Source organism: Pollicipes pollicipes, unplaced genomic scaffold (assembly GCF_011947565.3).
Source record: "Pollicipes pollicipes isolate AB1234 unplaced genomic scaffold, Ppol_2.1 Scaffold_6138;HRSCAF=7277_pilon_pilon_pilon, whole genome shotgun sequence".
NCBI classification, from domain to species: Eukaryota; Metazoa; Arthropoda; class Thecostraca; order Pollicipedomorpha; family Pollicipedidae; genus Pollicipes; species Pollicipes pollicipes.
Genome location: NW_023596818.1, coordinates 27,185,867 through 27,328,406, shown reverse-complemented (window position 1 = coordinate 27,328,406; position 142,540 = coordinate 27,185,867). Strand labels below are relative to the sequence as shown.

The 142,540-nt window shown below is 52.3% G+C and overlaps 6 protein-coding genes across 6 annotated transcripts in view; 3 read left to right on the top strand and 3 right to left on the bottom strand.

Moving 5' to 3' along the window:
- The first annotated feature begins 55,628 nt into the window (after positions 1–55,628).
- Positions 55,629–59,763, top strand: LOC119106196 (sex-determining region Y protein). Its single transcript, XM_037229804.1, has 2 exons — positions 55,629–55,780; positions 57,087–59,763. Exons 1-2 carry the CDS (start codon positions 55,664–55,666, stop codon positions 57,861–57,863), a joined length of 894 nt encoding a protein of 297 aa, XP_037085699.1. The 5' UTR covers positions 55,629–55,663; the 3' UTR covers positions 57,864–59,763.
- A 14,176-nt stretch (positions 59,764–73,939) lies between these two features.
- LOC119105823 (queuosine salvage protein) lies at positions 73,940–85,017 on the bottom strand. Its single transcript, XM_037229358.1, has 6 exons — positions 84,856–85,017; positions 83,382–83,615; positions 82,635–82,772; positions 81,558–81,693; positions 78,687–78,801; positions 73,940–74,730 (listed from the first exon to the last, which is right to left on the bottom strand). The coding sequence occupies exons 1-6, from the start codon at positions 84,967–84,969 to the stop codon at positions 74,424–74,426; spliced, it is 1,044 nt and encodes a 347-aa protein (XP_037085253.1). The 5' UTR covers positions 84,970–85,017; the 3' UTR covers positions 73,940–74,423.
- Positions 85,018–86,739: 1,722 nt separating this feature from the next.
- Prp38 (pre-mRNA processing factor 38) lies at positions 86,740–90,350 on the bottom strand. Its single transcript, XM_037228986.1, has 6 exons — positions 90,177–90,350; positions 89,610–89,769; positions 89,047–89,168; positions 88,250–88,449; positions 88,131–88,162; positions 86,740–87,401 (listed from the first exon to the last, which is right to left on the bottom strand). The coding sequence occupies exons 1-6, from the start codon at positions 90,304–90,306 to the stop codon at positions 86,933–86,935; spliced, it is 1,113 nt and encodes a 370-aa protein (XP_037084881.1). The 5' UTR covers positions 90,307–90,350; the 3' UTR covers positions 86,740–86,932.
- A 4,522-nt stretch (positions 90,351–94,872) lies between these two features.
- Elp3 (elongator complex protein 3) lies at positions 94,873–108,474 on the bottom strand. The gene is made up of 12 exons (XM_037229835.1): positions 108,443–108,474; positions 103,838–104,012; positions 102,962–103,203; positions 102,268–102,471; positions 101,271–101,414; positions 100,364–100,501; positions 99,700–99,861; positions 99,160–99,377; positions 98,408–98,540; positions 97,271–97,398; positions 96,824–97,005; positions 94,873–95,825 (listed from the first exon to the last, which is right to left on the bottom strand). Exons 2-12 carry the CDS (start codon positions 103,857–103,859, stop codon positions 95,749–95,751), a joined length of 1,650 nt encoding a protein of 549 aa, XP_037085730.1. The 5' UTR covers positions 103,860–104,012; positions 108,443–108,474; the 3' UTR covers positions 94,873–95,748.
- Positions 108,475–109,207: 733 nt separating this feature from the next.
- Positions 109,208–113,418, top strand: slmo (PRELI domain containing slowmo). Its single transcript, XM_037229334.1, has 4 exons — positions 109,208–109,326; positions 111,290–111,542; positions 111,939–112,112; positions 112,275–113,418. The coding sequence occupies exons 1-4, from the start codon at positions 109,295–109,297 to the stop codon at positions 112,506–112,508; spliced, it is 693 nt and encodes a 230-aa protein (XP_037085229.1). The 5' UTR covers positions 109,208–109,294; the 3' UTR covers positions 112,509–113,418.
- Positions 113,419–128,556: 15,138 nt separating this feature from the next.
- Nup153 (nucleoporin 153) overlaps positions 128,557–142,540 on the top strand; it is a 15,971-nt gene continuing 1,987 nt past the window's right edge. Inside the window, exons 1-8 of the mRNA XM_037228985.1 lie at positions 128,557–128,695; positions 135,787–135,991; positions 136,325–136,437; positions 136,714–136,794; positions 137,046–137,183; positions 140,304–140,515; positions 141,050–141,193; positions 141,621–142,540. The exon at positions 141,621–142,540 is cut by the window's right edge and continues 1,809 nt beyond it. Coding sequence (XP_037084880.1) covers positions 128,624–128,695; positions 135,787–135,991; positions 136,325–136,437; positions 136,714–136,794; positions 137,046–137,183; positions 140,304–140,515; positions 141,050–141,193; positions 141,621–142,540 — 1,885 coding nt within the window. The 5' untranslated portion in view covers positions 128,557–128,623. The remainder of the gene's footprint in view (positions 128,696–135,786; positions 135,992–136,324; positions 136,438–136,713; positions 136,795–137,045; positions 137,184–140,303; positions 140,516–141,049; positions 141,194–141,620) is intronic.

The following is a 142,540-nucleotide window of genomic DNA, read 5'->3' as shown; positions in this document are numbered from 1 at the left end:
TTATTGGAAACCGTGTCGTCATTTTCCCCGTCGCCGTGATGTTATGTGATGTTATTTACCGTTGGTGAAGTGAAGAAACTTGGCACCCAAGCAACCAACGGCCTTTCGTTAGCAGGCCATGGAAACGTAATGTTGTGTGTGGTTTTAGTTTGTCTCGGATGCGCCATTAGTTGTCGTACGTGCTTGCTTCCGTGCCGTTGGTTGGTGCAATTCTTCCGCTAAAAGAGCTGTGTTCGCACCCGTATAGCGCATAAAGCCAGTGATACCACGGGCGAGAAAAATACTTGTTATTGAATTATCATTGTAAGAGGCCTCAAATAAACTTCCCATTGCTGTCAATACCAATAGCTTCGTCACAATACCTGCACGGCTGTCTTTTCGAAAAATAGAAAGGGTAGACACACCCTTTAAAGGGATGCTCCACATTTCTGTGGGGTTTTGAGCCAAAATACCCATCTTGAAGATCACTCGGTGCAGTTCACAGCCCTGCCCTTCCTAAAACCAAACCCTTCAGTTGCTTTGCTAAACGCCCACCAAGATGTACGGAATAGTTCGCACTATGTCAATGTCACCCAAGTAACCACGACAATAGCGTCATTCAAACCCCGCCATTTCATTTGCCATGCGGTGCTCAAGGCGAATACAAACATAACTGTCAAGTCGCTTATACCTGTCCTTGGTGAGCACGATTACCACATATAACGGCCGTCACTTGGCTCTCAATCAATGTTGTGCGAGGTGTGATAGAGCAATCAAATAACGACGTATTGAGGTGCATCTTTACTAAACAGAAATATTGTGTTATATAGATCAGTCTTTTTTACTTAAAAGTACACCGATAGTTATCCGTGGCAGTGACATTATATATGATGTTTCCCTCAGTGTCTTCAAACCGGAAACATTCCATTTTAAACCACTAAACTTACTTGTACACATCCGAAACATATAACAATTTGTAAAAAATGACACTACTGAGCTTGCCTTGAACCAAAGAACCAGACTAGCCGTTAGTACCATAACGTTTCCAACAAGTGTTACTCTTGGACATACTCATGGACAAAATTGAAAGTGCAAGGGTGGTAGTCAAACTAGGAGAGGCTAGAGTAAGGATAGAATAGGCACACGTATAGTGTTCGAAGTTAGTGCTTGAGAGAAATGTGAACGAAGGATATGTTCACCAAGGGTTTGTCGCCTACCGAAGTGCGGAGCTGGACTGATAAAGAGGATAAGATCAAAGCAAGGTAACAGTTGAAGTTAAAGTGAAAGCAAGGGTAAAACCACCGAGGATGTCACGTGGGTTTTTTCGCTGACATTCTTTGTTTTAATTTTGTTTCATGCTGTAGCGCTACGACTGCCTCGATATTTCACTGAAATCACTTTGATAAAATGATGTAACGAGGTTAGGGCGGAGAGAACCCAAAGCACGTTTGTTTTCTCATTGACGCACATCGACATCTCATTGACGCATGTTCACTGTGCTGCAGCCGGCTGCGGCACTGGGGTGGCGAGCTGGAATGGTAGGAGTGGTCTCACAACCAAAATGATCAGGCTTTCCTGGCTAGCGACGGCAGCTTGACTGAAATAAGACGGCCATCAAAACAGTATCAAGGATGTTTTGACTGGTCTCTTTCGTTTCGCTCCAGTCGTTGAACGATTGCTGACAGCTGCTTCACCTTTTGTGGTCCATGATGTGAGTAGTGCATGCGATAAATTAGGAATAACTATGGTTGCCTATGACAACATCTTCACCAGTGCGCATAGATGTCGTTTATTTCGCTTGCAGCCGTCACCAGCACTGGGAGGAGGCGCAACGCACGTTGCACGCTGGCAACGGACGGCGACCCGTGCGCCGCGAGCGTTCCGAAGGCTCGGGCGGGCTTCCACGAACGCCCGAAATGCCGGTGCCGATGAATGGCCGGAGTTCGTCCGAACTCAGCACGTCGTCGATCGACCGGCTCACCATGCGGAAAATCAGGAGCGAACCCCCGGGCTGCAACCACGGCTGCTGGTCCGCAAATTTCCCCACAGACATCGGGACGGCGTTTTATCACTAGCCAATCATGCTTTCATTAGGGGCCTTGTTTCAGCGTCTGACTATTCGGAACGGCACCGGCGGGGTCGTGGCTGCGCGTCAGAGATAAGATCTTGACAGCCCTGGCGCGCAGCTGAGCGTCGCACGTGCTCGCGCCGATAGTGGCGCGGCTGTGCGTCAATATCGGCGATAATCTACGGAGCAGGGCTCGTGCCGGCGCGTGCCGATTGTGCAGTTTATTTTACTTCCCGTCGGAGCAGGCTTCGCGGGATGAGTTTTATCAGCTAACGGCGGCTGGCAGCAGCGCGTCGCCGACAGGTGGAGAGCCGAAGGCCACAGTCAACGCGTCACTTACGTGAAGCTACTCATTCCCGGCTCATCGCTATTGATCGACTTCCTCTCATATGGGAGGCGCGCAGAAAACAGCTCTTACGACTACAGGTCGAAAGCCCACAGCTGCACCCAAATGGGTTTAGATGATGATGGTAATGGGTGCCTGTGTTGCGAACAGCGGTGTAGCCAGATGGTCACAGGGGTCGCGTTGAGCGGCTGAAAATAATAAAAAAGTGACGAAAAGAGCGTTTTTGCTTCCGTTGTTGAACTCTCATTCCGAACTGTCCGCCGAAGTTTGTCTTTTTTCTGCGTGTATTCAGTGTCACCCTGCTTTAATTGAGAATTTCGCCATCTTCTGAAGAAATTATACGTCATCTGGAGCAGGCCGTTGTCATCCTAATGCCTCTACACGTGTTTGCACGATTCGGCCGGTTGACGTCATCGCGGATACGCCTTCAGGTTTTTCTAAAGACACTCTTTTAAAAGGTAAACATTTCTGGGCTATGTGCATTTTCAGTACATGATTTAACTTCGGTGCCGTGTGTTATTGTGAGACCTATATTTTTCATTTGGGTTTGACAGCGAATTGGTGAACCGCTATCAAGGATTGCAATATTTCCAGACAGTTATTGCCGACAATTCCATCGGTTGCCATGGGCGACGGGGCGGTGACAAGGCAGCCGGAAAGACGGTTGAGAGCTGAATAGCACGGGTGTCAGTTTGCATTATTTTGTGATGGCCCTGCCCCCCTGTCGAGCTTCCCCCCCCTCCCCTCCAACGTTGAGTTAGGCTCCCCCAATGTTGGGCTGCCGCTCCCCGCCCCCAATATTCTTGGCTGAAATATTACAAAACGTAGGAGGAAAATGCTGGCCATTGTACTAAGACGGTCTTCATTGCTCCTTTCTCATAGTGGCGTCGCCAAGCAGGGTGCAGCTGGGTAACTCGCAATCTCAATTTGATGCCTTCAATTCGGAGGTAGATGTAGACATTGGGATAAACCATTTCATAATTTGATTGCCTTTCATTTTGCCGTTAAATGTAAGCTCAGACTTTCTTTCTCGTAATTAAACATGATGATGACGCCATCGATTCTTTGTTATTGTAAAGACTCTTTTTCCAAGCGAAATTTTGTCCTGCTCCAATGATGGACTGCGAACCTAACTTTTTTTGAAACCTGGCCACCACTGTCAGGTGTAGCTGCCGGTCCGACACTGCGCAGCCTGCGGAGACTGCAACGCCGGGCGTCGTGGTTTTTGTCCCGCTTGTGAGACCGCATATTGAAAACCACATGGCATGACTTTTATCGCTACTCGATCCTGACTAAAGGTCGCATACATTTCTAGACGAACGTGAGCTAGCCATGTTTATGCGAATTTGCGAGCCCATTTCGATCCATATATATGTGCACGGGGCACTTAATCCCACTGCAGACCCCCCCCCCCCCAAACAAAAACAAACTGACAAAGTATCAGCGTGATATCGGCTTGGAAAAAGTTACACTGAATGATTGTAAGATGGATAGCGCCGGAGGATTATTCCATGTAGCTTTTTAACGCCCGGTTCCTTAAGTTTCCTAACGTCAAAACACGGACAGCATTGCATGTTCCCGTGGCTTCTGGTTCCAGTTAAAGACGGCGACAAAAGAAAAGACGAATATTATACCCATCAAAATCAATCGGGTCATATCAGGTGTTTTGGCAAAGTTTTTAATTATTTGGGGGCATTCCACCATCAAGGGCCTATGCTAATGCTGTGCCCTCCCCCTCCCCCCTTACCAAGGCTCTGGCCGTGACCCTGGAAGCAACCATAACCTTTTTCGAAGGGCGGTAACTTGCCCATCTATCACTACCTGATGCCTCAAAGCTTAAATACTCGGTGACCCCGACTTTGATCATCCCCGCCGGAACGGTGAAGAAAATAACACGAAAAACCCAGAGGTCGCTCGTTCCCAAACAGAAGTCTTCCTCCCGAGTTAACTGCGCCTAGAGAAGGGATGTCTAACGGCGACGCGGTTGGGGGTCACTTGAGATACATGTGAAATGCTCTTTGTCGGGGTCCAGGGCAGGCGTCCGAACACTGACAGTGAAACTGAGCAGTCCCCCAGCAACCGCACAGAGCAGCTCAATGTAAACATGTACAGGTGCCAGACGTGTTATCTGGGTTATGCTTTACGCAAGATGCTGGAGCCAAGTTCAATAATTATCTTTCTGCGGCCTCCGAAAACGTGCGTGTCAGTTGTGCCCGCCGCTGTTTGTTTCTAATCTTGGCACGCACAGCCAATCAAAATGATCGCGGGTCCCAAGGTTGGCTGGAAAGCTGAATCTTATTTTAATGGCCATAAATAACGCGATGGCTGCGCGTTATTCTCTACTCGCGTCATCTGGGCTTGTCCTGGGAGGCATCATTACGCCGTGCCAGGAATGTGCCGCGTGTAATGGCTGAGATGAAGATCTCTTCAACTCGCTGCCACCGTTCCAGCGGAGTTTCCTTTACGTAAGTGCTGAGTTATTAGTGCATATAAATGGTATAACGTTTAATTTCATCTTCCGGCATATTTTGCCGCTTTCGATCACGCTTGAGGATTGTTTTGCTGAACGGCGCTAAGCAAGTCAATTTCATAACCGATTGGGGAGAAAGTTCAGGGCCCGGCGGCCCAACCTTCCAAAAAGCGGCGCTTCAAGTGCGTTATAATTCCGATAAACCACATCGGTATATTTAGATTTATTGTTCAGTGATGGCTGAATGAACGCAATAAGTCTTACCTGAGTTAATAAATAATTGACCGAGACTTATACGGTAGCAATACCATTGGGTAGATGCGTGATGTATGATGTTTGCTTTCACTATCATAACCTCCACTCCTCGCAGGAATTGCATCATTCACGACTCAACTGTCTCAAAAGCAAACAGCATGCCCTTATGCGAAGCGTAAGGGCATGCTTATGGGCCCCCCTTATGCGAAGCGTAAAAACGCACTCTTGTCCGTTAAAAGTGGTTCAATCTTGACGCTTCGCTGTGTGCCCTCAACGCCCATACGAGATCCTTGATAGAGTGCGGTAGGGTTATTTGGAGCTGTGCTGCCGTTTCACACCTCACCCGGTTCGAATGACTGCAGCACCAGTTTCTCACATGGTTGGGTCCAGGTATCCAGTCCTGGTGTCCTTCGCCGCATTATGAGCACCTCCTCGCTTATCTTAAAGCAGTATGCACCAATGCACGCTTTACTCAGCCTGACATATTGCTCTCATTCAAAGTATATCATTAGAGGCTTGACCGTGCTCACCTGACATCACTGCTCGGTCTGGCTACATCCGCGCGGCGCTCTTGGCACGCCGGCCTTTTCCACTAGTATTTTCCTCTTTTTTCATAATTTTCATCATTTCATAATCTGTTTTCCATTTCTCACAGTACTGACCATTTTCAAGGGTCAGCACTTTTTAAAATGGACTTGTCACCGTTTTTGCAATTGTCTCAACTTTTTATGAACGTTGTGTCTGAGTTTGTAACCTGTTTGTGTGGCTGTGTGTAAGGTACATGTGTGGTGTGTGATAAGGTTTTTAGTTTGTGTGCGTCACGTGTTTTTTCAAACTCGACTGCTTCCGCGGTTGTGTTTTTCCCTGTTGACTGCTTATGCTCTAAACAACTCAACAATAATTAGTAATCAGCAACCATCACAATTATTAAAAGGCAGCAAATTACTTTGGCTTAGCTTACTTTTTACATCTACAGTTTTTGCCTATATTTGAAGTCACAGATCCAATCAACTAAAAACAGTGGAGGGTTTGTTTTACTACTTTCTACGTATCTTTCCTTGAAGGTGCGCTCACCTTGTATTAATTGTTCCACTAATGTTCCCATCATGTCTGTCAGGGCTATGGGTTTGAATAATAATCACTCGCATTAAGCTAATCCTAAATACGAGTGATTTTCATTATTTGTTTGATCATATAGTGATTATCATTATCAAAATTGTTCGGAGAATCGTCTTCGTCTGGTGTGGTAGGATGTACACTGAACGTGCACACTCTGTGCACACTAACGCACCGGACGAGAACGATAGTCCGAACACATTTTAATCCGTGACACGAATGAAAAGGTGTTCGGACGACGAGGCAGTAACCCCGCTTAATCCTTCCATAAAACAATATATATATATATATATATATATATATATATATATATATATATATATACATAATTTCGCCTTGTGTGGTTATTTGCTCGGATGTAGTTCTACAACTTCCTGGTACATATCGAGCCGTCGAAAACGCTTTCAAAAGCGTTCTGAAGCTTCAGACCTGCAGAAGTCTGACAGTGCTAAGCCACAATCTAGAAAGTAGGCTGCGGTCTTGGGCGGGCTAAACGGGTGGAGGCAAGGTTCGCTATTCAAAAAGTTGTATCACCATTTTTTACCTTTCCCTGCCTCCAAACGCTTGTATTGTCTACAAAGATAGGTTGGCATGACTTGTACCCACGGCCACTTTCATACTTAATGAGAGCACTGCTTCTGCTAATATAGCTGTTGGTATGCGTGACCAAGACAATCTGGTTGCGTCATTGCTCGAAATCTGGACTTAATAATGGTAGCCGAAATGTGCATGCCGAAATTCATTAAGCTCGTCGGCCCCTTTTTGATGCGTTTAATCAGTAAAGCAATGCTACAATAGTGAAACAAAGAATCGACACCTAATGAGCTCTAACATGTCGGGGTCATTTTCCACTGCTATCGAAAAGAACCTGCATTCCATTGGGGGTAAGTACACAAAATGATATACAAACACACCATCGTAAATGCATACACAAAAAAACCTACATCACAGACGGACAGGCACGACGAGGCGGACAAGACATTCTGCCAGACCATGGACCAAAATTATCGCTGGTAGTAACTGTATCGTTTTTTCAGTGCACTCATATACCTACTGTCAGTCGATGACAACGGAAGGCAAAAAAGGGAACAAAAACGCGATTAGACGGGTCGAATTAGTGTGAATGGTCTACTTATGAGGGTAACCAGAAGAGAACATAATGTATGAAAGAGCGCGAGCTAGCAGTGACCCTGGCACCTTTCTTTGTAAAAAAGTCTTAAAGCCAAAAAAAGAGGGAAGGATTCAGCGACATTGACTCATGCTGTAGACCTCATTATCCACTACGTGCGATGGTGTAGCCCGCCCAGTCGCAAATCACATTTCTCAGTTTCAATATTTCCACCAATGCAATGACCATTTTGATGAGTGCAATCCAGGTCCGTGGTATGACGGAGCCTTTTGCTGCAAACCTTGGCAAGCCTGAACGAATCATTTTACTGCAAGTCTTGGTTTGCCTGAACTGCGGCTGTTTTTACTGCAAGCCTTTTGCAATGTACTGCCTTATATGACGTCTTATCGGCGCTTTGTGTTGTCGTAGTTCATGATATCATGCATAAAAATGAAAAGCATGTAGCATACCAGGAAGAATACAGGAATAGACTTTTTCAAACTCGGGAACCACGGCCTTGTACATCTTAGTAAGGCCACCAGTGTGCACCTGTCCTCATGAGTTCGACAATGTGGGTGCTTCAGATCGAAACCCCATGCAGCGACTGACTAACCACCTTTATATCATATAACCTTTATATCATACCAGTTCAACGACTTAACGTGACGGTTGTTGCCGGTGAGGAGGTTTCATTAGTAAAACTATAGTCTGGGCACAGGTTTATTTGGTTTGCCCTCTTCATTTTCGCCTTTTCAGTTTCAGGTTCATCGTTTGATTCGGTAAAATCGAAATATCCCTACGCCCCTGTTTCGTTTTGGGAAACTTACTACAGGGGCACATGAGTCTGATTTCTATGCATGACAGCAATGGACTATCACGCGACTTCCCGCTCGACACAAGAGAATACCTTTTTTGCCGAGCCTGGGCAGAGAGCAGCTGTTTAAGCGAGCTTTCATGTCAATCGGTGGCCTCAGCAACTCGACTAATGCTGACCTGACCAGCCTTCGGCTCGTAATTCTAAATGGTGATATTTAAAAATGACCGGGTGGTATTTTGGCGTCATAAAACTCACCACTGGTAAAGAGTTTACCTGAAACTCAACCACCGTCACCAGACTGTGGCTTTGGATTGTCCGCCGCACGTTAATGACCGCGTGCATAGGTTCCATTTGTTTCCTCAAGCATGGACACTGCTGTGTTAGGGCGTACAAAAACCGGGCGCCCAACAGACCTTGGCGGGCGTGAGAAAATGCTCCAGAAGAAAACGCTAATGTACCGCCTCGGTACGACGTGGTTGCGTTTAGCGGAATTGTTTGATTAGCTTAATTACACTCCCGAAAAAGTGGCATTGAGCCATTTTTGCCGTCATTTGGTGCGCCTCCAACGCTGCGCATCACCCGGCGTGAGTCCTTGCTCGGGCTAATGCAGCAAAAACCATAGCCGCGCTCGGTCACGTGACTGTGCGTCCTCTCACTAATGTCGTAATCGGCCGTCGACTCAAGGATGTGCCCCAGCACCGAGCCACGCCCTCTCCACCCGCTTCACCTCGTCTGCAGGGCCGCGTCGTGGTCACCAACGCATCACGTTGACGGTGAGAAGCCCCAGTTTTCTGTTCCGGTTTTTCCGCGAGTACTGTCCGTCACGTGGGATATGAAATGAGGCGCGTTGTATGGTGCTGCTCCAGGTTTGTGATGCATTTACGTACAGTTCAGCGATATTGTATGCTTATGGGCTCAGTTTGGAATGGATTCTTGTTGTCACAGTTCTCTAACAACGACAGCAATAACTCCTTGTCACAGTTGTTTCACAACATTTCCTCGCGCGTCAGGTCGGATCGCGCTGTCATTTTCTCATCAGGTCACAAGTTCCACGGAATCATGGAGTCATTCTGATGGCATAGACCCGAAACGGCCCTAATAATTATTTTGATGCGATGCAAATAGTCCGGTCCAGGAAAGCCAAACGTGCCTCGCTCGGCGCCGAGAACGCAATCAATCGCTTGTGAAATAAAATTGTGCCAAATGCCGCCAAAATGTATTTTCCGTCGGCAGCATGCTATTGGGCGCCTCACCACCTGTCCGTGTGTGGTTGCGAGGCACACACGATGCGAGTGCATTGAGCCCGGACCGCTCCGCTCGTGCCTGTGACCCCGCACGTGTGACACGCAACCTCACGGCGCAGCCGGGCATGAGCTGGCAGCGCGCCGGTGCACCCGTGTGTGCAGCCGTCTGCGCTGCACGGGCGCACCAGGAAGCGCCCTGTGCACTGCGTTTCGACACCCCGACCGACGGAGGCTCGAACGCGGCGTCGGGCGGCGGCAGGACGCGACGGCCTCTGTGGCGCTGGGTGCAGCCGGTACGCCTGGGCGCCGTGGCGTGCCATTACGGCCCGCGCGGCGGCGCGGTGATGCTGTTGTGTCACCGCCGCGCGGCCGAGACCGCTGGCGGCGCCGTCCGGCGCATTGTCCGGCGGCCGGGGTGGGAGCCGGGGGAACGGCCTCGGCAGGCGGGCGGCGCGCGTGACGCGGCCACGCCGGCGCCGAGCACGGCCGGCGTGATGCGCCCAGTCCAGCCGGCCTGCCGCCCTCTGGCAACGGCGACGAGCCACGGCCGGTGTGATGCGCGCGGTCCAGCCGGCCTGCCGCTCGACGGCAACGGTGACGAGCCGCGGCCGAATGTGACGCGACTTGGCTAAAATATGAGGCTTCAAAGGGACTGGACTGATTTGTAGTGGAGTGATTTCAGGTGCGTTTGCGTCATTGGTGCCGTATTGATATGTCCGTCTCTAGCTCATCAGAACTGCCTGGCCCAGCAGGTCTCCAGTGCACCCACCCAGTGTAGCGTCGTATGGACACTTGGCAGATCGATTAGCGAGTATTTAGAGCGTGGCATGTCGCAGCGCTGCTTCATGGTCGAGGTGTGTGGGTTCCTCCGCATCTGTGACGACTCGGTGATTCAGTGGGAAGGCCGTCGCCGTCGTCGATCTATGGCCCTGGCCGCACGGTCCTCGTCGCGCAAGTTATTTTTCCAATCCGGATGTTTTGTTCATCGCTTTTTGTTCCTCTTTAAGGTGTAGGGGTACACATGTTGTACAAAGGTTGTCGAAGAACTACAACGTGCGCGATGAGTATGCTGAAGTTCTTTATGCGACGGGCGCGAACATCTGAAACGTCTAATACACACATGCGCACACGGCAATCAGGAAATGTAGAGAACACAGTACTGCCCACTTCTAATAATCACCTGTACCAGCTGCTTCGCGAAGTTACTGAACGCTCCTGAGGACCAGGAGACTCGCAGTTACTGAACGCTTCTGAAGATCAGGAGACACCAGCTGCGTTCGGGGACTGTGGTATACGGATGATCCTTCTTCCACTGCTCCCCCGGTTAGCTCGCTTTCTCAAAATGAAATAAAATGTACCCTATGCGTTGCTGAGCGGAGCCGACTAACACAAACACCAACAGATCAACAAAGAAGCTGAGTGGGCAGCTCCCGCCGGGAGCCTTCGCCTAGCAGGGAAGGTCGGCAGAAAAATCGTGTACGGGCGGTAAATTTCTCTAGATACTGCGGCGTATTGTCATTTGTGCATCTACACTCGGAGTTTTTTTCAGCCGCGTTCAGCCTAATAAGCGTGAGCCCATCTCGTCGCCTCTGTATCGGAGTCGATCCTTTCCTCTTCTTTCCGCCGGCAGCGTCACTTCCGCCGGATGCGAAGACGTAGCCGAGCGTAGACGGCGTGTGACGTCACGTCCGGCTGACCAATGATAAAAAAGTATCGCCGGACGTATCGGCTCGATCCTTTACGGCGACTGGAGAACTGATAGGCTCATAAGTCGGAGCGTCCTATCGCATCAGCACGTAACGGCTAACGTAGCGTCAGCCCGGCTAACGTAACGTAACGTAGCCGTCAGCACGTAACGGGTAGCATCAGCACGGCTAACTTAACGTAACGTAACCATCAGCACGTAACGGCCAGTATCAGCACGGCTAACGTAACACCTGACCAGGCGAGTACCGCAGTCGGTCCGAGAGACGAGCGATTTACTAAATCACTTCATTTTTCTTTGAAGTGAAGTGTAGAAATATGCCTTTGGCCATATCATACAAATAGGCAAAAACTACTCGCGAAGTATTGTCCGGACAAAGTCCTGGGTCCTGAAGAAGCCGCAAGGCGAAGCGTGTGCTTTTCCTTTTTGGCTCTTTTTCTATGCTATGTGTAAAAGCTGATTACTATTCTTTGCATTCATTTTCATTGCGTTTCATTTTGTGTTTTCTTCACATTCATTTTCATGTTCAAAAACGACATCCGACCTACATTCGTTTTTCTGGCTTAATTTCATTGTTTGAATCGAGCTTCGCCATTTTTCACTTCAGCTGGCTGAGACCAGAAAAACGGACGAGGCAAAACAAGAAAGGAGCAAGCGAATCAACGAAAAATTGATGCTGTATTGACTGAGTCAGGCCCGGTCCCGACCCCCATGTCCTTGCCATAGAAACCATCCCTACCACTTCTGTGCCTTTTCCCAGCCAACAGGGTCCGATTTTACATCTACTGCATCCAAGCATAGTCAACATCGGACTGATATAGCCATTTCCGCACCGTAGCGCAGCCAACGGAGACCAGTCCAGCCACTTCCGCACTGCAGGTCAGTCAAAAGACCAGTCCAGCCGCTTCCGTACTGCAGATTAGTCAACAGTCCAGTCCAGCCACTTCCATACTGCAGGTCAGTCAGCAGCCCAGCCCAGCGACTTCCGTACTGCAAGTCAGTCAACAAACCAGTCCAGCCACTCCCGTGCCGCAGGTCAGTCAACAGACCAGTCCAGTCATTTCCGTACTGCAAGTCAGTCAACGGGGGAGCCGATGCAGCCAGCTCCTCATCACAGCTCAGTCAACGGGGACGAATTCACCTGTTTCCGTATCGCAGACCAGCCAACGGGGACCAATGCAGCCACTTCCGTATGGGAGCGGCGCCTGCTGGGACCGGCTCTGTCGGTCGGCGGCCAGGGCGGCGTGCGTTCAGGCCCGCTGTCGGCAAGTCCATCAGCCCCGGCGGCAGGGTCGGGGCCCGGCTGCCGCGGCTCATGCATCGGAAGCAGTGCCGGCAGACATCGGACCCGCCCGCCTGTCACCGGGGACGAAATCGGAGCCGCTGGTGTGCCGGCCTGGTCCTGGCCGCGGGCAGCGTGTGACGGAGGAGGCCAATGACGTCGGGGGAGGCGCGCGACGGCCTGACCCCGGCGCGCGACACCGGGAGAGCGGACGGCGACCGCCCAAATCGGGTGGCTATCCGCGTGACGCGTGCCCACAGTCCTCCCCTGGTGCAGCGTCACTATCTCGTCGGGGATCGGTCTCTCCACGCACTCACGCACGAGCTAAGGGAACCAGGCAATGGATGCGTCATGTCCCCGTGAACACCGTCACCTTGCGCGAGCTCCTTGCACCGACTGGTGTAATCATCCGTGTGGTGTGCTGTCGATCTACTCTCTTCCGACCATTCAGCCTGCTGTCATTGATAACCTGCACAAAATGCATGGTCTTTGACCGCTTGTGTCCGTATTTGTACGAAGAGACAAATCCCAATATTTGGATCATCCACATAGGACACAAACATTATCAGCCACGTCATGTCCCCGTGATCCCGCCAAAACGACGGGATATGTCCCCGTGATCCCACCACAACGATGCGTCATGTCCCCGTGATCCCACCACAGCGACGCGTCATGTCCCCGTGATCCCACCACAACGACGCGTCGTGTCCCCGTGATCCCTCCACAACGACGCGTCATGTCCCCGTGATCCCACCACAGCGACGCGTCATGCCCCCGTGATCCCGCCACAACGACGCGTTTCAGTGTTCAGGGCGCGAGACTCGGAGTTTTCCCCTCCTGTATGGCAGCCCGCCGCGTCACTCGGCTACAGGGAGACAAATTGTGCTCTCAGATCGGATCATATCATCATCCGAGTCCAAGGATGATGAGACAAATTGTGCCCAACCACCCCTACTCTTGGTAACGCGGGCGCTGGATATAATGTGATTGCACAAGCCTTGTGCTGCCTCCCAAACACACTACGGGCATTCATAAATAATAGCTCGAGCGTAAAAAAGAGAGGGTGCAGACCCATTAACCCCAATCCCCCACCCCGTGCTTTCCTCTGGAGGGAGGGATGAGTAATGGGGGGAGCGAGCTGTCACGGATCGTCACTATGATTTGACAGGGGGAAGGGTGGTCTCGTGCAGCGCGTCACGGACGTTCGGGCAGCTGGGACGGCTGGTGGAGGGGAGCGGACAGCATCCACCCTCCCTTGGATGCGCTGGGGTCGGGAAGAAGGACTTAGGATACGCCCCAGCGAAATGAGCAGTAGGTCTGGTCAAAAGTCACTTAGCCTGGCATAACAAAGCATTTCTTAGAGGGGCAGATCAAGCCGATTCTGTGAACCACTTCCAGCCCATTTTTTTCGCGAAGCTATCTGGCTAGTGTGCTGGTAAGGTGCGTGTGATACCGATCTGCAGGCTTCAGCAGCCGGAAAACCGTACTTGGCTTTAAGTCTCTTTTCTACTCAATAGATGGCGCTGCTGGTGGGCGTTTAAAATTGTTTATGAGAAGCGCAAAGAAACAGCTTGATTTTTGATGTTAAAACCACACCAAAACTCTCGTAGACAAACAGGATGGCGAGAATCTGGAAGAAATACTTTCCTCGAAAAGCAAATTTCCTCATGCGTGGATTTATATTTTAATGGAAAATACCCAAAAGGACGCACAAAAGAAAAATAGAGGACAGCCACCTCCAAACTTAATTTCAAAATAATTGTATAAAATTGATTGATGGATTAAAGAACATAGCGCCTAACACTTTCACTTTTCACTTGGAATGGTAAAAAACCTAACGTATAACTTAACAAACGATTACGAATTTGCAAGGTTACTCAAGTTAAAGATGCCACTAAAACAAATCTTAAAAATTACTAAGATAATGAAAATGAGTTTGATAGAGTGGAGCACATGTTATTCTAACATGTCCAGATTACAAACACGAAGCCGTTTGAGCCTAAAATTATACAGGCAATTTAATGACCCCAGGTGACACAAATTACCTACTGCGGAAGAAGCAAGCGTTGATTTCCATCCTCTCTTCTCTGTAACCACATTGGGAACTACATAAAGGTTGCAAGAGGGATGCAATTTTACCGTTTTTCTCGACTTCGCAGGCTATGCGACTTCCGTACCTGTTGCAAGTCACATGTGCATAGAGCTACCTGAGTTTGGATGCTGCTAAGGCACAGTTGATAGGGATAGGTAGGAGCCTCACACCCAGATAAGCCACAACGTGAAGCGTGGTGCACCACTCACAACCATGGTGTCTTGAGCGCCGCACCCACGCGAGGTCCAACGCGAAGCATGCTGCACCACTAACAACCATGGTGTCTTGAGCGCCGCACCCACGCGAGGTCCAACGCGAAGCGTGCTGCACCACTAACAACCATGGTGTCTTGAGCGCCGCACCCACGCGAGGTCCAACGCGAAGCATGCTGCACCACTAACAACCATGGTGTCTTGAGCGCCGCACCCACGCGAGGTCCAACGCGAAGCGTGCTGCACCACTAACAACCATGGTGTCTTGAGCGCCACACCCACGCGAGGTCCAACGCGAAGCATGCTGCACCACTAACAATCATGGGGTCTCGAGCGCCACACCCACGCGAGGTCCAACGCGAAGCATGCTGCACCACTAACAATCATGGGGTCTCGAGCGCCACAGCCAGGCGAGGCCCAACGCGAAGCGTGCTGCACCACTTAAAATCATGGGGTCTCGAGCGCCGCACCCACGCGAGGTCCAACGCGAAGCATGCTGCACCACTAACAATCATGGGGTCTCGAGCGCCACACCCAGGCGAGGTCCAACGCGAAGCGTGCTGCACCACTAACAATCATGGGGTCTCAGTGCCACCGGAAAGCGCTAATCCGAATCATTACACACCTAGTGCCTGTGCACTAAATGCATGCTGAACTACCGAAAGCTTAAGTCACTGAATACAATCTCTCAGCATCGGGAAGCAGAGCCTCAGTTGGACCTCGGGAACCCAACCGATCCCTGACACGGCTTCTGAAACAAAATCTTGTAGTCTGGTGCCAGAACTCGCGGCGTGCAGAAATGGGCCACTAGTGGAGCGAGATCGCATGATCCCTGAAGCCCGGTATATTCCAATAATGGGCTCCAGTGATCGCACGAGAGCCCGTGTTATTGCACAGGAATTGCCATCCACGTGCTGGCGCTCCACTTCTCCGAACCCTGGTCGCAAACGGGCCGTTTTCCGGAAAGGCCCTACGCTCTGTATTGCAGACCACAGACCGCATCACCATGCCCAGGTTCTCTCGCATCGCAAGCTTTAAGCCCTGTCTTGCAGACCACAGACCGCATTACTATGCCCAGGTACTCTCGCATCGCCCCCGGGGACCGTTTGGTTGCACTGGTGGCTACAAGCACGCATATCAAACGGTGACGGAACGCGCCACCACGTGATCTACCACGCTCGCGCAGTCTCGTACTCACGCATGGACGCACGTATACTCACAAGGCCACATGTGATCGTGCTGACGGACTAATATCACCGGCTCCGCAATCAAAATACCCCCATGGCCACAGAGAGGCTCAAGTGATGGCACAGGGGGAACCCATGACCTAACGAGATCCGTGTTCCGCTGGCAGGTGCATCAGTTCATCTATCGGCACCGCGGAGATGATGCCCAGTAACTTTATTTATTCGGACGGGGCGCAGCGGCGTCCACAGAGCGATGTCATGAGCTTACACCGAACGCTGCGCGTGAGACCGTGATTGTGGTGGTGTGGCTACACAGGGGATGCAGCCCTCAGCACTCGGACATCGCGATTTCAAACGTTTTCAGATGGATCCTTGGCGTTTTTGCGACATCCGGCGATCGATCCTGCACCGATGTACTGAAGGCGAGTGTAAACATTGCATACGTCGCATACAACCTCCGCATAGATCGCCTAATGTCAAGCCGAGTAAGAGGAGGCAAATCGCACGCTTGCTATCTCTATGCAGCTTGCTAAAAGTCCGGAGAAAAAGGTTGGCTCACGCTCATGCTTGCCGCTATTTGCACATGGTGGCTCAGGTAAGGCCATCTGACGTTATTTAAGAGGTTAGGCCTGAGGTCATTTAAGCACCATCCGAACATTCACATTAATGGTTTTGAGCCTGCAATGTTCGTGCAACACGGCAGCGTGGAATGTGCTGTTTAGTGTGCTTTCGTTACTTTGATTGAGGTGCTCGATGATATTCTAGGATGTATGTTTGGATGCTCATACGACACAACAGTGTGGGATGCGCTGTATATAGGCTCCAGCTGCTACGATTAACACGCGCCCGGGTGGCCGGCTAGATACCCTTCGCTCGGGTGTGGGGGGTCAATGCGCCCCCCCCCCCCTGAGATATCGGGAACTGGGAAAGCTAGAGACACCAACTTTACAGGGTGTCTTGACCTGTACGTAAACTAACTTAGGTCAAAGTTTGAGCTTCCTAAGTTATGATTTTTAGGTCAAATAAGGTCAGACAAGGTCAAATTCCAGGTTGGTTTTTAAAGTGCCCCCAGAACCCAGGCAACTGTTTTTAAGCAGAAGGCCAAGAGCCCATTTAAGGTCAGTGACCTTGTTTAATCTTTTGAAGGTCATGGTGACCGAAATCATACATGACGGCTATGAGTTTTGCATTTGAACAAGCGACAACTATAACGCAAGGCAGTATGTTTCTAAAACGAAATGTCGAACCGGGTCATCTTAGGTTAATGACCTTTTTTGACCTCGAAGGGGTCAATGGAAGACATATAATGCGGCTCCTGTTGGCAATAAATTCGAAATGAGCACCACAAACTATCTCATACGGCAAGCCCTAGAGTAATAAATAATGGTGGTTTTGACCTTGGTCTGACCTTCATACCTGACTTAAGGTTAACATAATTTGCTCATTCAATATTTTTGGTGCCTAAGAAAGCATCTCAGAGATGCATGACTTCGTCAAACATTCCGTTATTGTATCAGATTGGACGATTCCCTAGAAATTGCCTTCGCTGAAACCATGGTCTGACTTTGACCTGCCAAAGGTCAGCGACCGTAGAAGGTACACCTAAATTTTTTATGTCAAACGATCCGCTGTTCAATTTTCGACAGCTGCGCCAAATTTGGCGCGGCTACGCCGTGCCGTTTGACAACCATTCTGGAAAAATCTTCGGGGGGAGTCAATTTGACCCTCCCCTACCCGAGCGCGTGGTAAGATATCCCAGGAGTTCTCAACCTCATGTCATACCACAAAGATCATGTGCATGTTTATTTATCTATAAATATATATATATATATGTATATATATAAGCATATGAAAATGATATGGATTTATATATACTTATTTATATTTGTACCTGTATATCTAGGTATTCAACGCAAGAACCACCAGACGGTAAGGTGTGGCGCACGCAGAGCTGACAGTTTGCAATAAATCGATGAGCCTCCACATTTTGGTGGAAGGACTTTGAAAAGACAGTCATGGCGTCGTGAACTCACCAGCGCAAAAGGTGAACTCTCAAGAGAGAGGAACGCATGTGTGAAACTCAGCCAGCTAAAACTGCTGCGTCATCCGATCAAAAACCTCGCGAGCTGGGTGTAAAACAGCGGAGCTGGGTGTACCAGGCCCCCATGTTAGCTGATGTTGATCGCCGTCGTTGTTAATATGACGTGTGACGTCTGAACAATTCAGAGGCTGCTGAAAATTCAACAGTGGCACTTGTTCATGATGTAGGGCACACTAAGCGCAGAACGTCCTCTATTTCGTTTAACGCAAGTATGCATATTACGGCATGTTCAGGCCATTGGACGAAGCGCCATGAAACTGCTCGGCATTTACGGCACATGGACGGTGATTCGTGTTCCCGTGTCATGTCACCCTCATCACGTGATCCTAACATGGACATTGTTGAAATGGGCAGACACGCAGGTGCATGTTATGATAATAGGGCTACTGCGCTAGTTAATTGGACGTTATTGATATACCCTATCAGCAGGCGCCGTCAGCGCCTCATTGTGATATGTATCGGGAAAACGACACCTGCTTATTATATGACTAGCATACAAAAGAGGGTAATTGGAAGACGCCAGGGCAAGTTACATGAACCAGCTGAGTCATCAAAGAAACATGATCGTACATGGCAACAGGGGTGTGACGCAGCACGGCATCAGCTTGCGCGTACTTCGACGTTGGACCGAACGAATCGGTAGCAAACGTGAGGCTTGAAACAGATAAGAACGCCTTTAATTAAAGAAAGTATCACACCCTTTATTTTGCTCGCCTATTACTTACTAAGCTTCAACAATTATCTTTCAATTTCCGGGATCACAAGTGCGCGCCGTGGCACTCCTTTTCGAGCTTTCAGGCAAAGCGTAGACCCATGCACGGTGGCGATGTCCAGGCTCAGGATCGAATCCCGTTGCCGCCAACTCTCTTCAGCAGAGTTGAGATGGAACGCGATTCGAATACGGTCACTACCTAGCGATAGAAAGATTGAGTGCAAAGAGATAGAGAGAGAGAGAGAGAGAGAGAGGGAGAGAGAGAGAGAGAGAGAGAGAGAGAGAGAGAGAGAGAGAGAGGGATATATATATATATATATATATATATATATATATATATATATATGTATGTGTGTGTATATATATGCTTGCACTCACACAATGCTTGCACTCAGGTCGTATTTTCAAGGTCTCTAAACAGCAAACGTCGAGTAATAATCTTTTAAACATAGGTGAAGCGGTTGAACTCAATGATGTATTTTTATATTTTGCTTCCCGTTACATATCAATCAAGTATTTTAGGGGGTTTGGGGTTTGGAGTAAAATAACGGGCTCTGGTTCTTGAACGGGCGGGGCCTCCACGCCTTGTTTTCGACAGTCGCCTGCCTCCCATGCACACTTGCTTAGGGGGCCAGGCGCTCCAAGATCAACTGTAGGACGACGACCAATAACATGAGGGATTCGAAGCCACGCTTCACGCCCGCTGCTTCATACACCCGGCGGCTGCTGCCAACACTGCCCTGCGAGGCTGACTGGATGACTGGACAGGCAGTCGCAACGTGAACTAGTGGTGCCGTGAACTAGTGAACTGGTGGCGTGGGCCATCCACAAATTACGGTACGCATTTTAAATATTTTGTTCAACGCCCCTCTCCTGGTTATACAGTGGTCGCGCTGAGACCTCCCTCCCCCTTCCCCCAAGTTGCGCTGTGTTAAGCGTAACGTCTCAATAAGTCAACGCTTTATTGGTCCCAAATTGAGCGCAAGGTTCGAAACAAAGACGAGTGTGTTGCTTGTCATTGAAGGAAGCCGACGGCATCCGACGTTAAGGCCTTAAACCATTTTTGTTAAAGAAGTTAAGCATGGTTTGAAACCACACCTTAGCGTGACGCTGCGCCGTCTTCACCACCCACCCACCCTTTGGTTATCCCCCATAAAAACTCCCCCTCCATGCGCAAGGTGGACTGTGGCTCAAGGCGCAACGTGGACGGCACCTCGCTGGCACCAGAGCAGACGCGTCACATATGCATGCGTCTTGGGGGCGTGGTTGGTCGCCTCGTACCACGGAACCCAGCACCGCACCGATGACGCCTGCTGTGCGCAAACACAGCAGCAGGCTCGGAGCGGGCGGACCCGGGTCGCGCTGGGCTGTCTGATCTCAATCACACACAGCGGCAGGCTCGGAGCGGGTGGACCCAGGCCGTGCTGGGCTGTCTGATCTCAATAATACACGCAGCTCAATGACAATAATGTTTCAATCATTTCACGAACCGTATCATTTCGGATATTTTGCCTTGCGGCCATGGCCATTAGCACAAGTTTCTCACGGAAACCTTCGTAAGGAGAATCGAAACATAGCCGTTAGTGAGTCTTGAACCCGCAATTTGGGGATCATCATTCCAATGCCAGCCCGGCCAGCCCTTGTGTCACGGCGTCCCGTGAATGACCTGGCAGCGATAATGGACTTTTCTTGATCGCAGGTAATAATCAGCCAGCAGGTGGTAAGAGCAGGCGATAAACCGTACCGTGTTGACGGGCTTCGCGCGGGCACGGTTCGGTCACCGCCGCGCTGCTCTCTGAGCTGTGCTGCAGGGTTGACCCAGGCTATGCTCCAGGCTGCACAGCTCACTATTCGCACAACGCATGAGGTCACGGCATCCGTTGCCGCCACTGGTTTGAACAGCATGAGGAAACGACAACACGTGATGACGCATGCAGTGGCTGTATCGTACTGCGTACGACCCATGTGTGCGTCATAGACCATCCCTGCCGCTCTATGAAGCAGTATTCCTACTGAGAGCCGAAAGTTTTGCGCTCGGGTCCATGACAGCCGGCAGTGTACCGTCAGCGGCCGACAGCGGATGTTTCGCGTGCGTCTACCAATCACACACGTTGGACAAGAAAGTTGCCACTCCACCGCGCGTCCAGCTAAGGTTCAGTCGGGCGCCAACGGTGCGTACGGGGTTCCCGGGCCCCACTCGCTGTACCGACGGTGCGTACTGGGTTCCCGGGCCCCACCCGCCGTACCGACGGTCTGTGCGGTGTCCCCGGACTCGCCCGCAGCGGAGCTGCAGCGGCGGAGGCGCAGCCCTTGCCACCACACCGGGCCGCCAGGTCGAAGGTCGCGTCGGCTCGTCGGGCCGCCCGGCGACTCTGCCGCCTATCAGCGCGGCCAACACAAATCATCAGCCCGGCCGCAAATCATCGGCACTGATTCGCCAGGTGGCATCTCTGACTCAGCGGCCGCTGCAGCCTGCTCGCTGTTGACGAAGCGGCGCAGCCACTATCGCTCCGAGGTCAGTTTTTCGCGGCCGCGGACCGCCGCGTGGAGGACGCCGTCTGATTGGGTGTTTGTGTGACCGGCGGCAGGCTGGCGGCCGGCGCCGCTGGCAGCTCGCGGTGTGGGCTGCGGAAGCGACGCTGGCGCACGGACTGGCCTTCGGGCGATCGGGTTTGGAGCCCGGCGCTCTGCTCTCCACGTGATGACGCTCGGTGTTGATCGGCACCAGTTTGGAGCCCGGCGCTCTGCTCCCCACGTGATGACGCTCGGGGGTGTTGATCGACACCGCTTTGGAGCCCGGTGTTCGGTTCTCCACGTGATGACGCTCGGGGGTGTTGGTCGGCACCGGTTTGGAACCCGGTGTTCGGCTCTCCACGTGATGACACTCGGAGGTGTTGATCGGCACCGGTTTGGAGCCCGGCGCTCTGCTCTCCACGTGATGACGTTCGGGAGTGTTGATCGGCACCGGTTTGGAGCCCGGCTCTCTGCTCTCCACTTGGTGACGCTCGGGGGTGTTGATCGGCACCGATTTGGGGCCCGGTGTTCGGCTCTCCACGTGATGACACTCGGAGGTGTTGATCGGCACCGGTTTGGAGCCCGGTGTTCGGCTCTCCACGTGATGACGCTCGGGGGTGTTGATTGACACCGCTTTGGAGCCCGGTGTTCGGCTCTCCACGTGATGACGCTCGGGGGTGTTGATCGGCACCGGTTTGGAGCCCGGTGTTCGGCTCTCCACGTGATGACGCTCGGGGGTGTTGATTGACACCGCTTTGGAGCCCGGTGTTCGGCTCTCCACGTGATGACGCTCGGGGGTGTTGATCGGCACCGGTTTGGAGCCCGGTGTTCGGCTCTCCACGTGATGACACTCGGAGGTGTTGATAAGCACCGGTTTCGAGCCCGGTGTTCGGCTCTCCACGTGATGACGCTCGGAGGTGTTGATAAGCACCGGTTTGGAGCCCGGCGCTCTGCTCTCCACTTGATGACGCTCGGGGGTGTTGATCGGCACCGGTTTGGAGCCCGGTGTTCGGCTCTCCACGTGATGACGCTCGGAGGTGTTGGTGGGCCCCTGTTATGAGACAGGCTGAGCGTGTATTGCTTTGACGAGGGATGGTGGGGAAGGGTTGACACTATCACACGATGCGGGTGAGTTCGCTGAGCTAAGTATAATTTTCCCATAGCTCACAGTTTTCACTCGAACTGGATATCTTCACGAAACTCACCATCCTTATTTGTTCACCAGTACTTAAGGTTTTTGCTCCAACAAGATTTGCTGTCCGCCTTGGCCAACGCATTTGTTTACGTGATTCTGCGACTAACCTCCTCTTGCCGTGGGCCATACGAGAGCCTGCTGTGTTTTTGTATCCGGTTATTCTCTTATGTGGGCCCTTCACGCATAATTCGAATCGGCAATGCTATACGGCGCCCGATGTGGATGAACTCAGCTTGTTCGAAGACGGGATAACAAACGTAAGCCCTGTATTGGCGTGACAAGAAATAAAATGACGTCACACACATAACATGCGAGCAACAAGGGCATGCAAGATATTTTGGTGAGTTTTCAGATTCTGCGTTAACAGCGTCGGCAAGAAATACTTATCAAAACAGTTGAATCTAGCGAGAACTGATGGCTTAGCGTTCTACAAATGGCATAAATAAACCACGCCGGCAGTTAAGGCGTCAAAGATTTGTTGCCGCGAAAGTGGCGAGTTGGCTGGGCCTTCAAGCTTGTTGCCTAAGCGCCAGCAGACTGAAAGTATTCACTACACTTGGGGGAAGTACTGTTGCGTGCAACCTTGACCAGATTGTGTTTGATTGCGAGTTCCTTAGAATAAACTGCTTGCCGTTTGCTTGGGGGACCGATGTGGGGTTTCTATTAGTATTTGCAACGATAAGTAGTCCCTCGCGATCACTGCGACTTTTTTGTTGTAATTTCTAGCGGTGGCACTCCCTGTAAAGATCGAGTATAACCTAGAACTGTTTGTAGAATTTATTTATTGAGCCTTGTTATTTGCATGTCCGGACGAGTTATGTGCGTAAAGGCAATGTAGCATCCTAATATTATCAAATTTAGGATGACGGGCCTTCGAGGGTTTCCGTTTTTGCCAGGGACGGCCATTTCCGTTTCCCCCTGTTATTCTACAGTTTCTGCTTCGGTTACCTTGCGCCTGGCGATGGACAATTACCCTTGGTGTCAATATTTATCCTACGTAACACCGCAGTGATTTGAATCGGCGCCGGGCTGGGTCATGAGACTTGTCCTGAATAAGTGCCGCAACTGGAATAACACCAAAACGGCATTTGATACGAAACTGAACAGAATAATGGCTCTTTAACCCTGCTGCCACGGCGTCTTCCTTGAGTTTGATACGCAGTACGATAAAAACACGCGCGTCGCCAGCTGGGACGTAAAAAATGCTCGCCGTGTTCTTCAAAGCGTGCTTACTCGTGCTTACCATAACACCACACAAGGTAGTGTGAGGGTAGTGTATACCTGTCAAAAATAAATTCATGTGTAATTCAAATTAAGCTCCAAAGAGTTGAGATGTTTGCGAGCCGGATGGTATTTCAAATAGGCAGCAGCATGCAAAAAACGTGCGCAATTAAACGTAACGCATGGGGTGCCTAAACTTTACATAGCGGGTAACTAGCTCAGTGCTTCAATGCCTGTTCTTTAAAGTCGTTTTCCATCCAGCTAAAACTAAACCTGCACTATGTGCATGACCCAAAACTGAGAAATACTGCGGGGTTTGCCAACATGACATACGTGGTGCTAAGGCAAGGACACCTCTGTCAAAACCCACTGGCTGGGCATGTTGCATTCTTTCAACGTTTCTCGTACATCATCCGATCTTGTTATCTCAGTACGGGCGGTGCGTTAATACCCACTGTGGTAAAATGCATTAAAATGAATACAGTGAAAATGCAATCTAAAAATACAATTAAAATGCAACATAACAAAATAATATAACATAAATGCGAGTAAAAAACATGCAGCTGCCTGCCCAGATGAATGAATAAACTAACAAGCATTGTGCTATCCAAAAGACAAACGTCGGAGCTTCCCTCCTCCTCCTGCCACCCCCCCCCCCCTCTCTACCCCTCTTCGCCATTCATACACCATTGCTCACCGAGACCGCAAGGACACTTTCCGTCACCAGCAGGCTATCAAGAAACTGTGCACTGTCGATTGGCTGTCAGGACTCGATACCACTTCCCCATATCCGGGCAGCATTTTACCATCTGATAGTGTGACACAATTTTGTCCTCGCTTTTTGTCAAAAAACTGAATGACTTTTTGTTTCTTACGTGTTATGGAAATGCACGTGAAGACAGCACAGTATCCGAAGGGCCGCAGGAGCCTGCGTCAGCCAGTCTCAGATGAGGACGATGTGCTCTTCCGCTTCATGTTTGTTTCTGTTTTCGCTTGCGAAGAGGTTTGCTTGGCTGCACGCGCCCGATCACTGCTCTGAAAGTCCTGAATTAAAAGGGCAAGCAATTTGACATTTACGCAGGAAAGTCGTGAGAGACGATATTGTACAAATCTACATCTAGTCGTGCTTGTACAACTCTACGTTGTGGCGGCAGAAATGGAACTGGAATCCCCATAGCTGGACTCACGTAGTTTGACAGCGTTTTCAGTCCCCGATTACCTGTGACATTAAAAATAGCACACAATCGAGTTCCCTGAACAACTTCCGGGCTGTTCCCGTCAGTGCAAAATGCTTCTTTATCTTATACTCCAGTTGCGAGAGCAGCATTCGAGCTGCCATGTTACAGCACCGAATATGAAGTTGGATGTGATGAGTAGATAAAACAGTAAGCTCAAATGCAATCTCAGCTGATGAAGCCCAACATTCATTACATTGTTCGAAGGGGACCAACCAAATATCAACAATCATCAAGTGAGCGGTCAGTTTGCCTGCATTCTGGTAAAATCAGGATATATGGAAAGTCAGCTTACGGACTGACTAGTGATCAGTCAATCAGTCAGCAGTGAAGCCTGCACTGCCGCCTGTGATTCGTCATACATAATTCAAAGCTTCTTTCTTGCCTGGGATTGCCTTAATGTACTCAAAATTTATTAAATGGTTTGGTCGTTGTCATTTGCGGTAAATCGGAACCACACAAGGTCATATGGGGTCATCGTCAGAGTTCGTGTACGGCTTACTGATATGTGTTCAGCTAAAATATATGCACCTACTGTTTACAATAAATAAGCAAAGTGACAAATATGAAGGCAAACTAACACATCATCCAAACCGAAGCATTTGCAAAATGCATCCTAATGCTATTTCTTAACGTACAAGTTTGTCCATCTGCTGAAAACTCCTGCAGCGAACACTCCTCTGAGTATGCAATAATCTGAAAACGTCCACCTCTTTTGACTTAATCTACTGTAGATAGTATCGTGCCCAAAATGTAGAAGACCTCCAGTGCTGTAGTGGTCATTTTGATCGATGAATTTCATTTTGATGATTACCAATTTCACGGATATGCAGCTCACAGGAGTCATCGCTTAAATGCGTCCTTCAACCTGACTTAATGACTTAATGACTAATGACTAATAACTTCAAACTGACTTAATGACTAATGGAAGTTAATGACTTCCAGGTCAACATCTTTACATGTGCTGTAGTGGTGCACGCCAAAGGGTATCTCCTTCGGTGTGAATCCCGAAAACCGGTTGATCTGTTCGCATATATTTGCAGAGGACACCCCCTCAGGAGGTGAATGCGTAGTTGATCGCATGCAAGCAATCAATCATAAACAGGAGTTAACCAAGCAACCCATTTTACAACGCGTCCCAGTCAATGCGCCACCGTGCGAGCGACGATCTGCGCTGATGGCAGCCGTCCACGCTTGCCTCGTGCATGAAAGCCTGGATCGCGAAGTTTTCGATGGAATGCAATGCTTTTAATACGGCGTTGTTACGGAAATGACGTCACATAAGTTATCATACTATTGATTACAAAGACATATATGTGAACATGTACGAAACAAGTGATTTGTTCGCAGAAGAACACGCGCAAAGTGAATTTGCCAAGTGTTGCCAGGGAGCAGTTGAAACAGCAGGACATTTCCCTAGAACGCGTGTGCCGTTGTTATTCTGCCGACCTCGCTGTCTCGGCATGTCGCGTCGCCCGGGGCGGCTGTGTCGTCGCGCCGTGGAGCGAGGATGGGTGACCTTGCGGTGGCGGCGCCAGTCGGCCGGTTTTGTCGCCGCTGCGCTGTTTTTGCCGCCCAGGTGTGCGGCGGAAAAAGTGCCACAGTTTGGTGCTGCGCGGGAAGCAGAAGAAACGGACGAGAGCGGCGTCCACGATGCAAAAGGATATCGGGCTCGTGCCAACTTTACGCGCGGATGAGGGAGCCAGGACGTGTTGGGAATTCCGAAACGAACGGGCGATTGTCGGTTTTAGCGCTTCTTTGTTACGGACGCGCAAGCCTGACAGTCAAACTAGCGTCCCCTCGCGGGTCGATCCTGGTTTCAGCACCTGAGGACGCTCGGTTCGCGTGCGCTGGTGACACGTTGCCCGGGTATCGTGGTACAACAGTGCGGCTATGCTACTATGGTGTGTTCTCCGGGGATTGACAAAACCAGTCAAATGTACTCCGCGCTAATTGTGTGATTGCACGGCAATGCAGAGAAATGGCACTTTCACGATTCGCTCAGTTCGAACAATTCCTGCGCCAGAGGGGCAATTTCAATGTTAAACCTGGCTTTGCGAGAAATTTCCTCCTTCGCCCTACGGTGAGTCTCAGGGGTCCCCCAGTACTTTCCAGGCCATTAAAATCCCAAATTATCACATCATCATTGCGGCCCCATAGCATTTCCAAAACTAAGCAAGCTAGAGCTACAGGAAAACGATTTTGGAACGTTCTTGCCAAGCTGCAGTAGATAGGTATGACTGAACAACGGTGAGCATAACCTTTGACATGTCAACTAAGTCGTAGGTGTCAAAATGGCATTTCAGGAACTACTTCTATTATTTCAAGAACTAGGTACGTTACGACAATGCGGAAAACGGCGTTGAATAGCACTTAGCAAATCTTCCAGAAAGGCACTACTGAACACCAACACACATGTCACTTGCTAAGTCCTATGAGGTCAAACTGGTTATAACTAGTATTACATTGATCCGTCCGCCACAAGCGAGGACTATGCGGGACGTGTCGGTGAGAAAACAGCGATGGGACGGCCTCCCAAAGCTGTGAGATATGCAACATTAATGTGTAAATCATATGGCAAAGCGCTGAACTTGATCACAAATGTTGCGGTTGGACGTAGCTTGACCTTGAATGGCCTGATCTTATGAAGACAACCAGAACACTAATAATGGGCTTAAGAACGATTAGATAAAAAAACACGGATCAACAAGATCTGTCCAAAGCGTAGTTCCTGTGAGAGACATTTATTATGATATCCATGTGATATTATTACGAGAGATTATTTGTCATTTTTCAGCAAAATGTCACCGATGCTACCTCAAGAAAGAGGACATAAGTCATGAACCATTCGTGACAGAAAGTGCACATTTGAGCAGCATGTGTAAACATGATTTAAAATTAGCTTGCCAAACTTGCAGCATGGTGTTCAAAACCTTTCAGAGGTTATTCCAGAACACAAATCGTAGGAATCGGAGGCTCTGAGCCCCCCCCCCCCCCCCTCCCCGCCCCCTTCCTCTCTTAGGGCGAGTGTTGAACCGCAGACGGCTCAATGGAGGCTCTGCGGTTTGCATCGCCAGGTCGGATCAAGAGTCATTGCCGTCAGTACTCCCCGATGTCATCTCAAAGCTGCATTTTCTGCACGCGTGCATGTCTGCACGTGACACGCTATAATCCCTGTCGCGGTCCGTGCTCGTGTCAGGAAGCGGCGGCGCGCCTGAGCCGGGGTGCGAGCGGGGTCGGTGGTCAGGAAGCGGCGGCGCGCCTGAGCCGGGGCGCGAGCAGGGTCGGCCGTGATCGGTCAGCAGCGGCCGGTTCGGTGAAGGCGACGCCTGACCCCGTGAACGGACGGTGATCGCGTGTCGGCGCCGCGGCTTAGTGGCCGCCAGGTCGGCCTTCACCCTGCCGGCGGGGATCAGCAGGACACTGCACCGGAGCACACGACAGGTCACCCAGGCACCCCCGCCCCCCTCCCCTCCTCCGGGTGAGAGATATCTGAGAAAAAGGACGTCTTTCCATATTTTCCGTCCGGAGTGAGTTCACATGCGTTACATCAGGCATACCGGTCCCCAGGTGATCCACAGACGAATTATAAAAGGATTCGGGGTGCTGCCAGATCCTTCGGCAAAAGCTCAAAATAGGTCCGGGATTTCCGACGATTGCGTTTTAAGCGCCCAGTACACAGTATGGCCATGAGATAAATATTGCCTTCTCGGCATCGTTGCTCGTAAAGTCCGCGATAAAGGCTGGGACGAACAAGCCGTCCTTCACCAACAGTCAAGATCTCACTGGACTTCTGTGAACGTTGGGTACTGCGCTATAAAGTAAGCACTATATGGCATCAAGTCATGTAAATAAGCTCATTTTACTAAAGCGCACACACAGGAAAACCGTCAGTGGACAAGGTAGTTTCCATGACAGCTGGTGTCAAATCATCTGTTTTGGGCTTTACATTGCATGCGTTGACATCACCGGAAGTCGGGTGCCTCGTCTATTGACAAAAGATTTTAGTTCACGGTAAACCAGCTATGTCGTCTTTAAAAAATTATCAGATCGGTATCACTTACTAGCGTCTGGCCGAGCCGGTGACCGGTTATTTTCGCTCAGTTACTCAGAACCCACCACGCACGCACCAGATCTGACATCGGCAGAAGTGGGGTCATAGTGCAATGTCTGCTGACCCGTCTGGTGAAAGTGGGCGATGTGAGGACGTGCAGCGGCCAGCAGCTGCATGTTCCGTGAAGTCCGTAATCCGGCCTGTAGGCCCGCTTAAGCCGTCTTACCAGGGAGTCCGATCAAAGGCAACAATTAAACGGAAAGCCACGACCGCCCGGGGGAGCAAATTTACCACCCTGGAGACTCGCGCTTGCAACCGGGTCCACGATGGGACGACTCGGCACCTGAGCAATATTTGAGATCGGAGCGAATTGGCTATTATGGCGTTATAAATGGCTGAAGCGTGTCGGCTGCCCGTGGGCGTCCTGTGCGTCCGGTCACACAGCGAGCTTGCTCTTGAAGGTGTTCCCGCCTGGGCGGCCTGGGCCGGGCGGACGGTCACGGCAGGCGGGGCCTGACCGGGTGGGCGGTCACGGCAGGCGGGGGCTGACCGGGCGGACGGTCACGGCAGGCGGGAGACTGACCGGGCGGACGGTCACGGCAGGCGGGAGACTGACCGGGTGGGCGGTCACGGCAGGCGGGGCTTGACCGGGCGGACGGTCACGGCGGGTGGGGCCTGACCGGGTGGGCGGTCACGGCAGGTGGGGCCTGACCGGATGGGCGGTCACGGCAGGCGGGGCTGACCGGGCGAACGGCCACGGCAGGCGGAGCCTGACCAGGTTGGTGGTCACGGCAGGCGGGGGCTGACCGGGCAGACGGTCACGGCAGGCCGGGCTGACTGAGTGGACGGTGACGGCAGGCGGGAGATGAATGGGGGACGGTCACGGCAGGCGGGGCTGACTGAGTGGACGGTGACGGCAGGCGGGGGATGGATGGGGGACGGTCACGGCAGGCGGGGGATGGATGACCGGGATGACCGGCGAGGGGATGGATGGGGGACGGTCACGGCAGGCGGGGGCTGGCCGGGTGGGCGGTCACGGCAGGCGGGGGCTGGCCGAGTGGGCGGTCACGGCAGGCGGGGGCTGGCCGAGTGGGCGGTCACGGCATGCGGGGGACTGACCGGGCGGACGGTCACGGCAGGCGGGGGCTGGCCGGGTGGGCGGTCACGGCAGGCGGGGGCTGGCCGGACGGACGGTCACGGACGGCAACCAGCCGACCAAATGAGAGGGTAACCTGCAACGCGGCCGCGTGTATTTGGCGGTGGCTCGTCGGCAGCAGCGGCAAGGTATCGGCAAGCAGGGGGGCTGGACGAGCGCGACAGCAGCGGTGCCTCGCATGTACGCGTACACAGCACACACAGCTTAGGTTTCACCACATCACAGCCCATCTTTCACACAGCCTGGTAAGTTTGGCTCGGCCATCTCGAAAAGCTCGCGTGGGAACTGACCAGCGGCCAGAGGTGGCGTGGTGACCTCCCCACGGAAGCCCTCCGCAGTCCCGTCGCGCCGAGCGCCCGGATGCAAAACCGCCCTTTGAGCTGGAAAAGCCCACTTAGGTAATGCTGCTGGTGCACATGCAGCAACACCTGCTTAGTATGCGCCCTGAGCCTAAAGCCAGTCGTGCAAATCATTGGGAATACGCTCTCGCAGCAGAAATCCCCATTTAACCATTTTTCCAAGCCGAAGAATGCAACAACATTGAGTGCATTAGAGACCGTCAGCACATGACCTTCGGGAAATCCTGATATTTTCCATTACATTCGGCATGATTTGACGAACGAGTGTTGAGCTGTGTGATGAATGAGCGGCGGGTTGACTTTTCGCCATCATCACGGTGTGTCATGCTCGCTCACAAGCTTTGTCACAGGTGAAAGGTCTCTGGCTGCCCCGTTCTCTGCCGGAATCACGTTTCTGGAAATGTGGTATTTCTGATAGAAATCGCATTGTCTAGATAGCACGTGTAGTGGAAGATATACGAAGTAGGTCAAAAATGGTAGAAAAATGAACTGAGATACGAATAAGCGGCCCTCGCCCTGGTACAGTCCGAAGAGGAACGGTACAGTGCTTGGTAAGCGGATGCGGCATGCCGTCGCACATCGGTCCACGCACACTCGAGAGGAAGCTAAAACACCATCCGTTCATCACAATGTCTCTCACTGCTGGCAAAAGTTGCATGTCCAATTCCCACGCTGGTTAGCTGAAATGTGAGCTTTCACTCACTTTCCCAACTGAGCCGGGTCGCTGGTCTCGTGCAAGGCCAGCTGCCGGATAAGCAGTGCGATCCTTAAGGTGAGTGCTCTTCAGCCACTTTCCAGCTACGGGCCAAGTCTATACTACAGATCATCCTATGACCCATATTTAGAGTTCGTATTGCGTCATTGACGGAGTACTTACGAACGTGTACACCGAATTCATTGTTGTTTCGTTCACTTCCGCCGTGCCCGTGACGCGTTACGCTGTCTTGCTACTCCGCAGTATTTGGACAAAAGAGACGTCAAGATGAAAAGTGTCGGCGTGTCAACGAATTTACGCCATTAAAAGTGCTAGAATTTTGTGCTCAAATAAATCAGTCTTTTCCTGCGGGGAGGGGGTACAGCATAATTCTCACTGTTGGACGGTCTCAGTTAAGCCAGGGTCGTATTGGACGGAACGTCGTCGGCATGACACGTGGCACATCTAAAACAACAAGCACGTCGAGGTCGTACAAGGCTGCTGTAATCTCAGGCCCAGGAACGTGATTTTGGTCCCTGAATATGACGTCATTAGGTCAAATCAGCACCGTTGACGGTGACTGCGGCATCGCATTTTGCATGGTAAAGTTTCGTAGAATCCTTCAAGCAAGGTCAAGGGTCACAACAATTTGCAATGAATTGCTGTTTTGCAATGATTTTTTCATCCGTTTGATGACTTATGGTCTGACCCAGTCACTATATTCCGAAGGGCTTGGTTACCAGGGTTGGTTATATATCCTCGAGTCATGACTTTTAGTGACCTGCGCCATGGCTGAAGACGTCTTATTTGTCCGTGTTCATAACCCGTGACCTGGTCATGACCTATAAACTCTTTCATTATTGATAAACTCTCTCAAGACCTATAAACAAGCGTCCGTGGCAAATAACGTGAAGTATTAGTGTCGGTGTCGTGTACCTGCCGAATGGGATGGTGATGGTTGAAGGACGATTGGTCTCGTTGTCATCTAAACAAGTGTGTTGTCTTTTTATATGGCATGCAGTCACTCCTTCGTGACAGTTTTATCGTGTTTTCACATAAATTAGCACCTGGCGAAAACCACACAGCTCCACCGAAATTGGAGCGATCTGGAACTGGGGTCACGGCCAACAGTTTGAAGATGGCTTTTCGAGATGCTGCAGTCATCAAACGCCGGTGGGAGTGCCGGCCGGTGAACTTGAGTTCGCATCCCCTGAACCTGCAAAGTGTCGCCATCGCGCCGATTCAACACCCGATACAAGGGCTCACGACTCATGCGATACCAGTTCATGTCTCGCATCAGGGGCAGGGCACCGACCGACTGCCATCGGTGGGCAGCGCGGCACCGACTGGTCCCGGTGGGCAGCGCAGCACCGACTGGTCCCGGTGGGCAGCGCAGCACCGACTGGTCCCGGTGGGCAGCGCGGCACCGCCTGCTCCCGGTGGGCAGCGCAGCACCGACTGGTCCCGGCGGGCAGCGCAGCACCGACTGCTAGCGGTGGGCAGCGCGGCACCGACTGCTCCCGCTGGGCAGCGCAGCACCGACGGCTTTCGGTGGGCGGCGCAGCACCTCCCCCCTGATCCGGCGGCGCTGGCCTCTGACAGACTAGGGCAGCAGCCGCCGGCCGGCACCGCGGCCGCACTCCGTTCGGACCCGCCGCAGGTGCGTCACACCGCTGCGCCGCCGGAGCCGGCCCGGGGCGGTCGCCGGGGCCGGCGAACCGCTCTCCCCGCTAGCGGTAACGCACGCGTGCAGTCGCCACTTAGAGCGACGTGCTTGCATTAAGGTGGCGTCCGTTGCGGTGATGGCACGCCCAGGGCCGCCCGAGTGCGTAAGCGCCGCACAATTAGGCCGTTGTGCCGAGTAACTGCGGGAGGTGACGCCGTAACGGCGCGCCGTGTCCGGCGCAGACGCCAACGACGCCGAGAAAGGGGTCGACGCGCCTGCGCCAACAGACGACGCGATCCGCACAGAGTGCTGCCCCGCCAGGCGCGACGTTAAACGCAGGCGGCTAAACTAAAAAGCAGCAGTTGGACTATCACATTTAATGTACGTTAACCTAGCAAACAATCTCCTCATGCAGTTTTCTTAGACCGAGCAAAAAATAGAAGGGGCTTTGCAACTACGAGTCCAGACAACACCAAAACGCCATCACTTTTGCGTCTTGCTTTCGTCTGTACGTTATGGCTCAAAACACTGGCGTTGAAAGTTCCGCAGCCGGCAGGCATCTCACTAAGGAAATCTCCGGCGAAAACAGCCCAGTAAATCGAGAGCGTATGACTGAACGTTCTCTCCATCTAGCGGACATAGGAATTTCCGTTGGGCTCAGACACTCCCAATGGGACATGCTGTCATTACAAGACAACGATCATGAGTCATCAACGGTGTGTATCATCTCTTCAGCCTAATCCACTGGACCTGTGAGGGTGTCGAGATCTATAACGAGCGACATGAATGCGTTGTTCACCCAAATGGGTCGTAGGTAGATACGTTTGCTCCAGTTACCGCAAAATAAATTTGTGTACCAAGATATTGAGAGCTTGCCATTTGATGTTACTTTTGTACCCGAATCATCAGCAGCAGAATAATCAAAGACATAACAAAATGCTCAAAATCAGCGTTATTTACGTAAATATCCTATCATTTGTTTTGCGTTCTAGCCACTACTCGCACGCGCAGCCAAACGCCTGCTCACAATCATCACGATAGCATTAGATTCTGCATAGCCGTGCAAAGCCTCACCCATAAGCACACACAGAACGGTACCCTGCAGTGAATCGGTATGTCCGTATCTGAGGTTATGTCTCGTGTCAGTAACATACCTAAAATGGTCACCGATTGGATGAAACTAGATCAGCGCCGCGTTGTCCTCCGCGGGAAGGCACATAACTAGCGCACCGAAAAGAAGCCAAATGAGTATCATCTATCTGCAATGATGAGACCGGGACCTGACGTTCAATGCGAGCGTATTCACTTTTTTACATCGTTGTCAATGGACAGTTCTATTACGTTCGTGTACTTTCTGGCCATATTACGTTCTGGCCACATTAGGTCTGGCCGCTGCCACACGATCAGATTACACCATCGAAGTGCTGTTTACGTGGCATCACTGAGACTGTGAGTTTGAATGTTGCTGTAAGAGATGAGACAAGGAAAACCCATTACTGAACTATTAAATTGCGTTTAATTGGTTGATGCAGTTGTGCTGTTTGCTGACACCTGTTGTCAAACACCGGCTCGTAAAGAGACGCTTGGACACCCGGCTATCAAACACCGACCCGCGGAGGGCCGCGTGGACACCTGGTTATCAAACACCGACCTGTGGAGCGCCGCTTGAACACCTGGTTATCAAATACCGACCTGTGGAGCGCCGCGCTGGATACCTGGTTATCAAACGCCGGCCCCTGGAGCGCCGCGCGGACACCTGGTTATCAAACACCGGCCCGTGCAGCGCTGCGCTTCCATTCCGGACACTCGGAGGAGAAGCGCGCGCCTCGGAAACAATCGCGGCGTAGTGAGGAACCGTAGCTGTACAGCCTGCCCGGCAGTGACGAACTTTCACGATGCACACGAATCCTTCCCCGAGGACAACAGCGCGCTTGACATCGATGGACCCATCACCAAAAGATGCGCTCTGTTCTGCTTTCGGTCGAGATCGAGTCTTGAATGCACCAGAATGTGGTGGTCAATGTGAACAGATGGATTTTAAACTTTTCAGTGACCCAGAGCCAAGTTTGATCGCTAATATAGGCCAGACTTTGGGCCTTGTCATCGGTGGACTCATGAACCCCTGGCCGGCGCCCCAGCGCTACTCGCAAAGCTGTGAACAAATGACGATCGATCGCCAGCCCGGCGGGCCTGGCTTACAACCACGCGCAAAAAAACCTTCGCACATGCGCCCTACTTTTGCACACAAGACGCGACAAGGCGGCTGTTCCGTCCCCGTGTGGAGGAGAAGGCTGCCACTCGCGTGCGGCTGCGTGTCGCCCGGGTTCCCTTCCGTGGGAGCCGGCCGGGCGATTAGGCGCCGTCCCAGTTGGGTACGCCGGTCGTGTGTGAGAGGTAATTAAGAAAGGTTCCGCAGGTTCCGTCTCCGGCGGGAACGGTCGCCCCGACTTTACTGTGGAGCGGGCCGCCATAATTTATGGTGCAGCAGAGCCATTATTATAATTGCTGATGCTGCCATTCGGACGCGGTCTGGTTCGGCCGTCCGCGCGGCCGTCCGGCGGTGAGGCCGCCCGCGAGCGGCGGCTGGGACGCTCCGGGGTCAAGTCTCGTGACCTCGGCCAACGGGCCTCCGGCTGACAGACCAGGCCGTTCGTGCATATCAGTCGGAGCACGCCCGGGCCACCTGTCATCGGCCCACACCGGCTTAACCGGTGGCACAGGCACATTTGCAAAAGTCGCTCACGAGCCGGATTTCCCGGCTGAACTACTGCGCCCCCAGCATGGCGGCCTCACGGTATCGCCAGAACATAGCGGGCGGAGGTAATATCGAAGAAAAGCACGGAGCCAGGGAGGTACGGTGACGCTTGGTAAAGGCAAAACCAGGAACAGATCGGATTTGCAGGTAGATGATGGGATGGGCTCGGAAATAATAGGTTAACAATGCTAGGAAATCAACAGAATGCGTTCTTTGTCACCATATAAACCTGCATCCCCGTTTGGAACCAAATAAAATATATGAGTAAAAAGACGCCTAGTGCGGTGCCGAGAGTAGCCAGGGAGAGCCGTCTAAAACGCCCGGAGTAGGCAAGACGCTCGTAGACGATAACATAAAGATCTCTGGTTATTCGCATTATTAATCATTCTGTTGAGGCCGACAACCTTTTCAAAGTCACCACGGGTGGAGTCTTGCAAGGGCAGAGCAATACCAGACCTAAGCCGAGTCAGAGCTTCGACATAGACCTTATTGAATGAACTTGGCCAGCATGCTTTTTCGGATAAGCTTTTTGGGGAGAACCAGCCGGCGTAAGATTACATGAATTTGGCGGAGTACTAGTCGCTAAACTTTATGCATGCAGACTGCATGCATGTATGTAAGCATGTATTGCTCCGGAGACGGAATATGCATGCATGTGTGAGTGTTTTATGCATGTTAACTTTATGTGAGATGATCTGTAAGGAAAAAAATTAGTTGGATATTGTGGCAGCTATGTCATTTGTTGTCACCCCACGTTATGTCCGTATTTGCTACAGAGATGTTTCTTGGGGATCTCCTGAATGCAGGATCAGAAATCCCCCTGACCCGGCACTGTTTTAATCCAAACTGACAACATCGTCCCGTGTTGTGCTTTGTGCTTTCGCCCATTTTCCTTCCCTCATATTTCCCCGATAATTGTGTTTTAGAATATTTGTTGATAAATGATGCGTTAATAGACCCACAGTTTATAAAAAAGAACTGAAAAATCGCGCATTCCGAGCTAAGAATTGTTCCTGTCAGCGTCATTGTTTGTCTCTTTATGTACCAAAGGATACGTCACACAAGGATACTGGATACGTCACGCAAGGACACTGGATACGTCACGAGCGTCCATGATGCGGCATATTTGGGTCGGATTTCAGCAAGGCTGTCTCCAGTTTTTCGATTCCGGCATCAAATCCGCCTGAATCTCTAGGACCTGAGCATTTTGCCTCCAAACAGCTGACTTTGACGGTATGTATGCCGCTATGCAATGCCCTCCTTGGAACATGCTCACCAACATCGACGTTCACTCTGCTGCTGATTTATGTTGCGATTTAGTTAACTTTGGCATTGCTGATAATGTGCCGAATATTAGCGGCCGCTGAAAATTGCCGCTGTAGTTTAATGCAGACATTGTACGCGCAGGTATGATACGGGAGAAGGACGTCGCACATCGCCACATCAAGGCAGCACCTACACCAGCAGACTGCTGCTTTCTCCCGTGCCAGATCTGTTTTTTTTTAAAGACCGCAACACACGCTAAATATGGTAGCTTCCCATTAAGCTTAGTATAGGACTTCTGTTACAACCCGAAACAATTTTGGTGGCTCATTAAATATCTCAAAGCATACCGTCTCTGTTCCTCGACCCTGGTCCATGAATGCCGTATACATAAGTTTTTTTGTTTACCCAAATTTGTTCAACAGATCAGTCAGTTTGGATTTGAATTTCTTTCAGATTTTCATTTAGAACTTGCAATTTCCCGATTTTTGTTCAGGCAAACTGTTTAACACTCCGATGTTTGGCACTTCTAATTTTATGCAATTGAATGCGCCCTGTGGCAAAATTGGGCATCCTTTCGTCGCTGTCGGGAAATACAAGGCGTGTGACCCCGACAGGTAATGATCCCATGAGCTAGCTGTGCCCATTGAAATACCGTGTGAGTTCTCTGTCTCTAAGGTGTTTTTCAGCGGGTGTGGAAGGAGGCTAACATGGTTCCGGTTCACAAGGAGGGGGACAAAAAGAGCTCCGACAGCTACAGCAACACTTTACCACTGGCTCTGCAACTTTAGTAAAGGTAGTGTTTGGAGGATACTGTCGACCTGTCCTGAGGGACATCCAGCACAGCTTTCTTTCTGAACGCCTCCGGCACCTCTAATTCCAAACATTTTTTTAAATATAGATGGGAATTGATTTATGAGGGTGCATAGACAAACTCGATTTATAACGTCCGCCTTTACTAGCGCAAATCACGCTTCGTTCCCCACAAGCTAGAAACTCCACTCCACTTGACTTGCGTGCCGCTCTCCTGGATCGAGTCCCATCTCACACAAGGACGCCATCGAGCCTGTGTTAGACGCCGTGCCCTCCGACTGGACACCGATTCTGTCAGGCGTCTCACGGGAGCTCGTGGGAGCCTCTCTCGGTGTTTTGCTTTTCATCTGGCCTTCTTCGTTCTATTCATGCAAGCTTCATGATGTATGCGGACAGGTGTGCGGCCGGGCTTTTCCAAGTGTGTGTGTGGGGGGGGGGGAAGGGGGGTGGCTAGGGCGGAACTCAGTGAGTACGCATCACGCCAATTTTTAGCTTTCTGTCGGGAGCTTTCTATAGTGAAAGGCTTAAAACTCCTGGTGTAAGGGAGGGGCCGCCTCCTCTCGCTCCCATCCTCCATTGGCTGCATTGTACCCCGACAACAGTGAACTGCTTCTCCGGGTCAGGTCCATCGCCGAAGTCACTGCATTTTAGGCTGTATTGGATCGCCCTCCCCTAGTATGCGCACTTGCCACCCTTAAAAGTGTAACGCCATCACATTTTTCCTTTGCACCTCCCCAGTGCCGGGCAGGGATGTAGCCAAGGGGAGGGCCAGGGGGATCATGACCCCCCCCCCTTGGTCAAATGGCTTACACTAGATGCTGGGCGGTTTTGCAGGAACTGTGTCCAAATTTGCAGGATTTTGTAGAAAAGCTGACATCTTGCCCCTTGAGAAAAATGTTGACAACGTACCTGGTCCGGGCCACATTTACACTTGAGGGCTGTCACCTGGAATGTTATGTCGCACGAAGCCACGTAACCTGGAATGTTATGTCGCACGGAGCCATGTCACCTGGAATGTTATGTCGCACGGAGCCACGTCACCTGCGCATCATTCTTAACTACAAGGTCACGGTTTTACCGCACCTTGACTAGACTTATGCCGAAGCAGGCCGCATGTTATCATGTTATAGACAAGGCAAGTTAAGCACGATGCAAAGCAAGCCACGTTTATAAGCAGTGTGCTGCTGGCCCGAGCCCCGAGCAGCGCTCGCCTGAATCACAGTTTCATGGCGTGCGCCTACACCTCACACGTGTGATCTGTGCTGGAATATGGCTGTGCGATATGGGCGGGAGCAGCCGCAGCCAACTTGATATGCCTGGAGGAAACGTAGCATAAGTTTTTAATCTGGTAAGTTTTCGAAAATGGCATATGGTATTTGGTAAGCTTTTATCAGTATTTAAGACTGATAAACCTCGCCCAGGAATGGTCTACGATAGGCTCACAGCTCGTTTTAACGTGCGTCTAATGAAGCTTTCGGTTCGCTCACTATGATGCTACGTTTTTACACAGTGTATTTTTCGGAAAAGGCTGAGTGTCCCTGTGCTCATAAACATTTTTGGACCCAGTATTTGGCAGCGCGCCAACAAGGCTCTGTAGCTCTGGATTTATGTCACGCGTCAGAGCTAACATTGAGAGCTAAGTTGTTTTGTCCCTGCTTCCTCCTGGCTAATGTTTTTTAGATGCATACCACATAGTGGATTTCCTACGTTTACCACCTGGTCTTGCAAACGAAACATTCCCGACTATGTTCGAGGCATCAGTATTTTTATGTGGCGCGTCCGGGACCATGCTCGTTGGAATAAATTTGTATGTGACGTGTCTGGGGCCATGCTCGCTGGAATAAGTCTTTTATGTGACGCGTCAGGGGCTATGCTCGCTGGAATAAGTCTTTTATATGACATGTCAAGGGTTATGCTCGCTGGAATAAGTCTTTCATGAGAAGCGTCATGGATCACGCTCACTGGAATGGGTCTATGTAAGCATCTGATGCCTGAAGTCTGATGTCTGAAGCATTAACTGTATGTCTGTGGATAACTCACGGAGTAAATAACTATTTATATAGACTGCTTCAATATCTGCGCGAATATATGTGGGCGCTCATGGCAATAAACAAGTCGTCTAATTATCCTAAACTGCGACGCGAAAGCTCGCTGCACATTTTCCAAAGGGCCCGGAGGGCATGTTACGATACAGGCTGGTTCGTTTTTTCCTCAGCTCAGTGCCAGGATGACATGATTAAGGATGGGCTAATTTTGTTCATGTGTTGCAACTCATGCTCTCTCCACCATATGTCTAAGTGCATCCAATGTTTCAGACGCATCCTTTCTGTTGCAAGATGGCCATTTTAACCTGTTCTTACAGCTTGTATTTCCATCCCGTCCATTCCTTTTTCCTTGCAGACAATGCCGAGCCCAAGGATGTCAAACAGAGGGGAATGCCGGAAGGGGTGGCTTGAACATGCTTTAGAAGAAATATGGCTCGACGTCTCCTGGCTTATGACTGAGGAGCATTCTTCATTGGAGTATTGGGAGTCCCATTCAAAACGTTAAGGAGACATCGCGATGGGAAAGTGAGGAAACCCGGTGGCATCCGTCGCGGACGATTCGTGAGTGAATCAAGTTGGAACCAGGAAGACAGATGGCCGTCAATATACAAAAAGTGAAAAGGGCCCAGAGTGGTTTGGAGGCCAATGACGTGCGCTTAGTTGTATTTGAACACTGATCAGTCGGGTTTGGCCGCCCACACGTGGGCCCTTTTTCTGTCCCGTGTAGGGAGCTGCTACAGCAACACTAGCACAGGCTTGTACAGGCGTGGAATGTTGACGAAGCTGCCAGACCTGCAGACGAAATTCCCACAGTTTTTGTTACTACGAATGGCTAAAGCCAAGAGGTGCTGTGAGCCGCGATGTAGTGGCTCGCTTTCCACCACAGATACTCAGTTGCCACGGACGTGATGGACGAGTCACTGCCGAGTGGAGCATCACCCGGTGCGGTGGGTGCTTGAACGGAGACCGACTGCATCGATCATGAGTGTTCCATGGCGCAGTTTTGGCACTTCCTAGCTGCAGTGAGGCCCCCAAAGACAACCCACACCTTACAATGCTGGGTGGTCACTGCAGCCACACAAAAAAGGTAAGTGGTGTGGACATCGCGAGGCAGCATCATGCAACTTTTGACGTTGCAGCCTCATTGCACGCACCGATGCGACCACGGGGCGTCGCGTGGTTGAAATCCATAAAATCGAACTACAACATGGCAGTTGACAAAAAGATGGCAACGCATCCGAAACAGGCAGTGACTGGGTACGAAGCTGCCTCGATCTGTTCGTTTTAGGGGGCATCTGGCCCCCTGACAACGCCAAGTTGTCTGATGACGTCATTGCATCACAACCGCCGGCAGCGGCCCCGCGCTCAACGTCCTTATCTACAACCTTGAGGGTGCGCCACGTAGCCACCGATTCCAGCCAGAAAATGAAGCCAGCAGCCAGCAGAATTATGCTCACCACTGAAAAAAGGAGCAGCTTGCGGGAAGCGCAGGCCTTTGTCATGACTTCATTGCCGTTGCAAAAGTGAATGGAGGCCAAGAACAATGGTTTAAACCGGCACGGGCATTATACAAGCAGGGGCGGAACATCTGTGGGTGAACTACGCCGCACAGCTAAGGAAGAAAACGGTCCACGGTGTATTTTAGAGTAAAGACTACACCGTGTGCTTGGTGTCTAACATGCAGTAGCACCTATACTGTGAGTAATGGGTGCAGTAATGGGTGAAGTGCATCATATCCGCGTGGAAATCTTTCAAGGTTTCCAATGTTTTCAGATGTTCGTATTACTGAATGAATTGTAGCGTGTTATGTGTTACGTTGTTTTCATGAGCCGTGGCAATATGCCTTCGTGGGCAGAGAGAGAGAGAGAGGGGGGGCCACCTCAATGAATCCTGATGGCATGGCGATATCCACTTGAATAAAGGTTGAAACTACATTAAGCAGATATAACTTGTAATAAGGCAGCGTGATTATACACTCGCCCTGTGTCCAGCTGTTCCGGGTGGGGCAACTTACCACGCCCCCTTTTTAAGACGCCGTTTTCAAGGGCTCACAGAATGTTTTGGTGCATCCATATACAAAAATAAGTCGTCATATTTTTAAGTATCAGGTAGAAAAAAGCTGTGCTTCGACTCAAATACTAATTTTGTGGCATGCAACTATGCGAACGATGACTCGGCCAATTCGCTCAAGCTGGGTGTCATGGACCACTCTCCTACAGATATGCCCATTCGATTGCTTAAACATTCTGTACTTTGAAAGTGTTTAAGAATAGCGCTCTTTGCACTTCTTTAAAAAACGGGTGATACAAATTGGATGATCGGCTCCTCTTCGGTTACATGGAAATCAGACTCAGGCTGCGTGTCTACGACCTGAATTTGATTATGATGCAACAAGAAATGGTTCGATTTAATCAGACCACACTTATACAGGAGCAGTAGAACTTCTAAGCCAAGTAAAAGGCTGTAGCTAAGTGATCATATGCTAGTTTCACAGGGTGAAACTACGAACGTACGCACTTCTAGATGTTGTTGCTCAAGCCCAGGAGCTGGAAACTAGCCGAATATGCTTGATCTGTCATTCACAAGTCATCAATAAAAGGATGCGTCAGTCGGACTAAGTTGTTTTTGGTCGGAGACCATACAACGCAAATCAGAGGTGCGTAGATTCGCGCTACGGCTTATGAAACTTGGCCGCGGCTCATTTTTCACCAGCGTTCATCGCTCAGCGGCTCAGACTCAAAGTAGGAAACAGGCCTCGTGTTGAAAATGCTTGGAAGCAACAAGTGAATGCTGAGATGGATTAAACCAAGGTTAGTTACGTAAGGAGCCATCCATAATTTGCGATACGCATTTTGGGTGATTTTTCAACCCCTCGCCCCCCCCCCTGACATTTATTACGCTGGGAGAGCCCCCCCCCCCCCCCCCACCGTCACGCTGCGTGCCGCTTGTCATGAGAGAAAGTCAAGGTTATGCTGCTGTAAGGATTAAAACAAGTAAAGGAAGTGTAACATGATTGACAACCACACCCGACGTAACGTTACGCTCTCCATCCCTTCCCCTCGCCTTGTTACACTTCGTCTGCGCTCTGCCACCCCTTCCTCTCTCCCCCCATGCGTCAAATGAGATATGAACGGGCGCTGCCACGATGGAGCGGTCTTCTCCCAACAAGGTAATCGGCTGTTTATGCCTCGAAGCCTCAAATGACGTCATGGCGTTCTGCGTTAAATCACGCACTTCCAACCAAAGCAAACATGTGGTGCTGTAAAGTCGCAAAATCCACCCAAAAATATGGCATTCGTCGTGTGGAAAAAAGCCAACGATCTGCCACGCTTTGCTTGCCTCACAAATGACCTGTCCTAAAGCTTAAGCCCGCAGAATTAATGCGGTGTCTAAAGGGACGTTTTATTTTTACCCAGCTTTGAACTGGGATGACCACATTGTGACGTAAGAAGCGCTGTAAAAGCTGGCTGACAGCCGCAAACTTAGCCAAGCCCGGTGACGTGTTGAAAGGGAGCACCGGGGCCATGTGCCCTCTCCTCTTTTCCAATTTTCTTGTCCCAATATACATGTGAATAAATGGCAAAAGTTAAAAATCACACAAGATAGGTAAAATAAGTGGAATGAAAAGACGCAATGTTGTCCTATGTCATGCAGGAAATTTCGCGCACCTGCAGGGAGCTGAACATTTTCGAGTTACGCTCCTCCCCATTAAGAAATCCTGTGCACGCCCCTGGCATAGCCTGAAACGTTCTAGTTCCTTAGATGAATGTTATCAGCTTGTCGACTGATTCAAAACCAGATTCTTGAAAGGGAAAAGTGACACGTGACAAGGAGCGATATTGCCAACGGCCACGGCCTGGCAAATAACTACCGGTCGGTGATTGGTTGAAAATGAGTTCCCGGCAGTTCTTGACAAAGATTTAAGGTGCGACGAGTCCAGAGTAGGTGCCCTGCTTAATGACGTTCTTATTTTTGGATAGCACTTAACGATGAACCACTGCATTTAAGTGCGAGTGACTGGAGAAAAATAACGCGCCATGAAGATCAGGAAATGTCAAACCAGTGCGTGTGTGGATGCCTTTTTAACTGTGCAACTCTTCTAATGAGCATGTTGAACGCCTGAGTGTCGGACATATTTGAAACGACCATCCCACAGAATTTCTGGCGATTCCGTCATAAATTGAATTCCGTGTGGATAAAACTATCCGTCAAATGCTGAGCAGTCATGGGTGTCAGTAACACATTACGGCGTGAGGCGCATTCTCCTTTGACGTCACAGTTGCCAGGTGCCACACGACCCGGTGTCTTTGCAGCGTTGGGCTGCTGTCAAAACACTCGCGTTTGCGTGTGTATGCAGCTGCATCACAACATGCCACGTAAACAGACTGTGCGCAGTTTGCGCCTACACGCGTCTTGAGCTAGTCTGAATGGCGCAATAGAGACCTGACTCGCCTTAGTGAAGTGGGGATCGAGCTTTGGCTGTGGCCAATGGTCATGGAGCTCCTCTTCGCCGGCTCCACCGTAATCGGCCGCCAGGGAAGGCTGGCGGAAGCTTAGGAGATGGAAAACGGATGCCCCGATAGCGGGTAAGATCGTTGGCCTGGCTGGTTAAAAATTGGAACGATAGGCTCGTCGTAACGACGTGGTGCATGACGCAAGGCTACAAGTTACGGAAAGACTACAGGGATGCTAACCCCCCCCCCCCCTCCCCCCTCTCCACTCGTGGCGCGCCTGCTGGTTGGCGCGCCGCAACTGCGGTGCCTACAGGCAAAAAACGCTCCTCGCGGTCGCACACGAAGTTGCAACATTGCACAGCAGGTTACAGCCGGTGTCGTCCTCTCGAAGTGCGGCGAGGTCTTGACGGGGCAAGGGCGCTGAACCCGGCAGCTTGTGGGGGCTTGTGGCGGAGCGGGAAACCAGTTCGTCTGGCCCTCGAAGAAGGTCGATGTGTGGTTTGTTGGCTGGCGGGGTTGTGATCGCTCAGCTTCGCCTCAGTTGCTGAGTTGCTCAGTTGCTGGCGGAGTTGTGATCGCTCATCTTCGCCTCAGTTGCTCAGTTGCTCAGTTGCTGGCGGAGTTGTGATCGCTCAGCTTCGCCTCAGTTGCTGAGTTGTTCAGTTGCTGGCGGAGTTGTGATCGCCCAGCTTCGGCTGATGGCCGTAAATGTGTGGGCTCGTTAGTCGTCCTAAAAACGCAATTTGTGGGCATTTAATTTTGACCTCAATCAAACGCCGAAATCGACCAACACTGCTACCTACAACCTCATTGACATGGCACTGAGGCTGTCATTTCAAAGGGCAACGTATTGATGTGTTCTGAATGAGTACGCTTTTCTGGCAACAGATCACGCTCACATTATCAGCACCGCTTGACCCCGGGTCAGCGCCCAGCCACGCGAGGTTCCGTTTACACCAGTTTCGCTCACCACGCTCATATAAGCTAATCTCGTGTCGGAGCATTGCCTGTACGTTTGAATGAACCTTGATCTGGCACTGCCTTAGCCGAGTCTGGCGTCGCTGCGCTTGACTCACGAGCTGAGCGTAAGTCCACCGCTGAGTTCATCGCTGAGTCTGCCGCTGCACCTGACTCACGAGCTGAGCGTAAGTCCACCGCTGAGTTTATCGCTGAGTCTGCCGCTGCGCCTGACTCACGAGCTGAGCGTAAGTCCACCGCTGAGTTTCATCGCTGAGTCTGCCGCTGCGCCTGACTCACGAGCTGAGCGTAAGTCCACCGCTGAGTTCATCGCTGAGTCTGCCGCTGCGCCTGACTCACGAGCTGAGCGTAAGTCCACCGCCGAGCTCATTGCTGAGTCTGCCGCTGCGCCTGACGCACGAGCTGAGCGTAAGTCCGCCCTGAGTTTATCGCTGAGTCTGCCGCTGCGCCTGACTCACGAGCTGAGCGTAAGTCCACCGCTGAGTTCATCGCTGAGTCTGCCGCTGCGCCTGACTCACGAGCTGAGCGTAAGTCCACCGCTGAGCTCATCGCTGAGTCTGCCGCTGCACCTGACCCACAAGCTGGACACGCGCGTGCGTGTGTGTGTGTGTGTGAGAGGGGGGGGGGGGGGGGTGTGGGTGTGTGAGTGTTTCCTTGCTGTGCTGGTGTCACAGGACGGTACGCGGCGTGGAGCTGCGTGGTCCGGGTTAAACCGCGCTTGTTTTCGCCACGGTCGTAAACCCGACACTAACAGTGAAATCTGAATGGATCGCCGATAAAGGACCAGCAGACTAAAGACCGGCCGTTGCGCCGCGACGAGCTGGTCGCAGGGGCCGGCCAGTTCCGTTGGCAACGCCGGCTATCTCCGCGCCGGAAATGCCGTCGCCCAGCGCCGAGGTCACGACCGGTGGACGGACTCCGCGGCGGAGCTCCCACTGCGCCACGGACAAAACTGCTGCGGGGCTACGTCTCTGCTGACCTTGCAATCGACCTGGGAGGCTACGTACCTTTTAACGGGGTCAGAATTTTTGTTTTGTTCTTCGAAGGTCCGAGGATGGAATTTCCAGGGACCTGTTCAAAAAATTCTGAGCTGGATAACATGGATTGGTCTTACCCCGGGCTCAGGCCAGTCAAAAAGGTCTGCCATGCATACAACATCTCCTGACTCCACTCCACTTAGTGTTACTTTCTTGCTTCCACTCATGGCTGATTTTGTATGTGTTTTTTTAAAGTTTGTGTCCATGTTAATGAAGATTTACATCTTTACAAATTATGCGACTTCGGGATGAATTATGGTTAAAGCATTCACTGCACATGAATGAAAATCCTGGAGTGTACATCGATCCCCATGGCAATAAATCAGTTTACTTGTGCTTCGTCTACGAGAGATTTTTGCTCAGTTAATGCATGCCAAGAATGCTGCTTGTTCTTAGTACAATATGCAAATGTACGGGTGGAAATCCTATTCTCAGTGTATGGATATGCACGTGTAATTGTGGAAATATTGTTTATCTTCTTGAAGTCGGCATCCCAATGGCGTATTTTGTTCTGAAAAACCTTGGGCCCTAAAGTAAGCTCGCTTCCTTATGCCGCACATCTGTTGTTATTTCCATACACTTTTCTTGCATGAATCTTCGAGCGCATTTCGTAAGACATCACAAGTAGGAGGGGGGGCTGAGAGTGGCGGAGAATGTGTGCAATTTACGCGCATACCTTGCAATTTAATGCATACGCTTCTCCGTGCCGAAAGGAGCAGAGAACCGCACCTGCCGGTCCTGGCAACCTTGACCTAGTCTTGTGACCTTGACCCAGTCGCAGTGACCCATTCGTCGCAGGACCGCGGCCGGCTGGCATTGATCGACGTTTTTCGCCGACCTTTTCTTCGCGCCGTTTTTCTGGTACCTCCGCGAATGGCGCGTTGGCTTGGTCCCGGTCCAAATAAGGCGGACCGACCCACTTTGTTTTTGCTCAGCGCGGAAAATTGCCCACGGCACGCGCAACGCGATAGGAAGCAATGTAAGCTCAGTGGGGTGGTGGGTCAACACTCTCAACACTCGACACGTGCCACACTGCTGTTCGTACCTCCACTTAAAGTGGATTTGCGCTCAGCGGACGCAGTCAGTCAAATGCTGGCCGTTTATCATCAAACCGGGGCTGCTTAAATTTTGTCACGGAAAAAATGTGTATGCTGCCAAAATGAAGCAAGTTTGGTTCTAGCTCGGTGCATTTCAGATGATCTTTACGCCAACGCGACTCTGTGATGTTGCCCGGTTTCCATTACAGGTGAGGTTAAATAGCATGTCGGCCGCAAAAAAAATCACCTCAAGTTTCATTAGAAGCCACAGTGTCCCACTCTGGGGGGGGGGGGGGGGGCAGAGCGGTGGCGCTCGACCAGCTCTTAAAATGGAGGAATTGTATTATTGTAAATAGGACTGAAAAACTGTATTTATATCACAAAATTATCTATTACCAATTTCGGGCAACGCAACTCCCTCAGCTGTTGGCCTCTTAAGCCACCCACGGAATATATCCCTGCTGTTCCTGTCGATACTTCAACACTGGCAGGATTGAAATATTTCCCCTGTTTCAGTTTCCATAAACACCGAATTAACATTTGTGAAAACTACTTTTTGTTTGCCTGTCTCGTTGCACGGATCGTTATGTTGTACCCACCGCTATTGGCCCACAAATACTCTGTCTCCCAGCTAGGCTGCCCAGTCTCGGCCGCTGCCAACGCGCCTCGCACTGCCCTGCCGCGTCTCTGCCCCCCCCCCCCCCCCCGCGCCCCTGGTGCGCCACAGCGTCCGTTCGCGTCGTCCAGCTCGTATGGACCGCGGTGCGCACCATCACTACGGTATTTTATCCACTAACTCCGCAGAACCTTGTCTCGTGTTAGTTTTTAGCACTCCGCGTCCGTGGCTTTCAACAAGAAGCAGTCTCACTTGCTAGCATGCAATATGTTGCAACTAAACTTCCCCGCCTTAAATTGATGACGCTCATCAGAGTTTTCTGTACGCCATGGCACGCCGCCAGCCGGGGAATAAAAGCTCACAGATAACAATTCCTTTAAAAGAGGTCGGTATGAAAATGCCTGGCGTCAATAACGGCGCGAAAGGTTATTTCCGATCGAAATTTTGTGCTTTCATCTATTCTGTCAACCGACAAACCCAAACCATGGATAACGGAGTATTTGATGACGCGCCACGCCGCGTTAATTTGGACACGTGTTTCGGCAGACGAACATGCTTTGCGCGTCTTTTGTCTGTGCTGTACGCTGTAGCTCAACTTTGCTGGTGGTTCCCAGGGTCTCAGATAAATGGCTATACAATGGACATAATTAGCGACTGTGACAGTGCTAAATTTTTGGTCAGTGTCACAGCAGGTGATATCTTGAAACTCTGACTACCTCACCACATCTTACAACATATGCTTCCAGAGGGCAGGCATGGTTGATGGTGCACTTCAGATTGGTGAGGGTCGGGGTTCGATCCCAGCTGTGTCATCTGGATGCTTAACCCTTGCCCACGCCATGTTTTCACCTTCACCCACGGAGGATTCTCGGAGGCCACTAAGATGTTGAAAATTTGGCAAGCTAGTGTCACGGAATAACGGCATTGGAAAGCTGCCGTCACACAGCATCAGTTTCGGCATCACTAAGCCATTGTAAAGATTATTTTATACAGGTCAGATCGGGTCATAAGGATCAAATTAGCTTTTAGTCCCTTCTTTTATTTCAATAACCAAGTATGCTACAACAATGCAGAAAATAAAATGCATTGGCTCTTCCAATAAATAAATAGCTATTTAATGGACACCAACGGAAACTGATATATGCGGTCGCTGACATGTCACACCAGGCCAAAGAAGCGACAAACAGTGCCACATGGTATCTTTTCCGCATGATTAAGCGCACATTGGCTAGAGGTGCAGCCAGATTGTCTTAAGGGGACTGTTCCACATTTGAAGATACTGAAGCAAGTACCATATTGTGAAATTAGCTCACTTATAACTATTGGTATATCTCTAATCATAAAACACTGTTCTAGACAACACATAATTTCCTCATTCCGTAAATATCTTCATGATTGCGTCATTGTTTGGTGCGTTATCGTATCTTGCACAACAATGATTGAGAGCCAATTGACGGCCGTTATATCTGCAAGTCGTGCTCACGAACGCCAGATATGAGAGATTCCACACTACATTTTTCTTGGTCTTGCTCGCCGCATGGTCAATAGAATGGCGGGGTTTAAATGACATTATTATAGCGCCATGAATGCCTGGGTGACCTTGAAATAGTCTCCGCTAAAAAATCTGCACATCTTGACGGGCGTGTAGCTCAGAAACAAGAGGGATTTGGGTCTTATGAAGGGCAGGGATGTTAACTGAAACATTTGGCGAGAGCAGTCTCGAAAACCTCCTTGAAATGCATTTCCTGCAACAACAACAAAAACAATAAACGCTACCTGTCACTTTTGAGTTAGGTATCACCAATATGACCTCTACAAACAGACCATAGGAGGATAGTCAAGGTCAAAACCTCATACCCTGACAACATGTGTAAAATGCGGCGTAAACTCAGGTTACCAACGCGTCAGCGTCCGTGCTCAAAGTCGCTCAGAAGTGACCTTGGAAAAATCCAGAGGGGGGACAGAAATGCTCTAAAATAATGACACGTAATCATTTAGGTTAGCCTTGGGCATTAGAAAACGCGTATTTATTGACGTTAACACAAACGAGCTGCAATACTGAATTACCAGCGCTATTTCCAGAGCTGTCATCATGGCTACGACACCTGATTTCACTACATGGTAAGGCACGTTTAACTGACGCCAGGTCCATGTGACGCCAGCTCAGCAGCAACCTTATTTCTGCTCCATTAAGCGCTTGAGGCAAGCGTGATCTCGGACAGCCCGAAAACAAGATTATTGGCATCGAACGCGGGGCTGCCCGGGGCCTTGTTGCCTGCAGCGTAATGCCGCTAATGAATTAGCCGTCGTGCCAGGGGCTGACCTGCCTCAAGTGCAGCCCGATCGATGCCCCAAGGAGAGGAGGGGGAGGGGAGGGGGGGGGGCGGTACCTAGCTGCCGGATTCTAAAAAGCCGAGCCCGGCTCGCCACGGCCAGTGATGCGGACGTCTCGCTAGGCAGACTTGGCGGGGTGACGACCCTGGGTCGGCGGGGTCAGAACCGCAGGGATCTAGGCGGGGGCAGGACTGCGGGGGTCTCGGCGGGGTCAGGACCGCTTGTCATCGGGGTCAAGACCGCGGGTTTCTCGCCACACACTCTACGAGGTCCGGGCAGCCTACGGTCCGGGTCAGGGTCGCCTCCGCATGCAGGAGGGACCTGTGCTATTCGAGACGTCGCCGCTGTCGCACAAGCACTTTTAAAGGTCTCATGGAAAATTTGCTGAACCCCTTGGTTCGAGGAAATCATGTTTTATTGTTATCTTTCACATAAGCTGTATTCCGTACAATTATTTGTGCATCATTACCCCTACAACAGCTTCAAAGGAATGGATTCGACACTGCCTCGCTGGTTTGCCTACCCCTACTTTCGCTGATTTACGTGACAACGGGCTATTGATTGGGCGCCACCGACCTTTGGTCGATTCCCGATCGAATTTCATCTAGTGTGCTCGTGCTCCACTGAAGTGACCGAGATACTCGGAATCACTACATCGATGTTTCGTGACATTACTCTCTTAAAATTTGGGCGCTTACCGACTGAAATTCGCATCCGCCCTGAACGCAATTAGGTCACGTTGCATTAAATTCAATGCGCGTTAGACCACCTAGACTCGAAGTTTCCATGCAGCCGGAGCCAATTTGCGTAAAATTGTTTCAAAGCCGGCCGAGAGAAGACTCGACTCCCAATAAACCGGGCCCGAGCAGCCTCATTGAACCCGGCTGTGGGTATCCCGGGGCGCGGAGAAACACGAGCTGCCACGTGATGTCGTTCTTGTTTAATGGAAGTGGTGGAAAACGAATGGTGGAGGCGTGGAGGGACGAAGAGACGGAGAGACGGAGGGGCAAGTGGACGGAGAACGAAGGAACTGGGGCGGTAAAACGGAGAAACTCGGGGAGAGAGAAACGGGGGGATAGAGAGAGAGAGAGAGAGAAGAGAGAGAGAGAGAGAGAGAGAGAGAGAGAGAAGAGAGAGAGAGAGAGAGAGAGAGAGAGAGAGAGAGAGAGAGAGAGAGAGAGAGAGAGAGAGAGAAAGTCACGGCTAACACCAACGCCCAACGTCACGCCCGTCCCAGTCGTTGACTGTGACCTAGCGCTGCACCGGAGAGGCGTGAGCATGGGCGAAACCTCCGCCCGGGGCGATTAAGGTCAGGTCAGTTACCTTATTTGACTTCCAGAAGGTTACGGTGATCAAAACCAGTGAGATTGTTTTGATTTTTGAATTGCAATAGGCGTCAAGGATTACGCTACGGGCCATGTTCCTAAAAACAAAAGGTCGATCGGGATAATTTCAGGTCAGTGACCTCTTCTGACCTTTTTTAGTTCCCAAAACACATTTACTAGCCTACCTGTGGTCGAGAAATTCGAAATGACCTTCAAAAACGAATCACTAAAGAATTAATTTAAGTAAAAAAGGTTTTGACGTCCACCTGACCTTTATACCAGGCCCCAGATTAATGTGTTGGCTGCAATCATAAATGCGATTGCCTAGTTGACAAATAAACCGCCTCAGAGTTGTCGAGTGGCTTCGTTTAACACTCCGCTGTCGCATCGGACTGAACGAATCCCCAGGAATGACCTCCGCTGAACTGGCTGACTAATAATGGACTGACTTTGACCTCCATGGGTCAGCGACCTTACAAGGTGCATCAATCCTTTTTAGATGCTAATAGACCGGCTATTCAATTGGTTACAATTATGCAAAGTTTCGCAAGGTTTTGCAGGCTTTCCAGATCCGAAAGTTAATTTGGAGGAACAAATTTCGGGGGTTTAATCGACCCTTAACCCTAGCGCGTGTCAAAACCGTGACACACTATCAGGCCTGTCCAGACCGCACCCAGATCGGCTTCCGACTGCCGCAAGCTTTGAAGCGTGTAATGTCGGGACGCATGCTCTGTAAAGCACCGGCCGGCACCAGTTTTTGCCCGGTGAGCGCAGCTGTATGCTGCCAGGCGGCAGAGTGCATTGGTCAACAGTGTCCCGACACGTCAAGGTCTGCCTCCGACAAGGTCGCCCGGCACCAACCACCCCTCTGCCCAGGCCAGCTGTGGCAAATAAAACCGCCGACGGCAGCATTCAAGGGCCAACTGCGAACCGAAAGCACATAATACGATATGGCGCGTGTTGCACTGATAGCGCCGCGCCTATTTCAAGGACGTTGATTGCAGGGGCGCCGCCCGAGCGACAATAGAGAAGGATGCGTCAGCATAGTTTTTTCGCTGGGTTATACTTTGGATTCAAATGGTAACTCGTTCTCGATGTCCCGCGCACAATGAGTTTCCGTATATTCCGGCCCGTTGTTCCGGTTCAGATCACACTGCGTATCCCCACTCCGCCGTCGAAACGGACGCTTCCGCGACGGTTCCCATGCGATGACGCGTCGGAGGCCGGAAATGCCTGCGGCGCTCAGGGGTCGGAGGCCACGCGGGCAGGGTGACCTTGAGCCACCTTGAGGGGGGCGATGACCGCGCGCTGCACGCGCCGCACTGCAGCGCGGCGGCGGCGGACGGATGGTGCTGCCGACCGGCCGCGCGGCTGATGAGCCATCACGGTCTACTGCCAGCGGCGGATCAGGCAGAGAGCTATCTCCGGGCACAGGTCGGCCGGGCTGCGAGTTCCGTGATGAGCTGGTTCAGTGGCCCAGTGATGAGCTGGCGCCGCGCCAGGCTCGTTTGTTGACTTAAGTCGAGTATCGTTTGGCTTGGGCCGGAGGGCGCTGCAGTGTCCGCGGACAAGGAGGGTCCATTGTTTGTTTTGTGCAGTGCCCGTGCATGCGGAAACGATGACAACTTATGAGTGAAATGAGAATCCAGGATTCTGGAGGAGACGAGGGCAACGCAGACGCGTTGTACAAACGCATGCAAGCCGCAGCTGACTAACATGCGACTGTCCGTTCTATCCTTCGCCAAAGAATAGTGATCTCGCGTCACCGCAGCGTCGGGTCACGGAGGTCGTGGTGTTATGCAGTCTTTTCGCAATTTGCTTTGCGTTTCAAATATTATTGGGGTATTGGGCAAACGTTTGTTAAATGTGTAATACTGCCGGAAAATAGCGCCTGATCAAGTGGCCTGTGCGCCAAATGTGATTATACAATGTAGCCTTGGACACAGACACCAGAATTGGGCGGGATCCGCCCCAATTTTCGGGAAAAACCTTCCGGATGTCACATGTGCATGTTGGTTTTTGTAACCTGCAAACGAATTCCCAGCGCGTCGTTAAAAAAAGAAAAAAGTGGTATTACTCATGAACTCTTGAAATGACCAGCCAGCAGAGCATATAGCTAGCCAGTCCCCGGCCTCTCGCTCGTCCGGTCCGTCAGCCGGGGCCTTATGCATGACCTCATTTGGCTCTGAAAACACCGGCCTAGAGTCATGCCGCATTTGAACAACATAGCTCCTCGTGGAGTCCATCCTCCAAGTGAATTTCGTTATCGTAAATTCCACGGCTTACGACATCGTTGATGAGTCAGTGCCCGGTCGGCCACCCACTCGGACGATCAGATCGGGGCAGCATGTTTGACCTCAGTTTCCCCTAAGTATATTAGCATAGAGTCATTACTTTCTTATACAACGAAGGTCCTCATGGTAACCACTTGGGCGCTGTGAATCTCGTTACTGTGCCTTTTACGGGTCCCGAGATGATCAAGGTAGCCATCGTCTGGTCGCCCTCCCGCCCTTGACGATGGCGATCTGGGTTATGTATCCTTGACAATCACTATTTCTATAGCAGCCACCTTCACCGCGGGCTTCGTTACTCTCATTCTAACGGAACCCAAGGTGATCAATGTAGCCGCCCGTGTCCGTCTGATCGCCCCCCCCCCCCCCCCCCCGGTTAGTCATTCGGGTTTACATCTTTGTCATTTGACCTTGAACATTTTGAGCTGGGGTCATAAGGTCTTTGCTCGGATTAATTTTTTATAGTACGCTCCTGCACTGCGGGATTTGCTGCTCCAACTGTTATGGTCCGAGATAGCAGCAAGCGATAGCAGCGAATGACGTGATTTCCCCCCCCCCCCTCCCTCTTCCAGGCCAATAGATTTTAAGAGGTCTTTCAGTGCGCGTATTAAAGAATCGTGCTTCTTGTTGCCTAAAGCTGTGTGGAGCTGCGAACTGTGGCTGTAAATGTGTCAGCCTTCAGAGAACACAGCGTTGGAACGGGCTGGGCCACACAATTGAAAATCTTTCCACTGTTCAAGCAAAACTCATACGCCCCATAGTCGCGCACAGCAAGGAGTCCGTTCTCAACGAAGAGCTCACGAGCACCAGCGTGATTTGTTTTGCTCCCGTAATACCATGACACTGCTGCACACGGTAACAGTCCTTTCCCTCTTTAGGGGAAGCCGTCCGCGCATTTTGGTGACAGCCAAAATGACGTGATAACGATAACGTTGAACATGCGACGCCTCTCTTTTGCTGCTTGACAGGCAATGAGTCGGAGCCATGGGCGTAGAAGCGTAGGGAGAGGGGACAGGGGTCATAACTCCATCACGTCTGAGAATTGTTTGACGTGAACCATACCGTAATGCATGGAAAAACTGACTTCAAAATTAGCAGTGCCCCCCGCCCCGTCCCCCATCTCTACATGCACACTTTCCGAGACGCGCCTACATATTTGCAGAAGCTCTTTCGTAAGCAAAACATGTAGAAAAGAACTAATTTGCCTAACCTTTTGTCCCTGTGCTTCGTTTTTGTCCTGCCGAACGTGTTACAGTCACGTAACGCGGCGAGGCTACCATTTGTGATTACTACCAGCCATTTAGTTATTAAAAAGCATATAACACATTTTGCAGCTTTATAACAGGATAACAACACCCTTGTGCAATGTATAACAACCTCAGGAGGTTGCAAATTAATGCACTCATTCTCGCCATAACATCTCGCCATAACACTCGCCAGCTCGGCTGGTGTCGTGACGTCTCGCAGTGTTCGGCGCACAGCCCGCCCAAGCCGCTGCCGTCTCGGCGTGCTCGAGTGCTCCCAGCTCGTCAGAGGGGTTCGGCCCGGCCCGGCCCGCGAGCCTGGCCGGGTCGCCGCCGCTTCGGCTCCGATTCCGACGACCGTGACAGGTCGGCCGCCCCGAGAGAGAGAGAGAGAGAGAGAGAGAGGGGGGGGGAGAGGGAGGAGGCGTCTCGGGTCGATCCCGGCGCGGCTGCCACCTGCGGCCGGCCGGCGTGGGCGCCACACGAGCGCCCGTGATATCGCCCTGTTGACCCCGACGATCGGCCACGCGCCGGCTGCCCGCGCGTGCGGCGCGGGCTCCAGCCCGGCTAGTTCGCCGACCGACCACCAGGGGCGCCGTACTAGTGCCGCAGACCGGTCGAGCCTGACTCAGTGGGAAGGCTGCCGCGACCGGTGGAGGTGGTGCTGTGCGCGAAGGAGACACATGTGTTCCCATGTGCTGAGCGCCATGGCGATCAACCTGAGCGAGTTCCAGATCCGCTACCCGGACTTTCCCAAGTATCTGTGGGATTCGGAGACACCCTACTCGGACGCTATGAATGTAAGTCGCACCGAACCCAAAGTTCGTCGCGGTGCTCTGTTATTTTTTATAGAGTGATGAGTGATGTGGCATTTCGCTTGACACTTGTTCCTGGTCATGGAAAAGGTTGACTAGGACAGCTATTCGTCGCTGTCCATTTGTGTGGCTCCGACCGTCAAAAAGGGCAGAGACAATTAGTAAAGATTATGACTCTCCTATTTCTGCCTAAAACATGAACACATTTACATTTTATACATGCCTGCCTAGTTGAATGGACCGTTCAACGTTGTCCGACTTTGCGCTGCGTTCCCCTTCCCCCAATCCTCTTCTTCCATGCGTTTTGCCAATACCCACGATTCGTCACATCTCTCACGTTGCCTCCCGTGCTGTCAAAGTTGGATGTTCATCGGCTTATTTCGACAGACAATTCAAGTAATTTTGGTTTAAGCCAGCACATTCATCGCCGTCCTAAAAACTCGGTCTTTCTCGTGGATGCGGTCCTCTCGTGCCGCCGACTCCGCCCGGCCTGCCTGGCGTGTTTAGCTGGCCGCAGCGTCCTGGCCGCCAGCATAGATGCAGGCAGGGATGCCCAGCCTGCGATCCGGTGCAGGCCGCTAGTTCATCAAATCTGAGTGTCGCAGGCTGCGCGGTGAACGTACGCGAATAACGTGTGCCCTTTTCTCTTTTCAAACAACCCGCGTCGGGTGCATGTTAATGTGCTAATTTAAGAGGTACACACAGAGCCATCTGTTGACAGCGACACCAACTACCCGTCGGCCCAGCTGCTCGGTTTTGATGTCCTTGGAAGTACGTCGCGCACTGCTAGTGCTGATCTCGGTCTCTAGCTGGCTCTAACTTGCACCAGGGTCGTTTCGGCGGCGGTGCGGTGGGAGCTGAACTGTGCACCGGCGCGCGGCACCGGCCGCCGCCCGTGGCTCCGTGACGCGCATGACCTCTCGGGCCGGCGACCCTTGATCACCGGGACGGGACCAGACGCCGCCGGTCCGTCTTGAGTCAGCGCCGCGGCAGCTCAGCGCATGAACGGACGGGAAAATCGCCGCCCACGTCCGCGGCTGATTCACGCGCCAAGTGGCTGTGGGGAGTTTGCTGATCCCTGTGACTGCGGAAAGCGAGGTCAGCGGCGGTGGCGCCGGATTAACTGGCGCCCCAACGTCCTCGCGTCCGTGTCACTGATACCCTTGTTTGGCATCCCGGGCGGTGACGCGTCTTATCGGCTCATTGGTGCGTCGCAATCGCGCTGGGAATCCAGAGTTCGTTAGTTGTCGGTTACCAAGGGCAGGATACTGACGTTGTTTGTCTTCTTCAGGTCAAGCCCAGTCGACGGAACCCCGACCACACCAAGCGACCGCTCAACACGTTCATGCTGTTCGCCAAAATCCAGCGCGAGTATATCACGGCCAACTTCAGTTGCAACCACTCTGAGATCTCCAAGGCGCTGGGCCGGCTGTGGCAGGAGCTGAGCAAGGAGGAGAAGGAGCCGTTTATGCGCGGCGCCAAGACGCTGGTCGAGCTACACCGGCTTGAGTACCCCGACTACAAGTACCGGCCGCGCAAGAAGGGCCAGCCCAAGGAGGCGGCCAGACCGTCGGTCGCCAGGAAGACGGCCTGCCGCCGGGAGCGCCAGCTGGCCAGCTCTCCGGAGCCGGTGGTCGGCAGCGTCGGACGGCCGGCCAGTCCGCTGGAGCAGCTGTACCTGGGCGGCGGCGGCAGCCCGGCACCGCTCGGCGCGCCCGACAGCCCGCTGTCCTCCTGCTACGGCGCCGGCTCGCTGGGTCAGGCCAGCCCTGCCAGCGGCCTGCACATGCCCTACAGTCCGGTGCCGTCCGTCGGCTCCTCCAGCGGCTACGAGTCGGAGCTGTCGTACCGGACGGCGCCCGAGCTGCCCGCCATGCTCGAGGAGCCGTTCTACGCCCTGTCGCCGCTCGGCTGTTTCTCGCCCGAGCCCGAGCCGGAGATGACGTTCGACCTGAGCGACCTGGAGGTCACACCGCTCGACGAGACGACGCTGCTCAACCCGCTGGCCATGTTCCCCGTGTTGGACCTGACCAGCGACGACCTGGACGACCTGCGGTTCGGACTGTAGGCGGCCAGCGGCCGGCCGGCCGGGACAAGCGGGTGTGCGCAGGCGCGGCCCCTGCGCGCAGGGGGGTGACCGCGCACAGGCGTGTCACTGTGCGCAGGCGGCCACGCCCTCGTGGAGGCGTGGGGCGGCCGTCAGGTGCCGGCCCGTTAGTCACGTGGGTAACGGCAGTGTCACACCGGCCCTGGTCAATCCAGCTCCGTTCAGTTTGTGATGGATCACGACTGCAGAGGATCTGCCGGTGGCATTGCCACCGCTGGGTCGGGTTTGGGCGAGTTAGGCTACCTGGAATGGTCTGGTGGATGCTGAAGCGTGTGCTGTGTAGGATGTGTCTGGAGTGCTGGTTTTACACGACAATCTTGCTAGTCGTAACGTACTCGTGTGTTGAAGGAAGCTGGGGGCAGCGAGTTGTGCGGGGATCTGGCGGAAGCTGCCAATTAAGTAATTGCTAAGTTCTTATTTATTTTCCTTGTGATCTCAGTTCTTTTGCATGACGCTAGGGCTTTCTTTTTGAGATGCCGAGCTGAAGGAAATTTGTCTTATGTTACGAACGACAATGTGCGAACATCGCGTGAATGCAGATCACTGGCATTGTGACCATTTGGATATGAAACCAGTTTGTGTAAGCAGTTGAGTGTAGCTCATAGGCCCCTGTGATTTCCACAACTTTTGAAACGACGCATTTTAATGATGTGTTCGTGCATATGTGTTCTCGGAATATGTTGTTCGTTTTGGCATGATGTGCGTCAACAGCTGGTGAAAGAATTTCAGATCGTCCTCCATATACAAGACACCGACTCGATTAGTTATAAATTGATTGCGCGATAACGACTGTTTCATAATTTGTGCGCATATAGTTTGATGTTTGGTTTTCCCGGCCGCCTTTCCACAATATTTGACAGAAGATTATATTTTGACGGCCTGCGGACTGTATTTGGAAGCTCAGTGGCGTGTGCCGCGGAACGTTCGGTAGACCCATTTGTGGTAATGTGATCTAGAACATTCAATTTGTGAACCTAAAACGTGCATGCGAAGGTGCTGCCCACAGTCGCCTCACATCCAGGTTTTCTGTCAGCAGCGCCCACAAATAGAAAGCTATAGGAATTACAATTGCTTGGTTGTTCCCCAAACCGTTCAAAGGCCAAGATTATTGTTGCAACGTCTATGTAGGCGCCGTTGACTGCGCTGCCTAAGCAGTGTATAAATGGCAGAGCTAGAGCGGTGAACTGGCGATCCAATGGGATCCAAGCTCTCCCAACTCCCGTACTGAGACGCTGTCTATTTTTACGTGCATCGCTGCGATATGGGCATCATGGCTGGCTTTGCACGAAGGGCACGAGGCCCCCTCGCCTCCGCTGGCGATCATGGAAAGCTCGGTGACGCGACCATCAGCCATGGTGCTGAGTATTGCTGTTTCAGTTCGCAGTCTTGTTGATGGCCGGTGTTTGGCGGCTGGGGCCGCTGGCGCTGCCCAACTGCTCGTAGTATGACCTGAAGTTTGATGATCTATCGCAAGATCTCCATAGAAGGCGAGCGTGCGGGAGACCGCAATGAAATGTGACGGTTGGATCGGATCGCCTCTTGCATGAGGCGTGGCTCTATGAGTGTACGCATTGTGAGCTATGGACGTCGACGGACGGCGCAGACCAGCAGATGGGCACAGTTCCGTCTGAAAACACGCACAGTCTGACAAAGTCTGCGGAGTGACAATGGTCCAGCACAAGATACCTCCACCTATGCAGGTGCTTTTCAATGTGAGCGGTCGTTTGGAAGATGTGATTTGCCCATGCTGTTTTGTGAGTCTAGTCCACCTTTGCGAGCGCGCATGCATACGTGTGTGCTCCCGTGTTTTTATGTTCAGGAGCCGTGTCGTGCATTGCCAATATACGACTGCCCCATCCGAGCTCTCTGTCATGTCTCCGAAGAGTGGTGGGGCTGACCAAACCGGGCTGGGGTCGACAGTACACCGCGAAAGGACTGTGGCACGCTGACGGCTCCTCGCGACGCAGCAGCCCCTGGCGGCCTGCCCCAAACTGTTGGCATCACGGCCATCCACCACATGCCACTGTGACCAGCGGCTATCCCCAACTCTGACCAGTGGCTGTCCCCAACTCTGACCAGTGGCTGTCCCCAACTCTGACCAGTGGCTGTCCCCAACTCTGACTAGTGGCTATCCCCAACTCTGACCAGTGGTTGTCCCCAACTCTGACCAGTGGCTATCCCCAACTCGAGCCACTGACGGCGACCACGGTCAGTCCACACACCTGACCGCAGTGGCCACCCCCAGTTCTCACCACCGCAGCCACTCCCCATCTGCACAAGCGGGGCCTCCGCCAGTCGACATCACCGCAATACAGTGCGCGAGCCTCCAGTCGATACCGCCGCACCAGCGTCCGCCGTCTGCCCGTCTTCCCGTCCGCTGCGCTGTCACCAGTACAAATCCTCTCTCTTCAAAGCGCCGAACCTACTATTTCACCACTAGGATTAAATTCCGTTGAAACAATCGGCGTCTTCGATCTTTTGTTACATCATTTGGGTTTTATTTTAGGACGTATCTGGTCGCTCCAGATATTTCACATGAGCTCGACTGTTCACATAAGTCGTACGCCCATTTTGGTCTAACATATTTGCCAAGCATTCGAAGGGCCTTCGATGGGCGCAACATGACCTCGGCCGTCGACGCGTCGTCAAGCCCCTGTCATCGTCATCGTCTTCGGACATTTTACAGCGCTGGAAATATAAGCCCATGCACGAAGGGCGGTGTGTGCGGCCACGCTCAACTGCCAACGTTCGCCGCGGACCGGTCGTCCACGCGCGCCAGCCGGCCGGTCTGCCGTCTCCGCCAGCGACAGCGGTCGGCCGAGCCCTGCCTGGCAGCGGGAGCACCTGGCGTCCTCGGACCCTCCCCCTCTCCCCCCCCCCCGCCCCGCCCCCCAGGAGCTGTGGTGCCGTATGCTCGCCACGATGGGGCGTGGCTAGTGGGGCGCCGCAGGCGACGGCCCAGGGCGCCCGGCCTTTTTGCGCGCGGTTTTTCTTCTCTTTTTGTGGCGCCGCCCGACACGCGCTGCGGCTCTCCCTGGCAGGGAGGCGCAAGGTCACAAAAAGCAGCAAAAACATTGAGGTAACGGGCACAAACCGCCGAAGAAGTGCACTCGATCTGGCCGTGCGCCGTCGCTATGAGTCTGCAATCGCACCAGCCGGGCCCGGCCGGCGGTAAAAACTGACCCCGATCCACGGGCAGCCGACGGCGCCACTGGCCAGGGTTGCTTTTTCCCGAAATGACCTGAATGTTGGAGCTCCTGTTTACCATGGTTGATGGGTTTCTTTGCGTGTGAGTACATCCATCTGCGCTGACCGGGCTTTGTGCGAGTGTATTACAGCCTGACGATGCCGTTGGCGGCTTCAGATAGGTAAGCGAGGTTCTTGGCATAGATTACACCATGGCCGTCGAAATGACCTGATACGCGTCCTTCGAAGCCAGTAGCGTGCGCAGCATGGTCGCCCTGGAGCAGTTCGGTCCAGAGTTTCCTCCCTGACAACCGTGAGCACGCCATAAAAAGGCTGCTTAGTGGTGTAGTGATCCAGATGAAAAGAACTCTTGCACATGAGCCTTCCAAAACGAGCAAGGGAGAGAAGCGTTTTTAAAACATATGCAATACAATCGGCTTAGGGCAACGTGCATTTTTTAAGGCGTGCTCGGGTGTGGGGTTCAAATTACCCCCCCCCCCTGAGGTTTTTTTCCGGAATGGCTTCTGAACGGGGCGGCGAAGCTGCGCCAAATTTTGCACAGCCGTAGACAACTGGACAGCGGACGGCTTGATATCAAAAAATTTAGATTTACCTAGCAAGGTCGCAGACCTTTGGCAGATCTAAGTCAGGCCATGGATTCAGCGAAGCCAATTTCTAGGCAATCGTTCAATCTGATGCAACATCGAAGTGTAAGACGAAGCCATGCATCTCTGAGATACTTTCTCATGCAACACAACAATTTAATGAACAAATTTCATTGATCTAGGGTCAGTTATGAAGGTCAGATCAAGGTCAAAATCAACCTGTTTTATTACTATGTGGCTTGCTGTTTAGGGTAGTTTCTGGTGCCCATTCTGAATTTATTGATAACAGGAACTGCATTGTACATTTTCCATGGACTTCTTAAAGGTTGACCTGGATCATCATGGGTCATTGACCTAAAATGACCCAGGTCAACATGTTTTTAGGAGCATGCTGTCTCGCGTAATCTTTCACGCCTATTCAAATACAAAACTCAAAGCGGTCCCGTATGATTTTGGTCGCCATGACTTCCGGAAGGTCACACAAGGTCACTTACTTTAAATGGTATGTGACCGTTTGCTCAGAACAGTTATTTTGGTTCTGGACGTACTTTGAAGACCGACCTGGAGTTTGACCATGCTTCACCTTATTTGACCCGAAGGTCGTGACCTGGGAACCTCAAACTTTAACCTAAGTGAGTTCACGTATAGGCCAATGCCCCCTGTGAATTTGATGTATCTTAGCTTCTGAAATATCAGGGGCCGTCAAATTGGACCGTCCCCACCCAAGCAAACGGTATCCAACTGGTCATCCGGGCCGTGATAACAGTTGAGAAGTAGCTACATTTCTTCCCTGCCTTTCACACCGTGTTCCCAGGCCACTGCAATCGGGTCATTTTGTCAATCGGCAGATATCAATGGTATGGCCTCCCATCAAGGAAGGCCATACTATAGGTTCTCTCCGGTCGGTTTCTGCCTGCAACATAACAATTGCGGTATTGTGAATAAAATACCTGGTGATAAAACTAGCATGGCGATGATGTTAAAGGGAGTGTGTCAACGTTAAAAATGTTTCAAGAACATACTCTAGACAAACCTCAATATTATCTAGTCAAAGAAGTGCCACTGCAGCACCATCGAGACAGAATAAGGGTAAACTTTTGATTATTCTCGCATCCGAATTATACTGTCAACGCCTTGCAACAGCAATATGCTTCTTTCATGCAGTTGTTACGAACGCCGTCGTCATGACAACCGCCGTCGTCATGACGACAGTAGAATCTGCGGAGGGCCATTGTCAGCTGTTTGAACGTTTGCGATTGGCACAGCGGGCGGCAAGGGCCAGTTACCGAGAACCGCATCGGTTTAAGTTTGAACCAGTGCGTCACTATAAACCATGTGATGTTCCTTTTTCCAAATCCTAAGGGCGCTTGAAAAAGATCTCCGCATAGTGAACGCCTAGGAGAAAAATTCAGTAATAGGATAACGCTTCACTGAAGTCGCGGAAAAATGGCCCCATTTTTGCGGTTATTCTGACAGAGTTTTTCAAGCTTTGGTAGTATTTATTGTAGAAAAAGTTGCTGCAACTTAGTGTCTTGCCAATATTACCGAGCTTACACGTTGGAAAAAGCAAGGCTGACGTGGGGTATATTACTTTTACAATGCTGAGCGAGCAGTCCGAGATTTCTCTTGTAGGATCGGCTATTTCAAATCGACATTCTGGGCTTTTCAGGACTTCGAGAAAACTGGTATCACTGATCAAATCGCAAGCGCCTGATCTAACCATGCGTGAAAAAAGAAAAAGTAGTATGCCCTCTTCAATGAAATCCTGGTTTTGAAGTCGAGAGCAATATGGCCCAAAGTGGAAACAAAACCAGAAGTACTTCGGATGTGCTTTTATTCTAACCCGCGCAACAAGCCTCTGCATCATGCTGCTTGCGTATATGGGCTAAGGATTCGTTGATGAAAATCTCGGCAATCCTGGGTTGATACTTAATCATTTAGGGGCCTGTTGTTCACTTGTGTGGCAAGTGTCCGCTTCCATGACGACGCCCAAAGCTGGATATATGGATAGGCCCTTGCCTGTTCCCGGTTGATCAGCCTGTTCTGGTTTAACTAGGATCAGATCCAGTTGACCCCGACCATGCTTGACCTTGGTTATCCCAAAACGCTTGCGACATCAGGTTTTAAAAACCTGTTACAATAGCCTTTGATCCAGATCAAGGTACTTCACAGTCATTTCCGGTCGACTCGAGTTAGTTTCTCCTATTAAAGCCATCTTATGTAAATATCCGATCATCATCGGCTGCGGACCCATATCTTCGACGAACCAGTAGTTTGGTCGACTTCACCTACAGCTGGTCCCGAACACCAACGACTACAGCGTGGATTCACCAATATAATCGGCATCGCAGTGATCTCCGGCCGATCAAGATCATGATCGACTGCAGAGCTAACAGGAGTGGAGCCGAGCACGATGTATTTCACACTTAATTCCGGAATATGATCGACCTCACAGTAGTCTTTGGTCGAGCCTTGGGTTAACCTTACAGTAAACTCCATCCAAAACCTCCATTGAAACATCAACTCCGTCCACATTCCTTCATCCTGGATCCAAAACATCATCGACTTTAAAATAGTTCTGGTTAGTCCCGGTTGTGATCAGTCTAACAACCACCCCGTAGATCGGTCTAACATCTTAAAACCATACCGTAGATCGGCTTAATAACCCCGTGGATTCCGGTCCCAACTGACTCCGGGTTGGCATGCAGCTCCTGTGAATCCGGGTCCCAATCGACTTAAGAACCCCGTGGATCCCGGTCCCAACCGACTCCGGATTCGCAGGCATCTCCTGTGTATCCGGGTCCCAATCGACTTATGATCGTTTTTTCATGGATTCTTGTTCTATCCGACTGCACGGACTTCTCCAGCGCCCCCGAACACGACACTCGCGGTAATTTGCGATGGATCCCTAATATGATTAATCTCTCGATCATCCTTCGCGCATCCCGGATATGATTGACTCCAGCCGTCTCCGCAGGATCCAGGATCTAACCAACGTCAAGACGATATCCGACAGATCCCGCGCAGCATCGACTTCGCAATCATCTCGACTGGATCCCGAACATGACCAACTTCACGGTTAGCCATCAGCAGCAGCATCTGAGAACACCATCGGCTTTACGGCCACCTCCGGCGAACCGCGGCTATCTTCGACTTCCCATTCATGCCTGCCGAGGCTCTCGATCACGTCCGAGTTCGCAGCCGCCTTGTGCGGCGGGATTTCCAGCGGTGGCGGCGCGCGCTGCGTCAGCGCGCCGCAGCGGGCCTGGGCCTGAGTCTGGCAGTGCCGTCGATGTGTCAGCCTTGCGGACAGATCCGTGTGATGCAAGCCGTCAGCCCGGCGCGGCGGCGTGTAACGGCACCCGGCGGTCGGTCAGTCAGGCTATTCTCGCCAGGGGGGAGGGGGGCGCGCGGCGTGGTGGAGATTCCTACCGCCGTCACTACCGCTGCCGCCGGCGGTTCCGGTCGCCGCTGATTCAGGGCCGGCCGGCAGCCGCGCTCTGGTCGCTGGGGTTATCTGCGCGATGACTGGCACTTGGGACTCAGCGCTCCCACCGCCGGGGGTGCAGGAGAGGTCGGGTCATGCGCGGTCCTGCGGCAGGCTGATAATCCGGCTGCCGCTGGTGACCACTTGCAATATCTCTGAATCGATGAATAGCAACGACTTTTGATGAATAGCAAGGAAGCGCCCCGCGCGCCTCCTGGGGATGTAGGTCTTTTGACAAGGGTGTAGAACGAGGGGGGACGGGAGGTAGCGGCCATCCCAACCTTGTAGAAACCTCGTCCCCCCCTCCCCCCTCCCGGAACTTGGACACAAGCTCAACATTACAGACTTATGGTGCTGCTGGCCAAACAATACCCATTTGAAAACTATTTTGCGCTCCAGACGTTTTCTTGAGCTCCCATCATCTCCCGTGTCTCTGTCTTTTGACGCGTGACGACATAACGACATGGCATGACGTTAGATACCGTATGGCGACTTAACGAGGAAATGCTGCACATTTCGTCATATGTGACATATGCATTCCACGTAATTTAGTGCCTCTGCTCACTACATAGCATCCCTGAACGCGCGTCATGGTTGACTCTTGGACTGTGGGTAATTTAATCCGAGTCGTGTCAAAATGATGCCGCAAGAGCCAATATAGCGGATCAATTTTTGAGCGCTCATTGGTATCTCTACTCCTCTCCTCCATGCATCAGAACTTAAATCTATTAAACCGCTAAACGTTGTGTGAGAGTAAGGGTTCTTAGTTGTGTTGTCAAGATAGCAGAAGCCTAGAATGACTCGAATCGCGGCATTGCTGAAATGCCTTTTTTTGTTTTCGACTCAGCACTGCTCACGAGACCACGCTCTGAGCCTGAACGCGTCTCTGTGGTGTATCACGGGTCAAACAGCGCGTGAGCGGCGAGGGCGGCCGTACTCCAGGCCCAGCCAGGTGACACCCCTGCGGCGGCCGTACTCCAAGCCCAGTCAGGTGACACCCCAGCGGCAGCCGTACTTCAGACCCAGCCAGGTGACACCCCTGCGGCGGCTGTACTCCAAACTCGGCCAGGTGGCACCCCTGCGGTGGCTGAACTCCAGGTGCGGTCAGCAGTGGCCCACCGGCACAGGCTCGGACACGTCGCTGCAGTCCAGCGACCGCAGGCCCGCCTCACGCGGCCTTGGTTGCACCACCTGATGTGGTGGGACGGAAGAGGGCCGCCGGGCTCAGCTCAACCTTTTCTTCTTCTTTTTTATTGCCCCGGCGACCTGAAGCCACAGCTGGGGTTGGGGGAACTTACTTCTGGCTTAAGGCTAGGCAAAAAGCTACGTTAAGCCGGCTTGTGCTATCCGGCGCAAAGCAAGGGACAGGGGTAGACTACATTACGTTAAACCGGCTAATGTTGTCCGATATCAATGCAAGAAAACGCGCTCGATACTACGTTAAACCGGCTAATTTCGTCCGGTGGCAAATGCAAAGTAAAACACACACACACACACATCCATTGTATTCAACCATCACAGTACGTTTGGATGACGGACGACCACCTCATCGCAGCAAAGGTTTCCCCGCGCGGCAAACGGCGAGGCCCCGGCTCAGCGATTCAGCTCAACCATCCAGCACGCTGAAGCCGGGACTGCCGGGCGCGAGCGCGATTCAGCGCATGCGCAGAAATCTCGTCAGGAGGCTCCTGCGCATGTGCTGAAATCGCGCTTGGGGAGGAAGGAGATGGTTTTTTGTAGTTACGTTGTCTCTTTCCGTGCAACGCCATAGCGTTTGCATCATCTTTTCCGAGATATGTTGGCTGGTGGCTCTGACATCTCTGACATACCCAGCAACCGGCTCACACCGTCCCTGAAGTCCCTGACAACCAGCCGCCGCCTCCCCTGGCGATGCTGCTGCCTTTTCCTTGCGACGTTTTTCTGAGGCCCTGAAGTTCTAATGACACTATTTGCACGAGCCTCGCTGTTTTGCTGGCTCTGGTGTTCTGGGTCTCTTGAAGTTTCATTGCGTTCATAAAACATGCGGAATGAGGCGCCGTTCGGACGCCCGCATTTTATGCCTTTCTGCCGAGCGCCTTCCGAGCATTTGAAGGTTCCGCGTTTGAAGATGGAGGAGCGCGGACGTGCGCCATCCCCTTGCGTGAGTTTCTCAGGGCGGCGACGCCCGTTGAGTCAGGGCCAAGCAATCTAGCTTTGAGGCGTACTGGACATCGAATCTTGGGGCGTCATTTCCGAATGCTATACCGATTGCCCGAAGCCGAACCCAGACAGGAAATGTTTCTGCTCTCCGCACCATTTTGGAGGCCCTGGCCCTGTTGCCCCTGTCCTTCCCGCCCGGATCCACCAGTCCTCGAGCCGGGGCAGCAGCCGCTGCAGGGTAGGCGTGACGACCTCCCTGTCCTCCGTCATGGTCAACCTCGGAACGATCCCAGTCCCGCCAGCCGTGCCGCACCCACGTGCGTGCACGTGCGTGCGTGCGTGCGTGTGTGCGTGCGTGCAACATTCCAGTGGCGACTTGCGGCTCGACAAGTGGGAATGATTGAGTTGCCTTCGGCCGCAAAAGATTTGATTCAAAGCGAGACTGACAGGGTACATGTGGTCAGTTTCCGACGTACTTCCCGTCATTTTCCGCGCGTGATCAGTTTCCGACGCACTCCCCGTCACTTTCCGTGGCTCGTGTCGTCATGTACCCGCACGCGGCGCTAAGACGCGTCCATGACTGTGTGGCCGAGTCTTTCTTTTTTACTTAAGGGCGTCATTTGCGTGTTGTTCCTTCATTTTCTTATTGCTGTTTGGAGCTAATTCAGTTTTGCAGCTGATTTGGGTGCAGCGGTAAGGGCATTGCCACATACTGTCCTATGACAGCGCTGCTCCTATGACGGGCTGGACGCGGGCAGCTTACGGTCAGCTAGATACGCAAATAAAATTATCATCAGCATACATCTGCTCACGAGGCCTCATAATCATCTCAAAAGGTCGATCCCAGCAGGCCCTCGAAAGAGGTAAGGAGGGAGGAAGGTGAAGGGGTAGCGAAGCACAATAAGGTGATCGCTGTGGCGTCTCAAGGCAGGCGGCGGAAGCGCAGTACAGTCACATTTCCATACGCTGCAGTCTAGACAAGCGGCTTATGCTTTCCGAGATTTGCCGTTCCGCTAACCTGCATGGTACAGCAAGGATCCACCAGCACTACTTGACATTTAGCCGGCAGCAGCGTAGTTTTGCAAGATAAGGTGGGGGATAAACATGCAAAATGGCCCACTTACCTCTAGAACTTCGTGGGTTTTACCGACTCCTCCCCCCTTCTCTCGGCACAACTGAAAATGAAGCTGCATTTCTGCTGGCCGATAAACATTCAGCCGCGTGTAGTTGCATAGATGTCAATACTTCTACTTGCAACGGTAGCCCCAGGAAACGAATTAACGCGAGAATTAATGCACGAAACAAAGCAAGTATGCCAGGGTGGTGGCAGGGCAGGATATAAATGGAGACTCACACAGAAAACACCTACAACGCAAACTGCATGCACGAATGAAACATGAGCATCGCCGAGCCAACGGGAGGAGAGCGGGGCAAAGGTATGTAGACCATGACCTCAGCAGTCACAATACGGAGCAAGGCTCCAGGGATTAGTTTCAATCATTGGGCGGTTCGCGTCGGTCGTAAATAAAGCGCACAGTCTTAAATGGAGTCACCCACATGAGATGACCTTCGCTACAGTGGTCAGGACTCCACGGGTAAAACTTCACCCAGAGGTGTAGTTTCTTATTCCGTTGGAGACGGGGCTTCAACCCCCCCCCCCTTCCTCTTTCCCTCCTCAGCTAACTTTGAGAACGCAGCGGTTCAATGTGGAGAGACACACATTTTCCCCGTATTGCTATGGTAGGTTTAGCTATTTTCTCGTTTTAGCCCCCAACCCCCACCCTCAAAACCACTTTTCACACCTACATCTTGGTTACGTCCGGGAAAAATAGCAGATGATTTCATGGTGGAACATTTCATATATCTGTTGAGCTCCAGCCCTCCCCATCCCTCATCCATGCCCTTGAACTTCAGCATGGAGCCTATGGCGTTGTGAAAAATTGACTGAAAATCTAAACATGCCCCTCCCCAACTTAGCTCTCTCTGGAAGTTCAACCCCTGCGCAATTCAGAGTTCCCTTGACAGGCAGCACTTTTCAGAGGGAAAGACCGTTGCGGTAGTTTTACCGTTAAGCAGCACACGAAATTGTCATCGCTTAAGCCGAGATTAAACACCCACTCATGTGTATTTTGCTATTGTTGGATCGGAATCGTAGCTTAAAACGAGACAAAACCGCCTATCTGGCGAAATCAGCCAGTCGAACACGGTGGCCTTCGGTGTGGTCCTTGGCGGTGCCAGGGCTGAGCCTTAAATAAGCCACCATACGGCGCCAAAGCTGTACGATGAAATGTACCATCCCGTCGCTAAGCATACAGGACACGTTAGAAAAAAGCAGCGTGTCTATACGCCTCTCCAGAGCGGGCCGGTCCAGTGCAGCAGCGGTGCTTCCTGGAAGCGTTGGCCGCCTCCGCGCCTGGTGCCCAGACTTCCCAGCGCTGTCACGGCGGGACGGGCGGATGATGAGTGTGCCGTCAGTTCGCGACAGCTCGGCCGTCGGCACCCCCGCAGCCTCATAACGGGGCAGACGCCGCGGCCGCCGCGGCCGCTTCGCTGAAGCCCTCGCGCCGACCACGGCCGTCCTGCCCCAGCGCCACCGCCTTCCTGGAAGCGCCGGCTTCTGCCGTCTCGGCCACGGGGACGGCCTTCTCGGAAGCGGCCGCCGTCGACGGCGCTCGCCGGCGTCGACGCCCCCCTCGCCGACGCGCCGCCCGAGCACGTGACTCACGCGCCGCGACGGCCAGGCGTCCCGGCGCGCCGCACACGAGCCGCCCTCCGCGCCGAGCCGTCCTCGCACCCTCCAGGTGACACACGCCGTGTAGTAGAACTTCCCGGAATCGAGCGTGGCTGAGTCATGAGATGGCGCCTGGTGCACGTTTTGCAGGATTACCCCGGCGCTGGGGGCGGGGAGGGGGAGGGGAGCGGCCGGACCGGCCGCGATCGGGGCTGAACCCGGCCGCCGACGGAAAACAGGCCTGCAGAGCCGAGCGAGCCGCAACATGCCGCACCACCGATTCACTTGGCCGCAGTAGTGAACATAGCGACCACATTTGAAAAACGTACTCCGTAACCACATATCCTGCTGTGTTTTTTGCAACATCCCTTCCTCATGAGCGCCGGAAATGACGACCAATACCCGTTGCATCGACGCGGCATACCGGTTAGCGTCCATTTCCCGAGAGTTGACTCATTTGTGAGAGTCGGTGGGAAATGAGTAAAGAGGGGCAGCTTGCAGTAAACTGGGGTTGTAAAAAATGTGCCACCTGTTTGAACTTCCCCTCCACTCGCAGGCGCGACGGCCCACGTGCAGCGCTTTCGGGACACGTCAGCCTGTCGCTGTCAGCCTGGCCCTCAGTGAAACCCGAGTCAAGCCGTTACACAACCGTACTCCGACGGCCAAGCTCCTAACGAAACGTCATATGTGCCATTGCAACAATTAAATACAATCAAAACCGAAGCAGATAGGTAGATCACCAACGCTTAGTGCATACTTTCCGCCTACAGCAGACTAAAATCGAGATTCAGCCTACAAAACCGCCGAAGACCACGTGATCGAGGGCGACGGCCGTGCCTATCGTTCACAGGCGCTCGCGCAGCGGGGAGGAAATCACACCCACATGAAAGGGTTGAGATAGGGTCGGGCGAATGCAAAGGTGGTTTTAACGGTCGTTGTCGGCCCTCAGCGACCGGACAGCAGCCAGCTTGGCGCGGCACGCTGCCTCACTTTCCTTCACCGTCTGGTGACGTGTCGCAACAAGACAGAGCTGTTGATGCCTTGCGGTAGGCGCTGGGACCAAAAGCATAACGGGAATAGTCTGGCTGGTATGGTCCTGACCTCAATTCACGCGGTCATGTGTGCTATTTGATTTCGCAATATTGTCAAGGACAAATTACTAACGTCGAGTTTAACGCCCCCTTGCGATTGGCCAGAGTGCGCTGGTCGTCCCACAGGGGTCCTATGTGTGCAGAGCCACCGCGACCTTTGGGGCTCTGAGGTAAGCCGTCCCGGGCCGGCTCGGCCGGGCGGGCGGTGGCGACAGGGGCCGGCTCGGCCGGGGCGGGCGGTGATGGCAGGGGCCGGCTCGGCCGAGGCGGGCGGTGATGGCAGGGGCCGGCTTGGCCGAGGCGGGCGGTGATGGCAGGGGCCGGCTCGGCCGGGGCGGGCGGTGATGGCAGGGGCCGGCTCGGCCGGGGCGGGCGGTGATGGCAGGAGCCAGCGATCGGACAGCGCGTGTGCGCGTCTCGCGCGGACCAGACCTGTTTCCAGGCACGGAGTGCGTGGGTTCCGTCCAACAAACGCGAGAAGAGAAAGGCCCGCAGGGTAACGGGGTGTCTGCCGCTGGAAGCACACCGAGTTTAAAGCCCCCTTGCGATTGGCCAGAGTGCGCTGGTCGTCCCACAGGGGTCCTATGTGTGCAAAGCCACCGCGACCTTTGGGGCTCTGAGGTAAGCCGTCCCGGGCCGGCTCGGCCGGGCGGGCGGTGATGGCAGGGGCCGACTCGGCCGGGGCGGGCGGTGATGGCAGGGGCCGGCTCGGCCGGGGCGGATGGCGACGGTGACATTTAAATCAATCAATTGACAATCAAAAGTAAACATTCCTTGATGTCTACAATTTAAACATTACCAGTAGTGTAGCAGAGTGCGTGTCGCTGGTGGCACATCGCTCAGTGAGGAGTCAGCTAACGGGGGCACAGCCATCGCACGGGGACGGCTAAGACATCAGTAGGGCAAGAGTTGTAGTTCCGAGACTCGAACTTGATGAGGCATGTAAATGTGTTACTGTATGCCTGCATTTACAAATACTAGGTTCACATTAAGCATGAAGTTTAAGTAATAGAATCATATGGTTTACTGAAAGCGGATACAAACTTCGAAGACGATTCACCTGAACATACAGCCGCCATAGACATAACACCAGCAAACATGAGTGCGCTAGTCACTAATTGACAACAGACTAACACATTCTACATCACAGCACACTTCTAGACAAAACATTTATCAAAGTTAGACATTCCTTGATGTCTACAATTTAAACATTATCAGTCCATCAGATGTTATATGAATTGCAGCATCCGGCTGGTGCGCCAATCATGACTCAGGCTATCGTTAGATCGGCCTGTGAACAAAAACGATGACGTTACCCGGTCCGACGTTTTGAAAACAAGTTTCCATAAGCATAGCAAACCTTGAAAGGCACTCCAAATTATGACCCTGTTCCTGTGCTTTCCAAGAGCAGGTTCTGGTCTGTTGCGGTGTGAGCAGCAGCAGACTTCAACCTGCCTACCTAGTTTTGCTCCATTCCCTGAGTTGCCGACTTAGGGAGCTTGCGTTCAGTGGCGTCTACGAAGCCGATCAAGACGGTAAGAACCGAAAATGCAGGTGTGTTACGGTGCGTTTTTGAACGCATGGTAACTGAACCAGTGCCCCTAAGTGTTCGGAATCCCTCCATGGAAAGACAATTCCACCATGGAAACAGACAACCCCAAACTTGAGAGACCATGCACCGGTATATCGACCACCGCACTCATAGAACACAGCTGTCACGCGGGTGATTACACCACTTGTAGAAGCAGTGAACACGGTCCTGCAGAACTTCAATAAGTCTGATTACGAGTGAAGTTGAGGTTAAGTTCGCAAGCAATAATCCAACGTCGCCAATCAGCGCATCATAAACTAATCACCAGTCCATCGAAAAGCTGGTGTCCAGTTATCAGCCTGCATCGCTGTACACAATTTTATGTACGTCTGCGTTGCATGGCAGCAAAATGTGAAATGCGAAATGTGAGATGCGACGAGGCGTGGACGATGCGGTTGTGTTACAGTGTGAAGCTCTACCTTCAGGTGGCTCAGGTGTCCATTTCCTTACCGAGGAAACAGACGATTCAGCATAGTTGAGCTATAGCGGAGCTAGTTTTCGTTTTGCGCCGGTTTTTCAGACCGTGACAAGTGGTTGCATCCATGTGAATCAGTCAGACGCACGGGTCGTCGGGCTACACGTGTGGGCACAGATCACCGCGACACGTTATGCAAATCACCGCCCGCGTGAGTCACTTTCCCAGACCAACACGGGGCAAAGGGCGACGTGAACGCGGATACCCTGCACCGTTACACAGCCACCCACAGGCGTGACAACTGCGGCACAAACCAACGATGGGGCAACCGAGCGAACAGCGCAGCGGCGTGGCCGTCTCCACGTCACCGCGATGAGCGCGGGACCGTTCGCGATCACGTTTGGCCAAACTCCCCCGTCTTCTCAGCCTGGCTGCGCCTCTGCCGGCGGGGGAGACTCCGTGTTGGCCAAACTCCCCGTCTTCTCAGCCTGGCTGCGCCTCTGCCGGCGGGGGGAGACTCCGTGTTGGCCAAACTCCCCGTCTTCTCAGCCTGGCTGCGCCTCTGCCCGTGGGGGGAGACTCCGTGCGCCTCGGCAGCCGCGCTCCACCCCCGCTAGCAGCATCGGTTGTTCGCGAGACTGGTGCTGACGGTCATCGCATCTGCCTCGTCTCGGGGAACGCATGCGGTGGGATGTCCCCCGGGTGTCTCCGTTCGCTTCCTGTTCTGTATCCTGTATCGAGCCATGATGACAGGCGCTGCAACGGCCAATGGCTTAAGCAATCTTCTCCTCATATGTGAAGCGAAATTTATATTCAGTGACAACACCAAACATTTTCTGATCGATTCCCATAAAGAAGGAAACCTAGCACTAAAACCACGCACCAATCGCCGGCACCACGTCGTATAATCCACACAGCGCAGAAAGCACCACTGTGACCCGATGGCAACAGGCGATTCAGAACATGACATGCGTTCCACTTTCATCCTAGAGCCCCAATTACATCGTAACACCTAGACGGAAGCCAAGCCTGGAATATCTCCATCACGTCCGCGACTGGCTGTCCTCACCACCAGCGCCAGCGTTACCGGCTGTTCTCACCACCAGCGCCAGCGTTGGTCAGCAGCTCCAGCTCGAGGCCAGTAGCCGTCATGGCGGTCCAAGCCTGCGTAACACTACACACCGCCTGCCCGCCCCTGGGGCCGTCTCAGTAGTAGACACAGCGCCGCCCCTGGGGCCGTCTCAGTAGTAGACACAGCGCCGCCACTGGAGCCGTCTCAGTAGTAGACACAGCGCACCTTGTGGTAGGGCACGGCGTCCGTCTCCTTGACGTGCTGGCGCCGGTATCCCCATAGGAAGTTGTCCACCACGATGCTGTTGAGGCGGGCGTGGTCGGCCGGCCGCCCGGCGCGCTCCAGCATCCGTCTGGCAGCGGCCGTCACCCGCTCGACGGCCTCGATGCTGCAGCCGCGGATCTCGGCTTCCATAGGCTCGCCGGACGTGAACACGTGCTCAGCCTGCAGCAGCTCGGTCAGCTGCGTCGAGTAACGCAGCGCGCCCAGGTAGGCCAGCGCCTGCGGGATCCTGCCGGGCGAGGGTCACTGTTCAGGGGTACGGTGACCATGGACAGCAGCCTCAAGTAGGCCAGCGCCTGCGGGATCCTGTCGGAGCGAGCGTCACTGTTCAGGGGTACGGTAACCATGGTCGGCAGGCTCAAGCAGGCCAGCGCCTGCGGGATCCTGTCGGGGCGAGCGTCACTGCTCAGGGGTAAGGTAACCATGGTCAGCAGGCTCAAGTAGGCCAGCGCCTGCGGAATCCTATCGGGGCGAGCGTCGCTGCTCGGAATCGGAATTCTGTCGGGGCGAGCGTACGGCAACCATGGACAGCAGGCTCAAGTAGGCCAGCGCCTGCAGGATCCTGCCAAGGCGAGCGTCACTGTTCAGGGGTACGGTGACCATGGCCAGCAGGCTCAAGTAGGCCAGCGCCTGCGGGATCCTGTCGGAGCGAGCGTCACTGTTCAGGGGTACGGTGACCATGGCCAGCGCGTCCAGGTAGGCCAGCGCCTGCGGGATCCTGCCGGGCGAGCGTCACTGTTCAGCGGTACGGTAACCATGGCCAGCGCGTCCAGGTAGGCAAGCGCCCGCGGGAACCTGCTGGGCGAGGGTCACTGCTCAGAGGTACGGTAACCATGACCAACAGTGCTAGCCGGCACGACAATCACGACTTATCTGCCATGATGGTTTTGATGGTCTGTTAGCTGCTCATGCCGCTTGGCACTCTTGCGTACGATTCACACTCGCGTTGAGCAGTAAATAGTCACTCAATGGCAGTGTCTGAGTTGTCAGAGGCTGCTCCGGGCGGTAAGAGAACACGCAAATTTGAAAACATCAAGCCATTGCGTAGCCAAGGCATCCTCCAGAGCATTGCAATCGAAAAAGGGACACCCTATGTTCCGTGGGCCACAGCAGCAGCGCGCAGTGGTGATATTTAACATGTGAACAGACTACTCCTCTTCCATCGCCACTCCACACGGCGATTAGCACCACTGCGCTGCACCCGCCAACAACACCAGCAATTTACCTTTAAGAAACAAGGTCGCTGGCAATGCAACACAAAATCCAGGGCATAAATCAACACGGTATGTTGTCTTGAAAACGAACTCAAGCTGTTGGCATACATCACCTCAGCATAAACAACCCGATATGACGCCCGCTAAATCATCCCATTTCCATGGAGCAGCAAGCCGTGCTCTGGCATTTGTAACGCATACCTGCACCAAAGCTCATCCTGCACACCACTAAATGTATAAATTTCTGAATATTCGTCGACCTGGACACAGTTTTAGAAACATAACACCAACGTTCAGTAGCACCGAAATGAGTGCATGGATTTCGCTGTCGACTGCATCCTAATGGCGACCTCAAACAGGAAAGCATCATTCACGGGGGCGCAATCGGGTTGTGCTGCATGCGTGGTAGTGCGGCACGTGCACATACTTTTTTGACTGGTTTGAACCAGAGGTGGAGACAAAGCCAGCCTCGGCACTGGCTTCAGCCTTGTGAAATCGCAGTTTTCCTGCAACGGCTTCAGGATCGGCTTCGGTTTTGAGCCATTTTCCACGGCTGGTGATGACTCAGGCTTCGCGCCATTTAAAACGGTTACTTTGTGTCTTAGCTTCGGCTTTGTGCCATTTTAAAGACGGCCTCGGCTACGGCTTTGGTTTTGAACAAATTTTGAACACGGCTCTGGCTTTATGCGATCTTGAACTGCTGGTTTCGGCTTTGGCATGGGGATTCTTTTACCGCAGTTGTTACTTTATTCCACAAAAGTCTTGCCCGCCCTGCTACCGCAGTATACCTCACAACTTTCTAAGGATGTGATGTGCGTATAGCTGGAAGACAAAACTAGCCAGCCATTCTCAGGACCAAGTAACACTTGGCGTTGGCCAGAAAGCTAATAGTCCGAAACGTCGTATGCACACTCAAACACAAAACAAAGAAAATAATTGGAACAAAACCTTTCAGCCGTAATACCGACAACTCATCTCCGTTACAAGCCACAAACACCTTGGACTGCCGGGATCTACTGATTTGCACTTTCACCAGCACGTTAATGACACCATCTCCAAAATCAGCAAAGCCCTTGGACCTCTCTACCCACTATCACGACTTCTGCCTCGGCATATCCTCAACGACATATATATGACTTACATTCTTCCCTTGTTTGATTATTGTGGAGTAGTATACGACGGACTTTTGACAACCAGCGACTCCCTTAGACTTGACAGATTACAGTACAGAGCAGCAAGACTAATCACCGGTGCACTCTACAGAACACACACTCACGCACTGTTGGGCGATTTGGGATGGAACACTCTCAAATCATGAAGAAACATGCACAAACTGACGCTGTTCCATACCCTCATACACAACCAACATCTACTGCCAACAGACGTCACTGCACTTCTACCTGACGCACGAGCACTTGTAACAGGACGCCCACTACGCAATACAATGATACTCACATTACCACCGAACAGAACCTCAACATATCAAAAATATTATATTCCATCAACTACGAGAAGACGGAACCAGCCCCCGCTTGAGGTGTCATCTCTCCCGTCTTCTCGTTCCTTCAAACGGGAAATATACCAGCGCTGCGGTGTGGCCGCGCCTCCGGTGTATCACAGCTTTGGATCCAGGCATGGCAACATCCTAAATACCAGGCTCAGATTGGAAATGTCAGACCTAAATGCTCACCTGTTCGAAATTCAAAATCCAACTACACCTAGTCCCTCTCGCTTGTGTGGCCATCCATATAAAGACCCTAAACACTTTGTACTTAACTGTCCTCGGTATCATGAAATCCGAATTGCAATGCTACGTAAAACAGATTGTATCGTTCCAAACCTTTCTGGGCTCACTCACAACGAGCACCTAAGTATCTATCTCAGAGGTAACGGTTTACAGGATCGCAATGGGCAGCAGATAGCAAGAATTTTCCAAACATTTATTTGTCAGACCGAACGATTCGCCTAAAAACTTCCAGCGGGCGCGGGCAGCAGACGGGCCACTGGGTGGCGTTGCCGGGCCGGGCGTCCGCCGCCGGCCCGAGACGGCTATATGTGTAGGCCGGAGCGGCGGCGGGCGCCTGGCCCGTGTCGGCTTGCAGATCGGGCAGGTGGGCAGTGTGTCGTGGGTTCCCTGGCGGCGATGAAAGCGATTCGCTTATGCGTCAACCTACTCATCATTTTATGCACTGCTTAATGTCCATAAACGAAAATAAACATCAAATCAAATCTCAATATTCGCAAAACCATGACGATATTTTCTGATAACACAGTTTTGGCAGACGGGAATGGTTTGGTTGCGCAAAACGGCGTTGTTTACTAGACTCTGATCCAAAACGGCCTAAAGATTTTCGAATGATGGGTTTGACTTTGGCTTCGCGTTTCCTATGTTCGAAGGCATTTCGGCTTCGGCTTCGCATGTATAAAGGTCGACGCCATTGGCTTCGACAACGGCTCCGCGTTAAAAAATGAATAAATCGGCCTCGATGTCAGCTTAACAGCTCCAAAATCCACAGCCATTAGCTTCGTCTTTCAGTTTCAGCTTCGTGTCATTGCCTCGGTCTCAGATTCGGCTACGAAACCACAAGCCTCGTCCCCATGCTTGGTTCGAACTTTGAGAACAAAAAAGCACGTCATCCGACCCAACATTTGAGAGCAGGTTTCCCACAGCTTCAACACATTGAAAGGACCCAAAATATCCTCCGCCCGCACGCCAGCTCATGAAGGGTGTCTGGCAGCCCATAGACCGCCTGCTAATGCGTGTGTAGCCTTCGCAAGGGCGCAACTGAATTCGATCAAAGCTTGACACGTTCATCATGCTCACTCAACACACGTCTACCCAACAAATCTGGCTTTCGGCCTGTTCACTTACTTCGTGAGGTGCTTTGTAGCGCCATGATTCGAAACAGCATTGGTGATGAGCATTTCAGCCATTCGTGTCCCGAGCCCCGGTCGGACGCTCTAATCTCACCTGTAGTCTGCGAACATGGTGAGAGAGGTGATGTCGTCGAAGTGCCCGAGGCCTTGGCCGTCAAAACACAGCCACAGGTCGGCGATCAGCAGCTGGGCCCGCTTGTAGAAGGACACTGGAAGGGGGCACCGCCTCAGTCACCGCGGCTGGCCTCGAGGCATGCTCACCCACACAGTCGAGCATAAACGAATAACTCAACACAAGAGGATATAGTACGGAGATGCAATGTGATCGAGCTGAGCACAGATACAATCTGCATACAGCTGTCGTTGAGGGGTTGCTGTCCTCAACACCACGCGTTAGCAGTTCAAAGCACAAAGTTCAAACGCATTAAAAACAAAAACATGAACCCACCGCTGCGATGCCGACCCGATCCACTCGCTGTCCAACCGAGCATACCATTGCCAGACGCAACGAAGCAAAGCGGGCCTATTCGCGGCCCCACGCTCCAGTGCTCTCGCTCCTACTATGCGGAACAGCTCCGTCCCGCAAAAAAAGACCGTGGACGTGAGTTCAATCCACGCAAACTGGAGCCGGATGCGAGGCAAATGTGGAATTTCTGAAGTTAAAGCTACCGTCAAAGGCGCGGACTATTTCCCAGTTGCAGAAGCATCTTAAATATAATGTACATAACCAATTATATTGGTAAGCAAGCAGGTCAGGCAGGCCCAAGGGCTCGCGTTCCGCCAGCCGTGTTTTATGGTGTCTATGGCGGCCAAATGGCAAACGGCAGAAGAGTCGGGCTGAACCCACGCAGCCGTGTCACATCAGTGTAACGACACCTCTTGTCGGCCAGGATTAGCTGCTTAACCAGAACTGCACTACTAGGGCGGTGGGGTTAGGGCCTTTGAAACAAACTATGATTGTTAGACTGCGATCTCAAAGCGGAATCCACCCGGAACATTCTGCCAAACACTCCACAACATGAGCGCTACGCTTATCTTCATGAACCCCAGAACACTGTCCAGCCAGTTCAAAGGGCAGATTGCGGTCAACTGACACCAACTGCACCCTTCGCAGATGCGACATTACCCAAGCTGGACTCGGGACATCAGTGTTTTCAACCCCTTACTTCCACACGCCGTTCATCGTTTCTGCTAGGCATCGCACGTGCCGAGAAGCAGTCACGAACGCAGGTGAGAGGAAGCCTGATTGCGATGAGGTCTCGTCCCCATCAATATTCCGTGGGGTGAAGCATTAGCAGCACTTCATTCTAATCGCTGCACGTGGCGCGCCAAGTTTTCCCTTTGGCTTGGCTTCGTTGGGTGACAGCTCCCTCAGCCCGGGCTGATCATTTCGGAGTTTTGAAGCTATAGACAGAGCTGTGTCGTGGGGCCACACTGCGGTCTGCCTGGGTTCAGCCTGTCGTCAGTTGTCACGGGTTGTCCACACGGGCCGGCGCCGTCGGGGCGTGTGCTCGGTACTCGAAAGGGGCATGAGCCAGGGTGTCAGCCAGTCCGACCCGCAGCTGACGGCCCTAGCCTGGTCCCGGTGGGCCAGCGCCGACGGGGCGCGTGCAGGTACTCGGGAGGGGCATGAGCCAGGGTGTCAGCCAGTCCGACCTGCAGCTGACGGCCCTAGCCTGCTTCCGGCGGGCCAGCGCCGACGGGGCGCGTGCAGGTACTCGGGAGGGGCATCAGCCGGGGTGTCAGCCAGTCCGACCCGCAGCTGACGGCCCTAGTGTCTGCTTCCGGTGAGCCGGCGCCGTCGGGGCGTGTGCAGGTACTCGGGAGGGGTGTCAGCCAGTCCGACCCGCAGCTGACGGCCCTAGTCTGCTCCCGGTGAGCCGGCGCCGACGGGGCGCGTGCAGGTACTTGGGAGGGGTGTCGGCCAGGGTGTCAGCCAGTCCGACCTGCAGGTGACGGCCCCGCAGCCTGCTCCCGGTGAGCCAGCGCCGTCGTTAGGGTGCGGGGTGGGACGGACGATGCGGAGTCGCAAGGCTTTCAAAAGGTTCATGTTGTCAGCCTTCAAACCAGAGCTGACCATTCATATTGAAAGATCTTAAATACTCCGAGTATGCGAACTGGGCGGGAATCCGAATGTTTGGATTCGAATCACCAAGCAATTGGAATCTGAGCATTCCAAAACATTTCGCTATCCACTGAAAGAGCAAGCATATTTACCAAACGTCGCGTGGGTAATTTTAACGCCAACGGCTGAGCCATTGGCCATTCCATCTCAAACCGATCATTTACACGTGGTTTTGAATACTTCGGATCTCGACCCATTTCCAGATTCTCGCGAAATTGGTAGAGATGAAGTGCCCAACGAGTGATGAGAAAGCACCCATTTTTAGCACCACATGAAACGTAAGATCGGCGTTAGGGATCCATCAATATCAAAAGTTGATCCGCATCATACTCAATACAACAGTTTATCAGCAACTAAACGAGCTCAAATCCTCGGAACGCACCGGAAAACTAGCGTTACTTGTGCTTGTAACAACGTTACTTGTAACAATGTATCATCCCTCCATCTTGTTTTTTTTAAATGTGCACTTTGTTGTGTACCATGCGCCTGACCCGCGGCCAAAGAAAGCAAAATCACAGATTTCAACATTGCGCCGGCTCGATTTTTCGTTTAATTCCAAATAACAAACACACACTGAGCCTATCGGCGATGCGATGGGAACGTATTTTCGGGACCAATAGACTTTTAAGACATGAGGCACCGTGTGTTCCCACGCTTAAGTCACGCATTACATAATCGTTATGGTAGACTGGAGTGTCGTGTACCGCATCCACTTGATTCCCACTAAAGCGTGACCCGCAAAACTAGGTTACACATCACATCATGACACGTGATGATATCATCATCATGACATTGATCCTAATGTTCTTATTTACGGCTGCGGCCCGTCGGCCGACCCACCTCGGCGGCCTTTGTAGTCGGCCTGGTCGCGGTACGAGACGAACTCGTCGGTGACGAGGCGCAGCAGCCGCTGGGCCGAGCCGCCCGCCGTCCGGAGGCAGCCGGCGAAGCTCCCGCCGTACTTAGCGACGAGGACCTGCGGACGACGGGTCACTGGAGCTCGGCGCGGTCCGGGTCAAGGGCACTGGGGTCAATACAGGACGGAGTCACGGTGACCTTGGGCCGGGGGCGGAGCGTTCGCGGTGGTCTCGGTCAGGGTGTAGCCGTTGGCAGGGTCACAGCGGTATCTGTGGCCAAGGTCAGGCTCGGCTACGCGGTCACGGCAGATGGATTCCTGAGGTTGCGACGGGGCGCTCCGTTAAGATCAGCCTCCAACAGGTCTCTGCGATCAGTGTTGATCCAATGTAGTTGAACAGTCACAGTTATATATGTCCATGACATTGTCACTGTGGTTTGGATAGCACAACTTCACGTCGTTTGTACCACAGCGGACCCGCGAGCAACTCTGCGTGTCGCATTCGAGCCCGATCTCTCCACCACGGCCACTGCGATGCGGACCATACAGTTTACAGCACCTCAGCAGCGTATCTCAACTACAGGTGTCAACAAGCGGCCTATGTCTACACCGGATGCATCTTTCCGGTGTCGGTGGGTCGCAAAAGACGAGTTCCAGCCGAGGCGCCACCATCCAGGCCATCCATCCTGGTGATGTCAACCAACAGCACGACACTAGACGGCCCTGGGGTGCTCTGAGCCCGGTGTCTTCTACTGCTGAGCCCAGCAACTGCGCCCCTGAGTCGACGATCAGGCAGCGTGACATTAGAAAATGAACATTCTTTTGCTAGACTCCATGGCAAAAAAATCCAAGCTGCATGTTTACTCCTAACTGCATTGCCATGTTTATCCACAGGTGGCAGGCAACTCATACAAACTGGAGGCTACCTGGAACTAACGCTGCCGTCGGTCTTAAGTAAAATTACGTTTGGGATTTCGAAACCACACGTTTCCCTGAAGTTCACAGCACCTATCCCCAGGCCCCGATCTGCAGTGTTGCCTCGGTCCGGTCTGCGGCCTCACCTTACCGGCCTCTGTGGCGGCCTGCAGTCTCTCCTCCAGCAGCGGAATCTCGGTCTCGGTGTCGGAGCGCAGCAGCTGGCGCAGCTGCCCCAGCTCCAGCTGGCTGTAGTAGGCCGGGTCCGTCAGCGGCACCCCCTCCTGTTGGCAAAGTAGCTCCGCTCAGGCCCTGGTCCGGGAAACCAGAGGTACGAGGTTCGATTCTCCACGGCACCCGCGCTTCCTGCCCGGGTGAGAGGTAGGCGACGCCATATAGCCTCAGCAGCTGAGTGCGTCGTAAAGCCCCAATGATATACGGCTCAGGCCCTAGCCGTCACATTCTGCGAGAAGCCAAGGACGGTACTTATTCTCGTGCAATATTCTCCATCAGATGTATCAATGGCTGCTCGATGACCCATCATCATTCAGTCTAATCTAATTAAAACCTAATGACAGTGCAAAGTGAAAAACTGGTAGATGCCCAAAGCACGACATGCGGGAAGCAAAGACCCGCTGTACGTCCATCACTTCTATCTCTATTACAATATGGCTCTAGATCACTATCACCGCGACATGCTAGTTGTTCATTTTCCTCAGCCACATCACACCAGTGAGGCACTTCCACAATGTCGTGTCCGACGTGAACCGCACTGCCACAGGTACCGTCCCCTGTGGTATCCTCTGGCAGCCGTCTGCGAACGCCACCCGCCAGGTTCTCACCCCTCCCCCCCCCCCCCCCGTTCGCCCCGGAGCGCGTGGGGAGGTGCTCACGTCGAGAGCCCGGTTGACGGCGGCGCAGAGTGAGAAGTAGCCGTCGTACAGCTCGCCGCCGTAGCGCACGCCATACTTGGTCGAGCTGACTGGCGCCCAGAAGTTGAAGTTCAGCGTGGTCACGAAGAAGAGCCAGTCGACGGCGGCCGGGTCGGCCGTCTGCGGGTGTAGCGGGTGCGCCCGGAACCGGTCCCCCAGTCGGCCATCGCTGGATGCTGTCACCACCTCCAGCACCTGCCACATCACTGATGTCCTGGCACATGCTCCAGAGCACACTAGTAACAGCAGCACATATATATGTGGAATAAGGTGTCTGCAGTGTACTGCTAACATATGAATGCCAGCAATGTAACAGCTTAGAGCAATAACTCTTCCTTTATCATTTTTTTAGCTTACTTCGGGGTACTGGCCATTATTAAGCATTTGAGCATACCAAACAATTCAATACAAGTGTGAATGTGGTTAAGACCAGCCTGGGGTGGAGAGCTCAGCCTCCCTAATGCCTGGAAAATATGGTATGATATGCCAATTGTGCTGCAAACAAACTGTTAAACTCAAGCAGATCCTGTAACACCTGATCAAAACCCATCCTGTGCTCAAGCCATTCCCAACTGGCATAGATACATAATAATAACATACTACTTCATATTGTGATGAGGACAAGGGGGCATCAGTGTGAAGGAGCCCTTCTCCAAGCAGACTGGACAGTTCTTTACAATGTTATACCTCAATGTGTGGTGGAGTTGGAATATTGCAGATTCCATGAATGCTCATGCTCATGCTTGGTATAGCATGAAGGGTGGACTCATGGCATCAGGACAAAACTCTACAGCATTGCTATATCAACTTAGCATCAACAGGAGCACCAAAGGATAACTGTGTATGCAGGGTCAATGTGCAGGTAACCTCTGCTCCAGGTTCAATAGCTGCAAAACTGGTGCTTGTGCTTTCAAGACCACAAACCTGAAACCTGACAGCTGGTCCCAAGTTATTATTTGGCACATACTGGTACCAGCCTGTTGGCATTGGTGCCCTGAATCATTACCTGGTATGTGCAATATTATCTAGAAGCTAGCAAACTATTAAGTTTGCCAAGTGGTCCTGCAACACCTGCCTGTCTGAGACTGATATTTGAACTGATGCCGGCCAGTTCACTGTCTTATTACTTGACCAAATAACAGACTGATCATCAGCTGTTAGATGAGCTCATTTTAAACAGGTCTGCCAACTAGTTTTCAGCCAATTGGAATTTGGCTGGTGAATGCTAATAAGCTGGTAGACTGACACATAACCAGTGTTTGCAATAGTTCTGACTACACACAATGCAGCAGTCTCCTGCATTGTCTTTTCCACTGCATGCTCAGTCACCCCAATACGTTTTATGACCATCATTGACGTGTCTGCTGAAAGCCACACGCCCATTTATGGGGTGCTCGGGGCACTCCGCGGACAGACGCACACCGCAATTACGTACAAGTTTGGCCGCAGTTTCGACCCCGGCATCTTCAATGGTAACATGATCGGCATGTTCTGCTATATACTTCCCGCTTTCTCTCGGGCTTAAGGTGTTAGAAGAGTCTGACGACATTTTAACCAGCACGCGCACGCGAAGCCGTGGGAGGGGTTATAGGTTAAAACAGACGGCGTCTCCACGCACTAGTTTTGCCCGCCAAAAACCTTGTACTCGATGCGCCAAAATTGGTCCCAGTGCAAGGATAAGTTACGTGTGCCAACTGATCGTCGTCCCTCACGACATTCCTCCCGGACCTAGAGTGGCGTTTTGGAAATCCGGAGGGCGTTCCAAGTCAAATAATGCATGGCACACCTCATTCAAGCAGACATTTCTCAGCCGACACGATTTTACTCTAGGGATCAGACTGTTTCAGGCCCCAAAATGCGTTCGGATGAGATCATGACGTGGTCCATGCACTGTCCATTAGTTCAGTTGCAATAAAATTGAGGGAGTCTGCTTTTGCTGAATATGGATATCGAACTGCTGCTATCTTCACACACGTGAGCCACTGAGGGAACAGGTCTACAAGTGCGGCTTCTGATCCTGACCTATTTGGTCAGATCACACATCGTTGATATTATGAATTGTTTGCGGATCAGGATAGAGTTGCAAAGCGTGTACGGACACCTAGTGTGGCCATCAAATCAACGATCTTTCATTTACTTAACACCACTGGGTTCCCGCACTGGTAGCCCTCTTACGCACCACATTTGATGGCGGTGGCTCAACGAGGTAGCTAATCAGAGGTGCTCCAGTCCAAAAGAATTCACGCGCCTGAGACACGCCACACGACGGCCACGACCCAAATGGATTGTGAACCACGCCGGTGACCATGTTTCCACCGGCGGACAGGCCTCTGCGATACCCCGTCTGACTTTTGCGATAGTCCGTCTGACCTCTGCGATAGTCCGTCTAACTTCTGCGATAGTCAGTCTGACCTCTGCGATAATCCGTCTGACCTTTGCGATAGTCCGTCTGACCTCTGCGGTAGTCCGTCTGACATCTACGCTAGTCCGCCTGCCCTCTGCGAAAGTCCGTCTGACCTCTGTCCGCGGCAGTTCAAGCTCGGCAGACCTCCGGTTACGCCGCGTGACACGCGCCATTCGGTGTCAATCGGCCCGAAACCGGCACCTCAGCCCCTCCGCCCAACCGTTGCACCCGATGGTGAAGGTGCCTCCCCCGGCCAGTAGGGTGGTCCCAAATCTAGTCGAGCAGGCAGGGCTTGAGCATTATCAGACCCAGCCAGCTGGTAACTCACTTCACTCCGTTCCATGTACTTTCATGCACCCTTGGCCATGGGGATCTTTGTTTTTGTTTTTGCTGTGGGCATAGTACTGGCAGCGTTACCACCAACGCGTGCTTCATCGCACATTTTGTAGTTGCCTTTAACCAGCTCGGCCGCCACCCAACCCACTTGCTTCTGACCAAATCGAGGGTGTAACGCTGTCCCGGCCAACAGCTCAGCTCGTGCTGCCACGAACTCGCGCCCGCTGTGGCCCTGCCAGCTTGTCACACGATTGTCCGCCGTTGTAGTCAAAAGCTCCCCGCCCGCCCAGTTTTTGCTCTCCCCTACGTCATAATCTAGGAACAGTCCACGGCACGACAGCTTCATACATCCCAGCAACAGGCCACGCTTCTTATATTTACATGATGCAATGAGATGATGTACACCATTCCTGCCACGCGTTTGTATGTGACGCAGCACCCCGACAACAAGCGGCACGCCACCCCCCCCCCCCCCCCCCTGCTCCCTGTCAGCGCGGGCTCACTCCGACCACAGGGTTGCACTCCGCCCAGACCAGCCACACCCCCACGGCTCACCCCCCCCCCCCCCCCCCGCTCCGTGCGCGCGGAGAGACGTGCCCGCCGGGAGCGCTCCCTTCTCCCCCTACCTTGCCACGGACAGCACGCGGACACCACTCACCACACACGCGACATGACGAGTGGCGTGTCCCGCCCGCCCTGCCGCTCCACAGCCAGGCCGCGAACGGCGCGAGTCCCGTCGCTGACCTGCGGCGTCTCCCAGCGCGGCACCAGCTCAGGGCCGCAGCGGCGGCAGGCCCAGCTTGGCCCGCAGAGCGTTAGCCTCCTCGATCTCGCGCCGCTCCTCCTCGCCGCGGTGCCGGCCGCGTCGCTCCTCGCGCCGCTCCTCGCGATGGTGGCGCCGCTCGGCGCGGTGCTCCCGCCGCTCCCGCTCGCTCCGGTGCTCCCGGTGGCCGTCGTGCTCACCGCGGTGCTCGCGGTGATTGTCGTAGTCGCCGCGGTGCTCGCGATGGTTGTCGTAGTCGCCGCGGTGCTCGCGGTGGTTGTCGTAGTCGCCGCGGTGTTCGCGGTGGTTGTCGTAATCGCCGCGGTGGCGCTTCTCCGGCCTCTCCGGAGCCGCCCAATCCGCGCGGTGCTCCCGGTGCTCCCGACGCTCGCCCCGGTGCTCTGCTCGCGGGTCCCCGCGGAAATCGGCTCGGTGGTCGCTGCGGTGCTCACCGCGGTGTTCCCGGTGCTCTCGCCGCCTGCAATGAGGAGTAGCAGATATGAGGTCATACCCACTGCATAGCGGCGGGCAGACTGGACCGACGTCAGATTCTGAGCCTCAGATAAATGCTGACAATGCTCAGGTCGTAAAAGTGACCCTAAACTACATTCTGTTTAAAATTTAAGCACACGTGCACACATCAACGAGTGACTGCCTCGCTCAGCATCGCTGCGAGGATCGTGGAAATTCCGGTCTCCCGCGATGCAGCGCTCCGAAACCAAGATCTTACAACACCCCGCATGCAGCTCATTTGCATAAGGCGCATATATCGACACGTCTCGTATCATTACGAATCAAGTCAGGGGTGCACCAACCATCCAGACTGGACTGCGGTATCAATGCGGATCCCGTATCAATGAGGATGGTGGCACACAGCACCTACCGATACACGCAGCCGTGGCGGCGGCCGCTCCCAGCCTAACCCAGACCTCGATTCCGACCGCGATCCCGACTGCGATCCCGATCCCAATCCCAATCCCGATCCCGGACCCGACCGCGACCTCGACCCTGATCCCGGCCCCGATCCCGGCCCAGATCCCGATCCTGGCCCCGGCCCCGGCCCCGACCTCGGCCCATATCCCGATCCTGGCCCCGGCCCCGGCCCCGGCCCCGGCGCCGGCCCCGACCGCGACCCCGATCCCGGTCCCTATCCCGATCCCGATCTCGATCCCGATCCCGACCCCAACCCCGACCCCGGCCCACTGACCGGCCAGGCTCGCGGGCGCGGCCCTTGCTGCGGCTGCGACTGCGGCGGTGCTGGCGGGAGGTGGGCGGCAGCGGCGGCGGCGGTGGCGGCGGGCTCTGCCGCGACGGCGGCGGCAGCGGCGGCGGCAGCGGCGGCTCGTCCTCGCCCGACGACTCGGCCAGCTCGTCCAGGTCGTCGTCGAGCGCCGAGACGCGCGGTTCCAGCTCGTTGTTCTCCTCGTGCACCTGTCGCCGCTGGATGCGCGGCAGGATGACGTCGCACATGCGCTCCTCGCGCAGCAGCTGGTCCACGAACTCGTCCATGAACGTGAGCTCGAACACTGCGGCGGAACGACGGGTTAGAGGTCACGCGCGCGGACAGCGGTCGGACTGACCGTTGGCGATCACGTCTGCACGTGCACAACAGGGCCATTCACGGCACCGGTGCCAAAATGAACACTGATAATTGGTATGTTTTGGGCAAATTGCATTCAATGGAGGCACGAAGTGCTATTTTATCTACCCTTCCACTGCTCTGTTCTTTATCCTGCTGGTGCAGCTGCTGGTGAGGTACCCTACATACATACACATGTATGTATATATATATATATATATATATATATATATATATATATATATATATATATATATATATATATTGAGGTACCAGTAGTGTAACAGTTAAGCTGCGCGTCTAGGGAACCGTAGGTACGTGGTTCCATTCCATTCGGTGGCAGTCCTTTCTGCCAGTGTGATTGGCAAGAGACACTATATAACCTTAACAGCTGAGTGCGTCGTAAAGCCGCAATGACGATGTGAGGATATAGTTCAATAAGCCAGGTAAACCGGGGTCAAACAACATGAGAATGGCCCAAAACTTCACGATGATCATCTCTGAAGTAACAAACTCATTTGTCACACACCGCTAGCGTCCTTACCGCCTTGTCGATTCTGAGACCGCAGTTTCCGGTAGTCGTTGAGCAGTGGCTCCAGGTACTTGAAGCAGTCCAGTGAGGTGCCTGTTAGCCTCATATAGTACGCCCCCAGCGCACGGACGTATCTGCCAACAGAGAGGGAGTGTGCAGTCCAGACAGGCGCGCAAGCATCTGCCTGTGCCACACAGCTGGCTTACAAACCATTAATGGTTTTGATCAAATTGTTGCGCTAGAAATGCACAATATATCACACATACTCCTAGAATTTGGATGTTCCTTCAACAACCAACACCCACCAAAGGTCAAAACTGTCAATGAATTTTGCACTACTGCATGACTGGGTCAAGTGTGACAAAATTCCACCCTCCAAAATTGATTCCAATGGAGGAGCATGTAGCAAGGCTTGGTGTAGGACATTGCCACTAACAAAGCAAGCCCAAAGAGACTGGCTCGATCAGTTAAAGAACTTTTTCCCTACAGAAAGATATCTTCATTTCATACTCAAATGCAGAGGTTCGCCATAACATAGCAGGACAAATAATGCAACAGCAAAACCAGGGACTTACTTGAAATCTTCATTCTTAATAAATTCCACAATAATATCCTTTTCAGGCTGGATCTGCAGCATCTTCAGCACCAGGCAGAGGAATGGTGTGGGCTTGATGTTGCCTCCAAAGACGCCTCCGACGTACTTCAGCTGCATTGCTTTATCCACCAGCAGCTCGGCTGGTGAAAAAGACAAGACATGTGTGCCAACGCTGCCCATGCCATTTTTCTATTACCACAGGCGGCTTATGTGACATCAGAATATTACAGACTCAAGGACATGGTGAGCAGAGTACTGTCATGTTCTGTGCTGCCCCAGAAGTATGAGCCACATACAGGTAGAGGGTACCCCATGTTTTTTTTTTACATGCCAGCACACATCCTGCCACAGATTAGACAGCATTTGATGCTCCAAAGTACATCACATGATCTATGGGATGGCTCATTACAGAGGAAAATCTACACAGTGTGATCTGAAAATGTTGCTTCTGATGGAATATCTGCTTCATGTTCCCAGGTGTGGGTTTGTGCCTGTTGTGTTGCTAAAGGCACTCCATACATGCATTTAGGTTTTGATTCCACCTTACCTGACAGTGCAAAACATTCTTCCTTCCAATAACGACTATCATATATTCTTGATCTAATAATCTTCTCAACCAAGTACTGCGGATTAGTTCCTTTGATCGATGTTGCATCTTTCACCGTACGATTCGCCATGCCTTCTTCACTATGATTGCATCAGGCAGAATGAGAACACACCTGAAACAGAAAAAAGGGTTGTCATTCAACATTAGTTTCTGTGTTGAAACTGGAGCGACCTTGCTCAAATGATAGTCATTAACCCACTGCTGGCCACTTTGCTATGCTAATGCACACATCATGCATGGGCAAAGAAAGACAATATGGATGAATCCCTGGTATTCCCATCCGGTATTTGGGGAAAACGACTCAGAATTTGACCTGAGACATTTTTAACAGGTCTAAATTAAAGAAAAATCAGTTGCAATATCCCACCAGAAAGAAAACTTTGCAGGGGTAGATACATAATGACATGGGTATTACCAGGTGCAGAAATGTGGACGACGATGTGGGGTCCTGAGTGTGTGTGTGTGTGCGGGTGCGTATGTTTTTATGCTGTAACACATGAGTATGCCCCACCAACTTGTCATACCCTAAATCTGCTGTTCAATGAGGGGCAGGGTAGGCAAGGATGACTTTTCGACCTTTTCCCATGCACAGAGTAAACTATTTTTGGCCGGCCCTCAGTGGGAGTGGTAGTCAGCCTGTAAAACCACAAAGGCTAAGTTATTTGTAATTAGAGAAAACATACTACGTTTACATGTAAGCGTATTTTAACAATATGGGCTGGCTACTGGGAGAAAAAAACTGTGCTTTTCAACGCAGCATGCCCCATGGCTCTCTAACTTTTTTTTCAGAATTAGACTACATTCTAACTAACTGCAAACCAACGGACCAGCACTGTGGCGCACAGTGCCGTTCTCTCCCTGGCCTGCCATCAGAGGACATAGCAGTAGCACAAAGGTTGTTCCAATATGATACTGGAACTGGGATAGCAGGGATTTCTAGCAAGATGGTGGCCATGTGGACATGTTTTAAGGCTTGATTGAAAAATAAAACGAATGGTCCTGCATTTGCCAGGCATGGGTATGAAGCTAGCCCTAGTTTTTGCTTTGTAAAGCTGCAGTTTCCTTTCAAACTTCAAATATTTTGGCTATGACTTCAGCTATGAGCCATTTTTACTGCTGGTGCAGCTTCAGCTTCCGCTCCATGCCATTTTAAGCGATTAGGTTCAGCTTCAGCTTCATCATTTCTAGGACATACCATCAGCTCTGGCTTCCGATTCAAATACTTTTCAAATTGTGACTGCGGTTTGAAGCTAGTCTTTTTCTGTTTCTGAATGATGGTTTGCCTCCAGCTATATTCTCTCCTTCTATCTTAAACTGTTTGCCTCAGCTTTGTCGTGATTCATTTTACACTGTACCTGCAACTGTACTTTGCTTAAACAGCCTTGCCCAACATTCCACTATGACTTTTCAAGGCTGTGATACATACAAAGGCTGTAGCTAAGACTCCGCCAGTCACTCCCAGGGTCAATTCACACCTATCGACGGCCAAAGCGGAATGCCCGAAAATGTTGTGTGCATACTACCATACACATGATGACCGCAGTGCGAAAAATTTAACCTGCAACACTAACATCTCTTCTCAATTACCTCCAAAACCAGAGTCATATGTTAATGATCCCACATGATCTCATATCTTTATGGTCCCACATGATCCCACACTATCCCACATAGGTTTGGCAAACGCGATACTTTGTACATGGCAAAGAAATGTATGCTAGACCGGGATCTTCATACACGTAATCTTAAAAAGAAGGAGATAGATTTTGCATAGCATTTCCTAAGATTGAAATTTCTCACTTTGGCATCGGCTTCGCGCGTCAAAAATAAAACTTGAAGTAACTGGCCTCCACCTCGGTTTTGTGTCTTTTTCAACATGAAGCCACTAGGTTTGGCTCCAGTCTCACAGTTCGTAGCTCCAAGGCCACCAGTTTCAACTTCATTCCACTGACTCTGCCTCAAATTTGGTTTTGAAGCCAGAAACCCAACTGTCCAATGCTGCATGCATTGCTGGTCGGTGCAAACGTTTTCTGAAAATTTTTGCCCGGGCTCCCGAGCGAACTTGTCTGGATAAGAGTTCTGATGTGTGCCCTGGCCCACTGTCAGGACCAAACATTGCTCTCTTTAAGAGGCTGCAAACACTGTGACATTTCATCGACCAATCTGAAGCCCAAGCAATGCCTGCTGAGTTGCATTTCTTGTCACCAGGAAGTGATGGTATGTCTTAAGTGTGTACATGTAACAATATACCACCAGCAAAAAAAAAACTACAGAGATGGTGAACCTGTCCCTGATTTTCCAAGGGGAAATCTCAAAGGAGGCCTTCATAGCTCCTGGAGTGTGCTGCATGGTGAGGTAGATGGTGAACTGGATTGGTGGATAGCAGATGGGCTGCTTTATGGCCCTGATCTATATCCACCACCAGAATAAGGCCATAATTCCATCCACCACCCCTACCAATGACATTGACTTCATCACTGACAGTACAAGTACAGTGACCAGAGGCTTTCCAGAGCAACACATCAAGCGGAATTACCTCTGGTGCATTAAAGACAAACTTGTGGGCCTCATCTCATTCATGCACATACATACTTCCTTATGACCAAGGGGGTGACCATAGAGCAGGCCATGAACACCTGCTCATTAACCAGGAATCCCTCCCAGCACCTTGATGGGAAAAGGATCAACCTGATCACTGTCTACATGATGAAGAAGTGTGATATCCTTCTCTCCACTGAGCTGTTCTGCAATTGGAAGCCAGAGTTCCCACATTCCAGTTACTCCAGTTGTAATGTGAAAGTGACCAGAACAAGCATGATGTTAGCAGACCTCACAACTGTATGGTGTGTGTTGGATATGATTTCAGTCCACTTCAGTTTGCAGTGCAGGAAATTTTATACTGTGTAGAGGCATCCTCAAAATTTAGTTATTTTAAGCTGAGTTTTGATGTCACTGATGGCTTGAACAAAACAAGACAATGTGAAACTTGTTACCTTTATCTTATTTTGCCCTATTGCTGTTCCATAACTTGCTCATAACTGGGACCTTGGGGAAATACATGCAACTAACTATAGGGCAAGACATGCTAGACCACAATCACTGGTGTTGATCCATACTTTAGCGGTCTACAGACACCCTAATATATCCACATAAAATGTCTGTGGTACCAAATTAATGACAGTACTGCTAGCAATAATCAGGCACTTCAAACCCTGTACCAAATGGGTGGATTAGGTAGATACCTTTTGCAGCATGCTGCACTCAGAATGTTCTGCATTACATTTCTTACTATCTTCATATTCATTGGATGCATATATTATATATCTATACATATCAGCAAGTTTTTCAGTGTTTCTTAATTAATTCCTGCAGTTTATGAACTGACATGCATAGAACCACCATTGGCAGTTTGCCATTTTGAACAGTGGGGAGGGGGCAGAAGCATGCATCACAGGACATTAGAGATTGTGCAAAATATTACTTGAGTTGAAATGTTAATTTTGCCCAGGATTTGATTGGCATTGGTTGAACATGATTATCATATGCCAACATGTAATTTCAAAAATTTGACTTCTTACAGAATGTGCTAATTATGACAACACAAAACCAGCCAATGCCAAATTGCTGTCTATTGAAGCTAACTTTTCACGAACAGATTCAAATTTTAAAACACCAGTTTCATAGGCCCTCATACGTGATGCAATGCTCGTCATGCATAGCAAAATAAATGTTGATATCCATCCATATCCACGATATCCATATCCTCTTTCAAAGCTGAAACAATGCCTAGCATAAGTTATCATGGCCCTGGCTAAAAAAGCTAGGCTCAAGTTTAAAACAAGGAGCAGTTGAGCACATGAAACCCCGCACCTTACCGAAACACGGACAGTATATCGCCCTTCCCCCTGCTCTCTCCCTGCCTCGTGCGCTGCCGGGTGGAGGGCGATGTATACAGCCGGGTGGAAGTTTACAATTCTGGCGCGCGTTGTAGGAGCGTGTAACGTCCCAAGGTGCAGTACTAATGTGCTGCAAATGTTAAGACAGGGAACGTGTATACCGACTCGAAAGCCACTTTACTGAAAACGGCCTCCCTTTGTATATCATGTCAGATTTAAGTCGATTTACACAAACCACACTTCTGTGTGCTGTTTTGAGTAGATCCATTCGTGGATGAATTTACACGCACCCATATTTAAAAGACCCAGTTTTGTAGCCCGGCTCCCACTAGAAGTAAATTACTACGAAGCAGATGGCAGCATGCACAGTACGCATAAGGCAGTAAATTTCTGGCGACCACAACACGATGTAATCTGATTCACGGCTCAACATCCACAAACTGTGGAGAAGGTTGTGCCCCTCGCCGACCACTCGCTCTCGCCACGTGGATCGGTTTCAATCATACCGACCGAAGCACAATTTGCTTCCGCTGTCGACCTGTTACCAAATCTCGAGTGCAGTACATTGGGGCCGAGTATACCTATTGAGCATGCAAGACACAGTTCCGCTAAAGACACTGCACATGTAAGCTGTCTGAGCAAGTATGTGGGTTGTTTAATTCCACTTTCACCTTTTTTGTTGATCTCAGACTAATGGTCGATGACTCCAGCCAATGTACTAAAAATGGCATTGCACGCGAAAACGCCGGAGGACGGGTTTATTGTCGCAAGTCAGCACCAGATCCTGACACATATCCAGTCTTAGCGCGCCCGTCTAGCGACTGTCATTTCATGCCACGGCCAAGTTTGATGCGAACGTCGCTCCGGGGTCGACTCTATTTGCACTAGTGCGCAGATGCAGAAGATAACAATCGCCAACTTGGGGCTATCGCCTGACACAAAGGAGGCGCAAAGTATGTTTTCGCACCACTGGAAAGGCGAGGAACATGCGAGAGTAACAGCACGGCCATGACCGCCGCTGGGGATATGGGGCCCAGACTGCGGGCACCTATTGGGCAGGCGGGGCAATGTTTGTTTTGCACATAGCAAACACCTCACTCCATTGCGCACGCAACTGGCTCCACGTAATCTGTCGGGAAAGTCAGTATGAGCTGTCACTTTACAATTAATGGCATCGCATGTCACTACACGCCAGGTGCAATTAAATAACATGCATACGGCCAGCTTCCAGTAAACCATCAGTCCGCACCAATCTATCAACGAAGCGCCGTCAAGTTTGCATTTCATACATAGGTAACAAACACCGCACATCGATATTCGGGGCCCGTGCCACAGCGACATGTCCACCGATGCTCACAGCGTACCCCGCGTCAAACAGACGCGCAGTTCGAAAACACGCGCCTTCCACCCAACCACATCATGTGCTGCGCACAGAGGCGAGCGGTGGCAATCGATCAGGGCAGCTCAATCACAGACGTTGCACTGATCACCCTGCGCCTCCGCCGCTCTGCGGAAGTTCCACGGCGGGGCGAACTCCAGCGGCCCACCGCGGCAGGACGCGCGCCGCCGGCCTGCGTGCGTGAGCGGGGCGGCACGGCGCGCCGGCAGCCGGAGGCGTCTCAGCTCAGCGACTTGGACATGTACGGCCCATCCAGCTCGTAGCCGAGCTTGCGGTAGTAGTTGCGCGTGCCGACCCCTGCAGCGGGCGGCGCGGACGTCAGAAGGTCGGCCCGGCTAGACCGCGCACCAGGGTGAACGTTCACAGATGGGCACCACATCACGGACCAGTTAGTACCGGTGCTGCGATCACGGTGCTGGGCCACACAAGCAGCGGCTGTAGTGGATTTCGGTGTCATCAGTACCCAACAAATTACTACAAGACAGACATGGTTCGGACTACCGTCCTCGTCTGGAGAGATATGGTTCGGACTACCGTCCTCGTCTGGACAGATATGGTTCGGACTACCGTCCTCGTCTGGCCAGATATGGTTCGGACTACCGTCCTCGTCTGGACAGACATGGTTCGGACTACCGTCCTTGTCTGGTCAGATATGGTTTAGACTACCGTCCTCGTCTGGACAGATATGGCTCGGACTACCGTCCTCGTCTGGACAGATATGGATCGGACTACTGTCCTCGTCTGGACAGATATGGTTCGGACCACCGTCCTCGTCTGGACAGACATGGTTCGGACTACCGTCCTCGTCTGGACAGATATGGTTCGGACTACCGTCCTCGTCTGGACAGATATGGTTCGGACCACCGTCCTCGTCTGGACAGACATGGTTCGGACTACCGTCCTCATCTGGACAGATATGGTTCGGACTACCGTCCTCGTCTGGACAGATATGGTTCGGACTACCGTCCTTGTCTGGTCAGATATGGTTTAGACTACCGTCCTCGTCTGGACAGATATGGTTCGGACTACCGTCCTCGTCTGGTGTGCTGTCACATTAACACCACCTGTGGACGATACTCCGAACAATTATTCCACCAGTGGTACTGATGCCTCGTTTCAATTCTTCCGCAAAACTAACCCAAAAGCAGGTTGAGCATGACCCCTTTCCGCCTCAAACTACTCAATAACGCCTGAAAGCGGAACGATAATGACTGATGACGATCGGGCGGTCAGGGCGATTCCGACGATCACCCTGAGCGCCCGGGCCGAGCGCCGCGGCGCCGCCGTCGACTGACCGGAGATGACGCAGATCTTGGCCGCGCCGTGCTCGTCGCGCGCGATCCGCTCCGCCTCCTCCATCAGCAGCGTGCCGAAGCCCTGGTGCTGGAACTTGGTCGGGTCGCGGCTGGAGACGGGCACCACCGAGCCGTACACGTGCAGCTCGCGCACCACCGACGTGGCTGTCTTCATCTCCGGCCTGGGGGCGCGCACAGGTGCTGCTGTCACACGCAATGCGCAGAGTAGTGAACGTACAATGGTGGTGTCTAACCACGATGCCCTTAGGGTAGAGACATTATAGCATCGCGTAGTCCATTCGCATATCCGTGGACCATAACATGATCGTTAATGAGGAGCATCGTCAATGTCGGTAATGTCCTGATAGATATTCATTAGTACTAGCCGCGTGCGACAAAGGACAGTCAGCAGAAGACCCCCCTGATCGCCAGCCGGCGCCCGCTCACCGGAACGTCTCGGCCGAGCACTTGCGGAGCCTGAGCAGGCCCACCAGGATGTCCTGGTCGGGGTCCTCGTACGAGAGGAATGTCTCCCAGCCGCCGTTGGCCGCGTAATCACGGCGGATCAGCTCCACCTGCGAGCGACGGGGGAGGAGGTCACGGTCAGCAGCCAGACGGGCGGGACACGCACGGGGGAAGGGCACAACCGGTCAGCCACGGGAGGCGAGGTCACGGTCAGCAGCCAGACGGGCGGGACACGCACGGGGGAAGGTCACAACCGGTCAGCCAGGGGGAGGCGAGGTCACGGTCAGCAGTCAGACGGGCGGGACACGCACGGGGGAAGGTCACGACCGGTCAGCCAGGAGAGGCGAGGTCACGGTCAGCAGCCAGACGGGCGGGACACGTGCGGGGGGATTATAACCGGTCAGCCAGGGGGGAGGCGAGGTCACGGTCAGCGGCCAGACGGGCGGGACACGCACGTGTGGGGGAAGATTATAACCGGTCAGCCAAGGGGCGGCGAAGTCACGGTTAGCAGCGAGACGGGCGGCACATACACATAAAGAGGTAACAGCCAGTCAGCCAGGGGGGGGGGGGGGCGAGGTCACTCAGCAGCCAGATGGGCGAAGCGGTCAAAACGAACAGGATTAGGAAGAAACAACTGATGGGGGTGGGGGTGGGGGTGGGGGTGGGGGTGGGAGGGGTGGGGGGGGGGAGGTGCAGAGCGAACAGCACACCGGGTCAACGTCGAGCAAGGCACTTCACAAACGCATTCAGATAGCTGCATTTGTGCGCACACACGCGTTCAGTGCCCATCCAGTCACCGCCCTCGGTCGTCAGGTATCTCCTCCACACTGACCTGGTAAGACCGAACCTTGCCAGCATCTGCTCCGCACTGACCTGTCAGGGCCCGACCTTGTAACCTTCTGCTCTGCACTGACCTGGCAGGGCCGGACCTTGCCAGCATCTTCTCTGCACAGACCTGGCAGGGCCCGACCTTGTAACCTTCTGCTCTGCACTGACCTGGTAGGGCCGGACCTTGCCAGCATCTGCTCCGCACTGAACTCATAAGGCCCGACCGTGTAACCTTCTGCTCCGCACTGACCTGGCAGGACCCGACCCTGTAAGCTTCCGCTCTGCACTGACCTGGTAGGGCCGGACCTTATGATGGATCTCCTGGATGCCGACCTCGCGGGTGCGTACGTCGCGGCACGTGGTGCCCAGGTCGCGCATGCGCGCCAGCGCCAGCTCACGCAGGTTACCGTGCTCGACGCCCGACCTGACGGCGCGGGGGAGCCAAAGTCGCCAAAGGCCCCAAAGGTGCCATAGACGCCGTAGTCAAGAGAAGAGTGCTAAAGTCACCGTATTTATATGCAGGATGGAAATAGCCTAAGGCCTGTCCCGGCTGTTCACGAGACGGGCATTTTTAGGCGCGTGTTTCCGCCCCCCCCCCCCCCCCCCACACATACACACAGCTGGCAGGCCTTGAGGTCGGCCCGTGTGACTCACGAGACGAACAGTATCAGGTGCGTGTTCTCACCCCCACACACAGCTGGCAGGCCTCGAGTCCGGGCCGTGTGACTCACGAGACGAACAGTATTAGGTCCGTGTTCTCACCCCCACACACAGCTGGCAGGCCTCGAGTCCGGGCCGCGTGACTCACGAGACGAACAGTATTAGGTCCGTGTTCTCACCCCCACACACACAGCTGGCAGGCCTCGAGTCCGGGCCGTGTGACTCACGAGACGAACAGTATTAGGTCCGTGTTTTCACCCCCACACACAGCTGGCAGGCCTCGGGTCCGGGCCGTGTGACTCACGAGACGAACAGTATTAGGTCCGTGTTCTCACCCCCACACACACAGCTGGCAGGCCTCGGGTCCGGGCCGTGTGACTCACGAGACCAGCGGCATGGGTATGTCCCTCTGGACACGGTAGACGCGGGTCCAGGGCGGCACCAGGGCCAGCACGCGCGCCACCAGGTCCACCAGCGCGCTGGGCGGGTAGCTGCGGTAGCGGCCCGTCTTCCACAGCTCGTACAGGCCCGTGCCGCGGATCACCAGCGTCGGGTAGATCTTGAGACCGTCGGCGCGGAACTGCGGGTTCTCGAAGAACTCCTGCCCGGGTGGGGGCGCGGGTGAGCGGCGCGATGGCGGAGGCGTCGCGGCGACAGGCGCGGCCGGACGCCGTGACCGCGACTGAGGCGCACACACGGACCGGTGGCCACATTCGATCCTCACAAGATGGCAAGCGGCCGCTCAGGTGGCGCGGCACGGCTGCGATACTAGATCACCTCGGGATCCCGTTCAAAACAGTGTGCCGACCATTTCAGGTCTCACGATCACCAACTGAAGGCATTCGTCCATCCAGATCCACATACCACTTCTTGACAGTGCGTGCATGCGCCGCTCACGTTCGCCATCGACACGCACAACTCACCACGAACTGCTGTATGTCGCGCTCGAGGTCGACGTTGGGCAGGTCGGGCATCATGTGCGCCACCACCTTGAAGCCGGCGTCCTTGCTCATCTGGAAGCTCTCGCAGACGGCGCGCACCGTGTGGCCGCGGTTGGTGTCGCGCGCCACGTCCTCGTACACCGACTGGGCGCGGGCCGGCCGGTTAGCACGCGCCACCACAGCGGCCATCGGTCACCGGACGCAGCGCTGCAACTGTGTCTCCAGTACCAGCCAAACTCAGTCGCACCCCGCCACGACCGACCACAAGTCCGAAGATAATCACACGCTGGTAGCGTCGGCTGCAGGACACACTGCCGAACACGGCTCCAGCCAGACAATCCGCCTAAAACAGTCTTCACGGGGAGACCAGCGGCGGCCAGATCCCCATTAATGTACTGAGTCCGCGTCACCGCTGGCAAGACCACGTCAGCAACCCTGGGCGGTGTTCGGGCCGCGCACTGCCCTAGCCGGCGGGGAGGACGCCGCGCCGGCTCCCTGCCTATGACAGGGGGGGGGGGGGGGGGGCAGCGCGGGAGAGCCGAGCGGCTGGCGGCGGTTAGAGGCCGGCTCCCTGACAAGGACAGGGGGGGGGGGGGGGGCAGCGCGGGAGAGCCGAGCGGCTGGCGGCGGTCGGAGGCCGGCTCACCTGGACGCCAATCTCCAGCCGCGTGCAGCCGTACAGCAGCATGTCGCTGAGGTGGCGGCGCAGGCAGTAGTCGGGCCGCGTCTCGATCGTGATGCCGATGCACTTAGTGCGACTGCGCTCGGAGTACTGCACCGCCTCCTGCGCGGGGCGAGGGCACGCTGCTGACCGCTGCCGCGCTGACCGCGGGGCGAGGGCACGCTGCTGACCGCGGCCGCGCTGACCGCGGGGCGAGGGCACGCTGCTGACCGCGGCCGCGCTGACCGCGGGGCGAGGGCACGCTGCTGACCGCGGCCGCGCGGACGGCCGTTGCCGCACAGCGGCCCGCGCGCACACGTTCGGCCCGACACGCATCCCACCACGCCCCGCTCAGACGGACGCCGCCTTCATTTGGCACATCGGGCCGAACACAAATACGTTTTCCTATGTTTGCGTACCTCGCTGCGCACAATGACTTCCCTCGTTGGTGGCCCAGGACATGCGTTGACGGTCGACCGCCACCAACGGCTTACGGACGGGCAGCAGGCAGTGCGCGTTCTGTTGCATTCGAGCGGGGCTTCTGAACACGTGATCAGCAATCGCTGATCGCATATTACAACTATCGAACCTTGATCATACGATGGTGCGTAATTGACTACCTAGAAACCTAACCACATGTTCGTGTGCACATAAATGATAACCACGTGGAGCTGCTCTCATAACATCATCCTGCGCACCTCCAGTGAACCTCCTGATCGCTACCCCGCCTCCCTGAACTGGACAGGGACACTGAGCGGCACACCGCACCTGGGCAGGGACACTGAGCGGTGCACTGTACCTGGACAGGGACACTGAGCATCTCACTGCACCTGGACAGGGACACTGAGCATCTCACTGCACCTGGACAGGGACACTAAGCAGCACACTGTACCTGGACGGAGCCGCTCGTATGTCCTGATAAGGCGTCGTGCAGATTTCGGATGAAAAAGTCGCGATAGTCCTCCGGCAGAGCCATGAACGTGCCGCCCATCACGATGAACTCGACCTTGTCCACGCTGTGACCCAGCTGCTTCAGCTGGAGAAACATACTGGCTGTAAGTGAAGTGCTGGGGGTTCAGGTGTCATTTTGCATGTCAATGGGGGCTATACCCATCCCCAAGATGATTTCATAATCTAACAAAAGGTCAATGTCAACGCGCTGCAATGCATTGAAAGAAAGGGTTCAAAAACTATAAAACTTCTGTTGGAACCTGCCACAATCATTTCTGGAAAGTGACCCCCAAAATACCTGAATAGAGCGCGATTTCAGATACGGTTTTGCAGCTATACTTTGGAGCATACACTCGTAGATACTAATATATCAATGTAGGTCATAATTTATATTCGCTGACATATCATTCGAGGAGGCAAAAAACGGACGATGATTTTCCACGATCATCTTTTAAGGGTGCTGAAATGAAGGCTGGATGGTCCGGGTGATTACACAAGTCAGTTAGTTATTAATTAAATCAGCTCATGCATCAGCCATTTTCACTGATGTCATTACTGCTCTTTCCCTCCACATTCTTAGTTATGACTTAAATCAGCTCATGCACCAGACATTTTCACTGATGTCATCACTGCCCCTTCCCTCCACATTCTGCCCACTATTCATCCTGGTCACGCTGCGAGTCGGGAGGACCACACCCGTGGAAACGAGTCCGCCAGCGCACAGCTTCCACCAGCAGCAAAGGGAGCATTGAGCTATAGCAGGTTACTTCTGCTACCGCGGCACCGTCCCCCACCAAAGCGCCCTGTGCCCCCCCCCCCCCCCCCGGCATCGTGTCTCACCAGTGCGCCCTGTGTCCCCCCCCCTCCGCCCCGCGGGACCATGCCTCACTAGTGCACCCCCGGTGCGCAACAAGGGGTTCTGCAGCCGGCCCACTCACCTGCTCCACCCGGTGCCGGGTCTGCAGGTACGGGTTGTACCTGGCCCGGATGGCGCGCATGCTGGTCGGCTCGTACCCCGTGTACGACTGCGTGGAGTACTCGAAGTCGGAGTCGGGCCCGCCCGGACAGTACGCGCAGATGTTGCCCGTCATGCTGATGTGCGGGCAGCGGTGCGGCTTGCACATCACCGCCACCACCGCAATCTGACGTCGCCGGGGAAAACGGGCCGCTCGCTTCAGCTCGCTATACCGTTACAAGGAGCATGATCGCATTTCCTTCTTCAAACAAGTATCCGACAAATGCGAAACACGCTCGCTTCAGCTCGCTGTACCGCGACAAGGTGCATGATCGCATTTCCTTCTTCGAACAAGTATCCGACATGTGCGAAACAATTTCCGTTCGTCGCGAACTTCGCGAACATCGCGAAGTCAGAGAATATGAAGTTATCAATGTCCGCACCCACAAACGAGAACGTTAATTAACAGAAGCTCACATCCCGCCCGCTCACATATGCAGTAAACTGGAGCTGACCTGATGTTGTGCTATGGCGATTAGAGCCACAGTCAAAGTTCGACCAATAACCTGTCCATCAAACATGGAAACAACTGCAAGCAAACTGGAACGAGGTCGAACGAAGACTCAGGTGCAATCTACAGATGGTCCGTAGGAAACCAACAAGTCTGCATTGCCTACCCCACTGGCCGTTCGGATGGGCTTTGCCTTGAGCTTGGGCACTAGGACGGTGCGATACTGCTGGGGCACGGCCGCGATGATGTCCACCAGGCGAGGCGACGAGTCCAAGCCGTAGTGGGACGAGATCCTCGTCTTCATCCGGCTGAGATTTACATCCTTCTTTTGCCGGTGTGCGTCGATCAGCTCACCAATTATGTCGCCAATCGCCTGCAGCTGCAGCTCTTCTTTAGACCGATGATCGGCTGGTGGACGACACACAGTGTGTTAGCCAGGCTGAGTCTAGACTTCTTACGCTACCCAAGCCAAGGCATGCACTGCTGTACCTTGCCAGTCACTGAAGGACTCCACGTACCTGTGTGAGGCCTGACTGATTATGATCTCTTGTTATTCATTTGGAAAAAAACGTACGCATGTTACATGTAACTGCAGGCAGAGCAGAGGAGCACAAGGCCTACACTGGGCCTCACACGGCATGTCAAATGGAATCAGTCATAGCACGCACAACCCCATACTGGATCCGGCATGTAGATAGTGCTAACCTTGGTATTGCTACTATGCATGAGGAATGTCAGATTTCGGCACCACAATATCAATAGCTAGGCTTGACCTATCACTGGCCTACTGAAGCAGTGCCTGTGCTCAACATGTCAGGGCTTCAATAGCACAAAGTTGGGAATGATAGCCTGTGGCCAGCATGATGATGGTACTAACTGGTACTACTTACCAGTTTCTTAACTGAACAATTACCAGATCTGCAAAGGTACCCATCCCTATGGACTGGTGCAAGTGCTAATCTAAGAAAATCTCGCCCTTCTGGCATGCCCTTACTTTTGAATCCATATTGCATCACATTACCTATGTCATTGCCATGCATACCTTTCCTTGGCTTCTTTCCCATGGTGGTGCACACTCAGTCTACAATATTAGCAAACAGTTCTTATTCCTCCAACTCAAGCAAAAATGTTCCTCTTGGCAGAGAGCAGTCTTCTCTCAATTTTGTGTTTGCAACAGGCTTCCAGATGTATGTTTGTAGTAACTGATACAGAATGTCCTGCAAAAGTCATCATACGTATGAGTAAATGTGAGGAGGTGAAATAGAGGCACTATGACACAATCTAGCTTCTAATCAAGTATAATACTCAGGCTATCAGACAAGGAACCCATATAGGCAAGCAGGCATATATATGCATGAGATAGTATCAGATGAGATGAGAGATGAGATGGCACTCCACAGGCACCCAAGTGGCTGCCCCCTGTACTGGAGACTGATGGTGAGGGTAAAGTGGGTCACCCCACCTAGGGTCCTAAAGGTTCTGGGGACCCTCACATGACAGCACCCCAGTGACCACAGTCACTCAGGATGGATCCATGGGTCACCCCACCTAGGGTCCTAGAGGTTCTGGGGACCCTGACAGGTCAGCACCCCAGTGACCACAGTCACTCAGGATGGATCCATGGGTCACCCCACCTAGGGTCCTAGAGGTTCTGGGGACCCTGACAGGTCAGCACCCCAGTGACCACAGTCACTCAGGATGGATCCATGGGTCACCCCACCTAGGGTCCTAGAGGTTCTGGGGACCCTCACATGACAGCACCCCAGTGACCACAGTCACTCAGGATGGATCCATGGGTCACCCCACCTAGGGTCCTAGAGGTTCTGGGGACCCTGACAGGTCAGCACCCCAGTGACCACAGTCACTCAGGATGGATCCATGGGTCGTCGCACTCAGGCTCAAGCCTATGCTGGCTCTCCAGGACCACAATGACTACACAATGTCACACAGCACAGGGGAAATCAAGGTCTGGAGGTATTACACAACAATGCAGACCAGTTCCTTATTAAAAGGGGTGATTCGTGTGTGCATATTTGTGACAGCAAGCCAGATACACTTTTGACAAGGCCCTCCCATAGCCTTAAAGGTCCCTATTGCAACATCACCCCAATGGTATTTGGGTACACCCTGTACACAAACTTGAATCCACCTCTGGCCAACCTGCAATCTAGTGGAAACAGAGGCATATGTGTCTATGTGTCCAACCTACTAAATGCAGCTGAATGCCCATTTGAGTCAAGTACCCTAGAGCAAGTATGGCTGAAAATGGCCTGAAAAGGGAAGCGCACCTTCATACTTGGCTGCATATATAGGAGTCCATCAGACAACATATGCAACCTCTTCATCCAGGACAGCTGATACACACAAATTATGAGCACCTATCAGACATCCTAAGGTTAATGGACTGGTCCCTGATGTAGAAATTCAGCCTCCAAGAAGCCTACAAGCTCTTTAAGGAGAAAATCATCAGGGCTATTGAGCTTTGCTCTGTCAAGAGAATGACTAGACCAAAGAAGAACCTGTGCATGAACCCATGGGCCACACAGCTAAACATCAGTAAGAAAAGACTATGACACACAAACATGCAGAGACAGGATATTCTTGACCATGCCAAATTTGTGTGGTGCTGCAATGACCTTAAAAAGTTGACCAGACATCTTTGAAAAGTGCATGAGATGAAACTAGTAGCAGACCTCAAAGAAACTCCCAGGTCTTTCAGAGGTATGCCAACTCAAGACTATGCCCAAGATGCAAGGTAGAAGACCTTCTTGATGATGATTGTAGCAATGAAGGAAAAGACAATATTCTCTGTAAATTCTTGACCAGTGTTTTTATGGATGAAAGGTCTAGTACCATACCTGTGATGTCTTGCAGCTCTACTGGACCATTTCTAGATGATGTGGACATCCCCACCCGGGCAATAACAGAGAAATTGACTGCTCAGAACACCTCTAGCACCTCTTGGCCAGATGATGTACACCCAAGGCTTCTTCGTGATTCTGCATATGTCCTGGCTTAACCCCTGAGCACGCTTCCCGAAAATCACCGGCATCCGGAAGGCTACACCAGGAGTGGAAGCTTGGTGAGGTAGTCCCGGACTTCAAGAAAGGTAACCGACCGTCCCCAGTGAGCCACCACCCAATGAGTTTTACTGCTGTTTACTCCAAGGCACTCAAACCTGTCGTCAGAGATGCCCTCATCAACCACTACCTGGAGTCTGGGCTTCTCCGTGCAGCTCAAAATGGGTTTCTCCAAAGCGGTCCTACATCACCCAGCCATTAGAAGTCATGGAAGATTGGAATGCCGCGATAGAGGATGGAGAGCCGGTGGACGTGACGTATCTGGATTTCAGCAAAGCTTTTGATTCCCTGCCTCACAAATGCCTGCTCTCCAAGCTCCATACCAACGGTGTGAAAGGTAACTAGCTCTACTGGATCAGGGCTTTCCTTACCCAACGGATGCAGAGCGCGCAGCCCCAGGGCTCGAAATCGGATACGATCGACGTCATCAGCGGTCTCCCGCCAGGATCAGTGCTGAGACCAACGCTATTCATAATATTTGTGAACGACCAGCCAGATCACGTGCGAAGCGTGATGAAGATGCTCGCGGATGACGCTGAGATACACAGTTGTGTCCCACGGCCCCTGACTGAGCCCTCGGATTGACCATACAGGTCGACCTCGACGCCCTGGCCAAGTCGTCAGAGGATGGCTGCCCCCCTTTAACGCAACAAAGTGCAAAATATTGTATATTGGGAGCTGCAACCTCAGACCGACCGACTTCTTGGACGACGCCGAAATCCCGGTCGAGCCCACAGAGATCGACCTCGGGGTCATCTTGGATCTCGGGATGGGGTTTCACGTGCGGACGGCGGTAGCGATCTCGAAGGCCAACCAGGTGCTGGCCGTCGTGAGGCGGTCGTTTGCCAATATCGATGTTCACATGCTGTCACTACTCTTCACGATCTTAGTACGCCCGTACTTGGAGTATAACAGCGTCATCTGGGGCCCGTTCAACAGACTGGATCAGGAGTGGCTGGAGCGGGTTCAGCGACAAGCTATGTGTTTTGTCCACAAAGTTAGGCACTGGTAGTACCCTGAAAGGCTCAGACCCTTCCAGTTGCCCTTGCTGTACTACAGTTGTCACAGGGGAGGCATGGTTAGAGTGTATCAGCTGTTTCACAGAGGTATTTCACTGTCAAAAGAGGAGTTCCTGACAAGATTCAACTGGACATGATATGTGGACACCAATCGAAGCTAAGAATAACCTAGGACTCCCATCCTTCACAACTTGTTCAGCATGCAGGTCATCACTGACTGGAACACCCTTCTATACCTGTTGTATAGTCACCCTCAGTTAAACAGAGCAAGTCTAGCCTTGATATGAACTGGGGGGAAATCATTTGTGACATTTCACACTGAGCATATTTATACTTTGAAGCTGTTTGGTTACTGGACCAGGAGCCTGATAAGACTAGTATTGTCAGGCCTAATGGTCATTTATCATTCCTGATCACCACAAGGTGAGGTAAGGTAAAGAGATTCCAGGCATGGGATTACATTGTTGGGATCAGAAAGATTTACCATAATCTGCTAGTTTATCAAGGCCAAGTAGAAAAAACTATCTTATGGGAAGTCTTCAATTCATCTCAGGATGTCATCTGCAATGCATTCTGGTAAAATTTTGTGTAACAAACTCATGTGGGCAATAGTGATAAGTCCTGTTATCAATTTTGAAATAATTATGACTTTCCTCACACATCATAGTCATACTGTCATTGATTACATGTATGTTGTCAATTGTCAACTCATGACACTCCATGCCCTAAAATCAGTGGTGATGCATGCCCAACTCCGGGCACAAGGCTCTGTAATATACACATTGCATGAATAACCCCAGGCATAGCAGTGACATTGTAGCCCAAATTTTAGTGCATGTATGCTTTAAATCTGAGCACTAAGTTTAGCACACAGCCACCACTAATCACATCACAAAGAAAGCCATTGTTCCAGGATGTTTAGGTACTGGGAAGGAATTTTCAGGAAAAAAACACCCAGATGATATTTTTAGCACAGAAATTATCTGAAATTGAAGCATACTCTGGCCTGGCCTGAGTTAGGCATGTGCAAACATAAGGCCCAGCAGAATATTGTGCAGGGATCTGGTGCAGCATTGCAGTGGATGATATTTTTGAGACTGGTCTGGAGATTCAGATTTGTAGCATATATGCTCCGCAACTTCTGACATGGCTTTTCTACAACTAAAACATGTTCAAAGTGGCATACAGCATTTAAAACTGTACCAACCAGGACAATACAGCCTAGTCTGCCCCCCACCCCACCCCCACACATAAAAACAGTCTCCTCCCTGACTCCAGTCAACCTTCTTTTCAAACTGGGGGCTGCAGCTCCGCCAGCCTAAGGGGAGACCACACATCTTATTTAAATGGGAAGCTCACCGAAAACAGCGGGTAAAATTCATGGAGAAACACGTGTTTGTGTTGTCTCAGGTAAAGGTTACACCGTTTTCCCTGCTTGTGCCCCGCAACTTATTCCGCGAAACTACGCCACTTGACCTAAGAGTACAAATATGCACATACCAAGGCTCCAACTCAATGTCCCATCAAAAGAACAGTGCAAAACTTTACCCGTCGACCACAACTAGTGTTCCAGTCGCCTCGCCATCGCTTCGAACATACCGATAAGTCTAATACGTCACTCGCGCGTGAGTTTTGCAACATAGCATGTGCAGATATTCTGGCAGTCCAGCAAATCTTTTCTGGTAGCATGACGTCATTGGTAAAGTTCGCACCTACGCAGCACGGCTAGGGACGAAGCCAGGTGGGGCGAGGGGGGGCCATGCCTCCCGAGCAAATGACAAACGTCACATGATTACAGGGATTCCATCCAATTAAAGGGATTAAGACGTAATTTGACGGCTGCTCCGTGAGGAAAGTGCTTCCTACGTGCCTGGTTTTCACCTTGACGCAGATTCGCAAAATAAGTTGGAAAAGTCATCTGGGAAGAGCTAGCATACCTTTCATCAAGCACGCCAGACATAAATTTCAACTTTTGACCCACTTTCTTTTCAAAGTGGAGAGGAGGAGAAGGAAAAAATGGTGGCTCCGAAGAGGAAATGGAAATGCGCGCTTGGTCTCGCCCATTGTTTAAACAGTTACCACACCTTCCATATCACAGAAAACGGAGCCAAATTTTCAAACTTTTTAGGCTTTATTAGATTTTTTCGTCTTGTCTTCAGGATTACACCTAAAAATTTGTCGCTTGCGGTCTTTTGATACCAGTGACGTCATAAGCATTGCGCTATAACCCAATGTTTGTCCAATTGAAAATCATATGACGCCTCAGTAATTCGATGCTTATATTTGGCTTGCCTTGATACTTGTCATTCCTTTTCCTGCCGTGGGTCGTGGAGCGAGGAGTGGCTGCGTAATCGTGGTCGGGCGCCGCGTGGTTTGTGCTAAATTCTTCCCTAGAATATCATGAAGATTTGGACATCGGAACACGTTTTTAAGTAAGTAGGGATGTGAATACGGATGTGGGCAGCTAATAACAAGCATTATGCTGCGCCACAAATGGAACGACTGTTATTTCCTGACCTCTAGTCACGAGTTCTGATTACGTAACAAGAAATGTGGGGGGTATCCAACTGTTATGCTATGATGGGCTCAGGTTATCTCTTGACATGGACTTGGAGTTTGTATCGAATTATCATTGTGCCATGGTCTTCTCTGTTTGGTTGGAAATCAAGTGAGACCAGTGCTGTGTGATGGGGGATGTACGTAGCCCACCAACCAATGATTTTCATGATGATCTCAATGTATAACTGTGTGTCTGAAGAGTACAGATTAGGCTTTTGTGCAGATAAGGGTTAATATCAGAAAGCTTTAATTGAACAATAATTTTGTGCATGTGCGTACAACTGCAGATTGTCAACCTGGCATTGATGGGCATCAGTTGCAAGCATGCTCATGACCCAATGAGTTTTCTAAGTGACAGGATGATCTATTTTGGTGTAGAGGCTCAGGGTGTAGTTGCAGAGGCCCTGGTATTAAAAACTTCAGGGTGTCAATGTCATGCATATCACACTCAATAGATTATGTGCCTTTTGGTGTGTATAGCAACCTGGTCAGCAAAGATCCCATGTGATCCTGCAGAGAACTTTCACAGGATGTGTTATCTTTTTGGTTACTTGACTGAATGAGACAGAAAGGGTGTGAAATTTGCATTATTAAACAAGCAAAGGTCAGGGCGTACATTGCCGCCTCATGTTTAGAAAGAGCATTGTACATCAATCGCCATTTTTAAGGCAGAACATATCGTAGTGAATTGTAAACAAGCCATCTAAACTCTTACCTTGGAACTTAAATAACTATGATAGCGAACATCTGAGCACAAACACGCATGAACCACAACCCCGGTGCCATTTCTACGGGTGATCACAACATTACTGTGTGATCACAACATTGCTGTGCATCAAGAACCATAGAAATTATGAGGCCAAGGTAACAAGAATCCAACAAAATGTGTTACTTGTGTATCCGATCAGTCTTCCATATTGTTCGTAGATTGGTCAACATGGTGGGAAAATACAACATTTTTGGGTGGGAATGAAAAGTAAAATGAGAATATGGCAGAAATCACCAAAACTTCTGAATGCAAGACATATATATGGCAGGGAACATGGATGCCAATGGGACACTGGGTTGAAGGGGATAGGGTGGGGGCTTAGGTTAGGTTAGGTTAGGTTAGGTTAAGTTAAGTTGGTTAGGTTAGGTTAGGTTAGGTTAGGTTAGGTTAGGTTAGGTTAGGTTAGGTTAGGTTAGGTTAGGTTAGGTTAGGTTAGGTTAGGTTAGGTTAGGTTATGTTGTTAGGCTAGGTTAGGTTAGGTTAGGCTAGTTTAGGCTATGTTCTGGACTATTCTGGCCTGTCCATGTCATAAACATACCTAGACACAATAAGAAATGTTTTTCATTGCATTATTATTGTTTCCTTGGTCCCATACATTTTTTATGGTTCTTGATAAGCAGAGATATTGTAATTATGCAACAACAATGCAGAAACGGCGCTGGGGGAGAGTCGAGCGGGGGAGCGTGCGGCGCTTGGGAGCTCGCTATCATAGTTGATTGTATCGTAGCTCGCTATGATTCTACCCGTTTTGAGATTATGATATGTTCCACCTTAAACACAATGAATGGTGTACAATGATTTTTTGTAACATAAGGTAGCAATGTATATCTACACCCAAGTAAATTTGTGTGACCAGGACCAGTGATGACCAACTTGTCCACAGCATCATGTGTCAAGTGTCTTTGCTTTGGAAAGCATGATAGAACATGATAGCATTAGGTGGCATCTAGTTCTTCATGATTCATCTCTCAGATGGAAGTACATCTCACTTACCAAAGTGTGGTTGTGTGTTCTTGTTCCTCACCTCATTCATGGTAAGGTAATAACATGATTGCCTGCACTTGCAGCCACTCGTGGGAGACGGTAAGCCAAGCGGCATGGCGCAAGTACCCGAATCCCATGAATCCTGCAGTGGTGGGCATTGACGTGCTGGACCGGCGCGTGGAGGGCGGCCGTCTGCTCACTGATCGCCTCATCAGCTCCAAATGGGGAATCCCTGGCTGGGCGGCGAGGCTCATCGGCTCCCCCAACGTCTGTTACGGCTATGAACGCTCCACCGTGGACCCCGCCACACGGCAGATGGTCCTCAACACTAGAAATGTGAGCACCTCGACCGAATGGCCCCGCGCCATTTGCCCAGCACACAGAGAAAAGTAGCTGCGCTTTGTTGTAATCAGGGCTGTTTGTTCGCGACGGGAATGTTCAGTGTCATGAGTTCAACGCAGAAATAACGTACGTTTGGTATGCGTAGCCCATCGTCCATGCGCTTGGTTTTGCCGGTCATGTAATGGGATTTCGTGCATGTGAAAATGCTCTCAGATGACTATTAGAATCTGGTCCATGACAATTAGACGCCTTCTGTATGCTTCCATGGCGTTTTTACATAGTTTTATAGCGAACGCTTCATCTGGACGTGTTTCTCCGTGTGGCGCTGTGGCGCGGGCCAATTGCGCTGGTCGCTGTGCAGCTCTAGCAGCGCGGCTCTCCTGTCCCCAGATCACTTTCGGCACCAGCATTTCGGTGGACGAGCAGCTGGTGTACTCGCCACACCCGGAGGACGCCAGCAAGACGCTGCTGCGCCAGGAGGCGGTGGTCACCGTGCAGGGCGTGCCACTCACCCACTACATGGAGAACATCCTCACCAGCATCATCTCGACCAATGCTGGCAAGGTGGGAGCTGGCTTCTGCCGACTAGCGGACTACTTGCCTGCAGTCTCCAGGCCAGTTGAGACGCTGTTTGGTGCGCTCGCCATTAGTGCATACGTCTTCGGGGTTGTGCGAAGCTGTGACCTCGTGATGTCCCGTCTCACACCGTGTTCTGTCACCACCCAGGGTCGGGAGGCCATGGAGTGGGTGATCGGCAAGATCAACCAGGAGGTGCACGAGCTGGCCAACGTCACCAAGACGGCCGTGAAGACGACCGACGAGCTGCTGAACTCGGCCAAACACTCGGTGGACGGCCTGGCCGAGCGCGCCCGCAAGCTCAGTCACATCACCGACGGCATCATCACCGAAAAGGCGAAAAACATCAGCTTAGGCGAGCAAACCAGCCAACGACCGCTATAGATACAATGCAGTATAGAACATTATGAAATGCGCTCGGGTGGTCGGGCGTTAGGTAGTAAAACAAATGTCCCTGTTGGAGGTGGACGGCATATCGCGATATCCTAAGGATGTTTTGTCGTCTGGTTCCATGTGTTTTTATTATGGAAATGACGAACATTCGCAGACTCAAAATATAATTTAGTTAGCACGAATTCTTCAGCCAAAATAGTATCTGTCGCATTCATATGCAACACGTTTGTCATTATGCTGTTGCTCTCGGTCCCCCCACACTTCTCCTCCCCATGATCTGAGGCTCCAGGGGGCATTCGTGACAAGGCTCGGCGGCTGGCCGTGTACCACCGTCGCTGAAAGCCGGGACGGATACCCCCGTCGATGAGAGCTTGTGGGGGCCACCACCGTGAAGGTGGACGGGCCCGTACCCACTGCAGCATCGCACTCACTCAGGGCTGGCGGTATTCGGACCGCCGTGCGTGCCGGCGTGCCTGATCTGTGAGTGCAGCCACCAGTGCGAGAGGCGCGTGCGTCATTTATTTTCCGTGCACGTAACATCGGTGCGAACCGCACTACTTCTTGTCAGCTATTGTGCGACTGTGTGTGTACGTAAATGTCCCGATACATCCACCACTGCGGGATGAACGCGGAGGATTGTGATCATCCCGTACACAGTGGGGCGGGTGCTTGAGCGTTGTTATCTGTTCTCACCGCAGCCGAACGCCTGTGCCCGCCGCAGCTGTCCTGATCTCCTGTACGGGGCATGTTCGAATGCTGACGGAGCGGAAGGTCTCGGCTGACCGTGGTGCGCGTCCCCACGTGCGACTGATTGCGAGTGTTGACTTGTTGAGGTCAGGGCAGGCCGCTTTCCACACAGCGGGCAGCCATCCATCGGACCAATACAGCCACCAGGACAGAAGGTCTCTTTATCGGCGGCCCTGCGTCGACAGGCCGCTGTTCGGTGTGTTTTGAAACACAGCTGAGCATCCCCGCCGAGCCGAGCCGAACCGGAAAAGTTGGACAGTAACGCAGCAAACCGTCGGATACTGCCGCAGCAAGCTGTCGGACGCATAGAGGTCGCGCAGTGCGAACTTACGAGCAGTGATGGCTTACGCTGGGTAACAGCAGGCTGGTGTGTTGGAAAATTGACCGTGGAGTTGTTGATCAACGCACGCGAATATCACATCCGCATGTCGGCTGCCGTTTCACGACTCCCATCAAACGTCGCCTCTTATCTGTGTTTCGCTGCGAGTCTCATTTTCGGCCGTCGGCCCCAGGCGCCATCCGCACGCACGGCGGCAGCGCTCGTCCGCTGGCCGCCGCACCGCGGGGTCCTGCCCTTCTGACGGGGCGTCCGCGGCCGTGGACCTTGAGCGCCCCGGCCGGGTCGTCCCTGGCATGGCGGCAGATACGGTCCGCCCGGCCCGTCAGCCCGCTGTCAACAAGGCCAATGGTCGGTGGGCCGCCCGCCAGCAAGGTCAATGTTCAGCCGGGCTGGGCGAAGTACAAAACGGACGTGCCCGCGCATGGCACCGCCGAAAGGCGTGGATGGCGCGCGCTCCTGGCAGGGCTCTACCGCAATGCGGCAGGAGAGGTGCACCCAGCTTCGGTCACCGAAGTTGTCTTCCTGAGAAGCTCACCTCATCATATGGTGCAATAGAATTCCCATGTCGCATGCTGGAACCTGTAATCGACATACGGGCATGCTACAGACGTTTTCAAATCATCTTGTGCCAGGCAGCAAGACAATGGGCAGGGATTATGTATGACAGCTATGGATTATGTTGATGGCTTGAGCCACTCAACTTCCGTGGCATTGCTCCTCACGCCAGTTTTCGGACATCTGAGATCAGATGTAAATTGTTCTGCTGTCGCAGCTTCTAAAATCGAACGTCATCTTCTAAGATTGGCTCTCTTGAAAACTGCGGATGGATCAGTCATACTTAATGACGCATGCTAGTGCGACTGGTCAGAGGAGTCGTGGATGAAATCTGTTGCTTCATGACGAAAATATTTTGCGTTACGGTTGCGTTGCCGGCTTGACGCGCGTTTATAGTGCGCACAACCCTTCAGTTTTGCCTTCCAAGCGTCATTCGCACGACAATGGCGTAGTTGAGATCGAAACCGCGCTCGCCGCGCCGTCGACGAACCGCCGGGCTCAGCACCGGCGGGCACGCGGGCCCCGTGAAAAGCCGGTTACGACGTCCCGCGCTCGGCGAGCCTGGCGACTGACGTAACCTGCCGTGACGTCAAGCCGTCGCGATGACGTCAGCCCGCCGGGGGCGGTCGGCGCGCCCGATTCCGCCGGGCCAAGGGCACGGCCGGCGTGTTGGCAAGTGGTACGCTTGCTGGCGGGGGGCGGGCGGGGATGTGGCTAGAGCCGGACAGGCAGTGATGTATTCGGAGGGGATGTGGACACCGTAGCGTGTGCGCGTACTCGGCAAATTTGTGGATATTTAAAGGTACACATGTCAAAAAAGTTTCATTGTTGAAAAATCAAAATCACGTAAGTTGTCACGTGCTTTCAGAGCAGCTTTATTCGTATCAATAACACAGCACTAATTGCCTTATTCCCCGTAGAATAGCCAGAAAACACCTGTGTGGCTAAGGTTTTTTCGCGGGGCTAAGGTTTTGTCCGGCAGGCAAAATTCCGAATGGGTGAACTATTGTCACGGCATCGCTTCGCACAGCTGCAATGCTGCAGACGGCTACGTTACAAGAGCGACTAAGCGGGGCTCGCCTCCAACTGTGAATAAAGCTGGTTTACGTGCAGAACCTTGCACAATCTGACAGCGTGAATTCAAAAAATCTTACCGGTGGAAAACGTGCCAAACAAACTGCAGCTTTCTGTACACGTATGCTGCATACCCCATACGCGTACGGATACGCTTTCCAGACGTGCATTTTTCGCGCGTTCCCCTGACTGGGTCGGCCTCACAGCAGTCTTAACCCGCAGCACCTCGCACACATTTGCTCTCTTGGAAACCATGGAAGCTAAGCGGAAGGTGACATGGGAAAGCTCGCGTAAACCCGCACCAGGTCAAAGGTAGATTCAAGGATTGGTGCACATGGTCATTGCCCCCATGGCGGAGACAACAACATCGGCTGAAAAAGGACAATGAATAACGAAGTCATATCACTTTTTTCTAGCTTTCTAGTTTTAGCCTAGTTTCGACGTGGGTTGGTGCAAACAATTCGGGTTTGGATTTCAATGCTGTAATGTGAGTTACGCGCCCTCGCAATGTCTAATTATCATGGGAAATGTCTTTAATTTTTTCAAGCTTTTATTGATTCTCAAAAGCTCGTCACAATTAATTCAGTTGACATGTCCACGTAGTAGGATCACCGGAGTTGCCCACGTCTGCATCGCGCTATGCCTGGAATACCACTACTGAAAGAAAAGCTTGTAGTATGGACCCATAAAAGTGTGTTTAGTAGAATAAGCATTTGCATGCTAACGTTGACCCAGCGCAGCTCAGTTTCGGATGCGTGTTTGAACGTGTCGTTAGAGCCGAGGGTCCGAGAGACGGGTTAGCTCGTGCACCTCGTTGAAGCGTGTATTTGTCAACATGCTAAGGTAGTTTAAAATAGCTGCGGTTGCTGGCAATTCATCCATCTTCCCAAGTGGCTTAACAGCTGTCGCTGTCGCTTCCGTTGGTAAATTATTGTACTTTTTATTGCTTGCTTATTCTGATTCGCTTTCACCACTGTCCGGACTATTGCCAATCGTCGCTAGTATTAATCGCTGTGTGTTTTAAGTCGCTTAGCGTGCATATGATTTGCAATAAGTTGGATAACCATCACTTAATTTCACTGTTATTAATCTTATGTGTGCAAAGAACACCTTTCTTTCTTTCGGAACAAATCTTGCAACTGATTCGGGAAACATAGTTGTTGGTCATACTGACACATGTACCCCTGGCAGCGCTGTCCTGACACCTTTATTTGGAACAGAGCCACACTCAGAGCTTTCATAGTGCCATTAACCATAAGTACAAGTGGCATGTGGTGCCGGTCGCTGGTCAGACCAGTTCGATGAGGTATAACCGGCAGCACAACTTACGAGGCGACGGACGAGCGTATAAGAACGATGAAAAATATCTCGTCATGCGGATGATGCCAACAAACAGACGTGAACAGACATGAATGATGAAAAATATCTCGTCATGCGAATGATGCCAAATCGTGCGCGAATGGAGACCTTCGCATTTCAAAAAGCATGCAATAGGTCTTGTCCATGCACTGAAATATTCATCTTCCATGAGCTAAGCATGCAGGGCTGCACTCGCATGCCGCCGTTCAAACATGCAAATGACGACGCTTATGCATTGTTTGCCTTTGGGACGGGCAAGGCCTGGCAGTTATTACCGGAGGAATATGAAAAGTTTTATGTTTGCGGTGTTATGGTCAGGGGAGTGTAAAGGAGACACTCTGGTTTGAAACTGGTTGCAATTCGCCGAGCTGCACGCCTAGTGCACTCCCCCCACAATCTCGTTTGGTTTAGGCGTGTTGTATGGGAGCCCGGTATCGAAGGTGATGACGTTTGGCGGTTCCTGTCTGTTTTTCTTCAAACATATTTCGACGTGGCGTATGCTCGCATAAATGCAATAAAAACAGACGTGATGATACCATGGGCGAAGCACTTGGCTGGCATGTGCACATTCAAACACGCCTCAACATGTACTGCCACATCTGCGTCAGCTGCTGAACACACGCTTTTTACGTCCTTCCCCCAAAGCTCAATAGAACGCCAGCTCCCTGGTGTCACTCAAAAGAGTTCCAGGTCCCTGGTGCCTTTCAATAGAGCTCCAGCTCCCTGGTGTCTCTCAACAGAACTCCAGCTCCCTAGGTCCCTCAATATGGCTCTAGTTCCCTGGTGTCCCTCAATATAGCTCCAGCTCCCTGGTGTCAGCGGACAATGCGTTAAAAATTCGATACTGTTCGATTCATAAACCGTCGCCTTCCGGTCACCGCGCTGATGCGTAGCAAAACAATCAGTTCGTCAGGTCAAGTGTCTGTGCATTCCTCCATTCCACCCATGATCGTTTGCGCAATGTACGTGTTCGTAAAGGGTAAACGAAATCTTGGCTAGTTGCCAAACAGTGTGTTTGTCATATTCCGTTTGGCATAGTCCGCATAGCTCTGGGCCAGGGAATGCATTGTTCTCGTTCCGGGATCGGCAGACCGTTCTCCACGTATGTCGGACGGGCCGGGCTGTCGGCGGCGCCTGGTCGGGTGGGCTGAGCTGCCGGCGCCGCCTGGTCGGGTGGGCCGAGCTACTGGCGCCGCCTGGTCAGGTGGGCCGAGCTGTCGGCGGCGCCTGGCCGGGTGGGCCGAGCTGCCGGCGCCGCCTGGTCGGCCGGCCGCCGTCCTCTCGGGCGTGCCAGCGCCGGCCTGACGCCCCTGCCGTTCCAACGCTGCTGCCGGGCCACGCACGACTGCAGCGTGGCCGACCACGGCGAGACATTGGTCCGTGACAGCTGGTCGGCTGCCGGCCGACAGACGGCGGCTGGATGACAGGCACCTGTCAGCGGACCGACCAGCGCGGTCCGTCTGCTATGTCGACCTGGGAGCTGTGAGCTGATCCCCGATAAAAATGCAAAAAACAAGAAGCAAAAGGGCAAAAAATAAAATGTTAAGAAGTCTAACGCTAAATGGCGATTTTGGCGAAAAGATTAAAATGAAAAAAGTCAAAAGGGCAAGAACTCAAAAAGGCAAAAAGTCAAAAGTGGACGGGCAACAAGGCAAATGGCAAAAAGCTGAATGTCGAATAACAAGAAGTAAAACGCTAAATGGCAATGCGTCGAACACAAAATGATAATAAGTCAAATGGCAAATGGAAATAAATCAAATAACAAATGACAAGAGGCCAAACGGGACGGAAGTTCAATGCAAAAGGTTGAAAAGGCAGGAAGTCAATACGATAAGAAGTCGATTGACAAAAAGCCGCAAGGAATGCTAATGCAAGTCATCAGAAATAAACTTCAGATGGATAACAGCAAAACAGGCTATCGATCAAAACACACACCTGTCCTGGCAGGAAGCCCTTGGCTTTCATAAGGCCCGTGGTCAGTTGCTTGTTGAGAACGGGGGGGGGGGGGGGGGCTATGGGTTAAGGCTCCCGCCTCCACTTAGCCATCGGGGTCCAGCCAGTAAGGCGCCTTTTGACTTCGCGGAAGGCACTAAGGTGTCCTGGATTTAGATTGGAGGGGGCCTTCTGCCCGGTGTTCGGTGTTTTGACGCGCGACGATTGGTCACTATATGATGCCTTTTAAATCATCCGGTTTGGGCCTCTCCAATCTCAGAACATCGTGCTCATAAAACTACTCTGCCTGCGAGCTGCACCATGGACTTGGAGTTGTAGGAAGACTTTAGTTGTAGGACTCGTGGACAAAATAGGGCCTCCTCCAAGGGCAGGTGCTCTCGGGCCAGACTTTCCAAAGGCCCTTCTGATTATGGGCACGAAGAAGGCACTTGAAACCCCACAACATATTCCTTCTCAAGTTTGTGATTTTTACAATGATCTTGGGCTTTGGAGAGGCAAAGAAAATATCCTTTACCGGCCACAAAGGGCAAGGGAGCACAGCACAGGGACTAACTTTAGATAAGCTATACCCACTCACATCTTCATGGCATTACCTGTTTGGGCAGATATGTTTTATAAGACAAAATACGCCCGTGCAGCCAGCAGGGTGTTTATTTAAAGTGGTTCGTTCTCAATGGGGACCTGGATGTTCAAGGCGTCTGCTTCATACCTGAGTCATCTCTTACGGAGGGTTGGTAAACAGGCGCTGGATCAAGCGGCCCATCGACGTGTCAGCTCTAATCTATCTCCCACCATTTTTGTTCATGATTTATTGAGTTTGGCATTACACCAAACTGAAGAAATCACGAATAAAAGTGGTGGATTAGTGTTTTTATTTGTGCTGTGTGTACGCCGAGCCGGCCGGCCGATCCGTGTGGGGTCGTCTCCTCAGCCCTGTCTGGCTGCTGAGTCAGCTGACTGCCGCCTGGACCGGCCGGCGCGGCGGCAGTGGGAGAGAGGAGAGGCGCGGGGGAGGCGTGTGGGGAGGTGTCGGTGACGTGTTAACTACAGTCAGCCGCGCTCTTCTTTGTTTCGTTACCTGACATTATTCACACCATGAATTCCGATCACTTAAGCGATAGCTTCCGAGAAAAAACGGCATGCGTTGTTGCGGCAGCTATCATTCTGGGATTCCAGTCCAAGCGCTTCCAGTTCGGGCATGTGTGATGTTATCACTGTGTCAGATCATGGCGTTTGGGATTGGAGAAAAACATACGCATCGGAGTGCAGGTCAAAAGCGATCTGTCACGGCTGTACGTGTGACGATCATGGGCTCCTGTGTAAATTAGGGGTCCGATCCAGCGAAGGATCTCCGTCTCCCGACGCGGGACATCCCGATCCGGACCAGGAGCCCTCTGGAACAGGAGATCCCTTATAAATAAAGGTGCCTCCTGAGGCAGAACAAGGGCCTCGTGATCTATTGAGGGTACCTCCTAACCCAGACCATAAGCCATCTGATTGATAAAGAAGGCCTCCCGAGCCAGTATCCCCTTAACACGAACCGGGGCCAAGGGCAGGACCTAAATAATTCATAACGGAGACTTTCTGATTTATAAACAATTTTTGATGCCGAAAAGCACATCTTGAACCCAATCAAGGACCTCGTAGCTCAGTTACGGGGCCTTATCGGTTTGGATTCTGATACCATATGTGCATGCACAAAACTTTCAGCTGGGGAAAAACACGACCTCCCAAAATGGAAGCGATATATACATAACCTTGAGCCCCTGTCGGCGGGCCGGTAACCACCCGTCTCGCCTGCCTCCCCCTATTGCCGCGCTGTGCCCGGAATGAAACGGATCCTTTTATCGTCACTCGTCTGTAATGATCAGAATCCATGATCTGCTTCATTTTGATGCTTCTTGACGTTCTTGGTAGATCAATGCTTGCACTTCAGTTATATTTTCTCTCTTTTCTAATTATCTGTATTCTCTCTCTCCTAATTCTCCTTGGCTTTTTGCGTTTGACGTAAGTCATTTTGAATTTTGCCATTGACTTGTTGTCCCTTAGACTTTGTGCCACTTAAAATTTATCCATTCGAATGTTATCTATTTCGCATTTTCGCCATCTCGCTCCTGACGTTCGCCCTTTTGTCCTCAAACCATTCAGCTGTTTGCCTTTTGGCCGGTTGCCAGCTTCGCCACGACGCTTCGGCCAGCCATCCGCATGCAGGGTGCTGACGACCGATGGCAATGCCATGGTACCATTTGAAAGCCCTCCCAAACAGCTGCCTCGTGGATACGCTCGCACTTGCCCGGCACGGTCCTGGCTGTTTGTAGATAATTCCGTGGATTCACTACCACACTCGGCCGATCGCGTTCATTCAGCAACGCGATGTCAGTGGGTGATGCAAATGAAATAGGTGCCCTCGGTCCCTGGTTATGTTACGGTATCAGTTGACAGACTTCCGACGGTGGTGTGGAATGCACATGGTCTAACATCCAGCACACAATTAAAAACATGCTTGGAAGGCACTGTTGTCAAGTAAATTAATGCTTCGAACGATCACCCGCATTCGGCAATGGGCTGTGGGAGGGGGGGGGGGGGGGGGGGGAGTGTTAGCCAAAGAGGCGCCTTCGGCGGACGGCAATGTTACGTGCCAGTTGACAGCCCGGCTTCAGTGCTATCAACTGCACGTGGTCGCGCCCTGCGCATGATAATGAATATTTTTGAACGACTGCTGTCGCTTCGCCACCACACACCATCTGAGTGTGGTGGCGGATCCGGATCCGGTGATACGATGTCAGAGGACCGCACCCATTAAACGGGCTCCATCGACGAATATATATATATATATATATATATATATATATATATATATATATATATATATATATATATATATATATATTTGAAATGTTCCCGGAGTATAGCAAATCGGCACTCCGGCCGGACGCCCGCATTCGGTAATGTGCTGTAAGTGCGTCATACCAATAAAGCGGGTGCCGTCGCCGCAATTCAAAAGAATGTTCCACGTTTGAAGATGCTGCAGCAAGCATGAGATATGATGAAACAAGCTCACTTATAACGACTGGTATACTTTTTAAGTGGAAAAACTGATCTAGACAGCATAATCATCTGCTCAGTAAATATGCTCTTCATTGTGTCATGGTTTGATTATGTCATCGTATCTTGCACAACACTGATTAGAGTCAATTGACGCCCGTTCTATCTGGAAATCACGCTCAGGAACGCCAGATATGAGTATTTGACAACTATGTTTTTCCTAGCCTTGATCGTTGCATGGCTTATAGAATGGCAGGACTTGAATGACATTATTATGAGGTCATGAATGCCGAGATAACTCTGAAATACCCTTCCCGATAGACCTTTCCCCATTTTTGCGGGCGTGTAGCTCAGAAACTAGAGGGGCTTAGATCTCTAGAAAGGCAGGATGGTGAACAGCACCAAAATGTTTTCAAGATGGTTATTTATTTCAAAACCCCCAATAGATGTGCAACACTCCCTTTAACCACACATCCTGATCTCGGGTAGCTTCCCATTGATGACACGGTCCTGTGCTCTGGTCGGAATCTTATGTCAGCCCACTGTGGTACTCCCGACCGCTCAGGGGCCCACCATGTTGGTCTTGGATTCTTCTTGTTTGCTCTGAGCACCCCATACTTATTGACAGAACCCTCTTTGCTTGCCTGCTGCAGCATGCATGTTCGTTTATATTCCGTCGCTATTGGTCTTTCCGCCTTAGCCTTGGAGCAGCAGTCGGATACGCGCCGATTAAATTTAGCGCGCAATTGTCGGCATGATATACGTGCCGCCGACGTCGTATTTGTCATTTCCGTTGATAATTGAAGTTGTGACACCTATTATGCATGTGCATCACGGTCTTAATTCATTTAAAATTATAAATAGCTTGCACTCCTTCATAACAAAGAAAAAACTTTGCAAGTCTTGAGTGATCAGCTGATCACATCGCCTAGGCGGCTAGCTGTGAATAAGCAAGGACTCAAGTTCGCGATTGATTTAACTTGTGTTTAGCAGCCAAAGTTTGTTTATTTTGCCGTGTTTTTTTGGAGAACAAAATTAGCCTAAAAATGACAGGACTCACCATGATCTGGAGAAAAGGAATAAGTGTCATGCATGCACATGCGTATCACGCATAGTTTTCTAGAGCTACGCACAGCAAGATGGGTTCTCGTATTAAAACATAACATACTAAGAATTTTAGAATTTAATGGCCGGAGCGCAAGGATTTGGGAGACCCTAAACTCCAGGGGACGGAGAGTGTTGCGTGCCTCCCGCCCTCTGATGAAATCCTAGATCCGCCCGGCCCAGGGTCCAAACTGACAAGGAGCCAACCGTTCGGTGTTGTCGGTCTCGGGACGACTTAGACACCCCCGCTGTTTCAGGGGTCCTCGAACGGTGCAATAGGACATCTGACTGATGTTTCGGATCCCGACCCTACGGGCCGCAATTCATTATGTGACCTACAGCTAGTCCTTCAAGCCCTTGTGCCCTCCAACCAGACCTTTGATTTCGGTCCTGTTGGGCTGCCCTGGCTCCCCTTCGGGCCTCATCGACCACTGCCCTTGGTTGGCTAGGGGCTTCGTGCGAGCACAGAACTCTCTGTTGGGCTGCCCTGGCTCCCCTTCGGGCCTCATCGACCACTGCCCTTGGTCGGCTAGGGGCTTCGTGCGAGCACAGAACTCTCTGTTGGGCTGCCCTGGCTCCCCTTCGGGCCTCATCGACCACTGCCCTTGGTCGGCTAGGGGCTTCGTGCGAGCACAGAACTCTCTGTTGGGCTGCCCTGGCTCCCCCTCGGGCCTCATCGACCACTGCCCTTGGTCGGCTAGGAGCTTTGTGCGAGCACAGAACTCTCTGTTGGGCTGCCCTGGCTCCCCTTCGGGCCTCATCGACCACTACCCTTGGTCGGCTAGGAGCTTTGTGCGAGCACAGAACTCTCTGTTGGGCTGCCCTGGCTCCCCTTCAGGCCTCATCGACCACTGCCCTTGGTCGGCTAGGGGCTTCGTGCGAGCACAGAACTCTCTGTTGGGCTGCCCTGGCTCCCCTTCAGGCCTCATCGACCACTGCCCTTGGTCGGCTAGGGACTTCGTGCGGGCACAGAACTCTCTGTTGGGCTGCCCTGGCTCCCCTTCAGGCCTCATCGACCACTGCCCTTGGTCGGCTAGGGGCTTCGTGCGAGCACAGAACTCTCTGTTGGGCTGCCCTGGCTCCCCTTCGGGCCCCATCGACCACTGCCCTTGGTAGGCTAGGGGCTTCGTGCGAGCCCAGAACTCTCTGTTGGGCTGCCCTGGCTCCCCTTCAGGCCTCATCGACCACTGCCCTTGGTCGGCTAGGGGCTTCGTGCGAGCACAGAACTCTCTGTTGGGCTGCCCTGGCTCCCCTTCGGGCCTCATCGACCACTACCCTTGGTCGGCTAGGGGCTTCGTGCGAGCACAGAACTCTCTGTTGGGCTGCCCTGGCTCCCCTTCAGGCCTCATCGACCACTGCCCTTGGTCGCCTAGGAGCTTTGTGCGAGCACAGAACTCTCTGTCAGGCGCTGTGAGCCCGGGACAGATATGGGGGCTCCGGCCAGTGTAAATCACTGACCCAGCTGTGAAGCTGACAAGCGCTTGCATGCTTGCTCCGCTGCGCTGGTGAAAAATTTTGAAATTTGGAATTTTCTATCTTACGTAGTTGGAATCACGGTTCTAGGTGCCCTGGTTGCCGAATGTGGCGCAAAACGTGAAAAAGACTTGGCCACGGGCTGCGCGCGGCGCTGGCGCCCTCTCGCGGCTGCCGGCAGGAGAGAACGCATCGTGCCTGCGCCCGCTGCAACACAGACAAACCTACTCCATGGGACAGATGATTGATCATGGGACATGACCGGTGATTTTGTCCCTTTCATCCACTGTCAGCCTTTTGAATGATGGCAGCACGCACTGTCGTTGTATTAAACAGCATTGTATTGTATAGAGCAGTGAAAAACGGTCGATAGTGGCCAAATCAGTTTTCCTGGCTCCCGCACACGTGACGTCACAATCTACGCCACGTGGTTGTCCGTTCGACTCCCCATCAGTTCATGCTACTACCGAGGGCGCTCCGTGCCCCGGATGTAGAGATGTAGCACAGAACGTGTAAAACTGCGGAAAAGAGCAAAATAATCGTTCTGAGTAAAATCCCTCCATTATCACGGTTTTAGGTGCCCTGGTTGCCGAGATGTGGCGCGGAACGTGAAAAACGGCCGGTAACGGCCAAATCTATCTTGCTGGCTCGTGCACGCGTTACACGCAGCACGTGCGACATCACAGTTCATGCAACGTCATTGTCTGCTCGATTTCTGATCAATGCATGCCACTTCCCAGTGGCCCCGTGCCCTGGGTGCCGAGATGTGGCACAGAGTGTAAACCCGTGGAAAAGAGCAAAAGCCATCTTTCTCGCTGGTGTATGTCCGACGCGGGCAACGTGCTGCCCCGCACTTGTGACGCCATTGAATTTCCCGTTTAATGGTCTAGCGCAGCATGTCAGTTCCGTGTTACTGCGTGCCATAAGAGCGAAAATCTCGCGTAAAGCGTAAAAATGGACGAAATCGGCAAAATACATCTTCACAGCTAATGTGCACGTGTCACATGACATGTCCACCACCACATCGTGCACATTTGAGTGATTGTCCGTTAGATCGCTTATTGGAGCATGCCAGTCTTGTCGAACTTTATTCCCCGGTTTCTGATATATCACAAAAACGTGTAAGCCTATCAAAAGCGCAAAAACGTGTAAATCCATAATTTAGCACGTGGGCGCCATGATATGTGGCACGTGTCACCACACATTATCATCTCGCCCCTTCCATTCATCATCGAAGCGGGCCAACCCTCAGTGTGTTGGTGCCACGGGTGCCGAGATATGGCGCAAAACGTGCAAGCCCATGGAAGAGAGTAAAATGTATATGTGAGCCCGTGCTACGTCATACGTGAGACCGTACCATTTCGTATGGCACGCCACCATTGCCGTGTCGCTGCGACCCACCGTTGTCGACATGTTGGTGCGAGATGGCTTAATCGGAGGACACACGCACACCGCTCCTTAATAATAATAATAGATAATAATATATATAGATATGATAATAGAGAAAATAATAGAGAAAATATAGATATAATAATAGAGAAAATTGGGAAGTGAGCTCTCACGCCGACACCGACACGGAGCAGACTGTGCGGTACTGGCGGCGCCTGGCCACCATAAAGGCCGGTATCGACGTGGAGGGTCCCGAGCGGCGCGAGAGGCCCCTGATTGTCACTTGGGTTTCTGTCCCCGGAGACCGGGGCCCCTGAGTAAAACTCCGACGAGCCTTTTGTGCCCTTGGGCCCTCCGATTGGGCCCTTGATCGTCGGATCCGGTGGGCCCTCCAGGCTCTTCGGGCCTCCTTGAACACTGCCTCTGGCCGACTAGGGACCCTTGCCAACACAGGGCCCTCGTTAGACGCTGTGGGGCGCTGGCAGACGCTGGGGTCCTGACCAAAGTAAATCGCTGGCTCCGGCCTTGTCCCTGCTTGGGATAGGCGTTTCGAGACCCATGCCACCACGGTGCTGAGCGTATGCTACTGGTGGTGTCTGAACGACATTTAGGCTCTTGTCGATTCAGGGGGCGCTGGTCAGCGCGCAGGCCCTCTGACTGGCATAAGAGTGCCTGGTGCTGCAGGCCGTGGCTCCTGAATACGACTTCCGGCCGGCCTTTCAGGCCTTTCAGGCCCTTAAATTGGGCCCTTAATCGAAGGTCCCGTATGTTCCGAATGGCCCCTTGGAACCAAGAGGGGGGGGGGGGGGGGGGGCACGTGTCTCCCGTGCCCTCCCTCCGCCTGCGCTACCGCCTGGGCGGTCAGCAGCTAACGCTGGACCTGCCACACCGCCCGTCGACATGGCGCCCGCGACATCCGCGGACGTCCGCCCTGGAGGAGGCGCCACCTCTATCGCCGACGGGGGCGCTGCGCACGCCCGTCAACATCCTGCCTCTGCATCCACCTCTATGGCAGCGCACACCTCTCGCGTCCATACCGTGCGCCCCCTCCCCTTCTCAAAGGTATCGCATGTCTGAATCTACCCGCGAAAAAATGTTGGCATTAAAAAGGCAGGGTTGACGCATACATATACATAGATCAAAACAATGCAATGTTAGTTTATGCCACGCAGCAAGTTTCACGCTCCTGCGGCGCGTTAAAATGGGGTTTAGAGAAAAATGATGCCCCCATAGATGCCCCCATTGCAAAATCTGACAAGTTTCTCTATGATAGAGTCCTGCGTGCTTCCTTGCGTCATTGCCTTATTTTGTTTCTCATGTATCAACCAGGAACATTCGTCATGTCAACTCCCACAAAGAGAAAGCACATCCGGATGCCCCAATATCCTTAGCGATATCCTCCACGATCTCGACCTACTTAACGCTCCGTTTGTTGTTGCGTCGCGCCAATCGTCGGGTCGCCACGCAGAACTCCAGCCTGCCGCAGTCCACCACGTTCATATCTGGACAGGTTGATGGCTGAAAAGGTCATACACCAGGCGGGGTGACTTGGCAGATACAGTTGTAGGTTAGGAGTTGAGGTCCACGCGTCAGAGCCGGCGTTCGCGACGCCAGCGGCCGTGCGACGGCGGCGGCTGTCGGGAGGCGGCGGCGGGCGGCGGCAGGACGGCATCGGTACGGCGGTGACCAGGAGCGGGTGTGTGGACGATAGCCCGGGAGCCCACGGTGACAGTGACGTCAACAGTCTTTGCTTGCCTGTCTCGGTCTGAACCATTATTGTTTAAGGTTTATTCGCCGTGAAAAAGTCTGATGTCACTTCGGTCTTCGTCACTCTCACTCTCACTCACGCTCAGGTCACGCCGGATATCTGTCGGATCCAATATATGTCTCTCCAAGTTTGAGCGAGGCACGAGATGTGCTCGCAGTGCAAGACGGTCGTCGAGTGAGTTGATCGATGAGAGGCTTTCCGGTAACTTTCCGGCTCGGTCCATGTTTAACAATACAATACCAATAAACAATACCAACACCAATACCAAAACAATACCAATAACCTAACAATAACAACAATAGCATAAACCCGTAATGGTGATGGGGGTGTAAGGGTTATGATATTCGACTCTGCACCATCATTGTTAGCGTAACATCATGCCTGTTCGTGGCTGTTTGTGACATGGAATAGTCGCTGCCCTGTCTGGAACCTTTTCGTTGCCCCCCCCCCCTCCCGTTTCACTTTCGTTGCGCTCCATCAAAGCCTTCCCCATACAACACGTGGATAACATAGACGGACCCTAACTTGTCTGCAAGTGGTGCGTGATGTAACAGTCTTCCTGTCTTGTCCCTTTTGTTTTTGTGTTTTGGTACAAAACGTCTCTCTCTGTTTCCATCTAGTTTGGTCTGACTTCTGTCCCTTCATCTCTTATCTTTTATTGCCTCGCTCTGCTCGGTCCGGTCGTTGTTCCTGGCAGGGTAGAACCGGCTGAATAAACAGGACCAGCCCACTAGCTCAGTTCGGTCCGTTCTCGCCTTATCTGACCTTACAGAGGTAATCGGCAATCCCCTCGGTCACTCAGCTCGTGAGTTTTTTTAGTCTTTTCAATAGTTACGCAAGATTCTCGTCTGGAAAGCGACAGCTTCTGAATCCATCAGACCGCTCACACACGCATCAAAAATTTGTATTTTGACGAAATGTCACCCTATCTGGTAGCTTTAATGTTTTGCATAGTTTTCACTTGTTTGCAGCAGAGGCTGCACCAGAATAACCACGCAAAATATTATACTTAAATAATATAATAGGCATCCTTGAAGAGCTCCGATGATTTCTGCGAATTTTGAAATATTTATTTTCCATGGTCATGCCGAACGTTGAAACTCCATAACCTGTCAAAAAAGTTTTTTACAAATGGTCACGCTGTATGGTTCAACCAATTAGAGACCGAATTACAAAATTTCCAGCGCCATCTTTCTCTGCGGGAGTGTAACGTTGGTTGCAAGCGCGGGAGGGCGGTTGGGCGACCCGAAATTAGCCCAGTGGTTGTGTCTTACCATTTTGCTAAAGAAATTGATCGTGATGACGTCCCAGGGCGGAGGAAAGGCGCGGGACAAGCTGTCTCATCGGAACAAGCCATACGAACGCCGACGGGTAGGTGCCAAGATGCCACGCGGTGCGCCAGTTATGTATTCAGGCGTGCTGAATGCATCCGGAAGCGGAGCTCGCGATATTTGAATCATCTGTCAGTATATGATCATTAGCACACACAATAATATAAGCACATCTTTACACTGTCTTACAGCCAGCAGAAGGTAATGATGGTGCGAAGGACCGTGTAGTGCAGGGCAGAAACTGGCAGGTGGTTGTTAGCAATAGTACCATGTCAGCATCTGACGGTGCTAGAAGCTGCTTAATTGATCTTACATAGTCCTGCCATTTATTCGTAACTATAGCGCAAGGTACAGTGTTAAAATGTGGTGTGTCACTTGTTCAGTTTTTCATTGTTTGCTATCAATTTTTGTAGTGTTAATGTGGAGGAATGTCTGACTGAAAGTAATATGATGTGTTTTGATTGAATAGTCACCTTTCAGGGAAAGGTTATTACTATAATGTATTGCATCTTTGCCTTACCCTAAGTAAGTAGGTACAATGACAGGTTGTTGGTTATTATTGCATGCCTTCCTACTAGGGCAGGGGTCATCATATAATTTTCACTTTTGATCTGTATAAGTATTTGTACATTTAGTAATTTCCTGCCATCTGTTTCTGCATCATATCTGGTCTTAAATTGGGTAGTTTTTAATTCTCTCACTTTTGTATCACCTGCTCAACATGGTAATGACAACTAACAGTATCTGAAATATGGTTTTGAGTGGGGAAAAAATTTGCTTGGTGTATGCTTAGACTCAGTGTATTTTTTGAAGCTGTGGAGTGAATAAAAAGTTGTTTATATAAAAAATTGTGTTCCAAAGCTGTGAATCAATTAAGGGTGATGAAAACTGATGCTCAAAATGTTGTGCACCTGTTGCTTAGTTCCTCAGGGCACATGAAAACTAATTTATGATTGAATTATCATGTGAGCCACTGTTATATATAAAGGACCATCTGGTGCATAGTACACCAGCTACCTACCAGCCAAGGTAAAATCATTTTCACATCAGATATTGGCACAGATTGACACCCACCTGGATATTTACTGACCTAGATATATTCAATCTCTGACCAGGGGTAATGTTTCCTTTTCAGTGGGAGGGGTCTCTAGCCCCACCCAGCCCCACCCCACCCCCTACCTTTGAGAAAACATGTGGTCAGATCAGGGAGAGAACATAGTTTGTCATATATATTTGGGTTTAACAATTTTCTCTGCACACCCTAACTCCAAGCTTTGTACAAAACTACACCATCTGGGACATCAGGCTGCTGTGTGGGTGGGTCCTAGAGATCATTGTGGCAGGGTCAGAGGGATTACTTCCTCCTTATGAAGCAAACCAGTTCTGCATATATGGCATGTGCTACATCTAGTCACCAATGTCAAGCCTAATGCAAGGATTATCTCAGTGGGTGACACTGAACTGGCTTCATAGATTGTCTTTATTTACATTCTCAACAAATCCCACCATCACTGATTGACACAGCTCTTGTACCCAGCATGCTATAGCACTGTGCACAGGGCTTTAAATTAACATTGGAGACTCAGAATACTTAAGAAGTGGTGCCGATGGAGGAGCAGTCTTAAACATCAGAGGGGCTCTCATTGATCAGTTTTGATATTACCTTTCTAGGATTTTGATCATTTTCTAGAAGTTATGAATGGTGAAAACCCGGCTGAAATCAAAGTTAAGCTTTGAAAAAACAAATTATTTCAATACAAAACTTATAGGCATCCCCAGAAAAGAGGAAGAAGCTATGCATTAGGTTTACACCCACATGGTTCAGTGGCAACACTGTGGACAGATTTAGAAATAGCAGGCTTTAATCTATTGCTACTTATGTGTTTTCATCCCATTTGCAGGTTCAATTTCTTGGTGGAGAACCTGCCTTTTCTTCAATACTAAGTCCTCCACAGGAGCCAGAGGCTTTAGAGGAATTGATTCTGGGTATCCAAGCAACGGTGTAGGGTAGTGTATTATCATCACAGCATGGGGGGCTAATTCTCCACACAATTTTGTCTTCTCTGTTCCCCCTGAGAGGTCATTGTTGTTTTCAGTGGGAAAGCTCAGAGTTGGGTGCCTGAGCATGTTAGTGTGGTTGATAGATGGTAGGTAGGTTAAACATGTGCTAGCTAGCAGGATTGGACCTAGACACTGAGTACATAGAAAGGGAAGGTTGCAGGTGTGTGTGATTTGCTAAAAGGTTTTGGCTGAAATCTGCAAGCAGCATCCTTCAATTAGTCATGGTAAATGGCACACACACACCGTCAAAGTTTTGGGACAGGCTCGTTACCATCTCATGTTGTACGCAGGGTACCGGTTTTAACATTCTGTCCAGTGTAAGGTTGTGGGGAGGAAAATGTCTTGTGGTCAAAAGCACCAGAATCAGTCAAATATCAGACATGGGCAACTAATGAGGGCTGCAATGTAAAGAGGGTATAAGACCTTTCAGTACTGTTCACAATCCTCCTGTTCTTATGACCTAAGCCTTTCTAGTTTCTGAGCCATGCAGTATACACCCACAAGAATGGGAAAAGGCATATCAGGGAGAATATTTAAAAGTCTCTGGCATTCAGAACATCTTAATAATTCATTCAAATCCTGTCATCCCATGGCCTGTGCAGCAATGGATGAGAAAGGAAATATTGTTAGGGCATTTACATCTGGCAGTTATGAGCATGATCCCCAGATATAACAGCTGCCAGTTGGGTCTCAATTGTTGACCAAGGTATGCTGTTACTGGCATGTGACAAATCAAAACTTCACTGGAAAATATGGTGCACAGTTTTTTATTTGGTGAAAAAACAGATCCACATTCATTTCCAGCCATGATGAAACATAAATCATGTCATTAAGGTTTGTGTTGAACATGCATAGAGTTTGCAAGAGGGATAGCCAAGGGTTTTTTGTGGGAGTTTGATGCATGTTGTTGCCACAAGCCCCTGCCATGCTTTTGCAAAGTTTACAGCATCAATTATCCCAAACATGCAAGTTGGGTTATTGTGATGCTTTTCATGAAATTATTACAGTTCATTCCAATAATTTTGTACATAATGTAGACTTCTTGGTTTGTTTTTAAACTCGCTTGAATCTGGTCAGATATGGTTTATCTTTGAGCTTCATCGGATCTGGTCAGATATTGAGTTCAGCAAGCAGTATGCGATGCACTTTGCCATTATTGTACTGTTAACTGGTCAACAAGAACATAAAAGTTTAACTAGAAAGCTGTTAGAAGTGTTGGATTTTTAAAAAAAAATCCTGGTAGCATAGTACAAATTTTCTATCATGGAGTACAAAAATATCTGAGTGTTGGGGGTTATTACAATTATGCTTAGATGATCATTAAGAGATAACAGTACTATGAGAGGTACACAACAAAAGGGCCACTTTCAATGCAGTAGGTGCGCCCCAAAGCCTGAATCATCATCAAAAGGGCCACTTCTTTGTACATCAGTTCATGTAAAAGCACTTTGAATGAAAGAAAACATCGGTGTTAAACATGGTAAACGGAAACAACGCGGTCCTTTTAGCTCTGTGCTATGAAACACAGGTGCATATATATGGAGTTGCAATTTATGCCAGGCTGTGCATGGTAACCACCGTCCAAAACGGCGGGTGGTTACGCACAGGGCTTTAACACCCTCCGAAATGGAGGATGGCTACGCACCGGGCTGATGCACCCTCCAACATGGAGGGTGGCTACGATACACACAGCCAGAGAAAAATGGTACTCAACAAATTCAAATGAACGCTCCACAGGCGGCCGCCTACTTATGCTCTGCCATGATCACGCTACTCAAGCTCCGCCAGGGTCACGCTACTCACGCTCCATCAGCTAAATGGTTTTAGAAACAGCTAAACATTCATGCCCTCCACCGCCCGACACCACACGAGGCCCGCATGTCTCAACCGAATAATATAGACAGGCAGCACTCCCAACCGGTTAACCGAGCTAGCGCGAGTGCAATGCCTGACAGACCCGTCCAGGCCGGCCAAAAGGGATCAGAGTCAGTCACTCCGCTAACTCCGTTTATGGATTTCGATGCGCTGTAACCCATATCATTGCGAAATATGACAATTTATGTTACAGTTCATTTCTGTTTTTGTCCTAATAAGCCCTTCTCCTTAATTTGCTATGTCAAAGTTATGGGTTCATCTTACTCTGGTGTCCTGGTGTTTTCGCCGGAGTGAGATGGCCGTCTCCGAACAGTTTTTTGGCCATTTATAACGACGTTTTTCGACTTAAAAGTACCTTTTTGTAAAACTTGGAATGCTGGCTTTGATTTCACACCCTTAAGTGACAAATTTAACTTGATTTAAATCCCCAGCTGCCATTACATTTTTGTACTCCGGATATCAGGAAGTGGCCAAAAATCCAACCACATGGCGGCTCTGAATGATTACAGTCCTTCATAATCGTGATGCCCATCTCTATACAACCTCCCTCCAAATGTTAACCAGTCTTTTCAAGGCATGTGCACGAGCAGATTATTTATACTCTTGACAAATCAGTCACGAGGACGCGGAAGTATTAAAATCAATTGGAGAGTTTTGCTTTGTTCAACCTCCAACCTCACATGGGGGGCGGGCGCAAGCCGCTGAATGGTTGAAACGTTTCCGACGCTGAATTGCGAGTGATCCTCTGATTTGCATTGCCATGACACGGTGGTGTTGCATGAGTAGGCGGCCGTCTGTGGTAGGCGCTTGGTTGTGTGGTTTTCTATGACCATGCATTGCATCCGTGGCAATTAATGCGGTGCGTCGTCAGTGGTAGGTTACGTTCAAATTTGGGTTGGTCTGCGTAGGGCGTAGGAAGTGAGAGCTTTGTTAATCTACAGACCGGTGCGATTCTGCTACTCGTTTCTCATTTCCCAGTATTTTTCAAAGGAGGTTTAATTCAACATTCACACATCTCAATTTTCACATTTCCATGCATGATTTATCATATACCTAGGTGGCAACACTGGCGCATGTTACCCTGCACACCAGCAGCCACTTTTCCTCATGCTATGTGCTATGATACAATATGCAAGGTGTCCCTGCAACCTAAATTTCTAAATTTCGTGGGTTAAAATTTGCCCAGTTGGCAATGGGCAATGTGGAAATATTAAACCATCTGCGTGCAGGAATGACAATATTTTCTCTTGCTCTTGCAACCATGGGTGAGCCCTTGTGTCCCTCCTTTTTCACTGGATGGGCTGGTGAGGAATGAACTGGACAGCAGTCAACACAGCATCTAGGCACCTTGGGCCTGCCAAACCAGAAGGGCAGGTCAGAGTGTTCACTCAGGGTCAAAGGGCAATAAATTAGCGGCCAGGAAAATGTTGGAACAGTGGCAGGCCAGAGGGGAAATATCAGGTAACATGAATTGTAGATGTAGATGATGTAGATGTTCTTGACATCCAACTGGGTGAATTTTGGAATGCTTGGCATGTTCCACATGGCTGATCTTAGATGACCATATATAGTATTGTTTTATGGAACTGTAGTGTATCACAGCATGAGGAAATGGCATATCAGTTAAGGAAATTCTTTGACACATATATAAGCTGTAGGTTATTGACCATGAACAATTAAGATGGGATTGACATCAATGTGAGTATAAAAGTTAAGATGTAAAATGTGTTAGGAATGGTGGTCAGATTTTGATGCCTGTAGAACTGTTGAAAACTGCCAAAAACCAAGCTGAGAGGGATGTAAAGGAGCATGATATTTTGTGTCATGCATTATTGGCTTAAAAACAGGGAAAAGGGCCCACCTGGAGGACTAGGTGCCTTAGGGCAATGGCAGTCAGCATGCCCTAATGCCCAAATCATCGCAATTATCCCACCCAAAGGGATCATGAGCATCAGCCATGAGCTCTGCATGTCATGCAGTCATTTGGTGGAATGGACCCAGTAACATTTCTCAGATTTATGTTTTGGAGGCCTCAGGATGTTTTTTGAATGTTTTTGTCAGAATTGCTTCATGCTTTTGGAATTGCAGATTAATCTTAAAATATTTTTTAAGTTGTGGCCAATCCTATCACTTTAAAGGTATAGTCTTAATTTCCTGTTGGCCACTTTGGTTGGCTGTTTTTGGTATAGCATACATTTGTACTGGATTATGTGAATATGCTAGTGGCAGGAGGGCATGTTGTATTTTAAATCAAATCAATTCTGAAAATAAGGTTGTTTGTCATCTCTCTGAACTGGAACAGTTGAAAATCTGCTCATTTTCCAGCTGCATCTTTCCCCATATTCCTATGCATTCATGTGTATCTTAGTCTCACCATCTCATGTGAAGTGTGTATGGAGTCCGTTTTTTCAGGGCATAGTAATTCATGTAAGGTCTCATCTGATTTTCTGTGGGACTACCCCACGAGTCATGGTTACAGCAATGTGTAATATGTTCTGATGGATCATATTTATCAATTTGACCTCTGGTGGCCTCATGTGTGGCCTCAAGACCAAACTTCTTCTGATGGCTGTAATCAGTCAGTATTTTGGTTGGTGCTACCCTCATTTTTGCATATTTAGTGGTTTTCATGATTAATGTTTTGAGGTAACATTAATGAATGTCGGAATTAAGGACACCAGTTCTATGTTTGTTTTTTTGTGTTTTGATTCAGCCCCAGAGACATTGATATTCTAGGATTAACCAGTAAACATTTATAATCCTCACCTGTAGTTCGGGTAGTTTGTTATTTATGCTTGACCAATGGTGGTTTCGATCATTAGAAGTGGGTGTTGGCAACAACTCGTAAACGCGGCAATTTTCCGCGGTAGCTTGAAGTCCTGAATTTATAACGCTGACTGTTGGGAACATATTGAAATATTGGTAGCCTGTGGCGGGGTCTTATTCAAGATATAGGTGTCGAATATTGTCAGTGCGGCAGCTGGAAGATTCCTTCTTCCCGGCTTCCTGAAACTGGAAAGTGTGAATGATTTAATTCACAGCAGAAGTGTGAGATTGTCCACTCCTACCATTGCTCGTGATGTTTATTTATTTTCTGTCTGGGGAACTGCCATCAGCTGTCCCAGACGTGATGGTGCGTTGTTACATGCTTGCATCCTTGAGAGCTGCGGTCACCCGTCCTCTGCATGTACGCAGAGTCTGCTTGGGCGCCTGACGGGTACGGTGAGCCGTCTGCTGCCCGAGGCCTGGGTGCCAGCCTGGCTGCAGGAGGAGGAGCAGCAGCAGGAGCTGGAGGCGCGGCCGCCGCCGCCCGAGCTGCGGCCCGGTCCCTCTAGCGCGGCCACGCGACGGAACCACCTGAACGCGGCCGCGCCGCCGTGGTCACAGGTGCCGCCACCAGGTGAGCTGACCCCCAACTGGGCCGTTGCGTCGGTCTGCGTGAGAGGACCGCACCCTTGGCCGCCTGTGTGTGGCGGTGGCGGCGACGGGAGAACGGCTACGTCGTCCTCGCGGATTAAATCCGGCACGAAACATGGCTGTTTCGGTCGGGATGGGTCGGGATCACGAGACACGCTATTTTCTTTGTGGGTCTGCCAAGACGGTGTCGTCATGTTTTATCGGGGCGCCGCGAATGGAAGCCAAACACTGGGCCGCTGTTTAGACGTGCAGGGCCTCCGCAGCTGGCAGTGCCGGACGCCGCTCGTTTTAGCGTCTGCCGTCTGGCCCGTTGCAGTGAGCGGCATCCAGCCGGGTGAGGACGAAGACGGACGCCTGATGGCGGACACCGGCGGCGGCGGCGGCGGCTCGGCGCTCGTCTCGCATGCGGTCTGGTCCCGCACGGCCACCGCCGACGGCGGCGCGCTGGCGGCGACGCCGCTCGCCTGGCCTCGCGCGGCCGCCGCCGACGGCGGCGCGCGGGCCGGCCCGTCCGCCTGGCCGCGGGCCGCGCCGGAGCCGGCGCCGGCCGGCCTCGACCGGCCTCAGCCGGCGCGTGGCCTCAACGAGAGTCTGGCGCGCAAGCGGCGCCGCCTGCAGCAGCAGCAGCCGCCCGACGATGACTCGGAGCTGAGCGACGACGGCGCGCCGGCCGCCGCGCCGACGCCGACCCCGGGCCCGGCGACGCCCGGCCGGCCGCAGCCGGCAGCGCTCAGCAGCAAGCGGCCCCGCTTCCGACCGGCCGCGCTCAGCGCCTCCCTGTCGCAGGTGCGTCAGGACAGCCGCAGAGCAGAGCCGCACGCTGCCAGCCCGGTCACACGCCGTTCCCACCGCTGTGTATGCTGCGTTGTGGCGATGCGTTCGTATGTTTCGGCATTGTTCGCAGTTTCCGACAGTTGACACGATGGGCACTCGCTGTTGACCGGTGGGCATGTGACACGGATCCACTGTCGTACCGTGCTGGGCCACGAACCGAGCGCTCGTGTCGTGTCGGCGCCGCTAACGTGCTCGCTCGGCAGGACGACGCGGCCAACTCGTCGCTGAACCGGAGTGGCGCGGCCGTCTCGCCGTTCTACCCAGGCCCGACGGTGTACGGCGGTGCGGCCAACCATCGGCGGCTGCGCGTGCCGCCGCCCACCTCAGTCGGCCCCTACCAGGTACGACGGGCCAGCCGACCGCCATCGACGGCGCCGAGCGTCGGACGGGCCGCCCCGCCACGCGGAACAGCTGCGGTTCATTGAACTTCAGACGGCGCGCCATTTTTCTTTGATGGACGTAATCACTTCCAAACCGAAGGCGTGCTCAATTCAAAACACTGGTACCGTGTTGGTACTAGTAAGCAAAGCAGCTGCGCTCTGAAGTCAGCGATGACCTCTTGTTCCGTACTGAGGGCAGCCAACAGTCCCGTCCTTGCGGCGGTCCTCAGCGCTGGGGGTCATCGCAATCCCGCTCTTACGGCCGTCCCCAGCGCTGATGGCGGCCAACAGTTCTGTCGTTACGGTTGCCCTCAGCGCTGAGGGCCACCGCAGTCCTGCCCTTACGGTAGTCCGTAGCGCTGATGACGGGCCAACAGTCCCGTCCTTGCAGTGGTCCCCAGCGCCGAGTGTTGCCGCAGTCCCGCTCTAACGGCTGTCCCCAGCGCCGAGGGCCGCCGCAGCTTTGTATTTCGACTGTTGTCTCCCGCGGCGTGAATGAGGCGAGAGCAGACATATCACAACACGGCCGTGCCAGCTGGCCGCTGGGGTGCGCGACGCTGCCGGCTGCCGGGCGGTGACCGGCGGCGGCTCGGCGCGTCCTGCCCAAGCGACAGGTCACCGCTTTTGCACTTGATGTGGCGCGCCCATCCGGCCCTCCCGGCCCGGCGAGGACACGTGACGCGAGGAACAGGCGGCCAGCTTTAGCACGTGGAACGGACAGCTGGCCAAGACACTCAACGCTGTCGGTGAAGCAGACCTTACGAGACATGTCACGGGAACAGGGGTGAACAGGCCTCACAACGCGAGCTGTATTAACTAAAAAATGGGTGTGGCAGTGTGATGGCTACAGTGGGGGTCAGGCGGGGTGGGGCGGGCGTGGAGGGGAGGGCACCCGTCTCACACAATAGGAGCCTGATTTGACTTCCAAATTATCTGCCGAAATCTGCGCCGTGTAACCCGCTGCTCCTGAAGTTCAAACAGGTGGGGCTGTTCGCCGGCGAACTGTGCGGTGCTGTGAGCGTGAGCTCTTCCCTACCCTGATTAAGCTAATGGGGCCGCCAGTGCCGTGCCCCGTGCCGCCGGTGGCGTGCGGTCCTGCTGGTCCCGGACATTCCGGGACTGGGCCGGCGGCCGGCTGCTCCAGCACCATCACAGACTGCCGGCCCGCTGTGACGTCACCGCTGGGTGGCGCACGAGAGACGCTCCGCACTTCGGCTTAAGCGCGGTGTCAACTTACATTTGTGGTCTCTTTCTTAGCGTGTTGGAAGCATAAAACGGATGCATAACCTACTATTGTCAACATACATGGGAAGATTTATTTTCCGCTACGTATATGCTACGTCACGCCGCTATGCGATTCACGATTGCAAATTAAAAAGTTTTGGTATTTTTCCCCAGTATCGGCAGTGAAGGGAGAATTGGTAGTATCTGGTGTTTCAGCAATGGGGTTTAGAAACGACACAACTGTTTCATTCTCCTAGATTAAAGGACCGTAGGTATCTACCATTGGGCAGCCTCGTGCGTGGATTGTGATTTTGACGCAGCCGGTAATCGAGCAGGAAACAATGGGCGCGGTCTATTTCGGCAGTTGGCTTGTCCAAGAGGGGTACGCACATGAAGTATCATAATGAGGTTAGATGGTTGTTTTAGTTTTTAGAGGATTTATTAGATAAGCGTCGTCTTATGTTGTGAACTGGATGCCTTTGAAACTGCCCAGAGGCAAGTGTCGGTATGCTGGCCCTGACTTGGAGTTCGAGACAATGTTGGGCAATGTGCTCATGCCGTGATGTTCTTGAAACCATAAGCGATTTAGGCTCCTGCGATGTGTTAGGATGCGTAAATTATTGGCCAATGATTGTGATTTGATAAGCAGTGTGGCGAAGCCTTGATTTAATGGGCGCCATATGACCAACGTAGTCGGTGCGCTCCAAAGCCCAAATCACCACCACCACCTTGATTTGATCTTCATGAAAAATTGCATTACCAACAGGCGACAGCTGTGTCAAATATGTCAGCACCCACTGGCTCACAGTAACAGCACATTTTTCAGTGAAAATTGAAAAATAGCGTAAATTTAAGATACCCGATGAACAAAATTTGCCGCTGAGATTGTAAGAAGTCCTTGATTTGGAGGCGGACGAACACGGATTCATTTGGTAGATTTTGCTGGTGAGTAAGACGACCGGATTGGAGTGAGAAATCTGGGAAAAGCTGGTTGGCGGGCGGGTTGAATTTGGACTAGCAGGATTGGACTGCGCCGGATCATGAAAATTCTATATTTTTAAGGGAAAGCGATGCACGTGGGACAACAGCCCTCAGCAGATTCAGCGGTCATGACGACGGCGGTTGCAACAACTGCTGTTTTTGCGGTCTCCGGATACACCCTGGGGTTACCAAGAAAGGAAAAAGTGTAGTGCTGTTACGAAAGGGCGACAGCGTAATTTGGATTTGAAAATAATGACACCATATCTCCGTATATTATTGATGGTGCTGCAAGGTTACCACCCAGTGCTATTATTTTGACGTAACTGGTCCTGAGGTTTCACCTGAGTATGTTTTCGAAATGCGTCTGGAAGGTGGTATACTCCCTTTAACTTGAAGTAATGCGCACCTTTAGCCTGCGTTTGTCGTTTCTGGCCAATGAAGCGACTTAAAAAGGAGGAAGCATGCATATTATAAAACGCGGGACGGTATGTTATGCATGTGTGCATGTGTGACATGTTAGCTGTGTAGAGAAAATTTGGGACGGGGGGATGTAATTCATCTTGAGGATTTGGACATAGGACGGGCTTTCCAAATTGGACTACAATTTTCTAGGGTTGGAGTCGTGATTGTGAGGGAATTACCTTTGTTTTCAAGGTTCGAGGATCCACGCAACAGATCCTCCGAATCCATATTCGAACACATAGTTTCATGTCGTGTTTAATTACTGCTCTTGTTAGTGACTAGTGTCGTTTCCGTGGCTGCAGTGGGGCCGTTGACACCAAAACCCCCATCATCACGGCGTAGGCTGGTCCGCGGCTGGTGGTATGCCGTCATCGCCGGGCCGTGCCGCTGACCACGCCGCCCTCCACCGCGCAGGTGCGTCCACGCGCCGTGCCCGTGCGCGCCGCCGATGGCGACGACGAGCTGACCATGTCGACGACGGCGCGGCGCATCCTGTCCGTGCTGGAGGGCATGTCGACGCCGGTGACGGACGCCCGCCGCGCGCCGCCGGCGGCCGGCCCCCAGCTGCTGGACGCCAGCTTCGGCAGCCAGCGACGCGCCGGCCTGTACGGGGCGCACGGCGCCAGGTACGCTGCACACAGCCCGCCCGGCTGACGACGGCGCGCGAACTTGACGGCCGACACTGACACGCCGCTGACTGGTGTGGCACGGTGGTACACGGGCCGCCGGCAGAAACGGCCGGCGATTATTGTGGCTCACTGGTATGTGCCGTAAACTGTCCTAGCGGGTTTATGGCGAGTGTGATGTTTAGGTCCTATTTTTGTGTGTGTCATGTTGTTTGTGATGTCGTTTCGAGTCGTCTTTGTTGACGCGTTGCGGTTACTACTATGTCATAGATTCGGTTGCTTGGTGGCCAAGCAGTCGATGTGCCTTCATGCGAGGTCATCAGCATTTAGCCGCTGTTTTGTCTCGCTGTTTCGTGTGGTCCGTGGAGGACTACCCGCTGTGTCATGTTGGCTCCGCGTTAGCGGGAGACCCGCGCCGCGCCGCTGCCGTTCCGTTGGCGCCATCTGTCGGTGGGTCGCGCGCGTCGGAGGCCGGCCGCCGGTCGCCGTGCCGCTCGCCGATGTCTGACGGCGCGCGCGCGCCCGTCGCCGCAGGCTGGGCCGACCCCGTCCGGACAACCCGCCCGTGCACCGGGTGGTGTCGCCGGCCCGTGTGACGGTGGAGCCGAACCGGCGGCGCCCGTCGCCCGGCGCCGTCCCGGCCGCCGCGCAGCACGCCACGGAGGACGCGGCCGCCAGGTGGGACCACCGATGGCTAGCGGCGGCCCGGCACCCGCTCTCTGACAGACGAGCCATTCGCACCGTCGCTATGCTTGCTGGACGCGAGCTCTTTCCGCTAGGGATCTGATGTCAGCAGTGCGTTTCAGTGGCGGGTTTCAACTTTTCGCATTCCTCGTCTTTTCGTGTTAATTGGAAACGCACGTGCACTTCTATTCCAGTCACCTATCTTCCGTCTTGAAAATGTTTCCTGGATGCAGTGCATGCTGTCGGTATAAATGCCCAGTTCTGGTGCCGTGCGTACCCTGTGAGAAAATCAGGCCTCTGCCTCGATTCATATCTATATTCGGCTTTCGTTACTTCATGTTGAAGTAGTTTGATGTCTTATTACCGCCAATCGACCTGCGGCTGTGCACCATCCGAGTGACACGGCCCTCTTATGCTGCAGACGGGTGACGTTCTCTAGTCAGCCGACGCCGGTGGCGGCGCCCGCGCAGGGCGGCAAGATGCGACGTCAGAAGGAGTCGCGCCATTACTCGTCGCGTCCGGGTGCCGACCCGGGCGAGCTGCCGCCGTCGCCGGTGGCGCTGCCCGACGTCAGCTTACCTTTCACTAGCCTGCGGCCCTTCAGCCTGTCCACGTCCACGCCCAAACCGCCGCCGGCCGAGCCCGCTAAACGGCCGGCCGCTGCCGCCGCCGCCGCCGTCTCCACCGACTTCATCTTCAGCAGTCCGCGGCCGGTGTGCCCGCCCGGCGCCGGCCTCGTGAACGGCCTGGCCGACGGCGCCGACGACCTGACGTTCGCGTTCAGCGTGCCGGCAGCCTTGGACGCGCCGGGGCAGGTGCTGACCCCGACCGCCACCCCGACCCTGGCCGGCGCCGGCTCCTGGGGCGACAAGTTCCGCGCCGCGCCCGGCGCCTGGGAGTGCGCCGTATGCATGCTCCAGAACAAGGCCGGCGCCGACCGATGTATCGCCTGTCAGGCGGCCAGGACCGGCGGTGCCGGTACCACGACGGACCCGCCCGCCGCCACCGCCGCGCCGAGTCCGCCCGCCGCCGCCGCCGCCAGCTCTTGGGGTGACAAGTTCAAGCCGGCCGCCGGCGCGTGGACCTGTGATGTCTGTATGATCACCAACAAGCCGGACGCGACCAAGTGCGTGGCGTGTCAGACGCCAAACGCAGCGGCTGCCAAGCCGAGTGTAGCCAGCGCGCCGGCGCCCGAGACGTCCTCGGCGGCGCCGGCGGCCTCTTGGGGCGACAAGTTCAAGCCCGTCCCCGGCGAATGGACGTGCGACACGTGCATGCTGAAAAATAACCCGGACTCGGCCAACTGTGTCGCCTGCGAAACTCCGAACTCCAAGGCCGCTC

Excerpts from the sequence above, each read along its gene's own strand:
- LOC119105823 (XM_037229358.1), bottom strand. The coding sequence starts at position 84,969 with ATGTCGTCAGACTCTTCTAACACCTTAAGCCCGAGAGAAAGCGGGAAG. Across the intron at positions 82,773-83,381 it reads CCGTCAACCGGGCTCTCGAC|GAGGGGGTGCCGCTGACGGA; the intron begins GTGAGCACCTCC and ends CTTTGCCAACAG. Across the intron at positions 78,802-81,557 it reads CGACTACAAAGGCCGCCGAG|TGTCCTTCTACAAGCGGGCC; the intron begins GTGGGTCGGCCG and ends GCCCCCTTCCAG.
- Elp3 (XM_037229835.1), bottom strand. The coding sequence starts at position 103,859 with ATGGGAAAGAAGCCAAGGAAAG. Across the intron at positions 101,415-102,267 it reads CCCGGCACCGGGTGGAGCAG|CTGAAGCAGCTGGGTCACAG; the intron begins GTGAGTGGGCCG and ends ATGTTTCTCCAG. Across the intron at positions 99,378-99,699 it reads GCGACATACAGCAGTTCGTG|GAGTTCTTCGAGAACCCGCA; the intron begins GTGAGTTGTGCG and ends CCACCCGGGCAG.
- LOC119106196 (XM_037229804.1), top strand. The coding sequence starts at position 55,664 with ATGTGTTCCCATGTGCTGAGCGCCATGGCGATCAACCTGAGCGAGTTC. Across the intron at positions 55,781-57,086 it reads CCTACTCGGACGCTATGAAT|GTCAAGCCCAGTCGACGGAA; the intron begins GTAAGTCGCACC and ends TGTCTTCTTCAG.
- slmo (XM_037229334.1), top strand. The coding sequence starts at position 109,295 with ATGAAGATTTGGACATCGGAACACGTTTTTAA. Across the intron at positions 111,543-111,938 it reads TGGTCCTCAACACTAGAAAT|ATCACTTTCGGCACCAGCAT; the intron begins GTGAGCACCTCG and ends TCCTGTCCCCAG. Across the intron at positions 112,113-112,274 it reads TCTCGACCAATGCTGGCAAG|GGTCGGGAGGCCATGGAGTG; the intron begins GTGGGAGCTGGC and ends GTCACCACCCAG.
- Prp38 (XM_037228986.1), bottom strand. The coding sequence starts at position 90,306 with ATGGCGAATCGTACGGTGAAAGATGCAACATCGATCAAAGGAACTAAT. Across the intron at positions 89,770-90,176 it reads AGAATGTTTTGCACTGTCAG|CCGAGCTGCTGGTGGATAAA; the intron begins GTAAGGTGGAAT and ends CTTTTTCACCAG. Across the intron at positions 89,169-89,609 it reads ATTAAGAATGAAGATTTCAA|ATACGTCCGTGCGCTGGGGG; the intron begins GTAAGTCCCTGG and ends CTCTGTTGGCAG.